Source organism: Equus asinus, chromosome 2, assembly GCF_041296235.1.
Source record: "Equus asinus isolate D_3611 breed Donkey chromosome 2, EquAss-T2T_v2, whole genome shotgun sequence".
NCBI classification, from domain to species: domain Eukaryota; kingdom Metazoa; phylum Chordata; class Mammalia; order Perissodactyla; family Equidae; genus Equus; species Equus asinus.
The window spans coordinates 38,296,199-38,440,377 of NC_091791.1; the positions used below are offsets into that span (position 1 = coordinate 38,296,199).

Sequence of the window (144,179 nt, forward strand, 5' to 3'; positions counted from 1 at the left end):
AATGTATATCCCATATATTTGATGTCTCCACATTTTTGGACTTTGTATAAATGAACTCTTGAAGATTGATAAATCAGTTATCTGAAAAAGTTGTGGAACTATGGCTTACATCCGTGCTTCTCAAACTGTGAGGAAGGGCCGTCTCCCCTTCCCGCCCCCACCCCCCGCCCACCCAATTCTTCGCCCATCAGTCGTCATCCCTTGTGCATTACCAGTAGTCAGCTCTAGCCCCAGAAGATTAGTTTGACGACAGCCGAACTGCTCTATAGTTGGCTGAATAAGAATAGTCCACTGGCAGGGCACTTGGATATCTGGACAATGCGGACGTGCTGTAAAAGTTTCTAAACACTTTCAGATTCTGTACTTATCACAAACAGTACACAAATAGTCTGTGGTCTATAGACTACACATTGATTAACACTCCTTTACAGGATTTCTTTCTTGGTCTCAGAAGGGAATTTTAAGAGGGATCTGTTCCAGATAATAGTATGCAATTCTCCTTTCGGTTAAATTTTATATGGAAGAAATATTTTACTTTTTCCAATACCTGATATTTCGTAAGTAAGAACAGAAGAAAGTTTTAGTTCTGCAGGTAGAACAAGGTCATACAAAACAAACCGTTTGCTTATCATCAGAAAATCTAGAGTTCATTTTGCAGGATCATAGAGGCATCTTCAGCTATGAGCACAAAATGTAGATTGGTCAGAAATGTGACCAATGGGTGATGGAGGTGAATAAGATGACTGATTATCTGATGCCAGCATTAGACTAAGAAGGCTTCTTTCCTTGAAAGTCGTGATGTTGTCGCTGTGAACTGTAACCTTTAGACTTCTGTTCTCATCTTCACCCTGGACCGAGGTGAAGAGGTAGAGAAAGGGCTCAAAAGAAAATCTATAGGTAACAGTCAGTGAGCACTTCAGTGAGGGCCAGCCAATTTGATAAGTCCTTACCTACATGTCTTATTTAATTTTCAAAGCAACTGTGAGTTAAGTACTGTTTTTTAGCAACATCTGTATTCGACATCTGAGAAATCTAAGGCTTAGGTAGTAATGGTAGAACTACGTGTGGATCTAGGCAGTTTGGTTTAGTTCTCACCTCATGTACTGTCTCCCGGGCAAAGCAAGCAGAGAGGAGGGCTGGGAGATGGAAAGGAGAAGGGAGAGAAGAGGAGGGAAAGGAAGAAGAGAATGAGAGCTGGAGGGGAGAGGAAAGAGGAAGTAGGGAGGGAGAGGGAAGGAGAGGAAGGAGGTGGAAGAGAGGAAGGAGAAGTGGGAAGAGGGAAAAGACAAGATGGGATAGGGGAGAAGAAGAGGGAAGAAGGGTCAAAAGTTGGTCTGGAGGGGTAGCTGAGGCAGCAAGGATCTGGAGTTTGAAGAAGACCCTGGAAATTTCCAACGGGACAATGAGAGTACTGTATAATGACTCTAAGTACTTTGTATCCTTTATCTGATTTAATCCTCACAACCGGCCAAGAAGAGAGAGATTGCTATTCCTGTTATATCAAAGAGGGGTCCTGGGCTCAGAGAAGATGGCTCTTGAAGAATTTCCTCTTCCTTAGGGAGCTTAGAAAGAGAGGGTGGTGGGGGGCCAGCCCGGTGGCATAGTGGTTAAGTGCACATACTCCGCTTCAGCAGCCGGGGTTTAGATGTTCAGATCCCAGGCATGGACCTAGCACTGCTTGTCAAGCCATGCTGTGGCAGAATCCCACATACGAAATAGAGGAAGATTGGCACAGATGTTAGCTGAGTGACAAACTTCCTCAAGCAAAAAAAAGGAAGATTGGCAACAGATGTTAGCTCAGGGCTAGTCTTCCTTAAAAAAAAAAGAAAGAAAAAGAGGTTGGGTTTTGGGATCCAAAGAACCTTCCAGCACCTCTCAATCTCCCCACCTCTCTTTGTTGGGATGGCCCCTAAAAGCCAGTCTGTGCTCAGTTAGTCTTTGGCCTCATCCTCTTTTTATTTGGTTCACCCTTTCTGGATGAGCCGAGAAACACTCCACAAGGCTGCTGTCCTCTGGGAGCTTAAGGCTGAGGCGGAGCAAGGCAAGAAAGCAATATTGTAACATGATTTGCACAGGTGTGTCAGGAGCATCTGGCAGGGTCTTCTTTCCAAGATTGAGGAGGAAGTTTGGGAGATTTGGAGAGGATAAAGGACAGTTCCTGGAAGAGTTAATGCTTGAATTAAACTTTGATGCATGGGATCGAGGAGTAACAAGATGCACAGGTCTGGGGTGTATCCAGAACTGGCACAAAGTAGTGGTACTCAGTCAACAGTTGCAGATTTAATAAATGAATCCATGACCTCCAGTTCACCTTCATACCCATGTCAACACAACTGTAACACTGTTCAATGTGTTCAATTATCTGAACACACGGCCAGAAGTTCACTGAACTGTGCATATGGTGCACTGATATGATATACCAGCAACCCAAACATAACCACCTCTCCTGTCCCAATGATGGAGCACTTAGGGGAGCTCCTGTGCAGATAGAAAAAAAGATGCTCTTCTTCCAGGCAGACTTGCCTCGGCCCCTATTCTCCACATGTCTGGTAGGTGTGCAATGAACCACCTGCCCAACTCTTCCCAGAGGCCTTGATAAAGCACACTAGAGGAGTTAATTGCTAAACCTGGAACTCTAATGAGATGCCACAGGACATCACCAATCCAGAAGGCCTCCTCAGTAATTCCTCCTTCATCTTCTTGCCTTCCCCCAGAAGCTCCCATTACTGAGCTGATATCACGAGAATATGTCTATCTTCTGAGTGGGTGTAGAGAGAGAGTGTATACATATATACAGAGATTATAGAGTATGGAATATAGAGTGTATATATGTAGATATAGCATATAGAGTATATACATATATGTATGGAGTCTATATATAAAGAGAGAGTATAGGGTACGTATATAGAGAGTATACAGTATATACATATATAGATATAGAGTATAAATATGTGTGTGTGTATATATATATATATATATATTTAGAGAGAGAGAGAGATTTTTGAAAAGGAATTGGCTCATGTGATTATGGAGGTTGACAAGTCCCAAGACGTGCAGTTGACAAGCTGGAGACCCAGGAGATCCGATGGTGTAGCTCCAGTCTGAAGGCAGGGAGGCTCAAGACCCCGGAAGAGCTGCTATTTCAGTTTGAATCCAATGACAGGAAAAAGCCGTTGTCCCAGCTTGAGGCAGTAAGGCATGAGGAATCCTCCCCTCTTTGAAGAAGGGTCTATTTTTGTTCTATTCAGGCCTTCAACTGATTGAATGAAGCCCACCTACATTAGGGAGGTTAATCTGCTTGACTCAGTTTACTGATTCAAATGCTAATCTCATTCAGAAAAAAACCCTCATATATACACGCAGAATAATATTTGACCAAATATCTGGGCCCCCCGTGGTTCAGTCAAGTCGATAGATAAAACTAACCATCATAGTGATGCTGCATTGAGATTGTTGCCTATTAAGCGAAAAAAAAAAAATTGCTCAGGCACCTAAAACTTTTTACCAAAGGTAAGTTTACAAAGAATGTTTATTGAAGGCAAAAGAAAGAACAGGTCCTAAACAGAAACTAGCATTTGCAAATGTAATAACTACAAATTCTATTGCTCAGTACATTGAAAACACAGCTGAGGACTTACAGGGTGAGAAAACTAATGTTATTTCTGGCATTTTCTATTGCAGCTGATAAGCAAATAGATACATAAAAGCTATTTGTGTTCCTGAGAATTTTGACACGACTAAATATCTTTTGGAAATGGCATGCCTTCCAAAAAAGGCAAATCTTTAGGAAGTGGCTTATTTTTGTGTTATGGAGAAGAATTTTGAGAATTTTAAAGTAGACTTGTCAGAATAGGTAACCATGACTACAGATGGGACTCCTGCCGGGGTCAGCGTTAACCTCAGACTTATGAAACATAAACACAATCTGACAAGATTTTGTCAAGACACAGAATTTTAGCCAATTTATTGTACTATTGACCAAAAACTACTTTGAGTTCTAAACTTAAAAACTATACAAATAATCGCCATGGTAATTAACCATGACCCCCACACAGTTCATGGTCCAAATACCTGTAGTGGATGCTGAGAAAATTCTGAACTGCTGAAAGAAGTTCACCTATTAATGTTATCAAGGAAAAAAATCTCCACCTCAGTTCACCAGTGAAGGCTGGACCATTTTGGTTCTTTTGGTTGATGATATAACCCCTTTAAATATTCTGAATTCTTCCCCTGCCCTTTAAAAAAGCATATAAACAGATTTGTTCATATATAGCAAAATTGTGTCTTTGGGAAACTCATCTGACTAAGAATAATCTAGCTCATTTTCTGTGCAGAAACTGGTTTCCAGATATGAAAATTATGGTCTAACCTCATATTGCATCACCAAATTGTGGAGCTGAAAACTATGGTCCAAAAAAGGTACTCTGATATAAACTTTATCATAAGCTTTATGATAATACTGCTTAATTTGCCATTTTCAATTAATATCATTAATGTGAATGAAAATTACAAAAGGAAGTTTTGCTAATTAAGCACCTATATAATAGCCTCAATTTTGCATCTTGTCCCACAAAACCTAAAATATTTACTGTCTGGATATATATATAACTTTACAGACAATGTCTGCTGAACCTTTCTTTAAATCATTGTTCCAAAACAGAGTTGATACCCTCGATTCCACCTCCCGGCCAACCCAGGGGGGCATTTGAAAATCGTGTGGGTATTTTTTTGCTTGTCACAATAATTTGTTTTAAATTTATTGTTGTCACAATAGTTGAGAAGTGAGGTGGTTGATCCTAGCTTCTGGCTTTTTGTGGTAAGGGGCCGGGAATGCTAACTATCCTGCAGTGTATGAGAAACTCTTGGACAATGAACACTTGTCCCTCGTCTTGCATGACTTTTGAATATCCTGCCAGACATTCACATGGGGTAAAGCTTGTTTATCATTATCTGAGCCTAGAACCTACATAGGTTTTACATATAAATGCACAGTAATTCTTTCACAGTTTTTTTTTAATGCACTGAATTTTCCAGGAATGTAACTATTATGTAAACAGAGGGAAGATTGTACTCCACCTTGCTTGGAACTATAAGAGTTGGTTGGAGCTATATGAGAACTATGAGCTGTTCCCCATTTCAAAAAATCGTGTCATTGCAGCAACACTGCTAATGTTATTTGGCTTTTCAATGCAGCATACTGTGTCACTCTGCATTTATAGCAGTCACATTCATGGTGATTCATACATAGACATATAACCACACATACTCATACATACATACATATATGTATATCCTCGTTTTATAGATTATCTAATACATGTTAAATAAGTAAATATATGTATGTATTTAGCCCTTACTTCAAAATATTACATGTAAATTAGAAGTATTGACAATATTCACTTAGTTATCTTAAATCTAAATTTAAACATATTAAAACCTAAACATATTTATTAGAAGTAGATACAGGCATCTAACTACTATGTTTTTGATCCAGTGGTGCCCAAGCATGCACATACTTAAATACATATTTATTTACTCTTTCCTCTATCATTACAAAGTATTTTATTTAAAAGGAGGTGCTATGAATTGAATGTTCGAAAACCCTCCAAATTCATATGTTGAAACCCTAATCCCAGATGTGATGGTATTTGGAGATGGGCCTTTGGGAGATAATTAGGTCAGGAGATTGGTGCCCTCATGGTGAGATTAGTGCCTTTAGAAGAAGAGACACGAGAGAGCTTGCTTCCCTTCTCTGATCTCGGCCATGTGAGCCACAGCAATAAGAGGGCCATCTGCACACCACGGAGAGGGTGTTCACCAGGCCCCACCCTGGCGCCCCGATCTCCACTTTCAGCCTCCAGAACTGTGGGAAATAAATTTCTGTTGCTTAGGCCACCCGGTTTTTGGTAATGTCTCATAGGAGCCTGAACTGACTAAAACAGGGATTTTGGCTCTTATGCATTGAGAATTATTGCCTCGAATATAAAATCCATTGTGCAAAGAATTTTTCCATGTTCAGAAGTATTAATATTTCTGCACAATAGTCTTTGGTTGTGAAAAAATGAATAAAACTAAATATTGCTTCCAGTTGGAGGAATCAAGGCTGAATCCTGTACTGCACACAATGCAAAATAATAATAATAAAAGCCCAAAAAACAACTCTGTAATTTATTTTGGTTCAGAAAAGAAGAAATGCATCAGGTTTTCTGTCTAAAGCCAGAAAATACTAAATTATTTTTAAAAACCTGTTAAATATTTTTATTTCTCAAGCTGTGTGTTTTCAGTTTAAAATGAAGTCTATAATATAGTTTATCAACCTTAGCACTATTGACATTTCATGTGATAATCCTTTGTTGTGGGAAGTTGTCCTGTGCCTCTACCTGCTAGATGCCAGTAGCAGCCCCCCAGCTGTGACAACTGAACATGTCTCCAGGCATTGCCAAATGTACCCTGGAGGGCAAAATCCCAGGCCAGTAACATTTAAGTGTTCATGCCAGGTAATGGTATGGGCAGAGTATTGGTGACTTTTTTTTTTTAAAGATTTTATTTTTTCCTTTTTCTCCCCAAAGCCCCCCGGTACATAGTTGTGTATTCTTCGTTGTGGGTCCTTCTAGTTGTGGTATGTGGGACGCTGCCTCAGCGTGGTTTGATGAGCAGTGCCATGTCCGCGCCCAGGATTCGAACCAACGAAACACTGGGCTGCCTGCAGCGGAGCACACGAACGTAAACACTCGGCCAGGGGGCCAGCCCCGATTTTTTTTTTTTTTGAAGGAAGTTTCAGAAAGCCAGAGGGAAATGGAAATGAACAAATTTCCTGACTATAGGGAAGATGTGGTTTGCATCTCCTTATGTAGTAGAAATCTTCAGGGAACTGGGCAAACCTACTGGAGTAATAGATGCTCCATGTACCCAGGGAGGCTGGGCCTTAGACTCTAGGTGTCCAGGCTCAGCCAAGGTTCCCATGCTCTCGAAGGACACAGGAGCTACAGTACTGCTTCATGGGATTATGGGGGCTTGGACAACAGTGAAAAACAAAGCACCCTTCTGGAATGTTCTGCTTTGGGTGCAACACTCCGTGTCCATCATGCAACCTGGCAGTGGGGCAGGGGTAGGGGCAGAGGAAGACACAATAATGATTAGAGTTGAATTTCTCATCGGATGAATAGGATGGGGGCTCAGTGTCATTTAATTTAATTTTAGAAAAATAATGTGACACTTCTTACTCAGAGTAAAATTCATACCCACCTCGCATGGCGTACATATTTCTTTATGATCTGCCCCCAATAAGTCTACCCTTACTACTTCCAATGCATTTTACCTGACATAGCTTTGGCAAGTGTTCCACATACTTATGGAACCCTGTTGGCACTGCACTCCCCTTTCCTCCAGTCTACTAATGAAATTTCTACTTGAGCTGAAATGTTAGCTCTGTGAATTCCTTAGTTTCCCCAGGCAGGGCCACTGCCTCTTTCCTCTGGGCTCCTGTGTCTTCGGTCCATACCTATATTATGAAGCTTCTCACATTGCACTGTAACTTGTCTGTCTCTTCTACCAGGCAGTGAACATCTGCAGAGCAGAGAATTTACCTTATTTATCCATCCCCAGCACTTAGCACAGTGCCTATTCATATGTAGCTGGTACATGTTTATTGAATGACTGAAAGAATGAATCAGGTATAGTCTTGCCTGGAAATGGGACATGAACACGATGGCAATTTTCATTTCAGATATTATTTTGAAGAATGTAGAAGGATTCCTGAACTTCTCCAGAGCATTAGAACATGTAGAATAAGATGCATCCTATCAATTCTTCATTGAAAGCCTTTCTTACGTCTTTCTAATTTGATTATCTTTAAATACCACACGTCCCTCTAGCTTCTGCTCCAATTCCCTGCTACTCTTTTGAATAAAACAACTCCAAAAGTTGTCTACTTTCCCAGTTGCCATTTTCTCTCTTCTCATGATCTCTCAAACCCATTCTAGTCCACTTTTATCCCTACTACTCCACTGAGATAGTTCTTGCCTTACTTGGCATTTGACTCAGTTCATCAATCTCTTCTCCTTGAAACACTGTCTTCCCCTACTTTAAGCATCCAACCTTACTGGTTCTCCTCCTAACTCAATGGCCTCTCCCTCTCAGTCTTGTCCGTTTCTCTTTGCCTCCCTGACATCAGGATGTTGGAGCATCCTAGGGTTAATTCCTCAGACCTCTTCTCTATCTACTCTTCCTCTTGACGGATCTTTTCCTGAACTTGTATCTGACTAGCTGACATCTCCATTGGATATTCCATAGGACGTCAAACTTAATGTGTCCTTTTAAGAACGAACTCCTAAAACAATACCTGGTATGTATTAGACACTCAATAAATGTTGATTCAATCAATGAGTAAATGCTGCTTTTATCTGTTTTCCTTTAAATTGAAAAACTTAATTTTTCTTTTAATTAGTCCTTCAGGTTTGGACCATGGAAGCTGACATTGTCCAGTTTGTTCCTTGAAAAAACCTTTCCATGGAAGCTTCCTCTTCATGGAATTTGTACTGAGGAACAGATTCCCCACTAGGGGGTGTGCATGTACCACTTACATTTCAAAATGGTCCTGGTATGAAAAATTGACTACTTAAAAAAATACACAAGTGTTCGTGGATCTGTTTTCTGATTTTCTATTCATCTTTTTTTGATGAAAGTTTTTAAAGGTTGTCGTTTTCTCTCTTCTCATGATCTCTTGAACCCATTCTAGTCCACTTTTATCCCTACCACTCCACTGAAATAGTTCTTGCCTTACTTGGCATTTGGAGGAGAATGAAAATTTTCTAAATGGAAGGAACCAAAGAAAAAAAAAGTGCATTTTGTAGTCAGCATTAAGGGATAATGCAAATGAAATAAAGTAATTAAAGGAGGTATATATCTAAGTTAAAACAAAACTCATGATTCACTTTTAAACTGAGGAATTATTTTAAATCATGAATGACTCTTGGTTATAGGCATTATTCTATATCCTATTCATTCGACAAATGTTTATTGAACACCTAGTAGGTGGCAGGAATAAGAAAATATCCATGCCTTTGGGGAGTCCACAGTCTAATGGGGAAGATAGTCATATATATGTAAAGCATAAGGCAACAGTGAGTGCTATAATAAAGGTGAGAAAAAAGTACTTTAAGAGCCTAGAAAGGATAAGACGAGCTATGGTGAGGGGACTGTCACAGAGAAGGGGATATTCCTGTGGCCCAGACGAAATGCTTTTCCGCAACTGGGCCTCCCCAGTGTCCATGTTGCCAGATTGCAGTCCTCATCAGTAGGAGGTCTGTTCTGTCTCTTTGCTACTGCTCTACGGCCTGACTGGCAGCCACAGGGTAGCATTTGGGTATTTATAGACAATAATCTCAGCATTACACCTGTCTGAGCAGTCTGGCTTTCCTAGTCTTTTCTCATCCAATTCTGGGGTCAAGGGACACCCAGACAATTAGCTCAGTTGAGCGAGGCAACAGGCTGTCAAAGTGAGCAGCTGAAAAACTCGGGAGAAGTGAAAGAGTAGACCTGTGGGAAGTCAGCTGCTTTGGGCATCAGAAACTACTGGAACCCCAGTCAGCATCACATTAGCATGCTTAACTGAGTAGTCAGTTGCCAATGAATCCTATGGCATAGAAAGCTTTATTTTACTTGTGTTTCTTAAAGTAAATCTAGATTGTCAGAGTATGCTTGTTTAGGGGAAAATACACTCTCCTAAGCTGATGTCCTGTGGACGGGCATGTGTGGGTCTGCATAGATATGATTAAGGACATGCATTTAGATGAGCCAGATGAATACCTAGAGGGAAGAAGAGCTTATTAAAAGACGATAATTCCTGTTGTAGGACTCGGCTGCTCTTCTGTACTCCCCTAGAGCAGTTCTGAGAGTGGGAGATTGCCATTTGGAAACATCAGAAAGCTCTAGTCTCCAGTGCCCTCGTTGCCCATCTTACGAGAATACTGTTATAGGAAATGAGAGTCTAGACAAGGTTTGGTACTTTTTAAAGCAATAGAGGTATTTTTTAAATGAAAGAAAGAAAAGTGATGAAAACTAAAGACATATTTTGATTCAGATGCCAACACTTCCCTTATTATCTGCAGTATAACTGCCAAAGAGTGGGCAGGCCGGGGGATGAGGAAGGAAGCAACACCTTGACATGGATTTTAAAACACCAGGACACCAGGGGCGAAACAAATAACAAATTGAGATGAATGTTTGGGTAATTTATGAATATTTTTTTGTGAAGCTGTATCTTCAGCTTTTCTTTGTGAGAAAATTATGGAAAAGTATACACGAGATTTCAGCATTTTTATGAAGATAGGATTATTTGTTAGTCAAGGTTAGAGGAAAACTGATAGAATTCCAGATTGTTCTGTCAGGATTTTGGAATAATACAATGATAGATGATATTTAAATTCAACATAAGCAAGGTAATGCTGCAGAAGCCGAGATTTTCAATAACTATGTTTATGCATTGTGACAGCTTATAAATTAAAAACCTAGCAACTCTTAGGAAATACATTCAGCTATCACCAGGTTTAATGTAATAGGGGTGACTGCTCGATCAAAAGGGGAATTTTGACCTGATGCTCTACTGAAAATGGAAGAGGAAGTAAATTAGAAAGTAGTATTTTACTGATTATTTGGTGGGTTTATACGTCCTACAATTAAAAAACAAAAGCAAAAAACATCAGAAGGTGCTAGGAAATATAAGTGGGCTGGGTAAGGGCTGGTAAGAGTGTAGGTGGCAAATTATATTGACTGTAGATTCAAACAAAAATAAAACAACTGCTTTTAAAATTCTTGGTGTACTTATTTAATGTGGAATATTATTTAAAAGAGCCAAGACAGAATGTAAGCTGACCTGATTACTCAAGGAAAAAAAAATGAGAGAAGCCAAATAAGTTAAAATAAGTTAAAAAGTTAAAATGAGAAAAGTCAAAAGTATCTTGTGAAATTTACTTCCTTATGGAATTTTTAAGAGGCCTTGAGACAATTCTAAACCTCAAAACCAAAAATGGAGACATTTCAAAATAGTCAAAGATGATCTTGAAAAAATCATTTAACTTTCCCAGCCTCTATTTCCCTCTCTGTATTGAAGAGGGAACAAACGGTTTCTTAGATGACTTCCAGCTACAAACTAGTTTTCTTTTGTCTGAAATTATGTTTAATACTAACATAAATAAGGTTGAAGAAATTTCCTCATCCATCCTCTTGACTATTAAATAGTATTGCTTTGTGGCCTGCATGTTATCCTCTACTCTTACTCTGACTCAATCTATCCATCTGCTTATCCCAGGCAGAGGAGAGCCTCTGACATCTTCCTAAACAGTGAAAGAGCAGTGAACATTGGCCCACCATTCAGGGATTTTTTTTCTCTACTTAATTTTTTTTTCCTGGGGAAGATTGGCCCTGAGCTAACTCTGTGCCAGTCTTCCTCTACTTTGTATGTGGGTCTCTGCCACAGCATGGTTGCCAACCACTGGTGCAGGTCTCTGCGGGGAACCGAAACAGCAGCCCAAGCTGAGCATATGGAACTTAACCACTAGGCCCTGGGGCACCACCCCTCCATTTTTTTTTTTTTTTTTTTTTTTAGCGTGTAGAGGGAAGACTACCGACATAGTAATCAGATAAACTTGGGTTTGAAACCTAACTATTACTTACCAGCTAACTGCAATAGCAGCTGTGTTTCCTTATCTGGAAATATAGAGCTAATACCCACCTTGAAGAATGAGAGTATTATTCAGCCCCCAGATCAATACATTTAGAGGTTTCTGTTTCTTTTCTTCTTATTTATAATCCGCTAGGGCCTAACTAGAAAAGGAAACAGATTTGATTATTTTTAGAGTCTTAAACTAAACAAATCACTGCTGGCTTCCAAGAAAACCCTGAAACAAAACGGAGTGAACTAAGTCTCACAAACGATAAGAATCAGCCACTCTGACAGGGTTTGAACACCAAGGGCATTTGAGGCAATAGGCATTAAGTCAACGTACACCTCCAGGATTCTTCTGCAGAACATTATAACCGGTCATTTCTTCGCTTATGTGCAAGCTTTCCCGAATGCCATGGGAAAATTAACCCTCCTTTCAGGGTATTAGGCTTTGTAGTCTGAATATAAAAGCAGCCAGGGTCTATTTTCAGGCCTGTTTCTAGACGCCTGGTGGGTGAGCCAGAGTGGGTTTAAGCCCCCTGGAGGGTCCAAAGCTTTCCCAGGGCCCCCAGCTCCTTCTCGGTACCAGGACCTGAAGGCACCATTCCCTTTTTCCTTTCTTCTTCTTCTTCTGAGCTCCCACCCCCACCCAGTTCGGCGGTTTCTCCTTTTCCCATAAGTGGTCAACATAGGAAACGGAAGTATCTATTTATTGTTTGGTGTAGTAGTGCTCGAAAACGTTTTTTAATTAAGAAGAAGAAAAATTCCTCTCCAGGTTCTCCCTTTGGCCCTGAGTGCGAACGGCCGCTGGCTCGCGATCCTCCCCCCGCGCATCTCCGGTGACCGCCCGGAGGAGGTCGGGCTGTCGGAGGGGTCGGCGCCCACGGCCGCACACAGGTCCCCGCGCGGGCCGCCTCGGGAGCCCGGGAGGCGCGTGGAGCGCCGGCCCCCGCCCAGGGGGAGGCGCGGGAGAGGCGGCGGCCCCTGTCCCGCCTGGGAGGCCCGGCCGGGAGCCGAGGAGCTCGGCGGCGGCGGGGACGCGGCGCGGCTGCCGCAGGGGAGCGGCGGCGGCGGCGGCGGCAGCGGCAGCAGCGGCGGCGGGCGCGAGGGGCGGGGCGCACTCCGCAACTTCTGCCGCTGCTCCCGGGCGCGCTCGGCCGAGCCGCGCGGCGGCGGGCGGCGGGCGGCGGGCGGCGGGCGGCGGGCGGCGGGGCGGCCCGGCGAGGCGGCGAGCCGGCGCGTCCCGAGCGTCCGTCGGTGCCTGTGGCATCTCCGGCAGGGAGTCCCTGTGCGGCCGCGCTCCCGCGGTGTCCGCAGCGGCCGGGGGCCCGGGACGTGCGGGGCCGCGAGGCCAAGCCGGGGCGCCCCCCAGCGGCCGGCGCGGGCCCCATGGCTGGGCCGCGCGGAGCGGAGCAGGCGAGGTGAAGCCCCAGGGCCGGCAGCCGGAGCTCGTGGCGGGGGCGCCGGCTCCATGGGCAGCAGCGCACGGCGGCGCGATGATGGACGTTAACAGCAGCGGCCGGCCGGACCTCTACGGGCACCTCCGCTCTTTCCTCCTGCCCGAGGTGGGGCGCGGGCTGCCGGACCTGAGCCCCGACGGCGCCAGCCCGGTCGCGGGCTCCTGGGCGCCGCACCTGCTGCGCGGGGTCCCCGAGGTGACGGCCAGCCCCGTGCCCACTTGGGACGCGCCCCCGGACAATGCCTCCGGCTGCTGGGAGCAGATCAACTACGGCAGAGCCGAGAAAGTTGTGATCGGCTCCATCCTGACGCTCATCACGCTGCTGACGATCGCCGGCAACTGCCTGGTGGTGATCTCGGTGTGCTTCGTCAAGAAGCTCCGCCAGCCCTCCAACTACCTGATCGTGTCCCTGGCACTGGCCGACCTCTCGGTGGCTGTGGCGGTCATGCCCTTCGTCAGCGTCACCGACCTCATCGGAGGCAAGTGGATCTTTGGCCACTTCTTCTGCAACGTCTTCATCGCCATGGACGTCATGTGCTGCACAGCTTCGATCATGACCCTGTGCGTGATCAGCATCGACAGGTAAGGGCCGGGGCGCTCCGTCCCGGGGTCCGGCTGGGGATGTGCTGGCAGCTCAGCCCCGCGCGCTCGCTTTTCCTGAGAGGATAAGCCAGACTTCACGGCGGGTTGAAGGGCTGCGCTTTAAAGATCAACCCCCACACATCCACCCTACACCAAATAAACAACTTCAGGCACGGCAGAGCCTGTATGCACCGTTAAAAGAAGAGCCCGAAATGTTCTGGTTTACTGTAGTGAAGATTTTAAGACCAAAGTTAAGAGTGTTTTAAGCATTAGCAGTTCCACCAGGGGGTCCCTTGGCTTGGTTTTCAGAAAGGAAGGGATTTGATCCTCTCTGAGTTTGACAGACGTTTTCTGTGAGCCTTCAAGAGTCAATTCTTACTTTAAGAAATCAGTGGGAGAAAAGCCACCCTGCTTCCCTGATTGTAGGAGCTACTCCCCAGGCCAATGGAAAGACCTAGGATGGTCCCAGAATTGGGGGTCTGCGTATACCCGTATGATTGCTGATTCTGAATCTTAGTCTTTTCGAAGTGTGTTTTTCGTTTTTGGCAACGGTGTCTGTAACCTGCAGGCTTACTGACTGGAGCCTTACTCCCTGTCTGAATGGTTAGTTCTAGCCTGTCATCATATCCCTTGGGAATCTTCTCTTGAAAACTCCCCCACTGGCGTAATTGAAACAGAGGCTGACCATCTGTCAGGGATGCTGGGGAAAAAATTCCTGCCTTGGGTGTCAGATGGGACTAGGAGACCCAGGGTTTCTTTAGACTCTGGGATTACAGGATCCTGCAATGGACCTAGTCTTTGGCTCTCGAAATATTGTGCAGTTGACAACTTGAAGTATAGTCCCAGTGCTCTGTGGCCACAGAACAGCTCTGCATCTCTTGAAACCGAAATATTAAGCCTTAATATTCACATGCAGAATTCTACTGGTGGTTTAAAAGCAGCACGGGACTGGTATCCTGTTGCGTTTAATGATACAGAGAAACGGTTGCTTATTTTCTTAGTGGACCTATGGAACCTTTAATGTGTAGACTTTTCAGCATAGGAGAAATAATTGATGCCTCCACACTTAAAGTGACAGTGTCTCAAAGGATGGTCTAGCACGAAATGGAGATTTTCCTCCCTGTAAATGCTTCTGTTAATGGTTTGTTGATATTTAACATGTCCTGCAGTTTTACTCCTTGACCAGGGTTTATAATTACCGAATAAAGGGAATGATAGGAAAGGGGATATTTTCAAGGAAAAATACACTGTAGCTGCATTTACAGATCTAGATTGTTTTTTAAAAATTGATCCTGCCATTTTATATATTGTGTTAGGATCTTCTGACAGCAAACAAGGAATTATTTTTAAGAGTAGAGCATGAACTGCATGTATGAGAATATTAGCTCCACACTTGACAGCTGAAGTTCAGGATTACTGTAGTTAAAAATGACAAAAACATTTGCATTTACAGCCTGGCTGTGGCAACAGGAACTAGGAGAGCACACTCCATGTGCATAGTAAGTATATGTATGAATTATAAGCACAGGAACTCAACTGCTCAGCCAACCAAAACAGTGCTTCTTGTATGAATGGAGGCCTTTAAATGGAACTTAGTGTAATAAAGCAAATGGCAATTTATGCTGCAAGTAATACATTTATAATTTTTTTTTCATTTCCTAATTGATAAATGATAAATAAACAGCACAGTGTGCTAACTTGTCTCCAAAGACAGCCAGTGCTTCTGTTCTTCTGGGCACATTCGGGTCTGGCTGGGACATCCTGTGATTCCCGTACGTGATCGAAAGGCTTTCTTCCCTCGCTGTGCATGTGTGACTTACCAGCAGCAGGAAGGTTCGAATACAGAGAAGAGCTTAATCCTTCTTGGCAAGAGCTTCTAATTTCTTCGTCAACTATATCCTTATGATTGTCACAAATTGTGGGAATACAGGGATATAGGTTCTATGTCTTCATTTCCTGTGAGAATTACCCCATTGTTGAATTCTGCTTAAAAATTAGTTTAGAAGATGAACATATTTCTTTACCTAAATGAAGAATTGATAACATTGGAAGACACAGATTGCTTTTCTTCCAACAACACTCAGAACTAAAAATGAGAAAAAGGAAAATGCACTTGCTATCTAAGGTGAATTATTTCTGAAAAGAATGTTTTCTGCAGTTCCATGGTAGACGATGACCAGTGATATAAAAATGTGCTAAGAAAATGGGAAAAAAATGTGCTCTTCATTCATTCATTTCTTCATTCCCTCTTGAGTACCTAATGTAGTTATGCTGTGCTTTGTGCAGCATAATGAAAGGTGAATGACAGTATTCCTGCTTTTGAGCTCAGCCTGTATTGTGAGAATTCAGATATCTGCTGGGCATTTGACCTATCCAAAAGGGAACCTTTGACTTTTCTTAACCAATCCCCACCATACCAGGATGCTTTTCCAATGCAGTGTCATGCCATTCTTCTTCATGGGCTTCAATACTCCCATGCCTACCCTTTCTAGATAATGACTCATATTCACTGAAAATGTAGCAGCCATTGCATGGGAACTCCCTTACCTTACTTTCCACTGCCAAACAAGCAATCTTTCCTCCATCTGTACTCTTCTTTTTATTTCCCTCCAGTTAAAAAGCAAGAAGACATGGTGTCCCAGCAAAGACCAAACCACCTGTACTTCATATCCCTTCCCCTCTCACCTTCCTGAGGACTTTGTTCCTTCCTTGATCCCTCATCTTTTCTTTGTCTTCAGCTTTGCTTCTCTACCAGGTTAAGCTTGATCTTCCATCTTTAAGAATTCCTTCTTTGGCCTCACTTCTCCCTCCAGTTGCTGCTCCGCTTCACAGTTAAGTTGCGCGACGAACTGTGCCCACAACCTGTCTTTATTTCCTTACCACCCCTCAGGTATATGAGTTTGACACTCACCAGGTCTACTGCAATGTGTAACTGGCCTTCCTGGTTCCACTTCTGTCCACCCTCATCCGTTGCCTGTGAAGAAGCAAGAATAATCTTTGTAAAAAAATCTTTAAGTGAGATAAAATTTTCCTATAGTGAAATGCGCAGATATTAAATGTACAATTTGATGAGTTTTGACAAATGTGTATACCCATGTAACCAACATTCCAATCAAGATATAGACTATATTTGTCATCCTGGAAAGTTCCCTATGCTCCTCTTAGAATGATCTTTTAAAAATAGAAATAATTACCTTTTATATACTGTTTAAAAACCGTGCAAAACAGTTGTATGTATTGATTAGGGAAGCTTCTATAAAGAGTGAAAGGATAAAATAGGGCAGAGGAATGGTGACCACCAAATTCCCGAGAGTGCTTTTTTTCGCTGGGGTGGGTGGAGGAGTCCTCAGGGGTGGTGCACAGATCAGCTGTATTGGTAATGTTTTGTTTCTTAAACTTGGTGGTGGATACAGTCTTGTTATTCTTACTCTTTTTTTTTTTTTTGAGGAAGATTAGCCCTGAGCTAACTGCTGCCAATCCTCCTCTTTTTGCTGAGGAAGACTGGCCCTGAGCTAACATCGGTGCCCATCTTCCTCTACTTTATACGTGGGACGCCTACCACAGCATGGCTTTTGCCAAGCGATGGCATGTCCGCACCCGGGATCCGAACCGGCGAACCCAGGGCCGCTGAGAAGCGGAACGTGCGCACTTAACCACTGCACCACCGGGCCGGCCCTCCAGTCTTGTTATTCTTTGTGTAATTTTCTGTATGTCTCAAATATGCTTTTTACCTTTTTTGGGAAATACCTGCTATAGAAAAGTGAACAATCCCAAGTGTAGAGCTTGATGAATGTAGAGCTTGTAGATGTTGTTGCTAATGTTATTTTACTCCAGAGAAGATAGCCGCTAGGCAGGTGAATTGGGGAACTGATTATTGTAATCAAGTTAGAGACTGTAGAAACAAAGTGAATAGGTAGATGTGATCTGCAAGTAGATCAAGAAATTGAAAATTACTAACCTTCCAGAGGTCCCCTCCTGCCCCTTCCCACTTCCTTATACTCCTAAAGATAACCATTGTCCTGCCTTTTAGCATCATAAATTAGTTTTGCTTGGTCAAAACTTCATATAAATGGAATAGTATAGTATGTCCTGTATTAAATCTGGCTTCTTTTGCTCAGTAGAATGTCTGTGTTATTCATTCATAGTTTTTAGCCTATCAGTACTATTCATTCATTTTTATCACTGAATAGTAATCCATTGTATAAATATACCATAATTTGTTTACCATTTCACCTGTGGGTAACATTTGAATTGTTTCCAGTTTCTGGCTGTTACTGCTTCTATAAACATTTATTTATGTAGAAGTCATTTTGTGGACAGGTTTTTGTTTCTTTTGGGTAAATATGATACTGGGTAATAAAGTACCTTATTGCATTTTAATTCTATTTATCCCCTCACACCTTTTGTGTTATTGTTGTCATACATCTTATTTTTTATTTCCTTTTTTTTTTTTGAGGAAGATTAGCCCTGAGCTAACTGCTGCCAATCCTCCTCTTTTTGCTGAGGAAGACTGGCCCTGAGCTAACATTGTGCCCATCTTCCTCTACTTTATATATGGGATGCCTACAACAGCATGCCGGCGTGCCAAGTGGTGCCATGTCTGCACCCGGGATCGGAATTGGCGAACCCCAGGCTGCCCAAGCAGAACGTGCACACTTAACCACTGTGCCACCCGGCTGGCCTCATTGTCATGCATTTTAATCTACATATTTTTAAAACCCGTTAGATAGTACTTTTATTGTTCTTTTAAACAATCAGTATTCACAGATATGAAATGTACAGTTTGATGAGTTGTATCTACCCACATGTTTACCTTTTCCATTGCTCTATTTTTTCCTGCATTCTTATGCTTTCATCTGGGATCATTTTATTTTGCCCAATTAGAATTTGTTGACTTTTTTTTTAAGTGAAGGTTTGCTGGTGACAAATCCTCTCAGTTTTCACTTGTGTGAAAATGTCTTAATTTTCCATCATTTTTGAGTGATATTTTCTCTCAGTATGGAATTCTATATTTGAGGTTTTTTTCAGCACTTTAAAACACTATTCCATTGTCTTCAGGTTTCCATAATTTCGGTTGAAAAATCAACCATTAACCAACCTTATTATTCCTTTGAAGATAGCCATTTTTCCTTTGGCTGCTTTTAGGATTTTTTCTTTGTCTTTAGATGTTATAAATTTTTCTATGATGTCGTTAGGTCTGGAGTTTTGATTATTTTTTGTTGTTTATTTGCTTTTAACCCTGCTGGAGTTCTTTGTTATTTTTGTATTTGTGCATTGATATCTCTAATCAGTTTGCTATTGTCTCTTCAAATACTTTTCTGGTCCCATTTTTTCTCTCTACTTCTATATTTTCAAGTTTATGTAAATTAGACCTTTTTACTCTAATGTGTCTTACACTCTTTTCTATATTTTCCATTTTACTTTTTTCTCTGTGCTTCAGTTTTGAAAAATTTTTACCTGCCTTCCGATTTATTAATCATCTCTTCTACTATGTCCAATCTCCTGTTCAGTCTTATCTGAGTTCTTACACAGTCCTAGAAACTCCATTTGATCCTTTTTATTGATTCTGATTCTCTACCTTTTCACCTAATTTCTCCATCTTGTTATTATATTTTTGAGTATACTAATCATAGTCATTATTTTTCTACTAATTCCAATATCTGAATCACTTGTAGTTTTTTTGTGTGTGATCTGTTTTTTTTTAAACACTGTTTTCTGTGTGTGTCTTGGCATGCCTAGTAAATTTTGATTGCACACTCAACATTTTGTATGAAAAATTGTAGATGTTGTTGCTAACGTTATTTTACTCCAGAGAAGATAGCCGCTAGGCAGGTGAATTGGGGAACTGATTATTGTAATCAAGTTAGAGACTGAGCTTACTGTAGGCTGTTTTAGTCTTAATAAAGCTCTGCCTGTCACTGGACTGATGCCTTGTCCTAGGGTGTAGCCTTCTTGGTATTTCAGCTAAGAGCATGGGGTGTTCTCAAGGACTCCTCCCCCAGGCTAGTTCAGAACTCTAATTTTTCTCTCCTCAGTACTGTGAAGCGTTTTGGGAGCTTTCTCCTTGGCATCTTAGCCTGCTGCCCTATACAGCTTCAGAATTCAGCAAATATCCTGAGGGGACTACCAGCCACGTTTTGGGCTTGGTATTTTGCTCTTCCCATCTTACTGGAGCCTGGCCTCTCAGGTCTCTAATTTTTGTCTTCTATCCTCAGTAGTCTACCAAAAGTTCTTCTGGTATTTTTGCCTCTTAATAGCAACTCTGCTGAGGCTTTCTGCCTGGATCTTCAGCTCCTTACCCTTCACCTAGTTTTGGCCAATGTGCCAAAGGAAAGAGTGGTTACAGAACTTTGGCTCACCTCTCTGTGGTTCTCGCTTCTCCAAAATTTCGTCCCCTCAATTCCTGGTTGTCTCAACAGTTCCGTGATGCCTTCAAGCAGGGGTGTGTGGTTGTGTGTGTATGTGTTTGCGTTTTTGTGCTATATGCAGCTTTTCTAGTGGTTTTCAGCAGAAGCATTGATCTGAAGCATCAAGCAACTCCATCATCGCTAGAAGTGGAAGTGTGCCTGAAATATTTTAAATATATAAAAATAGAGAAATATAATTATGTAAATTTCCTGCTTAAAAGCCTTCCTTGGATTTCATTTAACTTAGAATAAAATTCAAACTCTTTAGCATGTCTACAAGGTCCCTGGTTTGTCCTGCTGTACTCCCCAACAACATTTTGTACCGTATTTCATCTTGCTCTTTGTAGTCTAGTCATATTGACATTTTCCAGTTTCTCCATCACGCCAAATTCTTTCCTGCATCAGGCCACTTCCATGCCAACCCACCAACTGATATATTTGTGAAACTGTGATTTCACGTCTCAGGTTTAATTCCCTTATATATGTTTTTTGATCCCAAGTTGGAAAGCTTAAAAGTGTTTAACCCTCGAGAGAGCCACAATTAAAATATCTGAAAAATACCAAGTGTTGGCAAGGATGTAGAGCAAAGGGAACTTTCATGCATTACTAGTGGGATTTTGAAGTCATGAACCACTTTGAAATAGTTTGGTATTCTCAAAGAATGCTGAAGGCATGTACATCCTATGACTCTGTTATTTTACCACTAGTTATGTATCAGAGAAACTCTTGTCACCAAAAATCTTGTACAAAACTATTTATAACATCCACAAACTTGAAACCCAAAAACTTGAAAAAAATACGTCTGTGTATCAATAGTAGAATGGACAAATTGTGGTACATTCATACAATAGAATAGCATTCAGTGGTGGTTATCAAACTTGAGTGTACATCAGAACTATCTGGAGACCTTATTAAACACAGATTGTTGGGCCCTACCCCAAGAGTTTCTGATTTGGTAAGTCTGGGGTGGAGCCCAAGATTTTGCATTTCAAACAAATTCTCAAATGATTCCCATGCTGCTGGTTTGGGGAACTTACTTAGAAAACTGTTACAGATAGCAATGAAAATGAACAAACCGTAGCTAAAATGAATCTAACAAAGGAAGTTAAACAACTTTTTATTATATTTTGAAACAAATGTGAAAGTCTAGAGTAGGGGCTGGCCCTGGGGCCAAGTGGGTAAATTCGCATGCTCCCCTTCGGTGGCCCAGTGTTTCACCAGTTCGGATCCTGAGAGCGGAGGACGTGGCACTTCTCATCAAGCCAGGTTGAGATGGCATCCCACATAGCACAACCAGAGGCACTCACAACTAGAATATACAACTATGTAGTAGGGGGCTTTGGAGAGAAGGAGAAAAGAAGAAAAAAAAGATTAGCAACAGATGTTAGCTCAGGTGCCAATCTTTAAAAAAGAAAAGGTCAAGTGTATAGTATAAAGGGCTTAATTATATCCATTGCCTAGCTTCAACAGTGATAATTTATGGCCAATTTATTCAGTGTATACTTTGCAACTCCTCCTTCCTCCCATTATTTTAAATCAAATTTTAGATGTCATGTCATTTTATCTAAGTACTCTGAGGTCACAAACACAATGCTGAGCAGAAGAAGCAGAGTACAGAAGAACACATATAATGTGATTCCATTCAGATAAAAAGTTAAAACAGACAAACAACATTGTTTAGGGCCATACATACATGGAAATATTATAAAGAAAAGGACGGAAAAAAATATCATGAGAATGAGAATAGTTATTACCTCTGGGAAGGAGGGGGTTGTGATCAGAGAGGCATGCTGCTGAAGTCGTGTAACGTTCTATGTCTTGACTGTAATGGGTAGTTACATGAGGGCTCACTTTTAAAATGACTGGTAAAATATCCATGTATATTTTAGGCACTTCCCTACATATGTATCTTGTTTTATAAAAAAAGGGACGAAAGTGTTTATTTGATGACATCTCATGAGGTGTTTTTGGATGCCTATCAGCTCTGTAATTAATCTGAGCAGATGCAATTCTTGTTTTAATGCTATCAGCAACCATTAGTTTTAGTTTCATGTTTGAGGGCAGGGTCATCTTTGGGTGGTTCATGGTTACAGGAACTCATCTGGCTCGTTTGCAAGAGCCATAAGCTTTAGTTCTGACTGGTGTCTGGCTGAAGCCTTGCGTCCTCGCCAGGTACTATGACTCATTGGCTTCCATGGTCTGAGAGTCCTGCTCTTGGCTTTAGTTCTGCTGTGATCAGCAGTGCAGGGTACATTCTGGCTTCTCTGGATTGCCTTTCTCTTTGAAGGAAGTCATCCTTGCTCATCTCTCAAATTAATTTTCAGCTTGTAGAATCTCGCTTTAAGAGTTGATAGAATCCTCTTCTAGCTTTGCTATGGGAAGGGGAGAGGGCCGAGAAGGAACAGGTCTTCTGCTTTATTCTTTTGTGAGGTAACACTTCCCACAAACTACTTTCGTTTTTTCTTATGTTAACTAACAGAAAGTAATACCTCAGGGTAGAAATGCTTACAGCTAATAGATATTTCGTGTTTTATCGTTCACAGACCACTTTCCTCATATAGAAATCTCCTCTGATCCTCCCTACAACTTTATGAGGGGGGCATTATTATGTCCACTTGATGTAGGAGGAACTGGAGGACAGAAGTGACTTGTCCAAGGACACACAGTTTGTAGGGGTGGAACCTGTGTTCAAAGCCTATTCAAGTGCCATGTATTTATGTATATATATATTAAAGGAAAATAATAAAAGTTTAGACATGGGTCGTGATGAAGGAGATAGTTTCTGACTTAGGTCTTAAAAGAAATGTTGAATTAGACTGGTGATGAAATGGCAGGAGAATTTCCAGGCAGGGAAACAGCAGATGCCAAGAGCATGGAGGCCGTGAATCAGTCTGTGAGTGAACTTATAGAGAGGGAGCAGGAAGGCATTCCATGTGAGAGAAGAGCATAGGAATCTACCGAGTCAGTAAGACATGCTGCTTGTTGCCCATCCCGACCCCCATCCTCCCCTTTCTCCTTGGTTATAGGACTTCCTGTTTTTACCTGGGAATATGGCTGCCCAGAATGAAGACTACATTTCTCGGCTCCCCTGCAGCAGGGTGTGACCATGTTACTAAATTCTGACCCAAGAGATATTGGTAGAAGTATTGTTTTGGTTTCTTGGAAATTTCTTTCAGGACAATTGATGCGTGCCCTCTTCCTCTTCTTTTTTGTTCTTTCTTTCATCTTGTCACCTGGAATGTGAATATGGTGGCTAGAGCTCTGGTCATTGTCTTGGTCAAGATGGACAACCAGGGCCACACTTGAGAAGGAAGAGCAGTGCGCTGGGAGGGTAGCCTGGGTCCTGGAGGATTGTGGAGTCCACAGGATTGCTGGAACGCTGACTTCTTACTGGCTGATAAACAGATGCCATTATGTTGTCTCTCACATGCAGATTAACTCAATCCCAACTGCTAAGTGCCAGTTTCTTATCCCACTCCCTCATCCTTCCTACTGGTATCCACACACACTTCTTAAAACATCATTGTGAGGGTGTCACTGTGTCAGTCTCCTTTGGAAACCCCTCAGGAATAACAGCTACCATTTTTGAGGACTTTTTGTGCTATATAAATTCTGAGAGATTTTGCACACAATATCTCACTTCATCTTCATCACACTCTCGTAAGGGTGTTTATTGAGTGTCTGTCATTGAGGGTCTCTGTTGGCCAAAGGAGAACAGGACAGAGTATGAATATTTTAATCACATTCTGTAGATGAGGAAGCTGAGGAGACATACACCTTGTATGCCGCAGGAAGAGCATCTGAATCAAAAGCCCATGTATGTCCCCTACATTGTTGTAGCCATTGCCTGCTACATGAGGAGAATATTGTTAGGATAGCATTTAAGGCCGTTTATAATTTGACCCCCTTGTAGCCTCAATCTGACTGACTCCATCATAGGCACCCTCCTTTTTAACACTATGTCAAAACAGAACTAATGCTCTTATCCCCCAAACTTGTTCCTCATCTAAGGGTCCTGTTCCAGTAAATGGCATCAGTCTCCACCCAGTTGCTTTGCTAGACATTTGGGTATCATCTTTGAAACTTCCTACTGACTGTCACCAGCCAATCAACAAGTCCTGCTGATTGTCCCTCCACTTTCCTTCTTCTCCTCTCTCAGCACCAGCAACTCATCCCAAGCTCATATAAGCTTTCATTTGGACCATTCTGAGTAGCCACCCAGAAGTCTCCCTGTATCTGCCCTTGCCCCATGTTAATGCAAAGTGTGTAGCCCTAGGTGCACATAAGAATCACCTGGCCAATTAAAAAAAAATACCAGTGCTTGGATCCCGCCTCTAAAGATCCTGATTTAATTGGTCTGGGTGGGCCTGGGCATCACTATGTTTGAAAATATCCCGCAGGTGTTTCTAATGTGTAGCCAGAGGGAGAACCCCTGAGTTAGGGTGACCTTTTAAAAATGCAAATATGATTTTATCCATGGGTCCCAAACTTATCTGCACATTAGAATCACCTAGGAATCGTCAAAAAATTACAAAGCCCATACCCAGGCCATACACAAGCCCAGCTAATTCACAATCACTGGGGGTAGGACTAATGCATCTGTATGTTGAGAGCACCCTAGATTAGTCCTGGATTATGCTGTTCTCCTACTTCAAACTCTTTGTTATTTATTTGTTTATTTATTCTTTTGATGAGGAAGATTGGCCCTGAACTAACGTCTGTTGCCAATCTTCTCTTTTAGCTTGAGGAAGGTTGTCCCTGAGCTAACACCTGTGGCAGTCTTCCTTTGTTTTGTATGTGGGACGCTGCCACAGCATGGCTTGGTGAGTGGTGTGTAGGTCTGTGCCTGGGATCCGAACCCGTGAACCCCAGGCTGCCGAAGCAGAGTATGGGAACTTAACCACTAAGCCACCATGCTGGACCCTCAAACTCTTTAAAAGCTTAATAAGTTGCCTTGCTCTTGGGATAAGATCATAAATCTTTAGTTGACCTAAAAGATTGTGTTATTTGACCTTGCCTATCTCACCAGATCAGGGGTTGGCAAACTTTTTTCTGTAAAGGGCTAGATAGTAAATATTTCAGGCTTGTCCACCATGCGGTCTCTGCTGCAACTATTCAACTCTGCTGTTATAGCACGAAAGCAGCCTAGACAATACGTAAATATATGGGCGTGGCTGTGTTCCAATAAAAACTTTATTTGTGGATCCTGAAATTTAAGTTTCATATAATTTTCACGTCATTAAGTATCATTCTTCCTTTTGATTTCTTCAACTATTTTAAAATGTAAAAACCATTCTTAGCTGTACAAAAACAGCCAGAGGCCAGATTTGCTCTCACTGGAGCTTTCTGACTTCTGCCCAAAGTTTGATATGATTCAATTCAGTTCCTATCTAACCTTCTATCTGTCTATCAATTATCCATCTTCCTCCCCTTGTCCATGTCCCCCCAACCCCTGCCATTCTGCGGCTGTGGTCTTCTTTCAGCTCCTTGACATTTTGATGTTCAGAGCCTTCACAAGTCATTGTATTGCCCAAGCCCTCTCACTCCCCCAACACGCTTTTCTGCCTCCTTGGCTGGTTAATTTTCATCACTCTTCAGACAGCTCCTTGGTTAGATGTTATTGTCTCATGGAAGCATTCCTAGAATCCCAAGACTATCCTTAAACAGTCTTATAACTCCCTGCATTCTTTCTTCCTAGCACTCACTTCAATTTGTAATTAATGGTTTGTGAAATTAACTGTAATGTATTCATGATTTGTGGGATCATCTGTACATTCTGCATGGCAGGACCCGGGTCTGTCCCGTTGGAGCCTACTTCTCTGGCATAGTAATTGGCACATAGTAGGTATTCGGTTAATCTTTGTGGATTGACTGAGGAAGGAAGGAAGAGAGGGAAGGTGGGGCCTCTGATTCCCAAATGCCTGGCCTGCACTCCTGCACTTCTGGTTCTCCAGCCTCCTATAAAACGTTCCTCTTGGTGACAGTGTAGAAGCTTCCTTGGGAAACCAAATTAGGATCAGGAGATTGTCTGATGAAACAGAGGCAGCGTGGAGGCAGAGAGACAGTCCCCAGGGATTGTCCTATCAAGGTGTAGTAGACTGGTGAGTCACTTTCTGCTCTCCTTGTCTATGCAGAACACTGACATTAACAAAGCCCCAGTGATACAAAAGCCTTGGTAGCTTAGAGGCAGGAATCAACTCTTTATTATCATCATTGCTGTGCCATGAAGCAGGGTGAAAATGCAGGGAAAATTAAATGAAAATCCCAGAGCCTTTTTTTTTCAGTGAATAAGCACATTTTTGACCAATCTTGTGCATCCGAGAGGGAAAGCCATGGGTGTCAGGCATGAAGGCGATGCCCAAGTAGGAGAGCATAATAACTGGCAGTCACGATTTCATTTATTGAGTGTGTACTATGTGCCAGGCCCAGTGCCAAGGGCTTTAGGTAGTTCATCTCATTTAATCTCCATGACCACTCTCATCCCTGCCGCCCCTGCGTGATGAGGAAAGGGAGGCTGATGGAGGTTAAGTAACTTGCCCAAGAGCACACAGGAAGAAAGCGGGGGAATCACATTTGGCTGGGGGAGGTCTGACTCCAGGTTGTCTGAGGCTCAGAGGGGTGCTGGCTTTATGAACATCATCTGTGAACCACATCAAGCAGTAGGTGTTTTCTCTTGCCTTTCAGAGAGGATGACGATGATGTTAATATAATAGTAATAATTATTACTACTATAATATTAGTATAAGTCCATAGTCTCTTATCTAATATCCTTGGGGCCAAATGTGTTTCAGCACAGTCTTCTCCACTTTATTGTTGATCCAGGGCATCCCCTACTCCAGACCATCTGTTAACTTCTGGGTTAGGGTTAAGGTGAGGTCATTATGGAGTATCAAGATCCATTCCTTCACTGGTTTAAGACAGAATCTGAACAGCAGGCCCTGACAGAGAGGCCAGGGGGGTGTGTGTGTGTATGTGTGTGTGTGTGTGAGAGAGAGAGAGAAAGAGAAGAAGAAATGGATGGAGACAGATAGGAAGAGGGGAGAGGAGGAGAGAGGGAGAGAGAGAATGCATGCATGAACAAGCAAGAGGAGATGGTGGAGGTGAGATTTATTTAATAAGCAAACCGTTATTGTTGGCCTGCTGGCTATTTAAGTACTGAGGGGATACAAAAATGGATAAAGACAGAGCCCCGTCATGAAGAGGTTATCTGTTTGAGCGTAAATTAAGATTATTTTATTCACATATCAGAAAACTTGGCGCTTTAAAAAGTTGGGTTATACATATTGCTTTGTAGTCAATCCCTGTGTGATATGACCTTTCTTGAAGGAGTTTATGAGTCCTTTAGTGTCTGGTGGTGCACAATTGGATTGTTTGAGCATTTCCATCGATAAAAAACAGAGTACTCTGTGGTCTGTTTTTGACCAGCCTTTCTGTGCCTGAAGAATTCTTGTTAAGGACTGCTGTAAAATGATGACTCCTAGGTCAAATCTAAGTGCTCACTCTTCTGATGTTGTTATGTTGAAGTACAGGATGCCAACTGCTGGGAGCTGAGCAGCTGTGAACCTTTGGGGGAACACCTCTAGTGCATTTATTTGTGGAGCTTTATTTTTGTCCATTTAGCTGGTTTGCATTCTCACTTTCATCATGGCCTCTGTTCTGGCTCAAATTCCTAAGCATCCTACGTTTCTGGGCATTCTGATAATATTTTCCACTTTTCAAAGAGGCAGCTGGATAGCTTTCTTTCTTCCAAATCGTCCTTTCATCTGGAACATCAGCCAGAACCATCCACCTCAAGGGGGCTATCAATATTTATGGGTAAGCATGGGGAGACTTAAATGGCGTGCTCCAAACCGTCTATAATCAATCTGGTCCATCTGCCTGAATATTTCAGAATTTTATCTGGGGAAATGTATATTCTGTATGTTTGGTTTGAAAAAGTCTATTTGACTGATAGTCTTAGTAAAAGTCTTTGAAAAGTCTTCTGTTCTGATCAACAGATTGCCTTGCAGTTTCATACTTGATAATTTTCTGGATACTGCAGGCCCCTACTACTCTGGCTTTCTTTCTGGGTTACAAAGGTGATAGTCCTTTATTAGCAACTTCTTAACATCAAAATCACCTTCTCTTATCATGGGAGTCATAGGGGATTCATTTATTCACTTCTTCAACATTTACTGATTACTTAATCTTCATTGGATACTCTTCTATATCCTAAACAAGGCAAATAAAGTCTTTGCTCTCTTGAATCTTATATTCTAGTAAGAATAGGCAAGAAACAGATAAATTAAAAAAAAAACTACACACTAATTCATTAGGAATAAGTGCCATATGGAGAACTAAAACAGAGTGATGTGTTAGAGTAGGTGATTGCAGAAGGCCTTTCTGAGGAGGGGACATGTGCGTTGAGATGTAAATGACGTGATAGAGCTGGCTGTGTGAAGATCAGGACGAAGAACATTCCAGGCAAAGGCAGCAGCTGGTGCAAAGGCCAATGTGATTCGAGTAGAGGACCATGAAAGGAAAGCCTGGAAGGAGATGAGAGTAGAGCAGTGGTCACAGATCACTTTGGGATTTGGGGAAGGTAAAGAGTTTGGATTTTATTCTCAGTGCAATGGAGCCACTGGAGAATTTGAAGTCTACGGTCACGTGATCTGATTTATAATTTTAATAGTTCATTGTGGTTACTTTGTGGAGAATTAACTGGAGAGGGGAGAGAGTGAAAGCTGGGAGACCAATTGAAAGGTTCCCATAATAGTCAAGATAAGAGATAATTGTAGCCTGGACTGGGTTGGGAGTAGTGAAGATGGGGAAAAGTGGAGGGATTCCGGATATGTCTTGGAGACGCATTAGCAGGGCTAGTTGATGGATTGGATGTGGGGAGTGAGGGATGGAAGAGACTAAAGGATGACCCTTGTGCTTTTGGCTCAAGCAACTCAGTAGACGGTGATGCTGTTTACTGAATGGGAGAATAGTAGAACCGGTGGTAAAAATCAAGAGTTCTATTTTGAATGGTAAGTTTGATATCAATAGACATCTGGACATAAGAGTCTAGAATTCCAGAGAGAATTCAGGATTAGAGATACAAATCTGGATGTCATTGTAAATGATATTTAAAGCCATAGGGTGCGAGAGAATAGATAGCAAAAGGTGTCTGGATACCAAGCCTTAGGGAGATAAAATATTTAGAGGTCAAGAAAAGAGGAGCTGGCAAAGTTTGAAAAGGAATGGTCAGTGAAATATGAGGAACACCTGGAGAGTGTGCTATCATGGAAATGAAAGGAAACATGTTTTGACAAAGATAGATTATCAACTATGTCAAATGCTATTGTAAGATAAGGCTAGAAAAATGACCAATTTGGTGACCTTAGATCACTGGTGATCTTGAGAAGGACAGTTTCAGTGAAGCAGTGGAATGGAAGCCCATGTGGAGTGAGGTGAAGAGAGAATGAGAGGAAAGAAATAGAGACAGTGACTAGAAATGACTCTTTCAAGAAGTTTTGCTGATATCTACTCAGCTGGAAGTCAGAAAGTCTAGATTCCAGCCCTATATCTACTGCATTGTACCCTGATGATAGTTATTTGTGTAAATGTCTTAAATTCCATTAGAATGGGCAAGGACTTTAACTTCATTTTTCACTTCTCCTTCCTAGCACTCACAAAGTTCCTGGCACACAGTAGGAACTTAATTCATCCCTCCATTCATTCAGTTAATATGATTAATGAATATCCTACTAGAGTAGAAACCCTTTAGGCTTGAGACCATGTCTGATTCACATTCTGCAGGCTCACGTATACTAGTTGGGATGCAAAAATATTCCTGAATGAATAAATGAGTCTGGCAAACTTGGGAGTTGAGTGAGGAGCTAGGGTTAGGAAAGGTCAGAGATGGGAGCTGTTTAGACCAGGGTTCCTGTAGGACTGGGGAAGGGCACAGAGATCCCTGGTGAGGCAGAAGCCAGGGGTTAGGATACAGATTCTCTCTCTGTGGCTCCTAACTGTGACCTTTCATAAGTCACTGTACCTTATCTCTAAACCTTCCTCGTAATGATAGAAATATCTCCATAGAATTAGTATGAGGAATAAATGAGATTATATCCATGAGGAGTTTAACCAAGGGCCTGACTCATACAAAACACCCACTGGTTGAGAGCATTGTTATTATTACTATTATTAATATTGTTCAACTCTGAGCTGTGTGAGGGCCTTGAGTTCTACCAGTCAGTGAGGGCCGCTCTCTGGGATTAGAGGGTTGTTTGAATGGGAGGGCCCTTCCTGACTCTCCTTTCTTCTTCCATCCTAAAAAGAATCAGTAACTCAAGTTTGCCTTTAGGAAAAGTCTATATGGGTTTTTGATGAGGCTTCAGGGAATGCCAGCCTGCCCCAAACCACCCTATTTGTCCATTGATGCCAGAAATAGCAGCCAAAGTCTATTCTATGATTAAGTTTAGATGCTGCTTGAGGCAAGCCAGAGTCTTGAATTCCTTCCTGCTGGGGTGTGCTCAATGGGTCAGTCAGGAAGGATAAATGATTGCTATCTTACAGAATGCTTTAGGTAATGGGGGGTCGAGGGTTTGTGGTGCATCGTCACTCCTCAGATAACATCCTAGCTGTTTCCTCCTCTTGCCCTTTCTCTGTCTACTTCCTGTGTGTTGAAGGAAGTATAGGGGCTGTTTCCATTTTCCCAAATATACCATGTCCTCCCTTGCTTCCATGTCCCAATATGTACTGTTCCTTCTACCTGGCACGCCCACCCCTTTTCTGCCTATTTCCTAAACATTCTTCAAGATTCAGCTAACATCTCACAATCTCCAGGAAGCTGTCCCTGACACCTCGGTCTGGGTTAGGTGCCCCTCCCAGGCTCTCCCTTAGCACCCTGAGCTTCCTTCTCTATTATCATCATGCTGAAATGTAATTGTTTATATTTCTATGTCCCCCATGCACCAAATGCTGAGATCCTTGGGGACAGGGGCATCTGATCCATCTCTGTTTGCTCTCAGCTTCTCTTGGCATGTGGAAGATGCTTAATAAATATTTGTTGGATAAATGAATGAATGAACGAATGAATGAAGCAAGCAACAATTGGCCATTTAATTGGGTCTTGGGTATGAAACAAGTAGGCAGGGAAGATGAGAGAGGCACCTGGAAGCCATACCATTTATGATCCAGCTCTGCTTTGGTGGGCCTTGTTTCCTTCTCCCCTGAGTGGGGACCTCATCATAGCTGCCAGGAGCATTTTTTTTCTGTGACTTTGAAAGCACAGTTCTGCTTTGCATGATTTGTGAAGACACTGCAAATTTCATTCCCAGGATATTCTGTCATTAAGGTCTCCCTCTAAGGGCTGTCAGTATAACAGAGTTTTTACTTGCATAGCTCATTACATGAACATCCCCAGCAGCCTTGTTGGGTTGGCTTCCAAGCCCCAGAGGCAAGACTAGACACTGGAAATAATATGATGGGATCCACTACAGCCACAGATATTTCAAATGTATGTGTGCAAAATGGGAGATCATGTGATGAAATCCTACCTTGCCTCCAGAAGCTCTTATTGCTACATCTTGGGCCACTCAGACGCATTTTTACATTTCCACTGGTTCCCGTCTTGATTCTTCTTCTAGGGAATAACTCCCACCCTGGTAAATTCCTAGGAGACTGTTACACTTCCCTCAAATATCACTCATGTATAGCCTTGTGATAGAGTATAAAAATGGCCCCCAATTTTTCCCGTTCCTATATGCACACACCTTTCAAGGGTGACTTGACAGCCCTTCCCACGTTGAGTCCAGGGTTGGCTTTATAACTTGCTTTAGCTAATGGGTCTTTAGCAAATATGATGCAAGCCCAGACTTGAAATGGCATGTGTGTTGGAATTTGCCTTCTTTTGATGCTTTTGGGGAATCCTGTGATTGCTATCATGTGAAGAAGCCCAGGATGGATGCCAAGAGACCCATGGCTTAGTCTTCCTATTTCCATGGCTGCCAGTTACCAGTCAGGTGAATGAGCTTGTCATAATTACTCAGGCACCAGCCGATCTATCCACTGACCACACACATAAGAAAACCCACTTAAGGTGAACTGAACCTGCCTGGACCAGAACAGCCTAGCTGACCTGCAGAAGAGTGAGCTGAATAAATGGCTAGCATTTAAACCACAAGGTTTTAGAGTAGTTTGTTACACAGCAAAAGCTAACTGATAATGTCTGTAGCGATTTGACCTTCCTCTCCCCTGAATTTATGTTCCCATATTGATTTGTCCATTTTATAGCACATCCACCATGTTCTCTGGATGGTTATTTATGAGTCCAGCTCCCAGGTATACCTTGGATACTCCAAGAGCAGAAGCAGTGTCTGGAGTACTAATAGGATTTGCCCACCTAAGACATATCTCAGTGCCAGGGACCAAGAGTGTGCTCTGGAAATGTGGACGGGCCAGAATGTGTGCAGCTCAATTGCGATGTCTTTGAATCTTGGCTTCTGTGTCACCAACAGCCTTTTTACTTATTTTTCCCCTACTCCCCAGCAACATATCCAAAACCTGATGTTTGCTCTACCCTTGACATTTTGTGTTTTCACATTCTCTTCTACAGTTATGGTGTTCTTTTACTTACCCTTATAATTTCTTGCTGTTTCTATAGATAATAGCAAAGTCCCCCAAGTTTTTTAAAAATAGGATTACGTAGCCATATAAGACACTCGCCAAAATAAAGCCTTTTGATAAGAATCCAAGTTTCCTTTTTCTAAATTATATTTTTTAAATGGCATTTTATGTGATGATTGATTTTTATTTTACTTAGATTTGATTTTATTTTCAATGTGTAGGATTCATATTTTCAAAATGAACATCTTTTCCACTGAAAGCTATTAATTTCATCTTGTCTAAGGTGATAATTCTTCAAACAAATTCAGTTAATGTTTAGCTTCAATAAAAATCCCTGATCAATTGTTGGCATTTTGGGCACCCTGGGAAGTTGTGTGAAGGAGTCCTTCAGAGTCAGAATGAAGGAACAGGAAGGTAACTCAGGTAAGAGACATTAACAACTCCCCAAGAAATTTTTGTTCAATAAATGCCCATTGAAGGATTAAGTGTTACTGCTTGTCAGTCAGACCCTGTGCTACAGGCTGAGCATCTCATTGAGTCTTCCCAATAGCCCTGTGCGGTAGGTCCTATTTTCCCATTTTACAAATGAGAAAAGTCTTAGACAGTTTAATCAGATTACCCAGAGTCAGAACCTGTACTCGGACTTGGGTAAGTCTGATTTCACAGAGAAGAGAATGGAAAATGTGGTCTATTCCTGGTAGATGATGTATCGTCTTTTAAACATGAAAATCGAATAACATATCTAGACCTTGGAGGTCCACCTAGGGGCATGATATCAGCACCTTGAAATATCCTGGACAGTGATAGGATAGGGGCAGACCTTGGTGTGTGTGTTGGTCTATGCCTGTTCCTAGCTGCCCAGAAATTCCAGGTTGGGCATGCCAGAAGTCAAGTGAGGTCAGGTTGTCCCCCTCAAATTGCCAGACAAACAGAATCAGAGGATGTTAAAACTGCAAGGGACCTGCACTAGGTTACATCTCCAGGTCTACTCTCTACCTTCTCCACTCTGTTCTTTTCCTTGGAAACTGATATGCCCTCTGGCTTCTGATTGGGTTCAGCCAATGGGAAATCCTGGGAAGAGTATCAAAGGGGAGCCTACCCTTCCTTTGGATCACCTTGCATTGACTGTGCTCCTTGCATTGACTGCTTCTCTCAAGGTTGCCCTTGCTACCTGACTCCTTTCTGGGTCCTGTAACTGCCTCCTTTTGTCCTCCTTTTGGGCCTGGGCTGGTGATTGTTCTCTTGGTGCTGCACTGTGCTTTGTAGTTTCCCTCCCTCCTGCCTATATCTCTGTAAATAGTCTCCTTGAATTCTCCTAATTTGAGTGTGCAGTCTGTTTCTTGCTGAGACTCTAATTGATATAGAATTCTTGAAATTATATAGTCCAGCCTTTACACTCTATAAAGAGAAAACTGAAGCACAGAGAAAGTATGTGCTTGCTTGAAGCAGCTGACTGCTAAGTGACAGGACTTGAACTTGGAAGGCACACTGGACTGACTCCTCCTCCAGAGCTTCTCCCACATACCCCAGTGAGGAAAGACCAGTGAATGAACAGCATTAGTTAGGGCAGTTGTTTATTTTATTTCCTTTTTTTCGTGGAGCAACTTCACTGAGTCACATCTTCCTGTAATGACTTTGGCCCACATCATCACTCAGCTGTACTTGGGCAACTTCTCAGCTATGACTATTGCCTTATCTTGGGTGCTCCAGACTAAAAAATGCCGTGAATGGGTTTCTGTGTTTCACTGGTTACAAACTTAAAAGCAGTGTAGGCAGACAGTTTGTGCGTGAGTGTAGTTAATGTCTTTCATGGTAAATGGGTTTTGTTCTTTAGGAAATGCAGGGTTTGTTGATAAGTTATTGAATGGTATTCAAGTTGGAATTACTGACCCTCGGCTTTTGCCGATGCACTGGCACAAGATAAACAGTCAATAAATATTTGTTGAATAATTGAATGAATGTCAAAGAGTGGGAAATAGTAGTTAAAAGTTGGCAGTAGCACCTAATCTGTCTTGTGAAGTGCTTAATTCTTTGACTTCTGAGGGATTCTCCGTTGGCTATTGAAATCTGTTGAAATTAATTAGGATTTTGTTGATCTCCTGACTTTCTTTATTCTGTTTATTTTCCATGCCTGTGATGATGTAGGAAGACCACTGCATTTGGAGTCTAAAGGCCCTGCTTTTAGTTCTCATTCTGTGACTTCTTTGTGAGCCGTGAGACATCACTTCACTCTCTTTGACCCTCAGTTTCCACATTGTAAAGTTGGGTTAATAATGCCTTTCTCAGAGGATGTCTTGGTGGTAAAAACAAAAATGTGTAGGCCAGAGTGCTTTGTTGTAAGTTGTGGAGATTATTGCTTTTACTCTAGTGTTAGGGTGTTACAATTGTCCTTTGAAAGGACAGACTTGGCAGGACTATGGGCCTATGTTGACATTTTGATCCGTGTGCTTATACTAGTTCAGATGCGTGGGTTCTTCTCCCAGTATCTATAAAACTCATTTGTAGTTCTTATGATTCTAAAGAGATCACTTGAGAAAAGGATCAGAAACCACATTTCCTATAGGGGATATCCCCATCTTGTAGGCAGGTCCTTGCTCCAAGCCGTAATGGTCTGAATTCACATTCAGCTCCTCTCCACATTAAAACTTTCTCCCCCAACACCTCTTTCAAGGTGGTGGGGTCCTTCCTCCCCTCTTTGCCTATTCCCTCTTCCCCCACAGCAATAAAAGCAAAACCTAAAAACCATCACTCTCTTATGCTGTCCGGGAACAACTGAAAAGATCTTTATTATTTTATTATGCAGAACAGTTTCTTTCTTTTCAGCCTCTGTCTCATCAGATTAGCCAAGAGCCTTCCCTTTCACAACCTAAGGGCTGTGTCATCCTAAGCAAAAGAATGACTCCCCCCTCCCCCAGGTGAATTCTGCACTCTCCCAGAATGCGGAAGCAGCTAGAGTAAGTATTTCTCCCTTTTTAAAAATAGCAGATTTTCCTTCCTGATGAATGTAGATGTGGTTATGATTAATAAAATACAAATGTACTTAAGAGCATTTAAGCTATTGTAGTAGTAGCTTTTTGTCTTTCTTAATTTTTTCAAAAAGTACAATTACTGCTAAGTATGGGTTTGAAAATGTTTGACATCTAAAAGGGGTCCTCATTTCTGAAGAAGGATGGGAATCCCTGGGATATACCTTTTAGCTTGTGAGATACTGCCTGGACTCCATCCCTCCCCAGAACGAATGGGAAGCTGGCTGGTGCCAATCTAACTGAGCTTCTTGACCCGGGGTCTGGGATGGTACTTAGGGTTTCTGTTTCAGATTTATGCGTTGAGGAATAAGGCTGCAGTAAAGCCAGTGTCCAGAACAAAAGTGAGCTTGGGAACCAAAAGGACAGTTGGGAGTGGGTAGACCCCAGAATTAGAAACAGATATCAGGTTAAGCTTTCATGGAGCAATTTTGGGTTGTAACTCTGAATTATACACAAATCAATAGATATTTGGGAGAAATTATGGGGAATGGGGTACACTGTTCAAACACGAGATCCCAAACCTAGTAGATTCCTCTTGACTTTGGGTCCCTAGCCCTAGGATCTCTGCTTGCCATTGTGGATAAAGAGGCAGTATTAGTGAAAACGGAGTAGGAGAGATTTTCTGGGAAGGGGTGAAAATGAACACTTACATTTCCACAGTGGTTTTTACTTCATCTTTTTCTTCTTCCTGTTTGACATCTTCAGTGAGATATAATTTACACACCATAAAATTCACCCACTATAATACACAGATCAGTGATTTTGAGTGAATTTATAGATTTGTGTATCTATCACCACAATCCAGTTCCAGAACATTTCCAATACCTCCCAAAGTTCCCTGTGCCCTTTAGTCTATAGCCATTCCCATCCCACAGACCCAGGCAACCAGTAATCTGCTTTCTGTCTCTATAGATTTCCCTTTTTTGGAAATTTTGTATAAAAAGAATCATGTAATATGTAGTTTTTTTTGTATCTCATTTCTTTTATTTGGCATATATTTTTGAGGTTCATTCATATTATAGTATGTATTGGTAGCTTATTCCTTTTTTATTTTTTGATTTGTTTCTGAGTAGTATTCTATTGTACACCTATACCACATTTTTTTTTAATAGTTGAAGGACATCTGACATTTTTCCACTGTTTTGGCTATTATGAAAGTTCTGTTATGTACATTTGTGTACAAGTCTTTGGGGGACATTGTTTTTATTTCTCTTGTGTAGATAACTGCAAGTGGAATTGCTAGTAAGTATATGTTGAACTTTCTAAGACTCTGCCAAACTGATTTCCAAAGTGGTTTGTACATTCCCAAAAGTAGTGTATCGGAGTTCCAGTTTCTTCCTGTTCACACCAGCACTTGGTATTGCCAGTCTTTTGATTATAGCTACTGTAGTGGGTATATAGTAGAATTTGATTGTCATTTAAATTTGCCTACTGACTAAAGATGTTGAGCATCTTTTTGGCCAATTGTCTATCTTCTTTGGTGGGATGTCTATTCAGAGTTTCCTCTCACTTTTAAATTAGGTTATTTGTGGTTTTATTATTGAATTGTAGGAGTTCTTTATATGTTCTAGATACAAGTTCTTTATCAGATATATGATTTTAAGATATTTTCTTCCATCCGTAATCTTGTTTTTAGTAGTATGTGAATTATTTAACTTATTTATTGTTTTTAAATATTTATTAGCACTTACTGTGGAATGGATACTGTTTAACACATTGGGAATAGAGAACGAACAAACTAGACCAAATGCTCACTCTCACAGAACCTCAGATCTAATGGAGGGAAAAAACAACACATACATTTTAAAAAAATGTAATAGGAAATAATTTGTGCTAGACAAAAAAATAAAACATGGGAAGGTGAGGCAGAGAAGTTCTGCTTCAGATGGAGGTGGGTGGGACGTTCTCTGGTATGAGGACGTTTGAACAAAGACCTGAATAGAGTTAGGAAGCTGTGTGTCTATGCAAAGGGCCCATCCATAATCTTTAAAAATCATTAAAGTGTTTCACCCTCTCAATTTCAGTGCTCTGGGGAAAAGCCCTAGGTCATGAACACCAGGGATGATATGCAAAATATTTAACTACATGTTACTGCTAACCAATCACAGTAGATGTGGGTCATAGGGCTGGGTGATGGAGAAGAGGGGGCCACTCAGGCAGCTTGGGGGAGCAGCTGTTTGCCAGCTAGTCTGGAAGTATTGTAATATTGTAACAACCGATAGAGTCATACCAGTGTATACACCTGGTATGAGATCAGGCTTGGGCCAGTTATTGCCAAGCAATTGGAGGGAAACAGCAGTTGAGTCTGTGGAGGATCCCAGAGGTAGCAGTGCGGAAGCACCAAGAAGAAACCTACCTCGAGTCTCTCCAGTGGACAGCGGGCTTTTAGGGGTCCACACCGGATGCACACGGGCATGGAGGCTCAGCAGGACTCAAGGTGTTTTTCTAGAGCATTAGCTCGCGACCTGGGCTCCTCTGAGGATCACCTGGGGATCTCTTAAAAGTACCTGTCCTAGGGCCCTGACCCAGGTTGATTAAATCAGATTATCTGCAGGTGGGGCTTAAGCAGCTGGAGTTTTAAAAGCCCCCCAGCTGATTCTAATGACATCTACGTTTGAGAACCCAATGTTGCTTTGAGCAAGATGGTCCCCAGTCCTGAAGGAGCTACATAAAATCAAGGTACGAAGTTAGCGTTGGCAAACATACTTTCTTGTGCTGCTTGAGGAAAAGTGGAGAGAAACAGCAATATCAACTCCCATTTTTTGAGCACTCTTCAAAGCACATTACTTTATTTAATCCCTCAATTATTGTCCCAGGTAGTCCTCATTCCTTTGTCACTTGTGAGCAAACTGAGTCTCAGAATGATTACAGTTTGCTCAAGATGATGCAGTTCATAAAGGGAAGAGTTCCTCCTTCTCAGAGGACTCGCGTTCTTTCTGTGACAGTCCTGGAAAGGTTTAGTATTGTATCGTGATCACATCCCCCAAACCTGAAGAATGGAAAGGAGGCCTCCGCGTTATGGCCCAGGAGAACCACATTGAAACTCGTGCTCTGTGTTCCTAGAACAGTTTTTCATTTCGATGATGGCTATTTTTGGTATAATTCTAACAAGGTTGCTTATCTGGTTTCCTAGTTGTCAGATTAGAAGCAGAACGTTGGAAAAGGGAGAAGAGTTGCTCAGGGAGGTGCATTAAAATGGCAAAAAGTTGGAGCCAGAGACCCACAGGGGAGGAGGAAACTAGTGAGCTGAGTGGGTTGAACTGGTTCATCTCTGAGGTCCCTTCCAGCTCTAAAATTCAATATGTTTAAGATAAAAGCTATAAAAAGCCACAGAAAAACACCCAAGAATGAAAAAGCCTAGCCATGTGGACCTAGTGTGGGGTATATAATCCTAGAGAACTAGGCAAGTCCTGAGGGTGGCACTGTGTCACAGTGCGATTCTTGATGCTTTTGATGAGGGCGTTGAGTCATCAGGAAAACAGTAGATTTTGTTCTGTAGATGCTGTTTCAGAATGCAAAAAAGCACCCAAATTATTATTGAAAGATTTCACTCAAAAATGCTTATTAAATTGTTTGCTGCATAAACTTCCACTGTTTGGAAAATTTACTTAGTGGGACATCTTCCCTGATACATTCATTGTTGTTTTATGGGGGTTTTGTTCCTTGACAGAATAATTCAGATAGTTGTGACAGTATCCTGCATCCATATATTGCTTCATACTAATTCAAAGCATTTTTCCATCCTAGTTTCCAGTTAGGACTTTGAAAGATTTCTAGTTCCGCTTATCGGGTATCCTTTGTACGCAGCCTTCTCCTACAGCTTCTTACGTGGTTTTATGGTTAGCCGGCTTCTTGATGACAAGGACTGGGTCGTCTTCATTTTGGTATCCTTTGAGTCTCCGTACATGTGTTACATCAATGGTGAATCAGTGAATGAATGAACCGCAGTAGAATAAAGTTCCTCTGTGGTCCTGTCTCTAAATCCTCTAGGTTTGTCTTTCACTGGGAAGTGCCTCTTGCTTACCTTTCTTTCCATTCCCATCACCACTACCTTGTTTTTTCACTGCACTCCAAAATCACCACTGAAAAATGAATCTCCACATGCTGGTTGTGAAAAATCTAGAAAATACATGAATGGATACACCTGACAAGGAAAAAAAAAAAGATGACCAGGAGTCCCACTATCCAGAAATAAACATCGCTGACATTTTAGGCTATATCCTTCCAGTCTTTTTTCTTAGATCTCTTTTATATAATGGAGATGTTAGCTGCCATCCAGCCTGCTCTCTGAGCTTCCCCAGAAGAATCCACTTGTGTGAAAGTATTTATAAGCAATTTATAACATATTGTAAATTTTCTTTGACAGTGGAGTTTTGGGTTTCTCTTTGAATCTTCCTCTCTCTTTTGTGGACTCCCATCTCACTAGCTCCTGTCTTCTTTATCCTAGTTCTTTCCCAGACTTCTAGTATCTTATGGCTTTGTTATTTATTATTCAGAGAACCTTTAAACCTTTGTGCTCATATCGTTGTTCTCCCTAGGAGGTTGTGGTACTGGGAGTGGTAGAGGGAGGTCATAATTTTTTTCTCTTACATATAAATGTCTTTCAAAAGTGGGTTCATAGTTAGTTTTTGTTTCCCCATTTTTTAACTTGTGGTAAAATATGCATAACATAAAATTTACAGTCTTACTGTTTTTAAGTATAGTTCATTAGTGTTAAGTACATTCACATTATTGTGCATCCAGTCTCTAGAACTCTTTTCATCTTGCAGAACTGAAACTCTGTACCCATTAAACAGCAACTCCCTATTCCCCTCTCCCCTCAGCTCCTGGCAACCACCATTCTCTTTTCTGTCTCTATGAATTTGACTACTCTAGGTACCTCATATAAGTGGAAATCATACAGCATTTCTGTCTTTTTTCATTTAGCATAGTGTTCTCAAGGTTCATCCATGAGGTAGCATGGGTCAGAATTTCTTTCCTTTTCAAGGCTGAATAATATTCCATTGTGTAGATATACCACATCTTGCCTTTCCATTCATCTGTTGATGGGCACTGGTTGCTTCCATCTTTTAGCTATTGTGAGTAATGCTGCAGTGAACATGGGTATACAAACATATCTTTGAGACACTGCTTTCTGTTCTTTTGCATATATATCCAGAAGTGGAATTGCTGGGTCCTATGCTAATTCTATTTTTAAGTTTTTGAGGAACCACCATACTGTTGTCCACAGCAGCTGCACCATTTTACATTCCCACTGTAGATAGAATTTTGTATCTTGCTGTTTTTCACTTAAAATTATGTTGGGAGCAATTGCCACACCACATCAAAATTATAGCTTTTGGTGACTGCATAATTGTCTAACATGGTTTATTTAGTCATTTCTCTAGATTTTGATATTTAGGTTGATTCTAGTTTTTGACTGTTATTAAGAGTATGGTAAAAATACTTGTTTACTGCTCTGTTTTTTTTTTTTTTTTTGGTGAGGAAGATCGACCCTGAGCTAACATCTATTGCCAGTCTTCCTCTTTTTGCTTGAGGAAGATTGTTGCTGAGCTAACATCTATGCCAGTCTTCCTCTGTTTTATGTGGGATGCCACCACAGCTTGGCTTGACAAGTGGTGCTAGGTCTGCACCCAGGATCCAAACCTAGCAACCCCAGGCCACTGATTGAGACCTTCACCACTATGCCACCAGGCTGGCCCCTTGCTGCTCTGATTATTTTCTCAGGATAATTTTTTATAAGTGGAAATTATAAGAGTCTGTATATTTTTAATATTTATGGCACATATTGCCATGTTCTTCAGAAAGGTGATATGAATTTATGTTCCTCCAGCAAGTGTGTGGGAGAGTATCTGTTTCATTGCATTCTTGCCAACACTGGATAGAATCATAAGACATTTTTAAAAAAACTTTGACTACTTAAGAAACAAAAAGAGCACCCCATTTTGGTTTGTATCTTTGATTAGAGATGTCCAACTTTATATTGACTGGCTTTGTATTTCTTCTTTTGTGAATTGCTTTGTGTTTTCATCTTCATTTTACTGATTTAGAAATAACTTTTATTTTCGGTTATAAAAATACTTTGTTCATTGTAGAAAATTTAGGATGTACAAAAAAGTATAAAAGAAATAAAATTCTTGTTTGGAGATGAATACTATTAAAATGGTGAATATTCTAATCTTTTTTCTTTCTATATCAGTATCTATATTAATTAAAATTTAACTTGTAAGAGCTCTTTATGTTTGAAAGATAAGCCTATTTTTTAATATATGTTGCAGATATATTTTTCTGGTTTATCATTTGCTTTTTAATTTTCTAAGATATTCTTAATATAGTCAAATCTATCTTTTATTTCTTAGATTGCTTTTTTGCTTAAGGTGTCTTTATCCTTTGACAATTTAAATATTTGTGATTTATTTTAGATATTTCATGGATTTTTTTACATTTAGTTCTGTAGTTATTTTCATTGTTGTAATAAGATTTAATACGTACTAAGGTTTGTTTCTGGGCTATTATTCTATTTGACTAATTATGAATTCTTATACCAATATTTTGCTGTTTTAATTTTTTATTGTCTGAAAGGACCATTCATTTCCTTTTCAAACTTTTTTGACTAAATATTCTTCTAGATGACCTCCAGAATCATTTGACTCATTCTAAGAAAACAAATATCCTATTGTATTTCTAAGATACAATTTTCTATATCAACTTTTACTTTTTTTTTTTTTTTTTTGCTTTTTGGTGAGGAAGATTGGCCCTGAGCTAACATCTGTTGCCAATCTTCCTCTTTTTTTTCCTCCCCAAAGCCCTAGTAAACAGTTGTATGTCCTAGTTGTAGGTCATTCTAATTCTTCTATGTGGGATGCTATCACAGCATGGCTTGATGAATGGTGTGTAGATCCATACCCAGGATCTGAACCAGCAAACCCTGGGTCACTGAAGTGGAGAGCATGAAGCTAACTACTTGTCCATGGGGCCGACCACCCCCCCCTTTTTTTTTTTGGTAAGGAAGATTGGCCCTGAGCTCATGTCTATTGCCAATCCTCCTCTTTTTGCTGGAGGAAGATTGTCCCTGAGCTAACATCTGTGCCAGTCTTCCTCTATTTTGTATGTGTGATGCCACCACAGCATGACTTGATGAGTGGTATGTAGGTCCATGCCTGGGATCTGAACCCACGAACCCTGGGCTGCTGAAGTGAAGTGTGTGAACACAACCACTATGCCACTGGGCTGGCCCCGATTTTGACTTTTTCTTTGTTTGTTTTTAGTTTTTTTTTGAGGAAGATTAGCCCTGAGCTAACATCTGCTGCCAATCCTCCTCTTTTTGCTGAGCAAGACTGGCCTTGAGCTCACATCTGTGCTCAACTACTTCTATTTTATATGTGGGACACCTGCCACAACATGGCTTGACAAGCGGTGCGTAGGTCTGCACCCAGGATCTGAAATGGCGAACCTTGGGCTGCCAAAGCGAAACGTGCAAACTTAACTGCTGCACCACCAGGTGGGCCCCCCCAATTTTAACTTTTTAATGGACTTAATATCTTGTCTCATCCTTCTGAGGATGTTAATTTTACTGTTGAAAATTATACTTATTTTAAGTCTCTCCCTGTTTGCTCTAATGATTCTTCTTCTTCTGGTGTTAGTTCTTGTTGAGTTTGATGCTTCATCTTGGTGCTTTTGGTTGTCCCCAAATGTTGTGTGATTCTTGGTTGTGGGCTCATCTTGTCTGTTGGTAATGGTGTCTCTTTCACTGCAGCAGCCCCAGTCTCTATGAGGGAGGGTGGGATGTGTTTCCGGGGCGGGGGGATGGTTCTACTAGTTAGTGTGTTGGGTGTAGGGGAGAGTGGAGAATGACAAGTTTGTCTGTCTGTTCCTACTGTGGTAACCATCCCCACCCAGGTCTCACACTATTCATTGTCCTGGAGCCCCATCCTATGTGTACCACTTCTTGGCTTAGAGCACCCCCAGAGGCTCTGCCACGTGTTTCAGCAGTCATTGTCTCTGAGCGTTTTAGACTGGGGGCTCTCTTTTAATGTGATCCAGTCTACCTCGAGTCTTTAAGGGATTCCATATGAGTTTCGGTTCATTGAAGGCACCTCTTCTGGCTTTCCAATATTGTTATAGATTTTTTAAAAGACTCTTCTTTACACGTTAAGGAATTGCTATCTAAGGGCCGAGGCTGCAGTATACATTGGTCTGTAATTCTGAGCTGATGTTATTTTTGTTTTTTAAGAGTTTTTAAAAAACTCATTTTTAATATAATTGAATTTCTTTTTGTTTTTTGTGTTTTTTTGGTGAGGAAGATTGTCCCTGAGCTAACATCTGGGCCAATCTTCCTCTATTGTGTATGTGGGATGCCACCACAGTATGGCTTGATGAGTGGTGTGTAGGTCCGTCCCTGGGATCCAAACTTGTGAACCCTGGGCCATCGAAGTGGAGCATGTGACCTTAACCACTACACCACTGGGCCAGCCCCTGTAATTGAATTTCTTTTCACTATTTATATATTAGTGAATATATATATATATTTTAGATAGACTGGTATACTACTATATTATATAAATACATTTCCTAACATTAAACTGTTTGCATTCCTGGAATTAACCTCATTTGTGGTCATTATGAATGATTCATTTAGTTTATTTTAAAATTCCATTTGTCGGTGTTTTGTTGTGATTTTCACATATCACATATCTAACCCATCACACTTATAATTACTTGTTAACAGCTAGTCTGTAAGTACCAGGAAGACAGAGACCCTACTTTTTTCTTGTGTTTTTGGGTAGTGCCTAGTAGATAACAGACCCTATATATTACCTATTAGAATTAAAGACACGGGGCTGGTCTATAGTTAATTTTCGCAGTTTGTTCTAATCTGGATCTGTTTTTTTCAGATTTAGAATTACATTAGGTTCATGAAATGAATTGGGTGGATTTGCATCATTTTGTCTATATTAGAGCATCTGGTTCTGGAGCCTTTTTTGTTTTTAATCTTTCAGTTTCCTTCGTTATTATTGGTCTACTTACGTTGTCTACTTCTTTTGGGGTCAGCCTGGAAGATTTATATTTTCCCATAGACATTGCAAGCCAGCTGAATTATACTCTCTGCTTTACCTGAAGCTAGCATGGCTCTCTGTGCTTCTTTAAAATCAGTGTTTGTCCAGTGAATTTGTTTATCCTTCAGCTCTCTGTGATTCTAATAGATGTGTTTATTTTAAGCCATGTCTTGTTCAGTATTTTTAAAGATCATCTGAGGGTCCTTGTAAATAGTTAGATTATTCATTTAAGTGCTTTTATAAGTTTTTCATCTTTATTTTTTCATGAGGGGCGGGTAGTTTTGTGGGAAGCAAAGAGAGGCTGCTACTGGAATGTTGGCCAGATGTCATCTTCCGTGACATTTTCTAGTACAACCCTCAACTGAGCTTTCTGATTTTGGTTTCCTTCCGTTCAATCCATTTTGCCTATTTCCATCCTGTTGATTTTCCTGAAACACTACTTTGATTATTCGTTTCCCTGTTGAAATTCTCCCTATTGTCTTCAGAACAAGCTTAAGATGTCTTAGGTGGTGTTTAGAGTTCTCCACACATAGGTGCATCTTCTGTTATGTCTCATTAAGCCCTTACACAAATTATTATTCCAGCTGAATCAGTCTTTGTATATCCCTTACTCCAACCCCAAACCTGCCTTGTAGTTTTTTATGTTTCAACTTTCTTCAAGCTTTCATTCACATTTGGATGTTCTTTTCCATCTATCCAAGTGCTACTGATCACCCTTGGCTCAAATCTGACCGAATCCATCGAGTCTTCCCTTATTGTCACAACAGGAAGTGGGCTTTTCTTCCTGTGTGGGCGAAGGCAGAGAAAGGGACAAGGAAGGCACGTGTGGGTAGACATGAATGTGTGCATTCCAATTCTTGGGGTGGATGGTGTACTCATGGTGTTGACTGTATTATTTTTTAAGACAAATAAAATAAATAAAAAGAGGGCCATGCATGGAGCAATGTTGATAATGTGTTATAAACCAAGAATTATGATTATTTCCATCTGCTATGACTGTAGCCAAAAAAAAATCTTCTATTTACAAACTTTATTTTTTATCTCCCCAATTAGACATTCAAGTCTTAGAGCCAGGGGCTTGGTGCTGTTTTATTTTTAATCCCCCACTGTACCCTGCAGGGAGATAAGACTGGAGTGGAAGTCAGGAAACTTGAAAATTTGAATCACGACATCATGGTTATGTTCCTAGCACTGAGAGCTTGCGTGACAAACGTGTGACACTTAAAAAAAATTTTTTTTAGTGGTTTTCAAGTTAAAAAATGGTTTCACATTCTGTTTCATTTCATCCTTTTAAGAGAATCATCTAATCTGTAGGGTCATAGATTCCTCTGAAAATGAGGAGTTTGAGTTACATGATTTATATGATTCTGTCTCTCTTCAAAGTTCTTTAATTCCATGATGTCTTTTTACAAACTATACTGAAAACAGATTTGAAGATTTCCCGGGTAAATACCAAAGAACTCTAGGAAACAGCTGTGACCAGATATTTCAGATTTGAAGAAGAAAAACTCCTGTCAAATACTGGAGTAATTTTCATTTTTCTGAAAACTTGTTAGAAAAGATAAAGAAACAGGAAGATCATCAAGTTTCAACTTACTGGAAATCATAATAGTAACTTTTGTTTTTGGCACCAGAGCTAACATCTGTTGCCCATCTTTTTTTTTTTTTTTTCCTTCTTCTTCTTCTCCCCAAGGCCCCCTGGTACATAGTTGTGTATTCTAGTTGTAGGTCCTTCTGTTTGTGCCATGTGGGACGCCCCCTCAGCATGGCCTGATGAGTGGTGCCATGTCCACGTCCAGGATACGAACCGGTGAAACCCTGGGCCACCGAAGTGGAGTGGGAAAACTTAACCACTCTGCCATGGAGCTGGCCCAATGGTATCTTGAATGAAAGAAGCTGGATGGGAATGTCAACAGAGTTAACTTTAAACATTCTTCTCTTTGGGCTCATGAGACATAGAATAAATACAAAATGTACATCTTTATTTTAGGTACAATTTCACAGGCTACAACATATTTTAATTTAGGCTGGTCTTATTTTGTATTCTCTCTTCCTCTCTTCCCTTTTCAGTGCACCTGAACAAAAATGTATGCACATACGCTTGGACCACTCATCTTTCTTGAGCATTTTCTACCTAAGAATCTTTCCTTGATATTTTCCATTTAATCCTTCTCCTGGATTCTATTCAGTATTCAGTGTGTGACTTAAATGCTAATTATTTATGTAGCCTTCCTTTAACTTCTCAGCTGAAATTCATCATCCTCCAATCTACCTCCTCACTCCTAACACACACAGACACACACACACACACACATTTTCATGGTGGTTCCTACGTATTGCTTTATTCTAAGTATGCATCTGTCTGTCTTCTCTAGACTTAAACCTTCTTGTGGACAGGTACTTGATGATAATCTTTTTTCTGTCCCACCTAGGAACCGTAACAGTTACTGACCTATGAGAATTGCTCACTAAAGAGTATGGCTCGGCACAAAGTTTTCTGAACAGCCCTCCCCCGCCCCCTTACATGAAATACCATGTAGCATTCAAATATGTAGAAAAAATTAAGGAGGTTATTTTATTAGTATAAATTTGTTAGTTCAAATTTGTGACATTTGATTATTTTAAAGTCATCCAAGAGAGCAATGAGGCTGATTTAATAAGCTTCCGATGAAATTTGTGTTTATGGAAGACAGTTCCAGTGACATCAATCTAAGCATCCAATTTAATTTTCTCTCTCTTTCACTCTGTATCTCTCTCTCATACATGCACACACTCTCTCTCTGTTTGCATGGTGTCAAGAAAATCTGGACTCACACAGGTGAGTAGTTGCAAATGGCAGTATTTTTAATAGCTTGCTCTTCATTTTAACTGCTACAGTAGCTCAAAAGAGTAGGAAATACTTATTTCAAATTAACATCGCAGCAAGTAACAAGTGCATGCCATTATTAATTGTTAAGTGTTCAGTTTAAAGAGTCAATTAATGGGTTCCTCAGCCATTTTAATCTGTCACCATTTGGCAGAACGCACTATATGAATGTATCTTGTCATTTAATTGAGTACAGCACACGTATGTTGTAGGATTGATTTGCTTGTACTGTTTTCTGTGAGTGGACTTGTGCAAGTCTGAGTTTAAAACAAAACCAAACCCTGCAATCTTCTTAGTGAGTCTCACGTTCCCAAGAAGTTCAAATATATCCACAAAGAAGCTTTATTGTTGTAAAGGATCCAGAACAAAGCAGAGTTAACCAGGCTGCACAAATTAAATCATTTAGGGTCTCCTGTGTGTTCAGTTTGATAGAGAACACAAATGAGTGTGGGTGAGGCTTTATATTACAGTTTTAAAAATGATTGCTATATTGAAGAATGAAATTTGAATCAATGTTTGCAGAACCCTGGAAGCCCAGTTTGGCTTCCACATGACTAGGGTCAAAGGATGTTGCCATCAGAAAGGTTCATTGTGTCTGACCCTTTCATTTGTCCAGAGGGTAGCTGTGATGAGATATGGGAAAGCCTGCAGCATACTATCTAGTGTGTGCACTAAATATTTATTTTCTCGAAGTAATGAATAAATAAATGAGAAAGGAGAATGATAGCTGTTAATGTTTATTGAATGTGTGCTCTATGCCAGATTCTCTAAGTGCTCATAATAAACCCAGGACTGTCCTCTTATTATTCCCATTTTACAAATAAAACTGAGGCATAAAGAGATTAAGTAACACGTTCAAGGTTGCCTAGCTTAGATATGGCAGAGCATGGCTTTGAATTCTGGCTCAGTGACCTCCCCAAATCCGCACGTTTGACCATTGCACTATACCCACAGATGTATTTAGCAAGTACAGTGCTTTCCCTAGTGATTTACTTTTGTTTAATTGTAGCTGATCTCATGCAACCATGCAAGGCTGATCTTTCTGTTTTATTTATCATTTTCATAGAACTACGGTGATTCTGAATTGTCTGTTAACCTTCAGCAGTACATCTGCCAACAGCAGTTAAAGAAGCAGATCATGTCTGGGCACTTGGATTTATAAAGTGGATTTGATGTTCCCAGGGAGCCTTTCCACATTCTTTTCAGTTCAGGCAGATGCACTGATCTGTGTGGGGCGTCCCTCCGGACACAGTTTTATCGTGGGCAGAACAGATGAAAATAGCATTGAAAACCAAAACCCTTGGTTATTTTTTTCTACTTTCCATTTCAATGATTGTTGATTTTGTAGCTTGGGAGGACTAGTTTTGAAGACCATAGAGGAAAAAAAACAATCACAAAAGGAAGAGTCAAAGCAAAGGCCTTGAGCATTGCTGGATCTTTATGCTACTTTCAAGAGCTTTTTGTTGTGCAATAATACAAAGTATAGCTTAGGAAGAAGGAAATGATATTTGCTTCAAATGATCATTATTTACTTCTGATTTCAGTAGTCATTTAGCTAACAGATGTGCTGAGACACTTCGTAAGAAAAGCCTATAGTCTGTGGGAGAAGGACAAGTCAGCGCATAATTATAATTATTATACTGTGATTACATTATATCCTAGTGTTATATATCAAGTGCTATAGGATCTCAATAATGACAGTAGGTAGCTAGAGAGGGGCACAGATAGGAAGAACTTCACAGTGGAGGTGCCACTTGAGCAAGAGCTTGAAGGATGAATAGGAGTTTGCCAGGTTGGGAAGTAGGGACCAGAAGTGCAGACTCTTCCTGAATTTTCCACTTTGGCAGAGTCCTGTGTTTCCCTACATTCATCTACCACTTCTGTTCTTTCTTTCTCTTTACTTTATGTCAAAGGAGAAAAGCAAATGAAAATGACGAATTGAAATAAAATACTCTATTTTTTCTGTTATTTTTGATAAGACGTCTTAAAAAAAGTGAATTCTATTTGTTTGGTTTGTTTTGCTTTAAACAAAGTATAGATAGAGCCTTTATTCTTATCTCATAGTAATATATTGATATTACAGTTAGCTAATATTTAGTAAAAGAATGTGTAAAGAGAGTTGAGTTCCTGCAGAACTAGAGATCAGGAGCAATCATTTTCTTTTAGCCTTTATATCTGCACCCAATCTAATTCTGGTCTCTGAATGATTGGTTTTTATCTGCTTTAACGAGATTAGTGCAGTTATTTGTAGATATGTGTTGATCTTTCCCGTAAGAATTTGAGATCTTCCCTATCGTATTGTGACCATGATCATGGATTTTCCGGAAGAGCTCTGTTTAAAATGTTTTGCTTTGTTGATCCTTTAAGAATACCAAGGCTTGATCTGTTTTGGGTTTGGAATGTTAACTTTATACACTAGGTGACTAGCTTTGGTTATCAGATCAAGTGTCAGAGGTCTGTAGAATGATGGCACTGGCGTCTACATGAAGACATTTACCTGAATTATCCAGATAATTGCTCTAATCTTTGGCTGCCTTTGACTCTTCTGTCAACCACTTGGTAATGGTCGTCTTTTCTGTGCCAGGCCGCTCTCCACTAGATGGTGCTAATATTTGCTGTTGCACCTCCAGCCCTGGGTAGTTTAGTAATAAAAGGTGAATCGTTTATTCAATAAATATTTATGGAGTGCTTATGAACCAAACGCTTTCGAGGTTGTGAGTGGTGGGATCTAAAGATAACTATGGTGTGGACCCCACCGCCCTTGGGAGGGTACCCTCATTGTTGTACACAGACAGCAAGGAAGCAAGTGGAAGATCCCTAAGAGAGAGGCAATCTAATGAGGTGGTTAAGCGTGCCGATTCTGGAGCCAGAGTGCCAGGTTCGCATCGCAGCCGGTCCACTTACTGGTTTGCTAGCTAAATTACTTAACTACTCTGTGCCTCAGTTTCCTCATCTGTAAAATGTGAATAATGACAGTACCTCCCTCATGGGGCTGCTAAGGGGTTTACGTGAGCTAAATGTGTAAAGCGCTTAGCACTGCAGCTGATAGAATTGTTGGCCATTCGCCCCCAACCCCCAGCTGCCGGCACCTAAGCCCCGTGAAGGCAGTGAGCTTTGTCTTCATTATTTACTGATGGATCCTAAGTGAGCCAGGCACGTATTCCTCTGGAATAAATACATTGAATAGTAAGGGAGGCTTCGAGGACGGGCTGTGTGAATCTAGCTGAGTGAGTCAAGTGTGAAACTATGGAGCTAACAGGGACTCATAAGCTTTCTAGTTTATCCAGTTGCTTCTGGATTTCTGTCCTGCTCATTCTAAAGAGGTATCTTTGTCATAAAGAATGCCGTTTTTATAAGAAGGTCTTTCTGAGAAAATGCGATAATGCAGGGGATGGTTTTTCCCATGTATTCTGCTAGAGTGGAAGGCAGGCTCTCAGGGTGACCTTTCCCGCCGGGGGCGTCTTTTGGGACGCTGACCTCTGAGGGTTGCTGTAGCCACTCCTCTTGTCTGCTCCGCCTTCGCTCTTTCTCTCCACGTTGAGCAAACATCTTGAAGGCAAATGTCACGACTAGGAATAAGAAGAGCTTAATTTGTCACATCGAGTACAGCTGTGTGTGGAACTGCAATTTGCATTTTAATGTCCTGCTTATTCCAGAAAAGTGGCAGTTTACAGATTTCCTGTATTATTCATGAATTTCAAGCCTTTGTAGTTTAAAAATAAAAGTTCAGGTATTAACTGAGAATAAGAGAAGTTAAACTCTGTCAGGTTTTCTCACTCTTTCCTTGTCTCATCACTTTTCCTTCTGTTTCAGCATTTCTTAGCCCATTCCTATCAGGAATTTCTTAGCCCATTCCAGTATCAGGAACAAACACACACGGAAATGTTAACCCAGGTTCCACATCTGCCTGCCTCATTAGCTTTCAAGTTTCCAAGAGAACATGTGTGGTTAAAAAAAAAAAAGAGGGGCCAGCCCCGTGGCTGAGTGGTTAAAGTTATGCACACTCTGCTTAGGCAGCCCAGGTTTACAGGTTTGGATTCTGGTGCGGACCTACTCCACTCATCAGCCATGCTGTGGAGGCATCCCACGTACAAAGTAGAGGAAGATGGGCACAGGTGTTAGCTCACGGCAAATCTTCTCGCCCCCCCCCCCAAAAGAAATAAAAGAAAAATCTCTGACCTGCGTAGAGAAACGTGAGCAGATCTTTAGCAGCAGGCAAGTGTCACGAGCATTTTCCTGCTGACGAAGTGGATGAACCATCCTTAGCTGAGGCCTGCCCTTGGCCACTTGGCATTTACAGAGTGTTAATGCCCCCATGGTGGTTATCCTGCTTGTGGGATGTGTGGTCAAATGCTGAGCAAAGATCAGGTGTTAACCTGTCTGCTCTTCTAAATTATGTGTTTTTAATGAAAACACAGGTTGGTTCCAGTCAGAGATAAACCTGGGCATAATGCTTTGATTCGGAAGCTGCCTACCCAGAAGTGCCTGGGGTGAGCAGTATTTAAGATGGAAGCCAGGTGGTGGGAAAGCACCTTGTAGAAAGGCCACATCCCTGTGGTCACATGCATTTAGGTGAGAAAGCACACTCCGGGGGCAGGCACATTCCGATGCTGGGTTGCTTAGCCGGCAGCGCGGTGACTGCTTTCTAGCTCCCCTGAGACGTGGTGCCAAGGGGCGCAGGACTTCGTGGATCGCTGCATTCTGGGCTCAATCCCTGTCAGCAGGTGTTATGGTGCAGTCTGAGGAGCAGTAAGAAGCATTGGGGCAAAAACCAACACAATGTTAAGACTAAGTAAAGAATAAGAGTGAACCACAGAGTTATTTAAAATACATCACAGAGTGGAGGCTGGAGGTGGATTGCTAGAAGTCCAATGCTGGTTCTTGGCTGAAGTGGCCCTTGCCACAGGCCAAGTGTTAAGATTGATGGGGGAAAATGCAGGGGTGCCATTCAGTTGTTCAGAGAATATTTATTTAGTGCCTGTTTACCAGGTACTGAGTCATGTACAATATGGAGAAGTGTGTGTGTGTGTGTCAGAGAGAGAAGGGGGGAGGGTGAAGGAGAGAGAGGGGGGAACAGACAGACAGTTGGGGGACATACATAGGTAAAAAGGAATTTGCATCCAGTATTTAAAAATCCCCTAGACTCTTCTTGGCTTTCACCGAGAAGACTGTTCAAAGTGTATGTCCCTGTCACGTCTTCAATTTGATTATCTCAATTAGATGTTTAGGTCTGAGTGATCAAACTCCTTTGATATTTCTAATGCCTGTAAGTGATGTCTGTGGGACAAATAAGTCTTCTGCTACAGTTCTCTGCATATTTCAGTGATTCATCCATCCAACCAATATTTGTTTAATGCCTGTCATATCAGCCAGTGTACTAGGATTTGGATTTAGTGCTGAGCTAGGAAAAACATGATTTCTGCCCGAATGCATCTTGCAGTGCTGAGGATCAAACAAATAAGCGGGTATCCATAGTCCAGGGTAGTTGGTGCTATGAAGAGATGCCCTAGGAACTCAGAGCAGGGCCCTTGGTGAGACTGGAGAGCCTGTCTGGAGGAAGTGGCATCTAGGCTGATATCTGAAGAATGAGTAGGACTTAGCCCAAGGAAGACTATGTTCCTGGCAGAGGAGCGGCCTGTGCCATGGCTGGGAGCTTGAGTCTTTCCCAGAGCGGTCAAGAGCCTGAATGGCTGATGAATGCACTGGGCAGTAATGTAGAACTATATGTACTTGTGCTAATGATGCTGAATCACACAGTCCGCTATTACATGTCCTGAATCAAGGTGAGGACCATCGACTTTCTCCTGACTGACCATCTTGGAGAGTGAGTTGGCTCCACAGAGGACCAAGCAGAAGAGGCGGTCATCCCCATCCCTTACACAAACCTCTTGCCTTCCTTACACTTTACTGATATTGGCTCAGTTGTGCTCACCACTCCGTTTATGATAATACTGGGTGAATATTTTTTTTAAAAACTAGATATTAATAGAATTTGTTCTTATAGCTACTGTTTATTGAAGAAAACCTATGCACCAGGCACTGTACCAAGGCTTTTGCAAATGTTCATATTCAAACCCTGGCATGGCTCTGTACGGGAGGAGCTGTTGTTCCTTTGTGCAGATGAGGGCCAGAGGCTCCCAGAGATGAAGTGACCTACTCTTGGCCTCTCGCCTAGCCTGGATTAGGGCAGGGAGTCACACCCAGGCTGTTCCTCTCCGAGGCTGGGCACGGAACCCCAGTGCTTGAGCTTCAGAGAAAGAAGAACACAGAGATAGTCAGTGTGTGATGCAGGGGCTATTCACGGATCTTTTCAAAGTCTTTGTGATTAATTTTAAGATAATGAAAGGATAATAGGGGGCAGATGGTTATGTCTCCTGAGGTGGTTGGCAACATGATTAGAGAGTTTTGTATGTGGTGTATTTTATGACAGATAATGTATAAAATGCTATATTATTCCACATCATCTGTTTAATAGGACTTGTCTTAGCGAGAATGTAATTAATCTCCGTCTTTCTTTGTGTAATTGTATCGTACCTGTCGGGAACTGAATTTTCTAGAAATCTTGCTTGAAATCACAGAATAAAAATAGTAATTATACAGTAACCTTTCTCCTATGGGCAGACCTATTTGGAAAAATTCCTGATGAAGTGCCATAGCTTAATGGAAAATGAGAGGAGAAAACTCAGGCAGGGGTGAGTTAGTGGTGGCTCCACATGTAGCAGGAACAGGATGATTATTGAGGCAGATGACAAGGAGAGGCAAACACAAACCATGCAAATAATGGGGTGAAGAAAATGCTCAGTAAATTTCAACATCAAATTAAAATCCAGGCTATTTCTGGTAGTAGTATGGATGGACTAGATATTCTGTGAAACCTGTCTAATGCAAAACACTAAAAATGCTGGATAAAATGTTAAAAATCTGTGTTATTTTTGTTGCATGACTGAGCGGGCAAGAAAGTAAGAGGAGGGGTTGGCCCGGTGACGTAGTGATTGAGTTTGTGTACTCTACTTTTGCGCCCTGGGGTTCACTGGTTCAGATCCCGGGTGCGGACCTACACACACCGCTTATCAGGCTATGCTGTGGAGGTGTCCCACATATAAAATAGAGGAAGATGGACACAGATGTTAGCTCAGGACCAGACTTCCTCAGCAAAAAGAGGAGAATTGGCAGCAAATGTTAACTCATTGCTAATCTTCCTCACCAAAAAAAAAAAAAAAAGATAAGAAAAGAAAGAAAGAAAGCTAGAGGAATCCTCCTAGGCCTAAAAGGGAGAGAAAGCAAGCAGTCAGAGAAGTAAACCAGTGTGGGAGCTGGTGGCCTCCTTTGGGGCTAGCCTGATTTATGGTCACCTAGAGCCTTGAATACAAAGGCTGCATTCTGAAGGCAAGAAATAAATTCAGGGGTTTTACAAAGTGGGGAGTGAGACTGAAGCTGCCACCCAGATCCAAGACCCTTGAAAAGGTGACCTTGGTGGGGAGCTTGCAAGGGAATTCGCAGGGAAATTTGCCTTTCTTAACCCTGGCCCTGGGGAGTACCAAGTCTCTCCTGAGAATCTGTCACCATAAGCAGGCACTCCTGGGGTTTAGGTTTGAGTTCATACTACTCCTGAGGTGCAGGAAAAACAAACCCAAAACCCCAAACTAGGATTTGGTTTAAAGGGATCCTTGGTTGACAATGCTGCCTGGTCTGGCAGAAATGGATGCAAATGGTCTCTGGAGAAATATTCCCTCCATATAAACCTCAGAGAACTGCCACAGTTAAACTTCCAATAAACATGGGCTCACAATCACCAAATCCTAAAACTCCTCAGGAAACCAGGCACTACTAGCAAAAACTACACACAGCCCAGTTGGATCTGCAGACTTCAGATATAGTTATCAAATACTGAACATAAGATACCCATGCTTACATATTTAAATAAATAAGAGATAGAATCAAAAGTAAGAGCAAAGAACAAAAGTAGTCAAAAAGGACCAGGCAGATTTGTGGGAAAGAAAACAAAAGGCTCCAGGACGGGTGTTAGAAAATTGTACAAGCTTCGAATGAACTCGTGAGGAGTCTCAAGAATGTGGCATGGGGCAAGGGTTTACCTTGTTTTGGAAGATTCTGGTTGAGTCTGGTTGGCCATTTAAGGGCACTGTCTTAGCTTTTTCTTAGTGCCTTTCCTCTGGAAGGCTCCAGGCCATCTCATTCCTTCATATGTAGGAAAGGTGAAAGGGCATGATTCTAAGGAGTTAATTGCTCAGGGAAGTCAGTAATTCCAAAGACTTTTTGGAATCATTGCCGTCATCATCATCGTCATCTCCATGAACACTCATTAAGCACAGACTGTACTTCATGCATTGTGCTGAGCACATAATATGGATTATTTAACCTTATTTAGTAAGATTTTACTTTATTTAACCTTATTATGTAAGTGCCATCATTAACCCTCTGTTACAATGAGGGGATGAAGTCTTAGAGAGATTAAGTGGCTCACTCAAGCTTGTAAGTTAGAAGCTGGTGTGAACCCAGTCGGCCTGACTTCTGAGCTCACATTCCTGAGCTTTGCTGCCTCTGGAAGCTGCTCTGTGTCCTCTTGGAGAAGCAGAGCAGCCATTGTGATACCCCAAGGAGTCTGGGGCACTGTGTGTATTGTCTCTTGCCTATGACTATGGAATTGGAGGTGCCATGGACCGAGCTAGGGCGGTATCCAGGAGCCTCTCCAGGATGCAGGATGAAGCACCCCTCGCTGTATTTGTGATGTCCCATTAATGACAAGAATCAGCCTCCCAAGGCGGAACCAGAGCTGAGCTTGGTTCTAGAGTCCAGCCTTATCCAACCCAGGTAGAAGACTGAGAGAGCTAAGGTCTAGAACCAGAGGAGAGAGTGCCCAGAGCAAGCAACAGGACCGGGGGGAGTAAGTCTTGAGTAAAGAGCAGATTGTGGCTTGACTGCTGCCTGCCCTCACTGTGGCCACAGGCAAGGATGCCAGGAACATGATAGCGGTCAGAGAACAGCAGAGAGAGGGCTTTTCCCAGTGAAATCCTGATTTTGATGCAGAAAATCTGATGCATGAATATATCTTGAAGTTGATAGGGGAGGGACGTTAATTCTGATTCTCGGCTTATGAGAAAATGAAAGAGGCCTTGTTATATAACAAGACAAAATATTTGACACAAGGACATTGCACAAATCTGATTGATTTTCCTTTTCCTGGTAGAATCACACATACTTTCTAGGCAAAGTAAAGTATTTACTTTCTCAGGTTCTTATCTTCAGTTAAAAGATGAATAGCTGCATTGTGTTGACCATATATCACCCTTCTCATGTCTTCTGGATTTTCTGTGGAATGTGAGCTCAGTTTTCTCTTTGTTTCCATAGGAGAATGTCTTAAACTCTTTTCCTCCCTGAAAGATATATTTAAAATAAAAAATTTTAAAAAATTGTGGCTCATTTGTTAGGGGTTTGGCTTACATTCCTTATTCTCACATTCTTGCTCTTCAGCTTTAAAATGAAGGAGGTGTATTTATATACACTGATGGGGAGGTGTCCGATATATCCAGGGAAGAGGAAAAAGCGAGTTGTAGAATATGCACAGTATGATCTCATTTATATGAAAAGATTACATATCGTCCTGTATGAATACAGTATGCGTAGAGAATTTCTGGAAGAATACATGGTTAATAGTAAATACTGCTGAGAGTGTTATTGGAGCTCTAGGGTAGAAATGGAGCAGGAGACTTTCACTTTTAAATTCATACCACTTTGTATTAATCAAAATTTTGCTGTGGGTCATATATTACTTTATAATGTAAAAAACGGAAAAGATGGCACAATTTTAAATTTCAAGCCACATAGGTCATCGATGTAAATATTTATTCCTTGCAAGGGAACTTTGTTTGTGTTTTCTTTCTAAAACCTATGGTACTCTTAGGAGGGATAGGAAACTAAGATGTATGGAATCCTATAATGTTCTAGGCATTGGGCTTTGTTTGTCTTTTGCTGGCACCAAAAAAACCCCTAAAAAACAAAACAAAAAACAGATCACTTCCCATAATCCCATTGGCTTTTACTTCTTAGCAGATTTATAAATCTAAAGAGTTTGATTTTGTTATTCTCGATGATGGCTGACCTTTATATGGAATGTGGTTCTGTTCCATTTCCCTGTGGCACTGGGCCTCTCACCGTTCCTTGTCACTCCCTGAGCTGCTACGTATTTCATTTGATCATTTATCAGACATTTGTGAATCTCTTACCATGTGCCACTCTATATACTGAACTCCATATTTGAATTTTAAAAAGACAAATAATACACCTTAGAAGCATGTAATTTTGTAAGACAGACAAATAATAACATGATATGACAAGTGTAATGACGTCGACAGAGTTCTAACTTACCCTAGGCGCAGGGCTGGAGGGTAAGGAATAACTAATGGGAATAGGAGTTAACCAAGATAAGGGTTAGAGAGTAGGGCATCGTAAGGAGAGGAGCCACTCTAAGGAGCTAAAGTATGGAGGTGAATGATAACGTGAATGTGGCAAGTATTTGTGTTGCTCACCACTGTTTCCATCCGTCCTTCTAGCCACGTGGCAGATTGACTTCCCTGCCCTGCTGTTAGTCAAGGCTATTGTAATACGCTATAACTAATGAAATGTGAGTGGAAGGGACACGTATTCTTTCTGGGTGGGAGCATTCATCTGTGGGTGTGGGGTCTCTAGCATACTCTTCCTCTGCCACAGGGACTGTGGAAGCATGCCTTGACAGAGAGGTGTACTGCTCAGCCATCACTGAGGAGGAGAGCTGACCTCAAGTGTTGCCTGGACTCATAAAAGATGTGACATGAGTGAAAAATAAATATCTGTTGTGATCTTGGAGTTGTTTTTTGATCAGAACATACCCTGGCTTCTTTGAACCAATACAGTATGTGAGAAACAAAAAGCAGGTCAAGGGAGGGAGTGGCCTGCAGTGAGGTTGGAGCCGGGGTCAGATCATGGAGGCCTTGTCTGTCTCTTGTTTCCTAATTGGGATAAAACACTGATTGCTCCCTGCCATCACATCAGAATTTGTTTCTTAGCAGATTTAGAAATAGAGAGTTTCTTTTTGTCGTTCCTGATGACGCTGGTCCCTCTTCCTCTGTCTGTCCTAACTTCTCTGTTCCAGCATTCTCTGCTGGAGACACTGGCACTTCACCAGTGTTCCCAGCCAGAATGAGGGCAGTGACCCGCTCGCTTCTGAGTGGTTGATTCCTCCAATCATCATTCTGTGTGGAGTTAGGGGTGCTGATCCCCTCTTTGTTAGGCGAGGCAACACCAGCTAGGGGGTTTACCCAGGAACAAAGCAAAGGTCAGGGTGCCTGAGGCTGGAGGGAGAATGTTTTGAAGTCTGGAGTGATGTTGTAGTCAAAGCTGAAAAGTCAAGTTCAGAACTGAGTCGACAGGGGCAGGTGGAAGAGGACCATGTGGACAAGGACTGTCCAAGAATGGAGCCATGTTCAGATGGTGGAAGAAACACGAAAGCCCAGTGCCAGACGTAGTGGTTGTGAGCAAGTGGGAAGTGGCTTGGATTAATGACATGGGTAGAGGGTGAGTGTCCAGTGCATGTTTCTGTGGGGGACCCCAGTTCATTGAAAGGAGCCATAATTGAGCAGCCCAGGCAGTGACACTTTCTTTCGGTTATTACACTCTCTGCTTAGGGTAATCAAGAGCCTCAGCATGTCTTGTGGTCTGCCCTGCTAGCTGAAATGGCTGACGTGGAGAGAGTCATGTCATCGTCCTTATCCTTTGGGATCCATGGTTCGGCTAGTTAGTATCAACTTCAGGGGAAATGGTGGAGGAAAGAGCAGTAGGAAATTGTGTGTTTGGAAGTGTCCATGGAGGAATTTCCATCATTGACTGAAGAGGCCTGTGTGCTTTGGGATGGTGGTTGGGGAGATGACATTGTTACTTGTCGACACAAACTGTGTTCTCTTGTACTGATTCTATCTGCATTTTACTTCCTATCCAGCTGCCATGAGACATAGGGAATTCAGGAACCAACTCCCTGTTTCCCACAATTGTGCTGTAATTCCCTTGTGCTCAGCTGCTGGTTGCCTTTTCCAAATCCCAACTTTCATTTTTCTTTATTAACAAGGCTCTGGTTTTGCTTAGGATGGCAGTGCTTCCAGTTGCAATATTTACCTCCCATCCCCTCTTGGTGCTGTGGTGGTCTGGTTACATAGTCCTGGCCAATGAGATTGAGACAGAAGTTCTTGGGGGTGGCTCCTGGAAAAGTCCTTAAAAATGGACAGACTTGGGGCCGGCTCTGTGGCTGAGTGGTTAAGTTCGCGCGCTCTGCTGCGGCAGCCCAGGGTTTGGATCCTGGGCACGGACATGGCACCGCTTGTCAGGCCATGTTGAGGCGGCGTCCCACATCCCACAACTAGAAGGACCTGCAACTAAGATATACAACTGTGTACAGGAGGGGTTTGGGGAGATAAAGCAGAAGGAAAAAAAAAAAGATTGGCAACACTTGTTAGCCCAGGTGCCAATCCTTAAAAAAAAAAGGAGGATTGGCAACAGTTGTTAGCCCAGGTGCCAATCTTTAAAAAAAAAAAAGAAGGACAGCCTTGGCTGGCTTTGTTTTTTGCCTTTTGGCCTTTCTCCTGTCTTGTTGGCTGGAACGTGGATGGCATGCCTCTTTTATAGCAGCCATCTTAAGGCCACAAGGTAAGTCTGTTAAAAATAGGAATTTAGAAGGATAACAGTGTAGAGTCACCAGACCTGTTTGGGACTCCTGACCTCCAGAGGAAAACAAACCTTACTTTGGAGAGGTTAGTATATTCAGCGAAAAGCATTCTTAACTGGTACACCCTCACTTACTCTGTGATATAATCGTTGTTCTCATTTGCTATGCTATAGGGAATTCTGACCAGACCTCAGCTAAACTAAGACCTTAAATAATTGGATTTTCTTACCTTTGTATCTCCGTACATGGATGGCTATTATTCAGAGTAATAACACTGAGCTATACAACTTAGGAGTCATCCAAGAAAATTCTATTACCATCAGTAGACTATACTTATTTAGGTGGAAATCTGCCTAATGTATTTTAGAAAGATTTTTCACAGTAAGGAACAAACATTAACTTTAGAATTCAATTAACAAAACTATATTATTCCCTAAGTATTCTGGTTAATCAGCATTTTTACACCTGATCATTTTATTGTACACTGTTTAAACATTGATTTTATAATTTAAAAAAATGTTATGTTCTTTCAACCTATGAGAAGTGTGAGGTGTGAGGTTTATGAAATTACTTATCGAAATCAAATTTAGGTCATCAACTTAAAAGAAAGAAATAGTTAAGCTTCAGATCTTTTCTAAAGTTAATAGAATTTATCCAGTTAATTAAAGGATATAAAGATTGCCAACATTCTGCTTTTTCAAATAAGCATCCTGAACTAGAGCTAGCCAGCATATGTATGTATGAGCATACGTTTGAATTAAAGTATTTGAAAACAAAAAGTTAATCTGTGGGGCTGGCCCAGTGGTGTAGTGGTTAAGTTCACGTGCTCCGCTTCAGCGGCCCAGGGTTTGTGGGTTCAGATCCCAGGAGCAGACCTACACACCTCTCATCAAGCCATGCTGTGGTGGCATCCCACATACAAAATGGAGGAATATTGACACAGATGTTAGCTCAGGGACAATCTTCCTCACCAAAAAAAAGTTCATCCAAGGAGATGATAGAACCAGACAATGTTGATCCAACAAATCTGAGTGATACTGGATATTAAAGTTAGCCAGACCTTTTATGATTAAAATATTTATCAAACTAATTCCTCAAATATTAAAGGCATGAAATAGTATAAGGAACACATTAGAAGGAATACAGGACAGGTGGAAACTGTTGTCTCAAACTTCCAGGTCCAGTGTGGCAGCCAGTAGCCACATGTGACTTTGAGTATTTGACGTGTGGTTAGTGAGAATTGTAATGTGTTGTATGCGTACAATGTGCATTAGATTTCAAAGGCTTTATACAAGGAAAGGGCTGTAAAATATCTCGTTACAATTTGTATATTGGCGGGGCTGGCCCCGTGGCCGAGCGGTTGAGTTCGCGCGCTCCGCTGCAGGCGGCCCAGTGTTTCATTGGTTCGAATCCTGGGCGCGGACATGGCACTGCTCGTCAGACCACGCTGAGGCAGCGTCCCACATGCCACAACTAGAAGAACCCACAACAAAGAATAGACAACTATGTACTGGGGAGAAAAAGGAAAAATAAAATCTTTAAAAAAAATAAAAATTTGTATATTGGTTATATGTGGGAATTATAATATTTAGGATGTATGGGTTAAATAAAATATAGGATTAAATTTAAGTTCACGTTTCTTTTTATGTTTTTTTTTTCACTAGAAACTTTATATATATGACACATTATATCTCTCTTGGAGAGTGCTGGTCTGAGACAAGTAATTGAAACAGACTCTCAGAGATACAGGAGAAAGCTAGTGAATAGAAAGCATTGTTCTTGTAAATGAGGAAAAATGAAGTTAAAATGCTGTCAGAGATTCTTGAAATATCTGCTTCCTAGAATCTTGTATCCACAGAGTCTCTTCACAGAGCAGCCCGAGTGAGCGTTATGAAATGGAAGTCAGGCCCTGTGTCCCCTGCTCAGCCCTCCAACGGCTTCTTGTCACACCTAGAATCAAACAAAGGCCTCAGAATAGCCTGCCAGGCCCCATCCGGTTTGGCTCCTGACTGTGCAGATTTATCACTTACATCTCTCCTTCTCGCTCACTCGTGCTCGCTACTCTGGCCCTTTGGCTGGTTTTTGGACATGGCCATGGGCTGCTCTCAGGGCTTTTGCATGTAGGATTCACTTTCCTGGCTCCTCCTGTGGTCCGTTCTCTCACCTCTCTCAGGACTCTGCTCCGATAGGCCTCCTCTCACCCTGCTCTCTCCTCTGACCCCCCTGCACTCTCCTCCTCTCTCTCCCAGCATCCTTTCTCATTCATCCACATAGGCCCTAACACTGCCTGAAAAAGCATAGGTAATGTTTCTTTCCTTGCCTTTATCACCACCATCTCTCCAGTGCCAGAACGGTATTGGGAAGTGGTAGCTCCTCAACAAATATTTGTCAAACAGATGAATAAATGAAATAATTTTAAGTGAAACAACCAAAAAAGGAAAAAGAAGTTTGGAAAGAAATATACCAAAATGTTAATGAGATCTCTTTCTGGGTGATGAGAGTATGCATGATTTTAGCTTCTTTCTGCTCCCTACCCAAGCCCGACCCCTCATCTTCCTCCTGAAAAGAACCCTGTTTTGTTCAGGCACTCCCACTTCTACACGTGGTTGTGTTTCACTAAACCACTCCTGGTTGTCTCATATTTCTGTCTGTGACTGGTTTAGGTGTGTGATGTATTTCCTGCTGGTGAGCTGTGAGCAGAGGGGCGCCCAGAAGGCCATCTAAGAAAGGTTTCATTGCTTAAAGGGATGCTAATGAAGAAACGGTTTGTCAGAGTTCTTTTTTTTTTTTAAAGATTTTATTTTTCATTTTTCTCCCCAAAGCTGCCCCGGTACACAGTTGTGCATTTTAGTTATGGATCCTTCTAGTTGTGGCATGTGGGAGACCGCCTCAACGTGGCCTGATGAGCGGTGCCATGTCCGCACCCAGGATCCGAACTGGTGAAACCCTGGGCCGCCCAAGTGGAGCGTGCATACTTAACCACTCGGCCACGGGGCCGGCCCCTGTCAGAGTTCTTCTGGTCTTGGTTTGTGTGTGATGCTTGGAACAGTAGCAGCCATTATGTCCCTGGAGCCACTGAATCTGACGCTGGGGTTGGCAGAGTTAAAAGATGGAAGGAAACTGGGTCCCTGTTGATGCTGTTGGGTTGACAAATTGACTTTCTTGGAGCTGTCCTACTATGTGACTTCCTATTTGGGGAGATAATAAATCATTCTCGTTGCTTAGGTCATTTTGAGCTGGGTTTTCTGAATTTTTTTCCCAGCCAAATGTGTCTAACTGATACTCTGTTATAACAAAATTCAAGTGAGGCAGCCTCCAAATTATAAACCTGTCAGACAAAAGCATAGAAGTCATAATAAAAGACACTATTGTAAAGGGGTATCTCCCCAGGGAATAGATTAGGGACACAATTAGCACAAAATGAGTGCTCAGTTCTTAAAGGAAGAACAACTCCCCAAAAGAAGAAATACCTTGAATTATCTATGTAATTATATAAACTTGAATTATAAATATAACACAGAAAAGTAGAAAAACTAATTCTCCTTTTCACCTATTCTATGCTGATTCAGACACATTTGGAGCTTAATTCTGTAGTCACATTGTAAGATCACTGACAAATTCTACCGAAACAAGGAAGACGCCTGGAATAACTATTATCTTTGCTGCCCCTAATTCCCTGGTGACCTGATTTTCATCTAGGAAACTATCCCTACCCCTGTTCTTTTTTTCGTGTGTGTGAGGGAGATTTGCCCTGAGCTTACATCCATTGCCAATCTTCCTCTTTTAGCTGGAGAAAGATTGTCCCTGAACTAGTAGCATCTTCTGCCAGTCTTCCTCTATTTCGTATGTGGGACGCCACCACAGCATGGCTTGTTGAGCAGTGTATGGGTCCATACCCAGGCTCCCAACCTGCTTAGCCCGGGTCGCCAAAGTGGAGCGTGCAAACTTAACCACTACACCACCAGGCTGGCCCCCTACCCCTTTTCTTACTCCATGTGTTTTGGGTGGAGTAGATGCCACCCCAGTCTGGAGTGTTGGGTAGGGAGGGCATTGAGTTTTCCTGGCCTGTGTGATTGGTTCAGGGGTGGGTGTGTGAACCAATCAGAACCAATAAAATGCAGTAAGACCTTTTCTGGGTTTGCTGGGAGAGAGCACACACTTTTCATTCAGACTGAACCTTGCAAAATATAACTCTGGAGCTGCTGGCAGCCATATTGCCATATGCTGAGCTTGAGAATGAAGCCATGTTGATGAGTATAGAGGTGAGAGTTGGAGATACCCTAGATTCTCTCGACCTCATTTGAGCTCCTGGATCAAGACATGCCTGAAGCACAAGCTCAACTTTTTTTATTTGTGAGCCATTACATTTGCCTTCTTGCCTACTCCTGTTTGAGCTCAGGGTTCTGTCATCTCCAATGGAAATAACCTGACTGAACAGAAGGTATGAAAGGATCATAAATGTCTGCAGCCATTTTAATAGTTGTCACATGGAAAAGATTGAGAATTATTCTCTGTTGCCCTAACGGAATGACATCCGTGGAAGGCAATCCATTAAAAGGCACATTTGTCCTCGACTTAATGTAGAACTTTTAAACCCTTGTGACTATCCAACAGTGTAGCTTTTGCTTCAAGCAGCTGTGACTTCTCTGTCCGTGTACGAGTTTACGTAAAAGCTCGGGATGCTCTAAATGGGAATTTCTATATTGAGTTAGAGTCAGGGCTTCTAAGCTCTTTCCAAGTAGACTTTCAGTGATTCTCCCACATAAATGGAACACAGGGATTTTCCGAGAGTGTGTATACAGACGTGCTTTGTAAATGATTAAGGAGAAAAGTGTGCATTGGTTGACAGGAGGCTCTGGAGTCAGAAAAACCCCTGCCTGAAGCCCAGTTTTGAGCTTTATTAGCTATGTGACATTGGGAGAGTAAGTTAACCTCTCTGATCCTCAGATTCCTCATTTGTAAAATGGAGATAATAACTCCCGTGTTGGGTTGTAGAACTGAAATTCACTGCTGTGTATAAGCCTTTCTCACAGAACCTGGCATGCCGTGTGCTCAGTAAATGTTAGCTAGTGTTATTCAAATGCTATGAAAACATGAAGCAGAATTATTTTTGTTCTTCTTGTTCTTTTAGAATAATTCTGGGGTAAAAAGAAAAAAATATATGCCATATTTCATTAAACTTACACAAGGCAGGTTGCGTTTCTGGGTAGACACATATATAAAGGGCACATAATCTTTTCCTCAGACAAGTAGAAATTTTATCAGCTACGTTCTTTTATTCTAGAACGTTTTAGCTTTGGTATAAAGACATGTCCTGTAGAAAGGGATAAGGGAAAGAAGAAAAGAGTAGAAAGAGCTTCTGGGCTGAAGTGGGGTTTTTTGATGGCTAATGTGCCAAAGGGGGAAGGAAGAGGAGAGGAAAAAGCTGCTGCTCTGCGTTTCGTGTTTCTTAGAAGAAGAGGAAGACATCTAAGTCGTCAGAATCTATAACTAATGGTTCATATAGGCTATGACTACTGAATAGTATTTCAAACTATAGAATAATGCCATTTTAAGGGAAAATATTAAAAGGCTCTGAGAATAAAGGATTAGATTGAAAGACGAGAATAAATAACCAATCGAATACCTGATACCTTTTGCTTTTTTTAGAGTATTAGGTAGGTAAGAGTAAAAATTATGCTGCTATGATGTGGGCCTTTGTTTTTAGGAATTTGCTTTAGTACTCTCTGTATTTAGGAAGTTATTGAATTATTTTATGGTAATTTTGTCATCAGTTTTCAATTGAGATGCCTTCCTAAATATTGTTTTTTAGACATAGAGTGATTTATAGTTCTTACCAAAACGTTTTTAAAAAAATTCTTTGCTTTATATTTTAATTTACTTTGAAAGTTATTGATATTTTTATGTGATATTTTCTTTCTCTTTCATTTATTTTCTCTTTTAATCTCTCTCATTTCGCAGTCTACACAGGGGATTTTCAATTTTATTAATTTTGGTCAGAGAACTAATTCTTGGTGTTTGTTATTTTGCCAACTGGTTGTGCTCTTACTGTTTTATTTTTGCTTTGGTTTTTCGAATCTAATTTTTAAAATTCCTTTTCTAAGTTAGAATATATTGTATCATCGGTTTTCTAATTCTAAACATCCTTTTGTTCATTTGCTGTCATAATTATTTTAAAGTATATATTTGCTTATAGTTAGTTGTAAGGTCTAAAGCTTATTATGCTTAAAACTTTAAACCAGAAAATGCACTTTGGTAAGTATATGCTGATTTATATTCTGCTCTATTTCAGTGGAAATTTATGGACATTTTTGATAGGCCTAGATCAGATAAGCAATTCAGTTCAGAAAGAAAACACACTGAAATTATGCATACATATGCATACATAATATGCATTTCAAGATTAAATACATTTGCTAGTTGATTGCTTTGGGGGAAGATTAATGGAAATGGGAAAATTAATTAACGATTATCAACAGTAATGAAGAGAAAAAAGAGTATAGAGTAAATTTAATTTATAACTTTCCATACAATTCACTTAAGAAAGGGAAATGTTTTTATCAAAGTATTAAATCCAAAGACAAATGTCTTACCCAAAGCTCTAGGTGCCATATTTTTATATGCTTTTTAAAGACTTGAATATTGATGGTTTAGACTGCTATGTATCATATTCTTAAAGTAGGAGTAATATAATGTTTACATTCAGATAGCCAGCAACTTGAGGTACATTGAGGACGCTTGTCTTCTTGTCTTTTCTGCAAGGGTGGCTCAGGGAAACACACCCTCAGCAACTGCAGGACTTTTGTGAACAAGGCCCTGGGCTCCAGTTAATGGGAGCGTTCTTGGCTAATTAGAAGAAACGTGAGTTCTGTGCTCTGTGTCAGTGGCATCTGCAGTAGCTGAACAGCAGCCTTGGCCAACAACATCCTTCTTTGTCTTCAAAGACCAACCAAGGGACAGGTAGCAGCTATGCAGCTTTAAAAAATCATGAAGGAGCTCTCGATGCACCAGTGTGAAAGTACCTCGAGGATATATTGTTAATTGAAAAAAGCGATGTGGAAAAAAGCATATCCAGTGTGCTGTCTTATGTGTAGGAAAGTGGGAGATAAAAACATATATTCCTACTTACTTGCATTTATTCAAAGAAAAGCTAGAAGAGTACACAATATTCTAATAAAAGTGATACATATAGGAGATGGGAGATGAGGAGGGTAGAAACAGGATTTGAAGCGAGACTTCTCAATATAAACCTTATTGTATTTTAAATCAGTGAAATGAATTAACATAAAAAAAGAAAAAAGAACATATCACCCTGGATGCATGAGGAGAATGGATTAGGAAGGAGAAAAACAGATGTGGAGAGCCAATTTAGAGGCCTTTGCAATAATCCATTCTAGATTGGTGGCAATGGAGATAGAGAGAAGTGATTAGGTTTTAGAGATATTGAGGAGGTAAAATAGGCAGGACTGGATTGGTAACTGGGAAGGAAATGATGAGTGAGAAGGAGGAGTCAAGGATGACTCTCAGGATTCTGGACCACACCCTTAGATGGATTCACCTAACTGGGGAAGTAGAAGGAAGCTCAGTTTGTGGGGATGATGATACGTTTGGACATGTTGAGATAGGGGCAGGCCCACTGAAGGTGTTTAATAAAAGTACGTTGAACGAAGTGTGAATAAGATGCTTTAGAGATATCAAAGTAGAGATGTGAAGGAGGCAGTTGGACTTGTGGGTCTGGAGCTGCAAAGGGAAATCAAGGTTGAGGATTGAAATTTGGGGATCGTCAGCTAATCGAGGTTTTTGAAGCACTGGTAATGGAGGTAATCAACTAGGGAATATAGTTAGAACAAAAGTAGGATAAGGACCAAACCTTGAGGAATGCCAAACATGAAGACCCTATAGCGGAGGACAAGGCAGCAGACAACACTGGGCAAGAGTGGGCAGTGGGCTGGGAGGACTGGGAGTTGTGGCAGTATGGGACCAAGGGAAGTGTCTCAAGAAGGAGGCAGTGAGTGCATACTGGGGGCTGCAGAGCCATCAAGCATGGTCAGGATGGAGAAACATCCACTGGATCTAGAGAGGTCATCAGTGATCTAGGCGAGAGCTGTCTCAGAGGCCTCTGGGGGTGGAAGGTGGATTGAGGACAGTTTATTTCAGACAATAGTCCCACATCTTCCAGTCACCCTGGCTTGAAAACTGATGAGCTTCTTCACCTCCTCTTTTGTCTTTGTCCCTTTTCCCTACCCTTGCTAAACCATTTCCAAGTTCTGTATACTCTGTTTCAACAATGTCTTTTGCTTCTGTCTTCTTTTCTCCATTCATACTGCCACTTCACCAATTCAGGTCCAGTCAGCTCTCATGGCAATGAATTCCACAGACACCTACTCTAGCTGCTATGCTCTGTTGTATGTAGGGCATAACCACCCTCTATTTTTACTTTCTTTCTTGCATGCTTTGTATTTCAGCCTCTTACTCTCCTATTGGATTGACTCAGGTTGCAGCCTTATTTGCCAGTCCCTTTCTTTAAAGTGGGGTTCTGAGGGAAGGAGGTCAGCTATACATTTTGGGTATCTCTAAGGTAGTGGGTGGAGTGAGAGCCTTGCCTTACATGCATGTTCTCATTTAATCATCACAGTGACCCATGAGATAATCTTCTTTTTCCCTTTCCTACATGCGAGGCAACAAAAGCTCAGGGAGGCAGAGTATCTTTTTCAGGGTACTTTAGTAAAAAGGACAGAGTCGGAATTCGAACCAGATCTGCCTGATGCATGGTTTAAACTGTTTTCATTTTATCTTGATGTTGAATATCATCTAGCCGCTACATGGACATGGTACGTATTTCTGCAGCCTAAGATAAAGAAGTGGGTGAAGGCAGTGTCACAGCAGTTGAGAGTAGAGAGCATTTCAAGAAAGACCCGGCCTTCTGCAATCACATTGCAGGGAGAAGAGAAATAGAGAATTATCAGAAATGAAAAAAAAAACCAATTAGAATTGGCTAAAATGGAGGTGGCTTTTTAGAGTAAACTGCTTTAGGATGATGGGGGTGGAAGCCAGGTTTTTGGGAGAATCAGAAAGAAGTGGGTGGGTAGGAAATAAAAGCAGCTGAGGTAGACAATGTGTTCAATAAATTTGGGGTGACAAGGGATGGAGCACCATGGAGTGGAATATAATATATGCACACAGTATCTACACAGGCACCCACGCAGACATTTGTATCTATAGATGGAACAGAACAAACCTGTGAACTTGAAAAGTTAGAGAGAGAGAGAGAGAAAGAAATAACTGAGAAGCCAGACCCTAGAGGAGGGAAGAAAACGTAGGCCCAAAGGCAGTGCTCTTTACACCCTTTCCAGGGGGAGGGTTTGAGTTCTGTTGAATAAGACCCAGGTAGGAAATTCCTGCTTGAGATACTGGCAGACTTCAACCTAGAGGGACAAGCCCATCTCAGGTTTAAGGAAAAGCTGTGTCCAAACAGCTAGCCTGGGAGGTCTAGATGCAAGAGCTTCGAGGCCGTGATCACAATGCAAACCTGTACTGCAGCTCGCCCTCAGCCCCACCCTGAACTCTCTGTTCCCCTCCTCTGCTCTGTTTTTCTCCAGGGCACTTATAATTATCTGACCCACTATATATTTTTACTTATTTATTTAAGATCTGTCTCTCCACCCCAACCCACATTGTGAGCTTCATGGGTTTTTGTGTTTTGTTCACTACTTTGTCCCCAGTCCTTATAACAGTCCCTGGTATGTCGTAAATGCTCAGGATGTGTTCTTTGAATGAATAAATGAATCAATCAAGATGGAGTCAAAAGGAAAGCAGGCCTGCAACGAACCTTGGAGCTGCTTCAAACACCAGTGAGTGTTTGTGGCTCAACTCTAAGGGCTGCAGGTACTAAGTTAAAGCAGGGTGACTGCACATTCACCCTGTAGACTCATTCCTAGTAATGAGGTGAGGTGCTTGCCAGCAAATTTAGTTTCTAAGATTGTGTGCTAGTTAGGAGAATATGGCATTGGTCTCCTGTCTCAGTTATCTACTGTTGCATAGTAAACATCCTGTAACTTTATTTTTATTTATTCTTGTTCCTCACTCTGTGGGTCGGAATTTGGGCAGAGTTTGTGTGGGTGGTTCTTTGACTCCAGATGGCATCATGTGGGATTACTCACTTGGCTGCACTCAGCTGGTGTCTGGGCTGGACTGGAAAGTCCAAGAAGGCTTCACTCACGTGTCTGACTCCGCAGTGCTCCTCCACGTGGTGCTCTCTTTCTTAACATGTTTAGCTTGCCTTCCTTGCAGCATCGTGGACTTCCAAGAGGGGGTTTTCCAAGCAGTGAAGGCAGAAGCTGCAGATCTCTTAAGGCTCAGCCACAGAAGTTACACAGCATCTCCTACCCTACTCTCGTTTGGTAAAGACAAGTCACAAGGCTAGCCCAAAAGAAAGGAGCAGGGAAGTGTTTACTTCTCAAAGAGAGTGGTGGTAAAGGATGCATAGCCATCTTTAGTCCATCGTGGCTCATTAGGAGATTATACAATTAGGATGCATAGAACCAGCTTTCTGCCAAGATTTCCTTCACCATCCAAGAAGTTAATAAGAATTTAGAGTGCAAAGATGATTTGCAAAAATTTCTGAAAATTTGAATATGGTTAAATCAACAGTTAGTTCCAAACCTGCCAAGTTCATGGAGAGATTTGTAAAGAAGGACCAACTGGCAGCTGAATGAAATTACTGGCTGAAATCATTGTTTCAAAAAAGGGCTTGCAATATTTTAAAGAAATAGTTTTTTCTGAAAATTAGATGTGCTCATTATATAAATTTGAAGCAATTGTAAAAAATACAAATAAGAAAGCAACAAAGCATCTAAACTTTCCCCATGCAGGAAAAAACCCAGCGTTAACGTTTGGTGAGTATCATTTTAGGTGTCTCTGTATTCTTATGCCCACTTAGGAGGATGGCTGGCTATCTGGTTGGCCGACTCAACAGACAGGTAGATAGAAAACTGATAGATAAAAAATTATGGCATCATAATATCCATGTTATTTTAACAAAATTTTAAAACTGAGTTTACTTGAATTTAAAAGAAGAAAAATAAAATCAAAAAGAAGGAAGTAAAAACTTTGAGCTATTAATTTTAGAGCTATTATTTCCTGAAAGATTATGTGAAGATTATGGGAAAAATATGAACACCATCAAGAAGTTGGATTTATATCAACTTATGTGAAAATTTCAGACAGTATCAGTTGTTCCCTACTACGAAAGTTGAAGTGGTTAATACTCCAATGCTGTATCCTACACCACTTCCCTCACCTCCTGATTCTTGTGGTTTATAATTTTGACTTTGTAAAATTTACATTCTGTTCTTCTAATGTAATTCCCACAGGTGTTAGTTCTGCATTTAAACAAATTCACTGATAACCATGGTTTCTGTGGTTCTGAATTCTTCATTCTGATTCACCTTTGGTTGGATGAATTTTGTCTTCTTTCCCCCAAAAAAGGGCTTATGGGGACTATATTCTGCAAATTCTGTCATGTTTGAGAATGTCTACTTGTTGACTTTGTAACAACAGGTATAATGTTAACATAAATATCTTTCCAGACATTTTTGTATTATGTTCTGTCATGGAATGATGCTATTGAGAATCAGCCCCATTTTTTCCTCCCTTATGTATTTATTTATTTCTTTTTTCATTCCAATGCCTGCATACATCTTTCCATGTCTGGAAGTTCAATAACTTTGCCTGGATAGGTCTTGTTGATAATAATTCTATGTCATTTTTTCCAACTGTGTTATATGTCCCTTTGATCATAACATTCAGGTCTTTCATTGATTTAAGGAAAAAGTCCTATATTATATCTCTGAACGCTTTTTACACATTGCACCTCTATTTACATTTTGTTGTTGTTCCATTTGTTGGGTTCTTTTCTTTAGGAGCACTGGTTATCCTTATGTCGTATTATCTTTGTGTGTCCTCCTTGTCTATCATCTTCTAATTGCTTGAATAAATTTTTCTCTCTGCATTGTTTATTATCACCTCAAGCCTTTACTTCATGCCGTTGGCTTGCTTTTCAGGTCTGTCCGTTCTATTCCCAGCTGCTTCTAATTTATCTATTAGACCTGCGCTAGTGGTGTTTTGGCCTCAATTTATTTCCTTAACTCTACAGTCTCATTTTCTATCTCATTCTGCTGTTCTAACATCTCATCTTTGAGCTTCTGCTTTAGTGGTTACATATACTTGTTAAAGTCCTTTACAGTGAAAAGTATTTGTAAGAAAATTGCTTCTATTCTAAGGGTTGTGTTTTCTTCTTAACTTGGTTCTTCAACAGTCTTATGCATGTTCTGTTACTTTCTTCTTCCATTGTTGTTGTTATTGTAGCATGTTAGTATAGTTGCTATGACATTTGTTTTCATCTTGCTCATTCTTTTTTTTCTCTTTCTTTTTTCTTTTGAGGAAGATTAGCCCTGAGATAACTACTGCCAATCTTCCTCTTTTTGCTGAGGAAGACTGGCCCTGAGCTAACATCCGTGTCCATCTTCCTCTACTTTATATGTGGGACGCCTACCACAGCATGGCTTTTGCCAAGCGGTGCCATGTCCGCACCCGGGATCCGAACTGGTGAACCCTGGGCCGCCGAGAAGCGGAATGTGCGAACATAACTGCTGCTCCACTGGGCCGGCCCCTCATCTTGCTCATTCTTAACATAGGGTGTTTATTTAAATGTTAATATTTCTTCAGATATAATGTGGTTGAATTTTCCTTGATATTCTGCCTTATTTGATGTCAGTTAATTTTCTCCCTTTAGGCTGCTACTATTTATTGTATTCACTTTTCTAGAGGCTGAGGGTGTAGGGGTGGGGAAGCGAAGGGAGTAGACTCCTGGCACCTGAGTCATGCCCTTAATGCAGGGCTGTTCTTTATTCTGAATTTTCATTAAATGTCCTACACTGGAACATATTCCACGAAACTAAGGGTTACCCACCTTCTAACCTTGGTGGATCTCCCAGTTCAGCCCAGTGTCCTGAAATATAACAAAATCTGGTGATCCTTCTTCCTTTTGCTGAAATGTTTTGTTGGGGCTCCTGTTCTTGCTGGTTTTCCATTGCTTTTCCTTAGGCTGGCTTCTCACCACCCCAGTTTGCTTCTCCCCAAATAAAAGGGTACTAGTCAGAATTTTGAGGATTGTGTTCACTCACCCTTTTTCTTCAGGACTGCTTCCGTGGGGTGGGGTGGGGTTAGAAGCCACTTAATGCTATCAGAAAATAGAATACATTCTTTTTTTCCCTGCCTGTAACCTTCCGAAGTTTTTAGTTAAGGGTTTTTGTCATTCCTTTGTTTTATTGTTGTTGGTAAATTTTTGGCTCACTCTTTGCTTTTTCATTTCTCTCTTTCTCTGAGGAATAAAATTGGTGGGAAAATTCAGGGTTTACTGTAAATTCGGATACAACCGAAGTGATTAACACCATATATGATTCAGGATCTCTATTCATCTACAGTATTCATTTTCATGACTTTCTGTAATTATCTAAAACTCCTTTGATAGTTTTTGATAGACATAAAGAATTTTACATATTAGGTAGGTAAAAACCCTAGTTGACAGTAAGAGAAACCTATTTTTCCATTGAATGACAGAAAAATTCAGCAGAAAACAACTGCCTAATGATAGAGTTATAGACAGGATTATACTTACTCCAAGGCTTGTCTCAAGTTGAGTGGGTAAAAAATAGGTCTTCGTTGAGCTCCCTTGGCAGAAAATTTTCTGTATCCGTAGCTTCTGTTATCACCAAGTGCCGGTGCTAGGCAGAATTCTAAGGTGGCCCAGAGATTCAGTACACAAGGAAGGTATATATAACTCCTTCCCCTTGAATGTCAGTGGGCCTGAACTAATCAAGTGAGCCCTTTTCAAAAGGGTTGCAGGATCAGGGAGATTGTGAGCTACAGCAGATGCTCTCCTGCTGGCCTTGAAGATGTAACCTTCACGAATTCTACAGTTAAAGGAACTGAATTCTGCTGACAACCACCTGTGCGTGGAAGAGCCTCATATGACCTCCGCCCTGGCCAACACCTTGATTTCAGCCTGGTGAGACCCTGAGTAGAGAACCCAGTTGAGCTGTGTCCAGACTTTTGACCTACAGAACTGTGAGGACACTTAGAGTATTGGTGCTATTTCAAGCCACTAAATTGTAGTCGTTAATTATGTAGCAACAGTAAACTAATGCAGTATATGAATTTTTAGAAGTATTTTTAAATTTAAGTGATTGATTTATTTTAATTGTCTGATTCTCTCTCTAAGGGGAAACTCTTATTTCTTGTTTTATAATTTATTTTCACAAAGAGGAGGCTTTTGTTATTCTGTTCCAAATTTTGTTGAATTTCATTGCTATTTCTTTTACCCCCTCTCTCTTCTGCCCACTTTCTTCCTTGATAATGAGGTCAGAGTGGGGAATTTAGACTGTTTACTGGTCCTGACTATAATTATAGCTTGGAAACACTGATGAAAATGGTTTACAAGCATACCAGAATGCCATTATAACAATGGCTTTAGAGAACAGGTCAACCTCTAGGTTAATGGCAAGTGGTAAGTCCAGTGTGGTTTTTAAACTTGACTTTTAATTTTTAAAAATAAATTATTGATACACGTTCAGAACATTGTACAAATCATAACTGCACAGCTCATTTAATTTCTGCAAAGTGAACCTCCCTATGTAACACACCCAGATAAAGAAATAGAACATTTCCAGAACTCCAGATTTTCCTCAAACACCCTGCTACCTTTTAACATTTCCTCTCCCTATAAGGTCGTCGCTATCCTGGTTTCTGTCACCATAGGTTAGTTTTGCCTGTTTTTGAACAGTACGTTCTCTTTTGTTTTCGGCTTCTTTAGCTCAATATTATGTTTGTGAGCCTCATCCATGTTGATGCATTAAGCAGTAGTTGGTTCATTCTGGTTGTTTTGGAGAATTCCACTGTATAAATATAGTACAAGTTATGCACCCATTCTACCGTGGTAGCAGTGTACTCATTTTGTTCTTGTAGAATGGGTTGGTTTCATTTAGGGTTATCTTATTTTAGCGCTGCTATGAACATTCTTGTACGTGCATTTTGATATTTTCCTGAGTGTTCATTGTCTACTTAGAAGAAGTGCTGGGTCCTAGAATACATCTCTATACCTATATCTATCTATCGATATATATATCCAGCTTTAGTAGATATTAAGAAATAGTTTCTGCAGATAGTTAGTGTCAATTTATACTCCCGCCAACAGTGTATGATTTACAGTTGCTCCATATCTTCACAAAACACTTGCCATTAAAGTTTTTATTACTATCATCATCATCATCATTATTTTTAAGCATTCTGATGAGAGTTGGTGATATCTCATTGTGATTTTAATTTGCATTTGCCTGATGACTCATGATGTTTAACATCTTCTCATGTGTTTATTGAAGGCCAGTAATTTTCAAACTTTGGGCCATGATCCATTATTGGGTCATGAAATTAACTTAGTGCATTATGAGAAGCATTTGAAAAGTCTGAAGTAGAATAACATACAATAGAAGAGAGTGAATTGCAAGTTGTAATGGTAAGTATGGTATTGTGAAACTTTTGTTTCAATTTCATTATATATAAACATACACATATCTATATCTCTATACTACATATGTATGTACACACATGGATGGCTCAATTTCTTATTTATGTACGTAAATATATGTATTTGTACTAAGTGACCGTGGAAAATATATTTCTTAATGTGAGAAATATTTATTCTTACTTCTTCTTGTCAGAAAAGTTTGCAAAACCCTGTTGTGTATCATGCATTTTTTTTTTTAAATCTACAGCTTGATTAAGACGTAAAAACTGTGCTTACCTCATTTGCATTTAGCACAGTCCTGGGAGATAGAACTAATAGCCGAGACAATGGAAACATGACTCAAGATGATTTTGTTAGGCCAAACTGGAAGCAAACCATCAAACTGAAGTATATAAAGTAGAAGTAAAGTCCTTCATAGATGAGGGTAAAGTCCTTGGAATTGAACGGGGGCTGGCCGCTCTGACAGTGGGCCATGGGATGAAGAACCACAACAGTCAGTCCTAAATACAAAGCCCTGGCTCTCCAGACCTGCTCGAAAGGCAGTCTGGATGGTGGCCCAGGAATCCATATGTTTCAAAAGCTTCTCAGTGGTTCTGATAATTGGACACCTTTGGGGACCACTGACACGGGCTGGAGATTCCAGTGGATTTCACCTACTGTACGGGAGGAAGTCTCCTGGAAGAGGTTTTCTGAGTGAGCACAGCTTTTTTAAGCCCAACACTCCAAAAACCACTGTATTTCAGGGAAATTCTACTCGGTTTCTTTTACCCTCTAAACTGTTGTGCTATAGCAACAAAACTCAAGAGAAGCCATTGAATTAAAGAGCCGTTATCTACAGTTTCTATACAGTTAGAGAGGAAGACAGGCAGCAGGGTTAATTTGCTTTCTAATCCCTCTCTATGCAGATTGCAACTCGCTAATCCTCTTTTCCTTCAACTCCTACTTTATTGGAACCCCTAATGTGAGTTGCATGCATTTCCCAATTATATAATACTTTGGTGCCTTTATCTCTGAGATTTATTGTATTTTAACATTTGTATGCATTTTAAAGTTAAATTCTGAAGGCTTTATAAGCACCCCACTTTCTAATTAACAGGGAGCATAAAATGTAAGTGTGACAAATATTAACCATGCATATTAGGGAATGTTCAGAAGCAATCTAGGTTGCTTTTTTCTTTTCTCTCCTTCAAAGGTAAGGTTTATATTATACAAGATTTGGAAGGACAAATGTATAATTTGGACAAACACTTCCCTGAATACTAATATTACTTTATATAGTAATTATGGGATTTTAAATGCCAATGAGTTCTGTTTCCTTTGTGTAAATTTATGGATGTAATAAAACACTTTTGACAAGCTAATCAAATAGAAACAATTTAAGATTTAATTATCAGCTTTTTAAAGATTTTATGAACCAGATAGTCTCTTGCCAAAATCACTTAGGTGACTTAGGAATAAAGAATCCTCTTAAATCTTTTATTTTGTTATTAAAATTAAAATGGCAGTATTTTTTTTTTACATTCTCACAGATTGAAGAAAATTAAGCAATAAAAAAGTAAAAGGAAAATTTAGAAACTACTCAAATCTCTACAACTCAGATAAAATTGCTATTAATATTTTGGTAGATATTCTTCTAGACATCTCAGTATACACACAAGCACATACACTCTCAGAAACACCTAGTTGTACATAAAAAGATTAATACAATATATGACACTATTGCTTGTCCTTTTTTTTAATTATCAAACGTTTATTGAATTGGATTGAAATAAGCAGTTAACATGATCACTATGAGGTTAGAATTGTTTTTTTTTCTTTCTTTTTTGTGAAGAAGATTGGCCCTGCAGTAACATCTGTGCCAATCTTCCTCTATTTTATGTGGGACACTGCCACAGCATGGCTTGGTGAGCAGTGCTAGGTCTATGCCCAGGATCCAAACTGGCGAACCCCAGGCCGCCAAAGCAGAGTGGACAAATTTAACCACTATGCCCCTGGGGTGGCCCCTCTATTACTTTTCTTTGAGGACTAGACATTGTTTTCTATCCACTTCTCTGTTGTTTTCATGTCAATAAATAGATATGTGCATCTTAATTTTTAATGGTTACATGATATATTTTATACTATACTTTAATCTCCTGTTGATGTTTACATTGCATCTTTTTTTCCCTCCGTTATGTGTTTAGTTAACATCCTTGCATGTTAGTCATTTTGCACCTGTACAATTATCTTTTTAGGACGGAGTCATTGAAGTCTGATTGCTGGTCCAAAAGGTCAGTGCTGAAGTATGTTAATTACCAAACGATCCTCCAAAAGTGTTACCTCATTTGAAACTCCCACCAGCAAAATGATAGAGTGCCTGTTTTTTCACACTTTCCCAATATTGCATTTTGTCTTTCTTAAACATTGACAGATGATCAAAAATTTGTCATTGCTTAAAAATTTGCATCTCTTTGATTATTGATAAAGTTGTACCTATTTCCAAGTGCTTTTGGATATTCTTATTTCTTCTGTGGTTAATTGCTTCAATATTTTTATTGGGATTGGTTATCTTTTTCTCATTAACCTGTAGGAGATCTGTCAATATTGGGATATGGTTATTTGGACTCCAGATTTGTCATTTGACTTTTAACTCTGCACATAGTGATTTTTAAATTAAATTGAATGTCATTTTGTAATTTGTTTTTGTGTTTAAATTTTCATCAAACATTTATCAGTATGTCATTTTGTAGTTTCAGACATTTGTATCATGGTTAAGAATGGCCTTTGTCCCTCAGGATTACAGAAATCCTCACCTGTATTTCCTCATAGTAGTCTGGGTTAATTTTTTTACATGATAATCTTTGTTTCATCTGGGATTTATTTTTGAATACAGAGAAAGACAAGCCAGTTTTATTTTCACCCCAATTGCTAGCCAGTTGTCAGACTTCATGAATATTTGACCTTTTACTACTGACTTAAAATGACTCTTAAATTTTCTTATATTGAATTCCTTTACATGTTTGAATCTATTTCTGAGACCTGTTGCATGGATGTCTCTATTTCTGAATAATTATTATTGAGTTTTTATTTCTTTGGCTTTATATTATTTTTTATAGGATAACTATCTCTTCATTTTTCTTCTTTTTCAGATTTTCTGTCTATTTTTGCATATTTACTTGATGAATTTAAAAATCATTTGGTCAAACTAGCAAAAGCCCTGCTAGGGTTTTCAACTGGAGTTGTATAATATTTTTAGATTAATTGATGGAAAATTAGCACTTTTAGAATGCTAGGTTTTCTTATTTTAAAAAAAGGTTCTTTGTTTCCCCCATGGAATCAAGCATTTTCTTAGGTCTCTCAGTAGCATTTTATGTCTTTTTCATATAGGCCTTGGCCGTGATAAAATAGTTTCCAAGATATCTTAATTTTTTGATTGTTGCAGTGAATGGAATTACTTTCTTCCATAATATTTTCTAATTGTTAATTTCTTAAAAAACCTATTGACTTTTGTTTATTTATTTTATTTCCAGACACTTTAATGAGCACCCATATTTTTTTCTAATCATCTTTCGATTAATTTTAGCCTTCAAAAATCTCACCAAGTTGTACCCAGGAGACTAAAGAAGTAAATATAACTACCTTACTATAGAACATGACTTGAGACCATTAAAGAATGGAGCCTAAAATAGGACAGTTTATGGAATATAATTTGTATATCAGGAAGGACCGAATATGGACCAGTTCATCACTGAAATGTAATATGGGCCAGACTAAGTATATTAGAATGAATAAGCATGCTGTTCTTACAAGATTATTTAATATTCTGAGATGAACTTTGGTACTCAATTAATCTCTCAGGATTAATCTTTGTGAATTCTATAATATTTGTGTGAACAAGAGAAAGGCTGTATTTAATTAAGCCTGAAAACATAAATCTCTGTTTCAGTAAGGAAAATGTCAAGGAATCGAATGGAAAACTGAACTGACTTTTTCAAGAATAGTTTACCAGCGTGTGAATTCCAGGCTTGCTAATTTTTGCATACCTCCACAAATAAAATATAACTTCTTTTCTTGTCATGAGTAATCCTTCCTCCTTCCAGCAAGCACCTATTGGTCTAACTACCCAGCATCCCCACGCCCCCATAAGTAGGTGTAAAGTGGTCTGACATTGCCATCTGGTGGCCACCTGGGGAACTGTGTGAACTAACCTCGCTCCTGTTGGACGTCCAGTCTGGGTTGGTGTCTTGGAAGCCAGATCCAGGCTTGGGAACAAGTAATTTATACCCCTGGCTACAGGCAAAGAGAGAAGATAATCAAAGTCCAAGTCTTGGCAAAGGCTGCCTGGGGGAGCTGGGAACCAAGGAAGGAGCCAGAAGGCTACGTCCACAGGAGGTGGGAGAGAGCAAAGACTAGGTCCAAAAGGAGAGAGCTGCTAAGGAGTTCCAGCAAGAAAAGCTTGGTCAGAGCTCCTGAACCAAAGCAAAGAGAGGGAGACTTTTAAAAAAAATTTTTTTAAGAGAACCTCTGCATTCAACCTCGGAACAGGGATCAGCTTTATTGTGGGCTTCCAGTCAGTTCCAACCCTTTCTTCACCGGGGTTCCTCATCTACATTTTTCCTTTCCTTTTCTTAAATTTATTTCCTCATAGCTTAAAACTCAGGTAATTTCAGATAATTCCACAGAAGGTAAAGCTTACATCATACTTCCCTTCTCTCGTTCTCTTTTCCCTTTCCGCTCTTTCTTCCTCCTCCTCCTCCCTCGCTCCCTCTCTTCTTTCTACCTCCTTCTCTCTTTTCCCTTCCTTTTCAGCCCTTATTCTTGCATTCTCTGGAAGACGTCTCCCCTTCTTGTCCTTCACTCTATTTGGGAGCCAAAACATAATTGTAATTACAGCTGATAAACCTAAGGCTAGTGCCCTCCGGTCAGCTTCCTCCAGGAAAAAGGAAGGCAGAGGCTATGAAATAAGGATCATTGCTACCAACACCTGACTCCTTGGGTGGGACCAGGAGTCCCTTCATCATTACCTTGAGGCTCAGTGCTCCCATCCAGCCCCTACATGATATCCCCCTGTGCCTGCATTCAAGATTTTTGTCTCTTTTCTTCTCTGCCATATCCCCAACATTTAATCAGCACCTGGCATATAGAAGGAGCTCTATTAATATTTGTCAAGGGAATGAATAAATATTCTCAACGAATAAGCAAATCTGGCTTATTCCTTTTTACTCTATTTCAGTTTTGCCTTGTAGTAAAAGTTGCAGAGATGCTAATTTTCATTATGAAAGCATGATTTTCGACTTTTGTGGGATAATTTAAGCATAGCACAGGAGGATATTTCAAGCACAAAAATATATTTTTTAAAAATTCCGACCTACCAACTGGCAGACTTTCAGAAAATAGCCTCTTGTTAAGCTGGGGACTCTCTGTACCTTTTCGTGTTTCAAGAGTGTATCTTTTATATACATAAATGAAGTAAAAAACCGACAAAATGACCAGCTTTTACCTGTCTTGGCTTCTTAAGTGCTCTTTGCATCCTCCCCAAAATAGAAACTAAGACTGTTAAATACAGAAGAGAAAACAGCTTTGGAAAGCTGAAAACTATTAAGCATTTGGAAAACATCTTGCTGTATACGTTTTCTCTGTTGGCTGCATCTCTTTTGCATTACAAATCCTTGATAACACAGATGGAGAAATATTTATTCTCTCTATAGAACTAAGCACAGAAAAAAATGGGTTTATTTAATATTTTTCAGAGTTGTGCCCTTTCTTATGATCCTTCTCAAGATAGGAGAGACGAGGCAGGCTGTTTTTAGTTTATAGATTGTTCCTCTGACATTACTCTTGTGTGAGAAGTTTCTGGGGGTAAAAAAATCATCACTTGCTACTTTCCATTCCCAAACCCTAGGGTTTCCTAAATATCTCCCCAAATTGTGTAATCTTAAAGAAATGCTTTCACTACGGTGCACATGGGAAGTTAAAATGAATTAGAAGCTGGCCTGAATTAAGACAACCAAGGAGATGAGTGGGTGTGTAACATCAGAGTGTGGTCGACCTTGGTTAATTTGTGAGGATGTGTCACAACATCCCACGTCAGGCTTGACATTTTATTCCTGGCGGATTTCAGTGGCAGTGTCATGGGAGAGGGCGAATGTTTACTCTCTAGGTCACTGACTACGTGGAATATGAGAAGCTACAAGGTATGAAAAGACTAGTGTTATAGGCAGAGGGATCTTAGACTGAATTGTGGCGGTGCCTCCAGCTGACTGTGTGACTCAGAATAAAATTGGTAACGTCTCAGAGCCTTGGTTTACCTTTCTGCAAAATGCGAATAAGGATGCCTAGGTAGAGGGCTGTGGGTGAGGCTTGGAACTACCAGGTATAAAGCTCAGCGTCTGGCTGCTGCCACTTCCTGGTTGATCAGTGTGATCACAGTAGTCCCATGTTCTTCTGTTTTTCTCCTAGGTACCTTGGGATCACGAGGCCGCTAACGTACCCTGTGAGGCAGAATGGGAAATGCATGGCGAAGATGATCCTCTCCGTCTGGCTTCTTTCCGCCTCCATCACTTTACCGCCGCTCTTCGGATGGGCTCAGAATGTCAACGATGACAAGGTGTGCTTGATCAGCCAGGATTTTGGCTACACGATTTACTCCACCGCAGTGGCATTTTATATCCCCATGTCCGTCATGCTTTTCATGTACTACCAGATTTACAAGGCCGCCAGGAAGAGCGCCGCCAAACACAAGTTCCCCGGCTTCCCTCGCCTGGAGGAGCCGGAGAGCATCATCGCCCTGAACGGCATGGTGAAGCTCCAGAAGGAGGTGGAGGAGTGTGCAAACCTTTCGAGACTGCTCAAACACGAAAGGAAAAACATCTCCATCTTTAAGAGGGAACAGAAAGCAGCCACCACCCTGGGGATCATCGTCGGGGCCTTCACCGTGTGCTGGCTGCCGTTTTTCCTCCTCTCGACAGCCAGACCCTTCATCTGTGGCACTGCCTGCAGTTGCATCCCGCTGTGGGTGGAGCGGACATTTCTGTGGCTGGGCTATGCAAACTCTCTCATTAACCCTTTTATATATGCCTTCTTCAACCGGGACCTGAGGACCACCTATCGCAGCCTGCTCCAGTGCCAATACCGGAACATCAACCGGAAGCTCTCCGCTGCCGGCATGCATGAGGCTCTGAAGCTTGCTGAGAGGCCGGAGAGACCCGAGTTTGTGCTGTAAGGTCATTTATCACCATTTTCCTTTTATCCCCCCAACCCTTTCATGGAACTTCTTGAAATGTATTGCAGAAAGCTTCCTGAATCAGTGGCTAGCTTCTTTTCTACTAAGCACATCAGATTTGAATTCAGAATGCTATGGACTCCAGTCCTCCATCCAGTAGAATTCCAAAAGCCAGAGATAGGTAGTGGTTGGATTGGAAGCTGACACAGGTTTGCTGGTGAATTGCAGTTGATGTGATTGATGACAAAGGAAGTGATGTTTCCCGTCCTTTCTCCATAAATAACATCCAAATTGTGTCCTTATATCTCCACTTCTTGTAACATTATCTTTTTCATTGCTATTACTCTTATATCCGGTGAAACTTTTTTGATGACCTCATCCTTCACCGATAAATTCTTTTGAAAAAGGAAGCAAATTCACACAGGCTAGAAGGAAGCAGCCTGGGACAAAGGGGAGTCGTTCATGTGGGGAGATGCCAGGATGAGGCAAAGACTTGAAAAGTATGGAGATTTCAGGAAGTGCTGTCCCTCTTTTTTAGGAGTTGAGAACTGATAGATAGATCATTGTTGAGTTTGCTTAGGAGGCATTAGTGACTTTCCAAGTGACTGCAATAGGATGTTGGGATCTGGAAAAGGATGGCAAAGGGCCAATGGGGATAAGGAAATGGACGTTTCACCTGTAACCCGTATGTTAATGAATTTGGCATTGTACAAGAGACAGTGAGTAATTACAGTTGTTAGCAGGTCAAATCAAGATTTTGCTTTAAATTTGAGGTAGAGGTGACGTCTTCATGTTTGAAAGCTGTGGGGAAAGAAACTGAAGTGAGAAGATGGAAGGTGCTGGTGAGAGAGAAAGCAACTTAGTGTTGCACATGAGAGAGGAGGAGATTGCACTTCCCTGAACCTGGCAGGAGGGAATAGATCAGAGAACGCAGACCACTCTAGCTGAAAAGGACCTGCCCAGTCATCTTGTCCAAGCCCTTCATTTGACAGAAGAGTCAACTGAGACCTGGAGAGTGAGATGTCCCACAGTGAGCTAGTGGCATCACCAAGTCTAGATCCCACATCATCTGAATCTTACATCTATACCTTTTTCATATATTAGACTTCTTTGTGTATAATACATGTGGCAAAGGGCACCTCTATGCTCCTAGCTATCTCAGGGGAACAGCCCTGCTCAAGGAGGGTACCAGAGTGCCCTCATGGATTACAGTAGACTCCAGAGGCTCCAAACCTCAGACACTCTCCAGATGACTCTGGAAACCTCTAGGAACTCAGCCTGTTCTCTAACTTCACTAGAATGAAGCAAGCAGAAACATCCCTAACAGAGATTAGGGAAACCAGAGATCAACATTCTTGTCCTAGGAACTCAAAATTGTAGGACTACAGATATGCTAATTCTTGACCTGAGTGTAACTTTCACAGGTATTCATTTTCACTTTTATTATATATACTCTTTTATTATATATATACTCTTTTGTACATATGAAATTGTTCACAATAAAAAACTCAAAAACATTTTTTAAAAGAATGCAATTTTTGGTTCTGGAATATGCACTAGGAGCAATCTGTATCCCCAGGGATCTTTCCAGGACTATAACATTCTTATTGAATTGACCGCAAGTGTTTGCCCCCCAGATTCTAAATCCCTTCTGGGAAGGAGCTGTGTCTCAGTCAGATTTCTAGTTGCAGAATCTAGTACAGTTCCTGATACATAAGAGAAGATAAATGTAACTAATAATCGCTAACAATTATTGAACATCTACTACATGCTATACATCTTTCTACCTGGAAAGTAGGTGCCTCTAGCATCCCCAGTTTTCAGAAGAATAACTGAGGCTCAGGGCCATAAAGGACCTTACCCAGGATCACATGGCCCCTAAGTGGTGAATGTGGTATGAATCACCCCCATGCATGTGCTCTTAACCATGTGCAACACTACCTGTCGGCTGATTTCATTCTGTAGGCAGCGAAGAGCTATTGAATGTTTTTGAGCTGGGTATTGTAGCCATCAGCTCTCTAAGAAGACAATTAGAAAAACTTGTCAATAGAAGTAAGTTAAGTTTCTTAGACGCACTGCAGCGTGGAAGGGCAACTCCTTGACAGAGTCTTGGTAGTTTCTCAGATGGAGGAAAGAAGGAAAGGATATTGATAGAGCTTCAGGGCCTGGGCTGGGTGATGTTAAGGTGGGGAGCCCGTGAGGACTGGGCAGAGTTTATGACACTATAGCTTTGCATCGGTGGGGTCGGCTAAGTGAGGGCCTTGAAGCCAGTATTAATGAGCAAACTACTAGTCTTGATAAGTAAGCTATTTTAGTCGGTGTGCAGTCTCATCTTTTGGAAGCAACCATTTCCTGGAACACATAGCTCAGTTATTTTGCCTAGTCCAAGAGTTGTTTAGCACAGGAACAGGAAAGCATATTGGTTTCAGTTCTCAGGTGTAACGCGCTGAGAGAGCTGTTTGAGGCAAGTCTCGCTGGCAGCAGTGAGAAGGGTAGAGAAAGTAGAAAGACTGGTGACAGGAGGTCTAGTTAAGCAGCCAGTATAGAAACTAGGGAAGGGCACATGAGGTCTTGAACTAGAAAATACCACTATGTTTGTATGCCTCCTACACAGTCAAGAACTGGAGAATATTTTATTGATTATTTTAGCTAATAATTCACACATAATTCACAAAATGCTAATTTTTTAAACGTCACACAAAGAGGTTTTCCAGTTTAAAATAGTAATCCACATTTATTGAAGATCCACTCCCAGGCACTATGCTGAGCACTCTCTGTGAATTTTATCACTTCATCCTTAAAATTTTATGAGAGTTTGGTTTTCTTCATCTCCATTCCCAAGATGACAAAACAAGGGCCTGGGGAGCTCAAATAATTTTCCCGAAGTCTTACCTGTAGGGACTATTAGAGCTGGATTTGAGCCCAGGATTTGAGGAAATCTGTGTTCAAAAGGACTTTTCACTTCCTTGCTACTGTGTCTTTTATAAAAGTAAATTAACATTATGTCTAAGGATATTTGCCTCTGTGTCTGCAGCTAGTGTGGAGGCTTGGGTATTATTTTCCTGTTGTCTAAGACAGGGGTCAGTGTCCTTTTACTGTGAAGGGACAGACAGTAATATTTTAGGCTTTGCTAGCCAGAGGTCTCTACTGAAACTACTCATCTCTGCCTTTGTAGTGAGAAAGCAGTCAGACACAAGTAACCAAATGAGTATGGTGGTGTACCAATAAAACTTTATTTACAAAATCAGGCGGCCAACTGGATTTGGCCCACCAGTCATGGTTTTCTGTCCCCTAGTCTAAGAAAATGACTATCCCTTCATTAAGTCTCTCTTTATTTGAATTTTATAATTATTTTATTTATAACTATAGAATATTAAAGTCATTTGGGATGATTGGCCTAAATATTCATTAACTTTAAGAAATTTCTAATGAGAGAGTTGGAATAGCTGCTGTTTTTAACTTCTATACCAGGCAGGTTTCTAGTCAGTTGCAGTGTGGGAAGACTCTTTTTTAAACTCTTGTTTGTAACTGTGGCATGCATTGAGAAGGATACAGAAAATACGTGATGTCTTTCCTGTCCTAGTGCAGATATTTCTGTTGGACAGACCTCGCATAAACACACACATATGCACCGTGACCCTTTTTTTATAAGAACAAAGGAAAGGTGGAGACAGGAAAAGCTCTAGGACTCAAAGGAGAGGAAAATAACTGACAGCTTACCCTAACCCTGGTCTGGGAAGACTTCCTGAAGGATATGGGCTCAAGTATGTCTATGAAGGTGGTCAAAGCATTTATAACTGAAGGAGAGTAGCAATGGCATTCCAGGTGAAGGGGACATTTTATGTAGAGGCACCAGTGTGGGACCTTATGCAAAGGACAGTCTGGCTGAAGCTAAGCATTGGTGTCGGGGAAGATATGGTGATCACAAGTTAAGGTAGAATGACATTGAATTATGAAGAGTTTTCCATTCTAGCCTCAGGAACTTGGGATTTTAGTGTAGAAAAGTAATTCTCAACCGGGGTGATTTTTCCCCCAGGGGACATTTGACAATGTCTGGAGACATTTTTGGTTTTCACAACTCGTAGAGGGGAGGACCTACTGGCATCTAGTGGGTAGAGGCCAGGGATGCTGCTAAATATCCTGTAATACACAGGCAGGCCCCCACAACAAAGAATTACCCAGGCTGAAATGTCTACAGTGCGAAAGTTAAGAAACCCTGGTGTGGACAATAGTAAGCCATTGATGGAATCTCTGCAATTCGGAGAATGGAATCATGAAAGCGATGAAGACTGATTCAGTGGCACCAAGTGGGATGAATCAGAAGGTAGAGGCTGGAAGTAAAGAGTCTCTTCATTGACTTGTTTTCTCTAGAAACATTTGAGGGCCTACTATATATGAGGCATGGTGTGAAGCACATCAGGGAATAGAAAGATGAATAAGTGACAGTCCTTGCCTCTGGAAGCTCACAGTCCAGTGGGCTGGGGGGACTGTAGACGTGGTAGTGGTCGCTAGTAAAAGACTAGTGACCAGAACGCCCCACATAGTCCACACTCTGCACAGTTGCGGTTAAATAAACACCAGTTGGATAATCCAGAACAACTCATAACTCTACTGGAGTCTCTGGAGAAATGACCCGGCATCCAATCCATAGTTCACGGCAAAACTTAGAACCCTTTGCTCCCCACACCTACCTCTCTAGTGCTCATACTTCCTGGGCCAGCCTGGAGACTCGGAGCTCCTCCCACTCATCTCTCTAGCCTTTTCCTCCCCTTCCTCCTGCTTGGGTTCTAGTCACTTTTACTTTTGCCCCTACCTCTGCCTTCTTAGGTCTATTTTTTCTCCTACATAATAGTTTTCTACCTTTCCTGTGTAAATGATCTTCTAGACCGTGCATTGCCAGTTCCAAATATTTACCCATTTCTTCCCGTTTTCTTGATCAGCATAACAAGAGGCTCAGGAGTCCAGCAGGTGCTTAGGAATCTTCCTCGGGGTAGGGAGTGAATAGAGAGAAAAGGCTATGAATACTTCACTGGCAATTTTAATTCAGTACACTAAATTATAATCTTTGTCACCTTTTCACAAGTATTCAAATACTGGTAATATAAAACCAAGGGTGATAATGTGGTATAAGCAAGGATTCTTCCTTTTCTTTTTAATTTGGTGACCATTTATGGATTTACTTTGAATTGGCATAAATTGCTTTTTTTTTTTTGAGGAAGATTAGCCCTGAGCTAACTACTGCCAATCCTCCTCTTTTTGCTAAGGAAGACTGGCCCTGAGCTAACATCCACGCCCATCTTCCTCTACTTTATACGTGGGATGCCTACCACAGCATGGCTTGACACACGGTGCCATGTCCACACCCGGGATCTGAACCAGCGAACCCTGGGCCGCCGAAACAGAACGTGCACACTTAACCGCTGCGCCTCTGGGCTGGCCCCTAAATTGCTTTTAAGTGTGACATTTTGACCACTTTTGTTCTTCGATACCAATATCGTGAACAATATGGAAAAGTGGTTTCTAAAATGCATCCATATAAAAGAATTGCATGAGATTGTTTTGGGTTAGCTCTTCCTTTCCCTCTCCCTTCTTCTCCTTGCTGGTCCTATTGTCTTTCTCTTCAAAGAGCCCCTAAGGATCCCTGTCCAGTGCCGTGGTGAGTGGGAGCACAGTGAACTTGGGTTCCTGCCATGAGGTCTGTCGACATCCCGCTGCAGCATTTGTGCTGAAGCTTTAGACTTCAGGGTGACTTTACCTTTTCTTTATGGAAACAAGTGATTAAAAAAACGAAAACGAAATGGGTCCCAGTGGGAATTGGGATGAGGCATGAAGGCCCCTGAAGCCCTGGTATCTGCGGTGGGATGTTGCCTAAAGAGGAAAACAAACAGAAAGTTTACTATTTCATGGATTTTTTTCACCCACAGTAGCATTTTCCTCATCAGGAGCTAGCTGGAATTCAGCACCTTATTTTTATTAAATCATCAGATAGTAGTAATAATAGCTTTTTTCCTTCGTGCTTTGCATTTGCCTGCATTTTAACTTTGCAGCGTCTCTAAAGTAGGAAAGGCAGGCAACTGATCTCTCTTGCCTTTTCCAATGTTTTTTGTTTTCTTAGGAGGTAGTAAATACACATAGCATAAAATCAAATCAAGCATACAGATGGGTATACAAGAAAAATAAGCCTTGGGGGTATGTCTTAGGGGGAAAATATCCACGGTGGAAATCATGAACGAGGTAATATTTGGGGTGGGTCTTGAGCAAAGGGTAGGATTTTAATAAGAAGGCATGGCACAGGTGGAGGTGGGAGTGGGGCTACTCAAATCAGAGGGGATGTATGGACAGAGGGGCACAGATGTGGATGGAGATAGATCCGGAACCTGGGGCAGGTCTTCAGCAGTACCTGGAAGCTGGGTGGATTGCGATCATCATGGAGGGCCAGGTGGGAAATGTGGGTGAGGGGAGAGATGAAGGCTTTTGAGCAGGAGTGAGGTCAGGATTGCTGTGTAAATAGGGGCTCACAATAGAAGGAGAGAGATGGGTTAGGAGACCAATGTGAAAGTGAGGTCTCCTGTCAGGATGGCCCACAATAGGAAGGTGGCCTTGAGACTAGGAAAGAGTCCAAAGAAGTCCAGGTGTTTGGAAGTTGACTAGCTGGTGGATGGTGAGGAAAGGGAGGCTTTGGAGATGGTGCTATGCCTTGAGGCCTGGAGGCATTCAGTACAGTTCATGAACTGATGTGAGCAGAGCAGTGCTGGGCTGCAGGGGAAGTGCAGTCTCTTCTCTGTGCTGAGAAGAGGCAGAGGCCCCAGGCTAAGAATAAGAGTGGAGCACCAGTGGGGCCACAACCTGTTTGCAGTGTCCACTCCCAGAGACCCAGAGCCGGGGGTCTGAGCTGAAGCACGATGCTTCTCTTCAAGTGCCATCATGTAAGGTGAGGGACAAAGCGAGAGTGGTGTCTTATGGAGAAACTGATCCTGTCACCAGGAAAAGGCGTCCGTCGGGTCTTGATAGCCAAGTGAGAGGGGCTCTTTCGATGGGATGCCGGGGTGGGGGGCGAAGGCTGGGGCACAGTGCCAGGCCCAAGAACCTCATAGACGTAGCTCTCAAGCACATGGATGTAGCTTGGTAAGTCGAGTCCTGTGAAGGTACAGAGTTAGGGAGTGTGGATCTGGGGGGAATGTGGCTCTACACCAGGGAGAGAGAGACTTTTCCTCAGCCGTTGGCCAAGACTTCTCTATGACTCATGGCTCTTCTGTGAAGCTGGGAGGAAGGAAGTGATGGAGGAGGGGTTTCCTGCTCTGCACACACGGTTTGCTATAATGCACCCTCCTAGATTTGAAGGGGAGAACACTTCTCATGAGTAGTCATCATTGTTCTTTTCAAGTAGGGCAAGTGCAGTAGTATTTTGCAAGCATTTTTGAGACGTGAGCCATTTTTGGCTACAGCTGTATTATGAAAGTGAATTTCTACATGGATTATCTGGGGCTGATTTGCAAATATATTAAGGCCCTGGCAACTTACAGAAGCTATAAAATTTATGAAAAGAGCCACAGCACTTTTTCTTTCCATTTAGAGATGTTCATAACCCCTTAGAAGACGCAAATGATTCAAATTACTGAATGCTATAAAAATTAAATCCACCTACCACAAAAAGAAACTTCGCATTTATGGTTCTGCTAAATCGTTTTCTTGTCTCCTCTCTCTCTCTCTTTATAGACAAAACTCTGACTACTGTAGAAAAAAAAGTCATGACTCATGATGAAAAGTGGAATAATGGAGACGAAATAAAAAAGGCGAGACAGGTGGAAACAGGACGAATCATTCGCTGAGACTACGGAACGGAACTCGGCTTCTGTCCTTTCTTGGGATGGCTAAAATGTGACAAGCAGGGTGATCTGTCATACAAAGTGTATTAGGAGGGAGATGGTGACCTCTCCTTTTTTTCTGTGGATCCGTGCTATTGTGTGCAAATGAAAATAGTTCTCGGTTTGAGACAGCCAGGTCAGCCCAGCCGTAAGCGCACCTGCAGAACTGAGTTCCAGAAAGGAAACGGTTTCTGGGGCTTTGCTTATGTCTGAGTCCAGGGAAGTGGAAGAAACTTCCAATGCACACTTCCCATGCTTCTGAGTGGAAGCATTGTGGTGGATATTCAGGAATCGTTCATGAGACAGAATGTCTCTTGTTGTAGGACAGAAGGGAGGGTGTTTTTCCAAGCAAACCGCGGTAAGCCTAGTGGCGAATATGTTGCATGTCCATGTTAGAAAACAGAATCCCGTCATCAGCTAATACAAATGATTTCCCAGAGTAGTGTCTGTTTAAAGCTTCTGTCAAACAGTTTGGCTTTTTTGCAGGGTCCCTGTGACTTCCCCAACAACGCACTTTCTTTGTTAAGTTACTTCTTGTTATGGTCAAACTCAGGAACAGATCTCAGGATGGAGAGAATCATAAAACCGGAAGAAAGCTTTTTCTCGCACTCACACTTCTTCTGAGGGGTCCTGAGAGGCGAGGAGGATTCCTTCTGGGAGGATTTTTACTTGGGCAGAGAGCGAGTGCTACCTAACTGCACTGTACATTAACATGATTACTGGCACAGAACTTTTGACTGTCGTTTACCTGTGGGTGCAGTGGGCCCACGGGCTGGTCCGTAAGTGTGTGTTTTTTGTATGGACGTATGGGAATAGTGGTGTTTCCATGAAAGGTTGTGATGCTTCTGGAGATGGAGCATCAACATATTAATTCTCTTTGAGCAGCTTTGTATGAAACTGAATTGGGTGAATCCGAGGTTACCTGGGCCTCTGCTGGGAAACGCTCCAGAATACCATTCTGTTCCTTCTAGAGGATTTGTTTGTGTGTTCTCTGTATCTTAAATCAAATGTGTGCCTGGCCAATTCTGTTCTTCTCCCGTCTCCCTCTCCAAAGTGGTAGATATTAAGGGCAGGTAAGGAAACAGAAAAGGTCCCTTTGCAGACAGTATTTTTTTAAGAAATGGTACTGTGATACATATGCGCGAAAGAGATAGAAAGACATTAGAGCAGAAAAGAATACCTCTAAGGGGAAAAAAAAGAATACAAACCTTCATTTGATAAAAGAGAACTGAAAGAGAATGTTATTTTCCTACAATAAAGGTAGCTGTTCTCTCGCAGGACAATGTGGAATTCCAACGTGGATTATGGATTTCTTTCAACTGTCGCTGACATTGCTTCTTACAAGACACAGGGGAGGGGCTGCCTGTCCTGGACGGGGAGGTGGGCACTGTCCTGTCAGACAAAGCTTGTACAAATTCCTGAACCGCAGATTTGCTAAAGTTACTGTATATACTTACATTCATAATTTAAATGATTAATTCTGGTCAGATAAATGTTGTTAAATTTGGAACTGTTTTATTACATTACATCAAATAAAGTTTATTTATAGCTGTAATAAAGCAACTTCAGTAATGATTTTTAATTGAAGGTCTTATGTCATAAGTGTTGCTGTATAGAGAATAGCAGAAGGGCAAGCTGTATATATTTGCTGAAAACTTAACAGGTAGTTAAGACACTTCTGTGATTAATTGCGTTTCACTGTGAGGATTCATCCATTTTGTAACTTTTTGTTTTTAAGAATGACTGTTCAGCCCTTGATTTGATTAATGAGCATTTACTGGGCTTCTGCCACATTCAACACTGTGGGCATCAAGAAAAAAATGGGTAAAGCAAGTCCTTAGTTTTGAAGAGCTTGCCATCAGATAGAAGGCAGACATTTCTCAGATTGTCACCATAGAGTGTAGTAAGTGCTGTAGCACTTTGCAGGGCGTGACATCTTTCTTTCTTGTAGTATAACACAGGGCAGTATGGTTAATTAGATGGATGAAGGTTTTCAAACGTCTTTAATTTTTTTAGGACCTTATATTCAAATTAGCTCTTTATCCTGCCTGCCTTGAACACCTGAGTATTGAACTCGCTGCTTCATTCTGGCTACGGGGGCTGGACGCTGACCACTGTGCATTACATGTATGGCAGCCAGACGAAAGGAAAAGGGAGGCATTGAGGGAGAATGAGAAAAACATCAAAATGTCAGACAATTTATACTATTTCACATATGGCATATTTTGTGCCAAAGGTACAGCTTTTGTTTTAACTGAGATTTGGAAAAATCACTGATGTAAACATTTTACATATATTTTATGACTATTCAGCAAGAATGACTATTATGACTAATCTCTCTTCTTACTCTAGTGGTATCAGCTGTCATCTTCTGGGAAGACTGACTATTGGGAAACGCTTTTGGGGAAGTAAAGTACTTGTAAGAGATACCTTAGTGACTCTTTCCTTAGTGTTTAGTTTTATTCTGTAAATATCAAACAGTAGGCATCCACAGAGGTCCCAGGTTTTCTGGAAACTGTTTCATAATTCTTAAAGTGTTGACCACAGTGTCGTGTGCTTGAGATGCTTGTATGTGTTTTTGGTGATTGTATTTTCATGCGATTTTATTAGATTTTTTGATTGCAAGGCACGAAATCAACAATACAAATAGAAAATTCAGGCAATTTTTCAAATAATTTATGCTCATATAATAATTTTGTGAATTACTGTCTGGAGATGGTGGGAATTTTCCTTTCAGTATTTTGATTGTCAACTGAGTCCTCAGTTTAGTGGATAGAAGTATTTACAAATCCCGCCTTTTTTCAAAGTCCACACTCTCTCCCATCTCAGGACTTTCACACATGCTTTCTCCCTCTGTCTGGAATATTCTTCCTGTTCTCAATTATTTATTTAATGTATGTCTTCATCCCTGTTCAGTAATTCTTCAAGGGCAGGGACCGTGTCTGTTTTCCTCACCTTTATGGCCAGCACGTAGCACCATGCTTGGAACATATATTGTAGGCATATACTTAATATTGCTTAGGAAGGGAAAAAAGAGGGAGGGAAGGAAGAAGAGAAAGGCAAGGAGGAAGGCCAGAGTTGACTTGGCACCCTTTTTGGTTTTCAGATGAGGAAATCGAGACTTGGTGGGATCGAATGACGTGTGAAGTGAGTGGGAGAGAAGGAGCTGGAATTAAGCTCTCCTGTGTGCAGCTTAGGCAGGCCCTCCACTGCCTGGTGCTGCTTCTTTTGCATGAGTTTCTCATATCAAGAGAGCGACCTTTTTGTAATTTTCTGCACTAGTGGAGCAGAGCTGTGTGTGTGTTATGGCCCATATGTTGAAACTTGTTTATCTACAGCTAGCCAGATGGCCCTTAGCAGCACACAAAGAAGCCATTTGGAAACTTCCAGAGGGTCAGCACATTCTGAAGGCACTGGGAGTAAGGCATACTGTGATGTCATTCCTTACTTACTCTAAGTGCTGTAAATCAAAAAAGGAAGCCCTCGTTAGATACTCTGTGTGAAACCTGCAGACCTTGAGAACTAACTGAGGGGATCCGTTCCTAGAGACAGGAGTTTATTTAATTGGATATCTCTTTGAACTTGCTTTGTCTACACTTCCTCTAGAGAAGAAAAGTAATTTCTTAACTTAAAATACTTTGCTTTTTAAGCTCTTGCTGGCTAAAACAAACAAACAAAAAACCCCACCTTATGCAGCACAAGCAGCAGAGGTGTGACGTGATGTGATCGGCAATGGAAACGTAAAAGCAAGCTTGAGTGTGGCTCATCTGGAGCACGCTCTCAGAGGAAGGGAGGTTGACGATTCTCAGAAGCAGACTTGCAGATAACACCTACACTGGGCATTTGGCACTCTTAAAAAAGCTGAGTTGAAGGAATTAAGACATCTTTTAACTATGGTTCCCTGGATAGACACACGTGAAATCTTAGATTCTATTGAAGCTATAGCATTTGTGCTCAGAGATTATGGAACAAAAGGAAGGTAATGGACAAGAAGTATTCAGGAGACTATAAAGAAATGGAAAGCCTAATCCATGATTCTTCCTCTAAGAAATTCGTTCATTCATCCATTCACTCAAATAAATATTTATTAATATGTCAGAGACTGTCTAATGGCTAGAATCCAGTGGTGAGTAAGACAGAAACGATACCCATTCTCGTGAAACTAAAACTCTAGTAAGAAAGCTGAATGTTACACAAGTGATTATAATAAATGTGATGTGTATTATGAGAAGGCAAGTACAGGCGTTTCAGAAAGAAGCGCCTACTTCAATATATTGATATAAATATTGAAATCTCAGTGGAGGAGAGAAGTGGTAATCCAAAATAGCAGATGGTAAGAAATAACTAGAGTTTATCTCTGAAGTGCACTATGTAGTATTTTTGGTGCCAAATTACCTTTCTTAATTACATTTTGATTGGGCTATTATTAAAATGCTCTTTATTCTTTAAACCCACACAGTCTCCCAGTAGGAGAGATGTACAGAGCTCGGATGAGAGGGAGCAGAAAGTCAGCTGTAAATATAAAAGTTTGTCGTGGATAATTCACAATTCACAGGTGACTAATTCACCTGTAGGAAAATGAGATAAACTGTCCCCATGGAGCACTGCAGAGCTAGAGAGTCTCACCGATGATCCAGGACACCCCCCTGCTCTTTGGAGGTGAGAGCATGCTAAATGAGAGCTGCGTTTTGTGTGAATCTGTTTAAAAGAGTGTGGCATAGAGCAGTGCTTTGCGAACTCTCTTTGGTGAAGACATTTTTTTAAATCTGTTGCACAGCTATGCATTTGCAAAATATAATAAAAATGAATTACAGGAAAAGTGAAGTGGAAAAAACATACAAAATATAAGTTTGGTTTTTTCTTCTTAGGTTCAATAGACATAAAGTTACATTTTAGTGAGCATAGTCGGAACAAACATAACATGGAGAAAAAGAAAAGAATTGCAAACAGCGACCATTGTCCACGGAAAGTGTGCAGTTACTCAGGTGGGGAAAACCTAGCAGTTACCAGGCTGAGAAATGACTGTAGCATGATCATTACATGTGTGGGACACTGAGTGTGCAAGGCTCTTCCACAGCACGCTGGATGAGTGTGATGGGGGCAGGCCGTACTGCTGGGAGGATGAGGACATCAGGAATAGCTCGCCTCTGAGAACTACACCAGGGGTGCTAGTGGTGCAGAGGTTACCTGCAGTCATGAATCAGAGCCTTTAAACTCAGCCTTCCCTCCGTGTATCTGCTCTTTAATTATCTACAATTAAATTGAATCCAGAATGCTGATCTAAAGGCACTAAAAGGTATTTAATTTTTAGAATGACTATATTAACTAAATTGTTCTTCAATAAGGCCATGAAAGAGACTAAATTTTGACAGTGTCAACAACAGTTTGAAGATGAAAGGCTGTGATATTAGCAAGGTTAATATCAAGTAACCACACCATCCTATATCTTAAACCCAGTGTTTTCTAAACTTCACTCTCAATAAGAATTATCAAGGGAGCTTGTTAAACATGAAGATTCCTGGCCTCTATTTCCAGAGATTCTCGTTCATTATGTCCTGGGGTGCAGTGGAGGGTGAAGAGGGCATTTAACCAGACTACCGGGTAATTCTGGTACAGCTGCTCTGGGTTCCAAATGTTGAGAATTGCTGCTCCCAAACATGCTGGCAAATGAAATCATCTAGCTGATTCTGTGTGCAATTAGTGTAGAAAAGTGTGGTTAATATGAAATAATATCTTAATCACTTGTATATGGTTATAGAATCTTGTCAAAGAGATAAGATGCTCACTCACTCTCTCTTACATAGCCTTTAGTACTCACTGCTCTCTGTTGGCACTGAAAGTCCAGCAGCTTGTGGAAGATAATCCACAGATCACCCCAGATAGTTTTCAACAATATTTAAAGACATGCGAATCTTAGGTTTATGTGAAGACCTGACTAATTCCTACATTATTGAGTAACTCCTGGTGTTACCAAATTAATATTGGTGCTAGCACAGGGTCAGCTGAGAATCAATACATCACATTTCTGTCCCCTTGGCCAAGCAGCTGATCAAATGTTTGTCCACAAAACAAAGATTAGATCTTTGTAAAATATGTGTTGAATATTAGCCATGGAGAATGAGATGTTGATCTTGGCCAAGATCCACGCTTTCACCGTTGGGGGTGGGTGTGTGTGTGTGTGTGTGTGTGTGTGTGTTATGGCAGTGGTTAATACAGCTCAGATTAATTGAATGTTTATTACTTATCAGTCATTTCGATAATTATCACAGCAACCCTAAAAGGCTACTTTTATCCCTATTTTATGGGGAGGGAACTGAGGCTTATGGAGCTCAAGGACGTTAACTTGTAAGTAGCAAAACTGAGCTCTCCAGCTGATATGTACTTTTCATTACATCTTCCCTTCCATTCCGTAATAGCATCTAAGTCAGTGGTTACTGACTGGTTTTGTGGGCCTGGAAATATGCATCTGAACTCTGAGGGGACTCACTCTGGGTCTCCAAATACCTCTTGAGTACTGCAAGGCAGTTGTTCAAGGTTAAATCCCAGATAATTGTGAAGGGAGCAAAGGTTGTGATTCCTGCTTCTTAATCCTATTCTTGGATTTCTCCACTTCCAGGTATGTAGTGCCGCAATGCTTTCTCCTGGTTGTGCATTTCTGTTGCAGCCTGCCTGTGATGGTTAATGTTATGGGTCGATTTGACTGGATCACAGGGTACCCAGATATTTTGCTCAACGTTATTTCTGGATGTCTCTGTGAGGGTGTTTCTGGATGAGATTGGCGTTTGAATCCATACACTGAGTAAAGCAGATTGCCCTCCTCAATGTGGGTGGGCTTCGTCTGATCCATTCAGGGTCTGAATAGAACAAAAAGGTGGAGGGTGGGTGAATTCGCTCTGCCTGACTGCTTGAGCTGGGACATGAGTCTTCTCCTGCCCTTGGACTGGAACCATCAGCCCTCTGGTTCTCAGGCCTTTGGACTCAAACTGAACTCTACCCCTGGCTTTTCTGGGTCTCCAGCTTGTAGATGGCATATCATGGGACTTTTCAGCTTCCATAAGCACGTGAGCAATTCCTTATAATAAATCTCTTTTTAGAATATAAAATTCATATATATATATATATATCAGTAGGATATTCGTTTATATGTATATGAAGATATATAATATTTATTAACTTACATATAATATATATAAAATAACCTATTGGTTCTGTTTCACTGGAGAACCTTGATACACTGCCCCAACTGCTGTTGCCCTATAATGTGTATCTTTCTATATTTTCCTGATTAAAACTTATCTGTCCTATGTCCCATTCTCTCATCTTTTGCTGTCTCTTAACTGTCAGGCAATTAATCAAATACACTAATCCATTATTCAGTGGCAATGTCACCTTCCTACAGGGTGCAATAGTTACATTGAGGTAAGTACACGGTTACATTGGATCAATGCCTGAACCTGCGAGAGCGTTGATAGAAACTTCAGACAGTGTGACAAGTTGACAGTGGCAATAGCAGCTCAAATCCTACCTTGTGTGCTTCCTTCATTGATGAGGATTCGGTGAACCCCACTGCTGTTTCGTTACTTACAGCCTCCCCAGGGGCCCCTGCAGCTGAAAGCATGCTGATAACCAAACCCATAGATGAGACTTGGGCCAGGCCTTTCTCCTGCTCACGTTGGAGCCAAGAACTGAGGGAATTCCTTAGCTTTTTAAAGCAAAAACGAGTGAGGATAATTAGGTAACAGCTGAGATTTGTCAGAGCGATTTGGCCATTTGCCCCCGGTCCTGGTCTTTGTGGAGATCTGCTTCTGTGAGACAGTTTTGGGTGCTCTTCTGGCCCAAGAAAGCAATTCTGGTGAAGAATGTTTACTGTCCTCCCCATTATTCCATCAGCTTCCTCATCAATGGCTCTGTATGAAATGTTAGAATATATTTTGGAAGTGGAGATAAAATGAACACCTGAAACTATTTCTGGGGCCATGAATTCAAGATTATTCTTTATACTGCGTATTCTCTTGGCTCTTAGAAATTTAATTGCAGCAAGCTTTTAAATGTTGGCTTTTAACTTATCTGCAAAGAAGAAAAGATTTAATTAAATCAATTATGGGAAAATTTGGCCTAAGTCCCATTCATCCATTTGGATCATGCAAAGCACAGATTTTTTGGATGAAAACCATCCCTTAAATATTATAACATGAATTGTGGTGGGTCATGCAGTTTTCTGGCAATACTATCTAATATAGACCGAATGAAATGTTTTCATTTCTATTTCACCACAGCAAATATGAAAAAGGACACCAATTTATTTAATTTATCTGCCACTGGTAAGGACAGTTGAGAAAAAGACATATGTTTTCTTGAAAAGAAATGATAACCAGAGTTTTAGAATGATCTCATTAGACAGGTTTGAGCTGCTGAAAGAATAATGCAGAGCTTTTAAATTTGATATTTCAAAAAAGTAAAAAAGGATGATGTGCAATAAACACTCGTTTGTCTATTATGTTGTCATTTTGTTGTATTTATTTCAAGTCTTTATTAATAAAAGAAAAAGTTTAATATACAATTAAGGACCCCTTTTGTACCCTTTATTAGAGCTGTGTGACCTTGGGCAAGTGCCCTAATCTCTTGTTTCTCTGCGTCAGTTGCTTCATCTGTAAAATGGAGATAATACTATCCAGTTCCTCATGGGGTTGTTGAGAGGATTAAATGAAAAACAACATAAAGAACTGAGGACAGAGGCTGATGCACCGATGCCAATTGATGTCCTGTGTCATTGCTCTCTTCCTCCGCCTGAACCCGATTCTTCCCCTAGAGGCAGGCACTTTCCTGAAGTTACTGTGCGTCCTTCTCATCAATGCTGTCTGCTTTTAATACTTGATAGTTGTGTCTTTTAAAACTTTACCTAACTGTGTAAATTTTGCATGTATTGCCATACTATGTATGCCATCCTTCTGCCACCTGCTTTTTTCCCAATGCTAGGTTTTTGAGATCTTTTCATGTTGAGGGATATAGATCAATTTCATCCATTTTAATTCCACTATAATATTTGGTTAGCTGAATATACTGCAACACATTCATCCATTTTTCCTCTCATGGACATTTAGTTTATGTCTAATTTTTTGTGACTATGAAGAGTGCTGCTGTGAGCATTTATGGATGTGTCACCCTGTGTATATTAGTGAGAGTTTCTTCTGTGTAGGGCTTCCCAACCCTTTCACTTGGGTCATCCTGCCAGGTGTCACTGTGCCTCTAAACCAAGGCTGTCCCCAAGGTTGAAGAGGTCAACATCTTGTGGTGCAACCAAAACCCATTTACCCATTTAATATAGACCTGTTTGGAATCTCTGTCCCAGAGTACTAGTCTTCAAATTAGGGTATGTGCACTGCACCAATATCCCCCCGATACACTCACATAAACATGCACACACTCACACAAGAACATCTCACACACATACACACATGTATGTTTGTGTGCACATGCATGCATGTGTGCGTGTGCACACACACGAAGACTTTTCCCATATGTGTGATTTTTAAAGCAATCAGTTTCCAGATCCTGAACTTGATCTGCCTGAGGGCCGCATGCAAGTTCCCACCTCCTCATTCACCATTTCTTTCTCCCATATTACAAAAAAAGAGATCTCTTACCCACCCAGGATCTTAATATAGTGTTATGCCCCAAAAGGGACTATTCAAAATATCAATGTCCACATACTTTCCTTTAATTGTGGGCCTACAAATCTGCAGTTGAGCTTCATGTCTTTCCTTGCACATAATTCTGTTAAAGGCAAAAACTTGGGTGGAATTTAAAATCCAGATAAAGGGGGCCGGCCCCATGGCCGAGGGGTTAAGTTCGCGTACTCTGCTTCGGCGGCCCAGGGTTTCACCAGTTTGGATCCTGGGTGCAGACGTGGCACCGCTCGTCAGGCCATGCTGATGCAGCCTCCCACATGCCACAACTAGAAGGACCCACAACTAAAATATACAACTATGTACTGGAGGGATTTGGGGAAAAAAAGGAAAAAAAAAGAAAAAGATTGGCAACAGTTATCAGCTGAGGTGCCAATCTTTAAAAAAAATCCAGATAAAGTATAGAATGTCCAGTTAAATTTGAATTTCAGATACACAACAAATAATTTTGTATTATTTTAGTATAAGTGTGTCCTGACGTAGTATGTCTCAATTTGTGCCATGGGAAAATACTTATGTTAGACAATTATTTTTGTTTTCTGAAATTCAAATTTAACTGGGCATACTGTGTGTGTGTGTGTGTGTGTGTTTGAGACTTTGCTAAATTTGGCAACCCTAGTGGAGTTAAAAAAGGTATTTTGACCCATGATGGGATGATCCAATTCAGCTATATTGCAGAGTGTGGTGACAGCACACATTTTGTCTAACGATGTCTCCTGTTCCTTCTCCTGATTATCAAGAACACATCACCGCTGAGGGGAGTCCCATGAGAGCAAAACAGGTGAGAAATATGTAGGGCATTAGTGTCTTATTTCATTGGGACAACGAACTCATGGCGACTCCTTGGTCTGTATCCATCTGTGTTAGACTAAGAGTATTCAGCAGTTGTAAAAAGCATGCTGAGAAACACCAGCCTGTGAGAAGCACAGCCTGCCTTCCTCTCTCTGAGAAAGGGGCAACTTTGGAGACTATGCTTATTTGCCAGGGCTCAGTCTTGCCTCTCCTGCATCATTTGCATGATTTAAGCGGGGAAGAGGTGAACACGTCCATATTTATTTCCTACGGCTCAACATTACACCTTTGAGGAAAAGAAACATATGTTGGAACAAAGTTAGTGTTTTATATTTTCCTGGACATTTAGTCAGACTTGTAGAAGAAACGTTTCCATTATTTTTGCCAAAAGGTAATTGGATGTTATAAATCCATATACACTTTTTATTTGGACTCAAGCTTGCTGCTCATTTGTTCTCAGCTCATTTGTTCATTCCTATCAAATACTTATTGGATTTATCTAACTTAGGTATATCTGGTGGAATTTATTGTAAAAAAATGCACTTAATCATTAACACACTGTTGGTAAGCTTCACACTACTGGTGGCCTCATTGCTTTTATTTTGTTGTTAATTTACAGCAAGCCCTGTTTCATTTTAGCATAAGTAATATTCACATCTGGATACGTGAACTAAATAAAAAAAACTTTTCCCATTCATTTCATTAGAAGATGCATTTTCAATAGTTTTACTTTTTTGTATTTAATAATTACTCATCAAAATTTGCAATGCATTTAGTTTTTGATCAATAGTAATTTAGTAGTAATTAGTATAGTAATTAAATTTAATAAGAATTAGTAATATTTAAAAGTCATTTAAAAGTCATTCAATTTTTTAAATGAAGAAGAGAAATTTTTTGCAATTTATCATTATATACACATTTCTGAAATGTGTATCAGAAATGTTATAGGGTGATCAATAAAATACATTCAAGCATAAAAATAAATTAAGATAAACTTCTGTAGTGAAGTGGAATAGAAATATAAGTTCAAAAAAAGGGTAGAATTCCAAATGTTAAAGTGCAGTTTGTGTATTTGTAAAAATCAATAGTATTGGTTATCTGATATAACTTGTGAATAGATTTAAAAGAATGACATCACAGTTTTATTTTTTAAATGTCAGCATTTATGACAATTGCAAAATTACATCTTCTGCAACTATTTACATTTATGATTTAAAAATGTACGTCTATTTCAAAATTGGCAAAAGTGGCTGCATAGTTTTTCAAAATTATAGAGTCCATGTGCGAGAAATACAGATGCCCAACAGCTCTGTGGTACGCTCATTGTGGGACTGCTGTGTAGGAGGGTGTGTATATCCTTAACTAGATTTTGCCAAATTCTAAGTGATTGTCCTGTTTCACATTCCCGCTAGCAGTGTATGAGAGTTCTCATATGTTCACATTTTCTGCAACACTTAGTCTTGTCAACCTTTAAGGTTTTGCCAATCTGAATGGTGTAAAATGCTATGACTTTGTGGTTTTAGTTTGTCCTTCCCTGATTACTGGTGAGGTAGAACTTCTTTTCTTGTGCTATTTAGCCAATTATATTTTCTCTTCTGTGGCTTGCCCACTCAGTTCTTTGCTATTTTTCAGTTGTTAATGTACGCATTTGTGATATGGGGAACTGGTTTTCACAGCATGTTGATTTCTGCGGCTTATTTTTGGGAAAGAAAACCCTTTAAACTTTCTTTTACTCTCCTAATTCTCAACCTAGTCCTTTATTAGCCAAAAATATTTCCTTTAACAGAGCATTCGTGCTTTTGGTCTCTTACATGGATTTCCTCTATAGAAATTAACTGCTGATTTTCCTTCCCATATAAAACGTCAAACCGTGTGGACACTTGTGACTACATGATGAAAACCACCTATTTTTGCGTGGCTAAATATACAAGTAACTTGATACAAAGGAAACAAATATATAAAATAAAAGCAACTTATCACCTTACTAAAAACCTAGGGTCATGTTGATTGGTTTAATAAGTTTGATTCTTTGAAACATGAAATTGTTTAGAAAAAGAGTTTCCTCTTGAGGTATTTAGTGATTATTTGAAATACAGGCAATCCCTGAATTATGAGCCGATTGGCCAGGGCAATGGGCATAAATTGAGCCATTGAAATATAACTGGTTTTTGGAATAGGCTGAACCTCATGGGTGATACCAGAAATAGGCTTAATTTTCTTCCCACCACTCTTTTCAATTCTGATCATCAGATCTCCCTTCCTGGCCCCTAGATGCCAACCTAGGCAAAGCCCAAAACTTTCTAGTAATTTTCAGTGATGAGAAAATTTCCTTTCAGTGGTTAAAATCGATTTTAAAGTATTAAAAAGTTCGGTCTGTTCCAGTTGAAAACTTTAATCCCAAAGCCAGTTTAAACTTTCTCTTTCCACTACCTCAGTCCCAACCTGAGGTCTGTAATCAGGGACCTTCTGTGGGTCCCTGGTTACAGGGGTGTGGACTCTGGTTTCACACATCCTGTGCTTTCTATTTTCTCCCCAATTGGAAAAAGAAGGAGGATCAGAGAAAAAGGAAGGAAGGCAGGAGGAAAAGGGACAAAAGTCTTTTTACTAGCTGGTGTTGGTTGTGGGTTTCTGATATGACAGGTGTCTGGGTGCTGGCTGTTTTTGTGGGTCATATTTTGGGGTTTTTGGACACATATCCATTCTGTGGTGGGTTCTGTGTTCTCCAGATAACTTCTTAAGACCCCCAGTTTCTGCCCCAGTGGCCACTCCACAACCTCTTACTGCTGGTATTCCTCTGGCTCTGGCTGGCAATCCTGCTGGGTGAGTCACTTTCAGTCAGCTCAAGCCTAGTTGCTTCCATCACATCTGCTTTGCCCAAGAGCAATCTCATACACCTCGGCCATGCCAAGTGGTAGGAGTGTGGTCTCCTCACCCAGCACTATTGTTCTTTCTCCTCACCTTACTGTGGAGGGTTGTTCCAGCCAGTCTACCCCCTGCAGAATTCCCCAGACTGTGGCTACTCAGAGTGTGGCCCAGGGGCCAGCAGCATGGGCATCATGTGGAACCTTGTTAGAAATGTGGAACCCCAGGCTCCATCCCTGACTGACTGAATTAGAATCTGCTTTTCACCATGATGCCTGGGTGAGTCATGTCCACATTAAAGTTTGAGCAGCCCTGACCTAGGCCAGAGGCAGGCTCTGTGTTCAGGTTGACTCCTAACTTCCAGGGGACTCATGTGAGGTTCCCTGAAGTTCGCTCACATCACCCTATTTGCATCCACCCTGAGCTTCTACAGCTCAGTACCATCCAGCTGGGCATGCAGGAACTCCCAGTTTCTATGAGAATTTCTCTAGGAACTGCTGTCACTTGGTTTGGAATGGGAGCAATTTCTTTTCTCTCTCCAGGGGTAGAGAGAAAAAAATCCAAAACTCTTCCCCTAAGGCCTAGAAGTTACTACTTCCCTGACCCTCTTAAGAAACTCTAGTCTTTTGCCTAGACCAGCTAGTTAGGATGGGAGTGGAGGGGGTTGCAGGGTCAAAGAACCAGTTGTCACCTAGCAAGGCTTGAAGGGAGGTGTCTGACAAATCCACAGTTCCTCTCTTCAGAATGTAGAGCCAACAGTCACCTCTTGTCCTCAGTTTGGGGTTTTATTCTGAAATTCTATGATAACTGGAAGAATTAATGTTCTTCCTGTTATGGTAAGAAGTGTTATATTTTATAAGTATAACATTGTGAAATGTGATCTAATTTTGGAAATTCTTTGCCTATAATAAGAAAGCCAAAGTTGATAATAAATGAAAGAAGTATAATTTGCAGCCTATGTTATTTAGACCAACATTTCTAGTGACAAGAAATACAATACCTGGATACAATTGAAATAAAAAAGCGTCTTGAGGGCATCTGACACTATAGTGGGGCAGCAGAGAGGTATGCAGATCCCAAAGATATTTTTATTCCTAGGGAATTGCCTGTAGGGAAAACCTGGGGTTCACTTCTGCTGGACTTAGGGTACAGAAATGAAAGGATCTCTCAAGAAGGCGAGTTTAATAGTAGACTCTCGCCACATTCAGCTCAGACCTCAAAGGGCTGAGATATCCCCAGGGTGGAGGTCCATGACTAAACTCATCTCACCCTCAACCTCAGCCCTACCTCAATTCCCATTTCCCTCCCTAGGTGCCTTCAGATAAGGTTGCCTGGAGTTGGTGGGAGAGGAGAAAAGGGGAAAAACCCTCCAACAACTTTCCTAAGTTGGGGCCATAGCCTTTTCTAGTGCAGATTTGCAGCCTTGGTCCATATCATAGTGGTCTAGGGAACTCTAGCTTTCTTCATTCAGTTTGAGGGGCTTCAAAGCAGTTGACAGTGCTTCCAGACACCTGGAAGAATCAAATGCAAGTCCTCTCTGGAGGAAAGCATATTGAGTCTGATCTTCAAAGAATTCCCGTTAATATTTTTTCAAGGACGATGATTTGTATGTGGTAAATAAACAAACAAATAAGCAAACACACAAGGAAATAAGTGAGAACCAGTAGAAAAAACACATAGTAGAAACAGACCCTCAAAAATTTTGATTAGAATTTTAAGACAGATTGTAAAGAAGAAATAAAAATATAATAAAGTAAAAGTGAAATACAGGAAGTTTCAAACATTTGTTAGGCATATGAAGCCGAATATTTTATATACAAAATACATTATAAATGTCACCTCTTAGGAAAATACTTCTTTTATGCTTGAATTGGCAGAAGTTTCTTATAATATGAATGCCATATGTATGGAAGTAGACAATTTCTTTTACAGGTGAGTGTCCCATAGCAAACGTAGGTATTCTTTTATTGCTTCAAGAACTTTCTTTTCTTTTTTCAATGTTTTGTTGAGGTATATTTTATATTCACTGAAGTGCATACATTTTATAGAAAGCTTAGTGAAGTTTTACATTTATGTATACCCATGAAACTACCACTCCCTTCAAGTATTGAACATTTCTAGCACCCCAACAGATCACTTCTACATCCACCATTCTATAACACCCCAAAGGTTACCAATACTGTGACCTCTATTACCATAGATTACTTTTGCCTGTTTTTGAATTTTATATAAATGGAATCATATAACATGTACTTTTTTTGTACTTGGTTTCTTTTGCTCAGTGTTCAGACTATGAGATTCATTTATGTTGCGGTGTGGAGCACTAGCTTTTTGTTTTTAAAAATTATGTAGGGGCTGGCCCCGTGGCCGAGTGGTTAAGTTCACGCACTCCGCTGCAGGCAGCCCAGTGTTTCATTGGTTCAAATCCTGAGCGCGGACATGGCACCGCTCATCAAACCACGCTGAGGCAGCGTCCCACATGCCATAACTAGAAGGACCCACAATGAAGAATATACAACTATGTACTGGGGGTCTTTGGGGAGAAAAAAGAAAAAAAAATAATAAAAAAATCTTAAAAAAAAATTATGTATACTACATTGTATGGATATACCACAATTTATTTATCCCTTTTTATTGTTGACAGACATTTGGGTTGTTTCCACTGGGGACTATTGTGGATAGTACTACTGTGACAATTCTTGTACATGTCTTTCTGTAAACATAAGCAATCGGTTCTTATATGAATATAGCCAGGAGTGGAATTGCTGGGGCATGGCATATATGTTTATTTAGCATTAGTAAATACTGCCAAATAGTTTTACTAACTGCTTAGACCAATTTATACGTCCACCAGCAATGCATGAGCATCCTCCAAAAACTTTTTATTTGTCTTCAAAGTTAAGGTCATCTACTATCATTGCTGATATGATGTGAATGAATTTCTCTAAAACCTTTCAGTAGTAAATGCTAGGAAAAAGGAAACTTCCATCATGACTTCTGCCTTGCTGAAGTTGTCAGCTGCCCATGCAGGCAGGAACAGAGTCAGGAGATGAAAGAGTTCAAGTAACAGCATTTAAATCTATGAATACTATGGTGCCTGAGGCCCCCTTCATCCTGACCTTTCCCAGTTATATGAGCTAGTAAATTTCAATTTTGTTTAAATGAGTTTGAATGGGGATTCTGACACCAGCAACCAAGGGAATCCCGCTAATAGATAACCTGTGCTGAAAGGAACATTGCAAAGGCTCTCTCAGTCTCTGTTTCTAATGCCGCAAAGTTCAGATTTTCAAAGTGAACATTTTGCATCATCAACCATATCGTACAACACTTTATACGTCTGTACCTGCTTATTATGACATAAATGTGTGCAGCAAACATTGCATATGTGGACAATTGGAATTCCTGGGAATATTTGCCCAGAGTTGCCCCTGCAGGTACATGGAGTTTTCTAGACCTGAATTATTTTAGGTGGTGGGCGAAATAATGTAAAGATAATCTATTTTCTTATCTTCCACAGCAATGTTTATTAATCCATTAACAAATGAAACCAGAAAATCCTCAGAATGGGATTATTTTTCAGATAATCCTCATTTTAAATACATTTTATTTTTAATTCTGAGCCATTAAAGAATTATCATGCTGGAGAAATTCATGGTCAAGGGAGGTGGGCACCTTTGGCAAATGCAACATCCCAGCTAATCTTCAGGAGACGCTACAAATACTCAGCCAAAGAAAGTTAAGTAACAACCATTACAGTTGTGGAGTCAGGGATCTTTGCATGTAGAAAAATTCTTATAATCTTGGGAAGAACAGGGAGATGGTAGAGAGGGAGAGAGTCACAAGAGCTCTTCCAGGGTAAATAGTACATCGTATGCCAAAGCTCTGACGTCCTCGGGATCCTTTTTAATCACTTTTGTTTGTAACTTAACTTTTTTACTTTTGTGCAGATGTCAATAATTAGAAGTCATCCTTGAAACAATGTTTTTATTCAAAAAAGTTTTAACTGAATTTTTATAAAGCAAACTTCCACAACCAATTAGAGTCTGCACACAGTTTTTTGTAACTTTCAGAAGAATCAGTAATTTATCAGATAAAAGCAAGACAATGTCCCTTCACCCGTTCCTACCTGAAAAGAAATGACTGGTTTTCAATGCAATGTATCTCTGGCGTATCTGGCAGAATTGAAATCGCTGAAATTACTAAGCAGATTTCAAGATGATTTGGGAAGTTTTGGCTTCCTTCCCATCACTCACATGCACAGGTGTGGCTAAGATTGGGCTCATGCACAAAAGTGTTCAAGAAATAGGTTCACCTAAATAGGTTTAAAACTATGAAACCCAAGTGTCCCCAGTCTTCAGGGGTCCCCTCTTCTCCTTTGACACCCTGAGTCATCTGTGGCGACAGAGGATCTTGTCTTCATTATCTTTCCCTCCCCAGGTATCTGAGACTCCACAAAGAAATCATCCATGTCCTTATTCCATTCTGATGGCTACTTGTTACCTCCATCACCTGTTTCTATGTAAGCATCCTCCATCCTTCTTAGGTCGCTTCTTGCTGATTGGCAACCAGTTTCTCCTTCCTGCTGCTCTTCTATTGATACCCAAATAAGCATAAGTTTGGGCCTTGCTTATGTTGTAGATAAGATCAGGCTGTAACACTGGGAAAACACAACTGAAGGTGTGTCTATAGCACAAGGGAATAACAACATAGAAAATATTATAGTGGACATGTCCCCAGAGTCCAGTAGCCAAGCCCCTCTACCAGAGGGAGTTTTCTTGATGTCCTTCCCTTTAGTTCTCAGCTCCCACCAGCCCCTCTCCACAGTGGAAAGGCCTTGGACAGGCCAATCTCTGTTCATCCTGCCAAGATGTAAAATGAAGAAAGCCAGTTAGCTCTAAAGCTATACTTAATCTATTCTAAGATGCCTTTAGTTGTAAGATGCAGCATTATTTTATGTACGTCTTGACCAGTCAGGGATTTATTTACAAAGGCACTAATTCCAAAGGTGTTGGGGAACCACAAAGGAAAGTACAGAAACCTGGGGCTAACATCTGAGGAGCTGTCACCACCTTACCGTGAAAGAATGAGGGGCGGGAGATGTTACAGAAATCTACACGGGGGGAGAACTGTGGAGCAGGCTGCTTGAGTCAGGTAAGCTCACAGGGAGAGAACAGGAGAGTGAATGCTCTGCCTCCTCCCCTCTCTCCCTCCCATCTCCTGCCAGTCCTCCCAACTGTTCCAAGCCAACCTGACGCCAGAGGGCACAGGAGCACATCCGCATGGTGCAAAGATCAGCCTCACGAGGAGAAGTGTGGAAAGTGGACCTGAACAGGCAAATGGATGACATCTCTGGAACAGCTGCCAAGAAAGAGTAAATTCTGCCAATTAAACTATGAGACACTCCTCCCTTATCACTTAGAACTTTTATGTTTCACTTTTGAAAGAGCTCTGTTAGACAAATAAAAAAAGGGATTTTTTTTTATCATGTAGTACCTTTCTGGATTTAAAATAACTTTATATTTCATTACCAAACAATAGTGTCATCTTTTTGAAAACATTTTGTGGCAGATTTTTTTTTTCAAGGGTGACCACAATAATAGCTCTTATCCCACACGTGCGTCTAGAGCCTTACTAATTTCACATTAAGAGAGGAAGCCTCATTCCTCCTCACTTGAATCCAGGCTACTTTGTGACTAGCTTGTAACCCATAGGAAGCAGCAGATGTGGTGCAGCGTGACTTCTGAAGCTAGTCTGAGAGAGGATACAGATTCCACCTTGCTTGCTGGGAAATTGGCTCTGGAACCCAGAGCCTCTCTCTTAACAATCTGACTGGTCTGTGGCCACCACGCTGTGAGGAAGCCCATACTAGCCCCATTCCAGAGAGATCGCACGCAGAAGCCCTGAGACTACTTGAAGAGAGAAAAATGCTTGGCCAGTTTCCAGTCGTTCCTCCTCCCTACACCCCTGTTCTTGGGGTTCCAGCCACTGTGGGACTGAGTGTTTCTGGGTTAACTCTTTCTGAATTCCTGGCCCACAGAAACTGTGAGAGAGAATCAAATGATGGTTGTTGTTTTAAACCACCAAGTTTTGAGGTGATTAGTTATGTAGCAAGAGTAACCAAAGCAATTTTAAATGTCAATTATACTCAACAGATGTAGTACCAATAATGTATGTAACTAATTGAAGTGATGACAATATGAATAACCATGACCAAGTTTGCACACGCCCAGGCATGGACAACTGTGTCATGTCAGCCCCCTGGCCAACGGCAGTTGTAAGATGCCATATTATTTAAAGATGCATTCTAGTGAGAAACAACATGCAATTTAGTATTGAAATATGGTAGTATTAGTGTAGAAGTACGGACCAAAAACCCCAAAAAGAATTAGGGAACTGTTTGGTTAGGTGACTTATTTTGAAAAAGGTTAATATTTTGTAAGATGATACATTCTCATTTACCGAAAAAAAAAAACGCATAAAAACCTAAGACAATAAAATCCCCAAAATCTCACCATCCACATATAAATTTCCAGATTCCTGAATGTACATGGGCACACATATAGATATGTGGACATATGATTTATAAATAAGTTCATCCTACACTGCAGCGTATTTTTTCCTGCTCAAAACATGCTGATTTCATGTTTCTACTTCAATCGATAGAAAAACTACATCCTTATTATTTTATTTTATTTATTTATTTATTTTTAGGAAGATCAGCCCTGAGCTAACTACTGCCAATCCTCCTCTTTTTGCTGAGGAAGACTGGCCCTGAGCTAACATCCATGCCCATCTTCCTCTACTTTATATGTGGGAAGCCTAACACAGCATGGCTTGCCAAGCAGCGCCATGTCCACACCTGGGGTCCGAACCAGCGAACCCCGGGCTGCCGAGAATCGGAACATGTGAACTTTAACCGCTGCACCACCAGGCTGGCCCCTATTTTATTTTATTTTTTTGCTGAGGAAGATTCGCCCTAAGTGAACATCTATGCCAATCTTCCTCTATTTTGTACATGGGTCACCGCCACAGCATGGCCACCAACAAGTGGTGTAGGTCTGTGTCTGGAAACCGAACCCAGGCTGCCAAAGCAGAGCATGCCAAACTTAACTACTAGGCCATGGGGCTGGCCTCTACATCCTTATTTTTTAATGGTAGCTGAGTATCTTATTTACTTGACCAATCATCTAATGATGGACATTTTGTTTTGTCTTTTCAATTTTGCTTTTGTGATTGTTAAAACAATAGGCATATTTATGCATATACGTTTTCCCTACTGTGTAACTATCTCTTTGTGGAGAATTTCTAGATGTGAGGTTGTTGGATTGAATGGACTGCACAATTATAACTGTGATAACAGACTGATAAAAACACCTCCCAGAAAGGGTATATCCATTCATACTCCTATCACGTTTTTGAAAATACCAATTTTCTTTCTCCTTTGCCAGTGAAGGAGTTCAGAGCGTGCCCCCCCAAAATATGCCACTTTGGCATATTGATTATTTTGAATTAAAGGCGCTTGAGAAACAGCAGATGCAAGAACATTCTGACCTCCTTTTTATTCCTGAAAGCAGGAGAGAAAACTCCCATGAGTTTTATGTGGAAGGTGCCCTCTCTGTACCAGGAGGAAGGAAGACATTCTTATCAGCAGAGATGTGGAACTGAGGCTGAAAGAAATCTGTTCAAACAGACCTCGTTAAAGTAATTCTTATCTTCCTTTAGTCTCTCCACATCACTCAGCTGCTTTTCCACAATTGCCTCTCTGTTCAACCAACTTTAAAAGCGTGCAGTTTCCGCCATTACTTTGAGTCTTCATGCCTTATGCGGGCTCCTGTGTTGTGTAAAACAATATAAATCTGTACGTTTTTCTCCTCTTTATCTCTTACGTCAGTTTCATTCTCAGGCCTAGCCAAAAAACCTTGCGAGGGTAGAGGGAAATATATGCCTCCCCTACAACAACATTTGGTTTTTGTCATTCATCTGATGCCAATCTTATGGTTTGAAAAAATGTCTTTTTTATTGTTTTCATTTGCAAATAATGAAACTGAACATCTTTCTATATTTTTTTGTCCGTTTAAATTTCTTCATTGTGAATTGACTATTCATAGTCTTTGACCATTTTTCTTTTTATAGTTAATTTGTAAGAGTTCTTCATACAGTAATATGTAGTAATTCTTTGTCCATCATGTGTTACTAAGTAATTTTTCCTAAATCTTTCAAACTTCTATAATTGTGGCATTTTGTTTCTGTTTTTGCTGCCGGAAAAGATTTAATTTCTATGTAAATGTATTTTCTTCTATGGTTTCTGCCTTTGCTGTCAAGTTAGGAAAGACTTGTTTCACTCTATTGTTATTAAAAGTGTTTACTCATACTTTTGTTTCACTTTTTACATTTATTAAATTTTTAATCCAGCTGGAATTTAATTTATGAAATTTAATGTTTCCCCTAGAGTGGTGAGCCAGTTGCCCCAAATTATTTAGAGAATAGCAAATCTTTCCCTTGTGAATTGAAATGCCACATTCATCATACACTTGTTGGAAGAGGTCGTCAAGAGGACATGACCACAGATTGACCCTTGAGCTGGACCCCTATCCTTGGAATGCATGCTCTGCCCACTTTCCCCACGTAGAAGCCCTTCAAGAACATAGCCTTCAGAGAGCAATGTGTTGTTGCGACCCCATGGATGAGATACTGGACTGAAGCCAGTTAAGGCTTCTATATAAACTTTTAAGCTTCTGGTGGGCGGGTGCGGAGATCTACTCATCTGGGAGCCACCCAAGATAAGCCTCGTAAGTAAGTTCCCTGCCACCTACCATCGGGAGTGGCCCACCTGTTTCTTCGGTGTCTCCCTGCCCTCCGTGTATAGAGTACCAGGGTCGGTTTCAGATTTCACCCGGGCAGCTCCTGAGTTTTCGAACCAACAACTCTAAATTCTCATAATACTTGTCTGTTTCTGAGATTTTCTACTCTGCCCCTTGGCAGTCTGTTTTTCCCTATGCCAATACCATCCATGTTGTTGCTGTTGTTGTTTTACTGTTATTGCTAAATACAAGACGTTACTATCTAATACGGAAAGTGTGTGTCCCTTCCCTCCCATCCCTTTCATAATTTTTGTTATGGTCTTTGCAGACGGTTTTTAAAATAATTTTTGTTACATTCTACAATAATCCTGTTGGGATTTTGATTGGGATTACATACAATTTGTAGTCTATTTTAAAGAGAATTGACATCTTTACAACATCAAATCTTTCTGTTCAGAAACAAGGTATGTCTTTAAACTTATAATTATGTTATTTGACATATAACACTGTATTAGTTTCAGGTGTACAATATAATGATTTGATAATTGTATACATTGTGAAATGATCACCACAATAAGTCTAATTAACATCTATCACTTTATAGAGTTACATTTTTTTCTTGTGATGAAAACTTTTAAGATCTACTCTCTTAGCAAATTTCAAATATGCAATAGAGTATTATTATAGTCATGATGCTGAACATTGCATCCCCATGACTTATTTATTTTATAACTGGAAGTTTGTACCTTTTGATCCCCTTTGCCCATTTCTTCTACCCTCCGTCCCCCACCTCTGGCAACCACCAATCCATTCTCTGTACCTATGTGCTTGGTTTTTTGTCTTTTGTGTTTTTTTTAAGATTCCACATATAGTGAGATCATATGGTATTTGTCTTTCTCTGTATGACTTATTTCACTTATCCTAATGCCCTCAAGGTCCATCCATGTGGTCACAAATGGCAAAATTTCCTTCTTTTTCATGGTTGAATAATATTCCATTGTATATATGTACCACATTTTCTGTATCCTTTCATTCATCAATGGACACTTAGGTTGTTTCCATATCTCCACCATTGTAAATAATTCTGCAATGAACATGAAGATGCATATGTCTTTTCAAGTTAGTTTTTAGTTTCTTCAGATAAATGCCCAGAAGTGAAATTGCTGGATCATATGGTAGTCCTATTTTTAATTTTTTGTGAAACCTCCATACCGTTTTTCATAGTGGCTGCACCAATTTACATTCCAACCAACAGTGCACAAGGGTTCCCTTTTCTCTACATCCTTGCCAACACTTGTTATTTCTTGTCTTTTTAATAATAGCAATTATACCAGGTGTGAGGTGATATCTCATTGTCATTTTGATTTGCATTTCCCTGATGATTAGTAATGTTGAGCATCTTTTCATGTACCTGTTGGCCCTTTGTGTGTCTTCTTTGGAAAAATATCTATTCGGATCCTCTGCCCATTTTTAAATTGGATTGTTTGTTTTTTTGCTTTTGAGTTGTATGAGTTCTTTATATATTTTGGATATTAACCCCTTATCAGATATATGATTTGCCAGTATTTTCTCCCATTCAGTAGGATGTCTTTTCATTTTGTTGATGGCTTCCTTTGCTGTGCAGAAGCCTTTTAGTTTGATGTAGTCCCACTTGTCTATTTTCGCTTTTGTTGCTTTTCCTTTTGGTGTCAGATTTGAAAAATCATTGCGAAGACCAATGTGAAAGAGCTTACTGCCTATGTTTTCTTCGAGGACTTTTATGGTTTCAGATCTTACGTTCAAGTCTTTAATCCATTTTGAGTTAACTTTTGTGTATTGATAGAGTTTTATAATTTGTATTACTGCATCTTTATTTTTAGTTTTTTTCTATTTTTTTTGTTATTAGTTGCTATTATAAATACAGTAGTTCTCTCTAGTTATCCTGGGTATGTGAAAAGACTGATTGCATTTTGTATATTTATTTTGAAACTAGCTACCTTACTGATTCTCTTAGTAGTTCCAAAAGTTTTCCAGTTTGTATTCCTGGGGTTCACAGGTATAAAATTGTATTAGCTGGAAATAATGATAATTTTGTATCTTCTCTTCAAGTATGTATAATTCTTATTTTATTTTCTTAATTAATTGCAATGTTTTGAATGTTCAGAACAATAATTATGATGATCTAAGATATCCTTATTTCTGACTTTGATGGAAACACTTCCATTATTTATCCACTCAGCATAATGCTGGCCTTAGATTTATAATATGTATTATCTTATAATATTAAGGCAGTATCCATTAAATCCTACTTTCCAATTTAAAAAAAATCAGGGATAGATTTGGAATTAAACAAATGTTTTTGGCAGCAAAGAGAGTATATTATGTTAATTTATTTACTAATATCAAATTATCCTTGCAGTCTAGAATGAATTCTATTTATTCATGATCTACTATCCTTTCAGAGTCTCATTCAATTCTATTTCCTAATTTTTTTTAGGATTTTTTGGGCAATATTCATAATTGAGATTGGTCAGTAGCTTTCTTTTAGTTTAATATGATTTGGCAATACTGTCATGTTGTTTATACCATATATTTGGAATATTTACTTTTTCTTTAAACTATTCCAGGGCTCAGTAGAGAAATTTATTCCATATAGATCTTAAAAATTTGCTCACAAAATGACCCTACCATGTCTTTTTGATAAGTGGCTTTTAAAAAGCTTTTTCATTTTCTTCTGGCTTTGGTTTCACGTTAAGAAAGACTTTTCCTGGGGCTGGCCCCGTGGCTGAGTGGTTAAGTTCACACACTCCGCTGCAGGCGGCCCAGGGTTTCGTCAGTTCGAATCCTGGGTGCGGACATGGTACTGCTCATCGAGCCACACTGAGGCGACATCCCATATACCACAACTAGAAGGACCCACAACTAAGAATACACACCTGTGTACCTGGGGGCTTTGGTGGGAAAAAAAAAGAAAGACTTTTCCTAACCTAATTTTATATTACTCACACTTTTATATTGTTCTGTTAAAATTTTCTATCTTTAGTTAATTTTGTGCTTGTTCTTCTTTAACTATGTATTATATCATATTTTGAGTTAAATACTAATCAAACATTTTATGCTAATTTTTTGATAAAGAATGTATTTTTCAAGCAGCACAAGTCGGAAAACATAACAAAGTTTTTGGCTGAGTTGGCCACACCTGAGGTAAATTTTAACTGACGGCAGCTGCTCCAATTTCACAGCTGAATATTATTGTATAAGAATTGCCCTAGGAAATGCAAATCAAAACTACACTAAGATATCACCTTACACCCATTAGAATGACAAAAATATCTAAAACTAATAGCAACAAATGTTGGAGAGGTTGCGGAGAAAAAGGAACCCTCATACACTGCTGGTGGGAATGCAAACTGGTGCAGCCACTATGGAAAACAGTATGGAGATTCCTCAAAAAACTAAAAATAGAACTACCATACGATCCAGCCATCCTACTACTGGGTATTTATCCAAAGAGCCTGAAGCCAGCAATCCCAAAAGTCCTGTGCACCCCAATGTTTATTGCAGCTCTGTTTACAATAGCCAAGACGTGGAAGCAACCTAAGTGCCCATCAACAGATGAATGGATAAAGAAGATGTGGTACATATATACAATGGAATACTACTCAGCTGCAAAACAGAACAAAATCATTCCATTTGCAATAACATGGATGGACCTTGAGAGAATTATGTTAAGTGAAATAAGCCAGCGAGAGAAAGATAATCTGTGTATCACTCCACTCATATGAGGAATTTAAAACTATGGACCAAGAACAGTTTAGTGGATACCAGGGGAAAGGTGGGGTGGGGGGTGGGCACAAAGGGTGAAGTGGTGCACCTACAACACGACTGACAAACATTAATGTACAACTGAAATTTCACAAGATTGTAACCTATCAATAACTCAATAAAAAATAATAATAATAAAAAGGAAAAAATAAATAAATAAATAAATAAAATAAAATAGTAAAGAATTGCCCTAGGTATGTAGGGCTCAAAAAAGCTTTTCCTCTTTTTGGAAATTAAAAAAAAAGCTTTTTCCCTGTATCTCTTTTTTGGGATACATGAATAGCCATATCCCCAAATTTCCCACTTCTTTTCCTAAACCTAGGAGACACACCAATCCTCTCTGAAAGAACTTGTCTTCATGCAAGAGCAAAACCTCATGGGTGATTTCACAAAGAGCTGACTGACTTATGTGGGCAGAACCTTTACTGGCTGGTGCATCACGGAGGCTGAGAGACATCACAATGTACAGGGAAAGAGACAAGAAGAAATGGCTTCCACTGAAACTGAGATCTGAATTGACCACAACCGAAATCAAGTCAGCAGCGGAAGGCTGCAATAATGATAAAGTCGCACTCTTCCCGCCTTCCTATTGCAAGTGAGGGCACAGCTTTCTAGAAAGTTTATACTGTATCTAGAATTTCTGGAAGAATGTCGTCACTCATGATTAGATTTATCAATCCAATTTTAACCCTAGACTGTGTGGTGAGTGCTTTCTTGTGTTTGCTATTACTTATAATGGTGAAAACACAATTTTCTAAAGCTGAAATGGAATGTTTCCAATATGAAAAGATTGGTATTTAAATAACTGAAATACATAATTAGTATTAAAATGCTTTTAAGAAATATTTGATCTAGGCATTTGGCATAATAAAACAATCAGAAATAAGGTAAATATTTATGTACAAATCAGTTTATCTCAACATTATTTCCGTGACCTTTATAAAGCCATCATCCCGGAGTGGTGATATGAGCAAAGAAACACAGACTTATAACAATAATCACCAAACATTATTCCAAAATAGTGGATGTTCTGTATTAGTTAGGGTCCTTTGATTACAAGTAATAAAAAATAACTGTGGCCAACTTAGGCAACAAAGGAATTTGTTGGAAGGATGTAGGTAGATCATAGATGTGAAGGAAAAGTTGAGATCTACTTCTTGTAAAAGACACATTCAAGGCTAATGGAGAGGGGGTGTCCCCTTGCAGGAATGAAGAATGGTCATTGCAGGGCACTAGCATCAGAATGAAGCAGCCCCAAATGTTTGCCATCCTTTTGTCACTTTACTCAAGATTCAAATAATTGAGAAAGAGATTCCAAATGGTTTTACTTGGGCCCCGTGTCCACTGTTAGGCCAGGGGAACACAGATACTTCAGTTTTACCAAGACTTCAGAGAATAGGGAGGGATAGGAGAGACAGGCCATCTGGGACACAATACACTACCTTGTTGACTTTGCTTGCAGCTGGATGGGGGCAACATGACTGAATTCTGAGCGATAGAACGGGCAGAAGCGATGTACTCCACGTCCAGGTCTGGTCCATTAAAACTCCTGCAGAATTCTCCTTGCTCTCTCTGCTTCCTCATCTCCAGGCAGGATGTGGAAGGACCAGTGTAAGACACAGAGTCCCCAGGGGATGTCATATCCACCACGTGGAAGGAGCTGAGTTCCTACATCATCCCATGAAGGCTACCCACTGAACACCCCGTTGGAGAGGGACATGAGTGAGTAGCAAGCTTTAATGACGTTAAGTCACTGAGATTTGGGGGTCGTTTCAGAAGTTAGGCTGCCCTAATACTCAAGGATGAATGTTGGGCAGGCAACCCCCACCCCCCCCAAACCTGATTCCTGTAATTGAATTTTAAAAACACAGTGAAGAGGTTGCATAGGCCACTGCAACACTATCTCCCATCTAATTGTCTCACATGGCTGCTTCTGGATCTTATCCTCCAAAATTCTCAGAAAATCCTTTTTCCAGTCCTAGCCTATAGTCCCTGTTCTTCAACTTCAACTTCACCTCTTTCCTTTTGAATCTGTATCACAAAATCTCAAAGAATGATCAGGCAAAATAGAACTCACCTCTGAGGGAGGGAGAAAGAAAGTAAACAGCTGTCAAGCAAAGGGGGATGTCTGGGAAAATTCATATATTAATAATATTGTCGGGCTGGCCCAGTGGCACAGCAAAGTTCACACGTTCCGCTTCGGCGCCTGGGGTTCACCAGTTCAGATCCCAGGTGTGGACATGGCACCGTTTGGCAAGCCATGCTGTGGTAGGCGTCCTACATATAAAGTAGAGGAAGGTGGGTATGGATGTGAGCTCAGGGCCAGTCTTCCTCAGCAAAAAGAGGGGGATTGGCAGCAGTTTGCTCAGGGCAAATCTTCCTCAAAAAAAAAAATAATAATAATATTTTAACATTTATGGCAGTGAAAATTTGGAAACCACCTAAATGTCAAACAATAGGAAAATGGTTAAATAAATTCTGGCATACTTGTTCATACTTGTTACTGGTTATATGAACAAGATTTAGTTGCTATGCTCATGGAGTTTATGGTTGAAAAGGGAATATTTTATAGCCATTAACAATAAACATGTTTTGGAAATATAGTTAATAGTATGAAAAGAAAACTAATAGCATAATTTCAAGTGAAAAACTACAGGTAAGAAGCTGCATATATAGTAGTAAAATCCCAATAAAAAGATTTTTATACGTAAGTCCTTGTGATGCGTGTATATATACATATGTATGTATGTGTGCGTATCAAACTGTTAACGTGGTTATCTCCGCATATTGGCAGTATGGGTGATTTTTATTTCCTTTTTTATGCTTTCTATGTTTTCACAATGTTAATAAGTAACTTTTTAATAGTAAGTGGGATTTACAGCTTATTTTATCCCTTTCCTTATAATTTTCTTCATTTTCCAAATGTCAGTAGAATGTATAATTGGAAAAAAGTATCGATCAATTCACAGTATTTGATATCACTGTGTGCTGAGAGACTGTCTGCAGCAGTGGTTTCCTGATTTAGTAGACTTTTGCCTCTAATAGCTCCGTAGACCTCAATATGTGTGTGTGTGTGTGTATTCTAATTGGATTTTAACAACAGAGTGGTTTATTCCCAGAGCGCAAGCAATTTGCATATGCTTGCCTTGACTGTGTCACCATGGATTCTAATGAAATTGAGCTTACCTGCCCTTTAAAATACAAGCAGTAAAATTTCATCAGATGGCTTTTAAGCAAGCAAATTCATATGCTTAAAATATGGAGATGAAATGATTAATAACTCTGGGCAATTCTGTGCAAATTTATTTAGTAAATTTGCTTTGCACTTTCCCTTTGTCAATGTGGAAATCTATAGAGATATTAAAATGCAATTTATGCTGCACGTAAAGAAAATGACTTTTGCTTGATACGCTACAAAGCCATTGAATGCTAACCCCATAACATGCGCCCCTCCTTGAACTACCAAATACCATGGAGAGGAATGAGTGAATTATCGTAGGTGATTTTAATTTAGATTACTAAAACATTTCCATAGACATGGAAGTCTGAGTTGATTAAACTTTAAACTTATCTGATTAAAGCACTTATTATATTACGGTTGAAGTTACAGGAAAGTACTTCAATTGATTGGATAATTATGAATAAATAGGGAAGGATATGACTTAGAAAATTTGTTTCAATTATTTAAGCTATTGCTATATGAAGGAAGTTAAGAAACTGAAATTGTCATGACGTTGTAGCAAATTGCCAGGCAGAAGCTTTGAAGATTAATAGCTTGATGACGTCTGTGATGTCTAATTATTTTCTGAGACATTGTTTACTTAGTTTGGGATAAAAAGATAAAGATGAAAATATGAAAATTCAACTAATAGAAACATTTGACCGATTGAATATTATTGGCAGCATGTCTCTAGCTTCTTTCCTCGGTTGTCTTTAGAGAAGTCCCCCAGCAAAGGGGCCATTAGGTCTCCTAAGTAGATGTTCCTCACTGGGAACCCTTATTTTGTTTGTAGCTCTTAAGAAGTACTGTAGTTAGCCTTCCTTATCAATGAGCATGATTAGTGGACAGCTAAACATTTAAATTTCTGACCTTCACTGAGGATGTTAAATAGTGATCGCTGTTTTCAACTTAAACTCAATCTGGGAGTTACGTTTCTTTCCCAAAAGCTAAGGAATGGAAGCTTCCTTTATGCTGTAAAATGAATCAGAACAGGAACATGGGCTAACCATTGATAGAAGAGCTAGAGAGAGAACATCTTTTGGGGGGAAACCCATTTAAATATTTTCTGCATGTTCATAGGCTTAAGTTAACTATATTGTAAAACTGCACGTGGACCTTGTTACAAGTTGGGATCAATCTCATAAAATTGTTGGCATCTTCATAAAGGCATGTGTTAAAGAGCTCTTCCACTTATTGTGACAGATACCTGCTCTGGATGGACACCCACTGATTATAAACATCAAGATTCGTCGAGTCCAAAGAGGAGAGGCCAGTTATGAAGCTCTTTCTTTAATTCATGAGCCTTCTGCCCTAGCCAGTCTTGGCTGCTCCCTGTTAGTGAGAGAGTTCTCAGTTCCCAAGGATAGTCTGATATTGAGCAGTGTGTGGGCTTACATTTCTATTATCTCTTGCTGTCATCTCTTCAAGCTTCGTCCTTTTTTCAGATACCAGGAGGAAGTTAAGTTTGCAATCAATTGATAATGTCAGGCATAGCTATAAGTTGCTTCCCCAGAGATCATAGGAAATAAAATTCTTAAGTTATACTATTCAGGTCTGTGAGATTATAAGATTGGCTGTCAGGTTTTTTTAGAGCAGACTTTTAGGCGTCCTTCCTTCCTTCCCTCCTTCCTTCCTTCCTTCCTCCATACCTTACCTTATTCCATATAGGATTTGAGAGAATTTCTATTCACTCATTCTAAGCCTTCCTAAACTGCATGGCTATAAAGAGAGGTGTGCCGGATCTGTCTATCTTGGTATTTTATTTCCTCTAATACCTTACGGAGGTGGAGGATGACTCATGTCCCTTCAGCACCTCTGATCTTCTGTGATGAGAGTCCCTGTGTCATAGTGAGGACAGAAAGAGAGAAGTTCTAAGTTGAGACCCTTACTATGAGATCTTGGACAAGTCTCTTCTATTTCTTATCTGCATAATGGGAATTATAGTATGTCTGCCTCAGTGTGTTACTGAAGCATCAAAGATGATAACGACTATACACATGCCTTGTGAAGTGCCATACTTTTATCAACATTGGTGCTATATCCCACTGATACATTTGTGGGCTAGAACTACAAGAATGTGTCACATATCATTCCTTTGGGGAAAGAATGCTATATTTTCTTACTTGTACATAAGTATAAACACTTGATTGATAGGGTCTACCCAGATTTAGGTATGGCAAATCAACAAATACTTCATTGTTTGCCTGAACCGGCACTTTTAAGGAAAATTTATCATAATAGTAATAACATTTCTTGGTTCTCCTACTATATGCTTAATGTTTAAAATGGGTTAGTTTATTTAAGCCTGAAAATAAGCTTAATAAGATTCTATTATCTCTATTTTGTTCATATGGAGAAACTGAGGAGTAGAGAGATTAAATCACTGGTCTAAGATCTCGTGAGTGATGGAGGCAAGATTTAAACTGATTGAGACTCCATGCTCTTGTAAAAACATTTTTACTCCACTTTCCTCCCTTAAAACTTATCAAAAGCAACAAAAAGAATGAAAAACAGGGAAAGAAAAACCAATCCTTTGTATTCAATGAAACAGTAGAAGGGCCATAACTGCCACCTGCAATCTATGAGGCCTTCCTGCCCCAAACTGTATCCTGGACCTAAAGAGGAGGAACATGAGAGCAGAAGCAAACACATTTCCCACACATGTCCCAAACCTGAAGACCCATCCTACAATTCTTCAGATTCATAGGATATCTATGCTGTGACGAGATACAGCTCACTCAATGGGGAATGCCCCTGTGGAGGCCCAGGTTAATAGTTCTCAATGGCGGGCATGTATCTCTAAAAGAGAAACCTCACTGACACTCCGCATTTGTTGTCTAAATCCACCCAAAGGGCAGCGAGATGAAGGAGAGCAGGGAAGCTGTGGTGTTCACCTACTCACAACGTAGAAAGGACTTGATCGACAGCTGCACTAAGCTCAGAGACAACAGGGAGGCTCACTCCCAGAGCACAGCATTAGGTCTCCTACTTCTGAACTTGCCCTCCGGCAGATTTCAGCAGCCACGCCCTCCCTCTCCACCTTAATACTGCCCTCCCCTTGGCTTCTGGGCTCCTGGTCTGAATCAGCATGGGCTTCTCAATTCCTAGCTCTGCAGGAAGGTCAGGAAGAGACGCTGGGGAAGGAGCAGAGCAGTCAGGGCTGTGATCTGAATCCTTGTTTGGCTTTTGGCTTTTCTGTGTAAGTACTGGAAATGTGAGTCAGGAGGAGGAACGTAGGTAATCAGAGCTTGATTGATTGTCTGACTAGTGGCACAAATTGGTTTTGAAATTCTGCAATACTCAAACTCTAAATCCCAATATTAGAATTTCTTGTACATTCAACTCTGCCCCCTGCATAATTCTGAGTGTGAGTCATCCCCTTTGTCCCTCTCCCCAGCATCCCTTTCAGTTACACATCTTTTGCTTCTAACTAATTTTGTCCCTGTTTATCCCTGGGTTTATTATTCACCAGTGGCCTTCATTACCATTTCAGTATTTCACTGGGGAGGAGGAAATATTCCACTTGCGATGCTGAACAACACTGAGCAGAAGCCTTATCTTAGTGAACTTTGACTCCTATGGAAAGCCAGAAAAAGAGAGAAGTCTCTCTGTAGCTGGGACCGATGGGGCCACAGCAGGGCCTGTATATATTTCAATCTCTTTGTTATTTATGTTTTATGAGCCAGGAATGTTGGAGATAAGCGCCTTTTTGAAGTGGATGAAGGTGTCTGGATGGCTATTTCCTTTTATTCTGATTAAAACTGTTAGCTTAACATATACACCAGAGCTTGTAGTCTGCCACATAGGTCATGACAGACTTGGTGACACTATGGTGTCCACAACCACAAACCTGAACTGACCTTGTAGACTGCACTCCCCAGCCACGTTGTTCCTTCGCTTGTAGTTGGCCCCACTTAAAGAATCACTCTGTTTATTTTAAAGGAACTAGAAAACAAAATATATCACAAAAAGAATTACCACAATACACAGGAAAACTTCAGACAAATAAGTGCATATATTTCCAAAGAAATTACAGTGTGTTTTGTAAAAGAGAGCTCCAAGGCTCTGCGAAGAGACTGTAATACATCAAGCAAGAAATGAACAGTGTGTCGGTAGAACTTAGGGAAGAACTGCAAGAAAATAAAATCATTACAGAGATGAAAACCACATTAGAAGCGATAAGAATCAAGCAAACAATTCTGAAAACACAGCCCGAGATGTGAGTGCTGGACAGGAAGAACCATCAAAATAAATGGAAATGACAAAGATGTTAAAAAGAGTGTTAAAAAATGATCAAACTGGAAGACAGAGAAAACATAATCAACATAAGTATAACTGATTTCCTGAAGAACAGAATAAATTGAACAGAAAAAGTATTCAAACCTATCATTTAAGCATTCAAAGAACATTTATTTCACAATTCTTATGTAACTCTAGACAGTGGAAAAGGTATTGAACAAAAATACAATAGAAGATAACTTTCTTGAACTAAATAAAAACAGGCAATTGAAAAAAAACAGGCAATTGAACTAAATTGAACTAAAGACATAGTTTATCCCCCAAAGAAAAAAAAAACTTGATAATTGAAATTATGACATATCTGGTGAAAACTGCTGAATTTTAGAAATAAGCAAAAATTCAATGGTCAGAAAATGAAAACCTTACACAAAGGAAAAATGTGTTTGGCCCCAGGCTTCTTGATAGCAACACTCAGTGCCTAAGGACAATGGAGCCGTATCTCCAATATCTAGTGGCTTGATTATGCAAGTGGAAAGTTATAAAACAGACATTCTAAATTATGTGGTTACTGTGAGGCAATCTTGAAGAATCTACTTGAAGACAAAATTTAGCACATCAAAATATGAATGATGATGTCCTGAAGTGTGGAGTTGTGGTGGAACTCATGGAAAAAGAGACCAAACGGCAATGGGGAATTTGACTATACAACAGACCCTGTTATAAATCTTGACACGGTAAAATAACCACAAAACTGATAAAAAGTGGGAATTGAGGGGGGGATGGTGGAAGAAAGTATAGTGTTAATTTCCATGTCTTTCAAATTAATGAGTATTAACTAAATTTACAATAGATAATTTAAAAAGAATCCCAAGCACAGTTTTTAAAAACAATTCTACGTCTTTTGTTTTGAGTGCTTTTTATAAATGAAATCTCTTGTAAATGAATATTAATTTGAGATTTAGTAAGTTTTCAGTTGCTCTTCAGTGCCATCTGGTAAATTATAAAACCTAAATCTATAGTGAAAAATGAAATCTTGCTTAAGACATAGGCTTTAAAATGATCCCCTACTGTAAGTATTACATCTGGTAAAAATTTTCTTTGAAAATCTCCTCAGAAAGTGCATGGTGGTGAAGGCCACTCTTGCTTGGTAAGGTGTACATAGCCAACTTAATTTCCAGCCTTGGAGGAGACCACTGTTTACTCAGTAGAGGACTAGGTAAGGTGGTCAGTTTGTGTTTGGGACCATATTATACAAAGATACCTCTTTTTAAGCACCAAAGCCCGTATTCGGTGCCGTGAAATGCTTGCACTGCAAGAGGTGCTGAAGGAGGTCATTAAGAGGACATGACCGCCAGTTGACCCTTGAGCTGGACCTGGGCAATCGGAGGCTCCTGACTCCTTCCCCTGTCCCTGGAACGTATACTCTGCCCGCTGTTCCCACCACCAAGGAAATGGCCTTGAGTGAGTAAGGGCTGCTGAGGCCAACTGGACAGTCTATATGACCGAAACCAGTCGAGGCCTTTACATGAACTCTCAAGATTCTGGCGGGCGGATGGAGAGATCTATTCATCTTGCAACAGTCCAAGACGAGCCTCGTAAATAAGTTCCCTTGCTTATCAAAACCTGCCACCTACCAAAATGGAGTGGCTTGCCTCTTACTTTGGTCTCTCTTTGCCCTTATGTATGGGGCCCAGTTTGCAAATCAACAAGAGGTGTGCTGTCGTTGAAAGTGAATCAGGAACAACAGATGGAGATCTCCTCTCTCATGCCCACTGTGTGAGGGGAATATAAATTAGATAGTCTGCACTGTATAAATTTTTACTTGTCCTCTGTCTCTTTCTTTATCTATATAGTGTATGATTGTATATGTGCAAGTTAAATAAATGCTGAGATAATGTGACTCCTCTGAAATATTTTTATTAAAAATAGCATGTAGTATAAATTCATTTTGCAAAAACCTTCCTTCCTTCCCTCCCTCTTTTCTTTCTTTCCATCTATTATTTATCTATTTGTATCTCTCTCTCTCTATCCTTCTATTTATCCAACCATGCAGCCATGTGTGTATGGCATATATTTATGTAAACATATATAAAAATGTATGTATGTATTTAGAGAATGGTGTGTGTGCTTGTATATACGTATAAATATGTGTATGTATGTGTGTCTGTGCACATGTATGTATATCTATATATATTATTTATATATAATATGTGTATATGAGTGTGTGTATATATATATGTATATATCCATATATAGAGAGAGAGAGAGAGGGGGAGAGAGAGAGATTTATCTGATTTACCTGAAATGATGTCCACCATGTGATAACAAAGCTAATTTCTGGTAGGTGGGATTTGGGTACTTTTTTATTGTCTTTTTTTTCCTACTATTCAGTATTCCTAGAATTTGTTTTATGAGAGTATATAATTTTATAAAGTTAATAGCTGTTCTTTTCTACTCTTTACACATAAAGAATTATAAGAAATTAACCTCTAATGTGTTACGTCATTGTGTCTACAGTCAGACCTGCACAAACCCTGCACTTTGCACTGAGACCACCAGGGAGGGGGCGAAAGCTGAGTAACCAGAGAGGTGGGTCTTGGTCTCTCACTGTACTCCAGCTCTCCTCTCGTAGTCCTCCATGTTGGTTTCTCCTGAGGCGCTGGCTCTCATTTCCTGAAGCTTACTTTTCCTCTTGTCATTCTAAACATTTTTTTATATGTGAGTGTAAGTTAGTGGGAAATTCTAAGTTTTTGTCTGTCTAGAAATGTCTTAGTTTCACCTTCATTATTGAAAAAACTATTTCTTTGGATAAGGCATTCTAAGTTGAAAGAGTTATGCCTTTCAGCATTTTGAAGATATTATTTTGAAGATATTAAGTGAGCTGACCTATGTCATTGCTGCTGGGAAAGAATCTGTTAATCTAATTATTATTCACTTATAGGCAATTCTGCTTTTTCTCTCAATGGTTTTAAGATCTTCTCACCATCTTTGGAATTCCTGCACTTTGTCCGTGTTGTGCTGAAGTGTGTCTATCCTGCTATTTGCTGGCTTCTTGAATCTGAGGATTGGTGCATTTTGTCTCTTCTGGAAAAATATTAAATGCTGTATCTTAAAAATATTGTTTCTCCCTTCTTGTCTCTGCTCTTTCATGAGTTCCAAATAGACATTTTTTGGATCTCGTGCTAGCCTGGTCGCATCTTTGCTACTTTGCCACGTTTTAATCTCTTTATCTCTTTGTGCTGCATCCTGGCTGATTGCTTCACATCTGTCTTCAGTACAAATTCTCTCTTCATACTGTCTAATTTGTTATTCAACTGGAATATTAAGTTTCTTTGTTCAATTATTCTAGGTCTTTTGTTCTTTTTGAAAAAGTATTTTTTTGTTTTTTTATAAAGATGTTGTTAAGAGAATAAAACAAAAACAAGCCACAAACTGGGAGAAAATATTTGCAAAACACATTATTTGATAAAGGAACTGTATCCAAATGTACAAAGAACTCTTAAAATTCAACAATTAGAAAACAAACAATCCAATTTAAAAAACGGGAAAAGATCTTGGGGGCTGGCCCCATGGTGTAGTGGTTAAGTTCAACACACTCCACTTCAGTGGCCTGACATCGTGGGTTCGGATCCCTGGAGTGGACCTACTCATCAGCCATGCTGTGGCGGTGACCCACATACAAAATAGAGGAAGATTGGCACAGATGTGAGCTCAGGGCTAATCTTCCTCAATGGAAAAAAAAAAAAGGAATGTTGGTGACAGATTTTAGCTCAGGGAAAATCTTCTTCAGCATTAAAAATAAAATGGGAAAAGATCTGAACAGACACCTCACCAAAGAGGATATACACAGATGGCAAATAATATGCTCCCTATAATATGTCATCAGGGAAATGCAAATTAAAACAACAATGAGATACCACTACACATCTATTAGAATGGCCAAAATCCAGAACACTCACAACACCAAAAGTTGATGAGGCTGTGGAGCAAAGGAAACTCTCATTCATTCTTGATGAGAGTGCAAAAGAGCACACCTACTTTGGAAGACAGTTTGGCAGTTCCTTACAAAACTAGACATACCCTAACCATATGATTCAGCAATCATGCTCCTTGGCATTTACCCAAAGGAGCTGAAAATGTACGCCTACACCAAACCTGCACACTGATGTTTATAGCAGCTTTATTCATAATTGCCAAAACTTGGAAGCAGCCAAGATGTCCTTCAGTAGGGGAATGGATAAATAAACTGTGAAACATCCAGATAATGGAATAGTATTTGGTGCTAAAAAGAAATGAGCTGTCAAGCCATGAAAAGACATGGAGGAACTTTATATGTGTGTGGCTAGGTGAAAGAAGCCAGTCCGAAAAGGCTGCATACTGTATAATCCCAACTACATGACATTCTGGAGAAGGCAAACTATAGAGATAGTGAAAGGATCACTGGTTTCCAGAAACTCAGGGTGGGAGGGAGAGAGGGATGAATGGGTGGAGCACAGAGGATGTTTAGGGCAGTGAAACGATCTTGTATGATACTGCAATGGTGGATACATAACAGTATGCATTTGTCAAAACCCATAGAAGTGTACAGCACATAGAGTGAATCCTAATGGGAATAATGGACTTTAGGTAATAATAATGTATCCATTTTTGTTCCTCAGTTGTAACAAATGTACTACTCTAGTGGGAGATGCTGATAATAGGGAAGGCCATGCATGTTTGGGGACTAAGGGATTTATGAGAAATCTCTGTTCCTTCCACTGAATTTTGCTAAGAACCTAAAACTGTCCTAAAAAATAAAGTCTATTTTTAAAAATTAGACTGCAGTATCGATGAAAAGATAGAAGTATAGGACAATAGAGAAAAAGAGAGAGCTCACAAACAGACCCACATGTTTATAAAAATTGGATTTATGACAAAGATATCATTGCAAAGCTGAGGGGAAAGGATATTACTTATAATAAGTGGTCCCAGAACAATGGGATATCTGTATATAATAAATGAAACATGACTCCCTACTTCACACCATACAGAAAAATGATTACTAGGTGAATTGTAGATCTAAATGCAAAGGCTGAAAATAAAACTCCTAGAAGATAATGTAGGAGAATGTTTTCATGACTTAAGGATAAAGTCTTAAACCAGACACATAAAATGTAACTACCAAGGAAAAGATTGACAAATTTGACTAAATTAAAATTAAGACACCTTTAAGAGAGTATGAAGACAACCCATGGAGTGGGAGAGGATGTTAATATTGTATATAACTGACAAAGTGCTCATGTCTAGTGAACGTTTAAAAAAAAAATACTCCTACAAATGAATGAGAAAAAAATCAAATGATTTAATAGAAAAATGGACAAGAGATTTTAATACTTTGTGAAAAGTACCCCAAAGTGCTGATAACCATATAAAAACATAAGCAAACTCATCAATAATCAGGGAAATACAAATTAAAGCCACAGCGAGCTACCATATACTAGAATGGCTAACATTAAAAGCAATTTTTTAAAACTTGATAATACAACTATTGGTTAGGATGGGGAGCAACAGGAATTCTCACCCACTGCTGTGTGTGTGTGTGGAGGGGAGGGGTATAGACTGCAAGAACCACTTCGGAAACTAGTTTTGCATAACCAGTAAAATTGAAAATATGCATACCTATGACCCAGAAACTCCACTTCTAGATAGATACCCAGCAGAAATGAGTGCAAGTGTACACATATGTGCAAGAATGTTATTGTCATCTTTATTTACAGTAGCCTCAAACTGGAAACAACCCAATGTCCATCAGTAGTAGACTAAAGTGTGATATTTTCATGTAATGAAATATAGCAATAAAAATGAACAAAATACAGCTACAAACTAAACCCGAATGAATCTCAAAACCTAATGTTGAACAAAATAAAGCAAACATAAAGACTTTATACAAGGTAGTTCCATTTAAAATAGCCAATCCTAATCCATAACATTTGGGGATGCATTCCTAGATGGAATATAAATAAATATGTTTCTATCAGGAAAAATGAGGCTGTTTTGTCATAAATTTCATCAGAGTAGTTATCATTAGGGAGAAGGGGGAAAATGATGGGGAGTGGGCATACAGAGGATTTCTGAGGTACAGACGATGTTCTGTTTCTGATGGTTAAATGGGGTTCATTTTGAGTTAAATTATAGAGGTATATGCTTTAGTTTGTGAACTGTGACAGACACAACCTAGGATGACCACATGATTCCCATGTCTCGTGTGGACAGGTCCTGTGCCATGTTTCTAATCAATAGAATAAGGCAAAATTAATGGAAGGTAGGTGATTCTGTGTATGTGATTACACTACATAAAATTGTAACCTGTCTTACAAGGAGACTCTGTTGTTATCTGTGAAGAGCCCATATTTATTCTCTCTCTTTCTTTCTCTGTCGATCCCCCCATAGTTCCCGCTATTATTAACAACTGGCATTGGTGTTGTACATTTGTTACAATTAATGAATCAAAATTGATACATTATTATTACCTAAAGTCCATAGTTTATATTAGGTTTCTCTCTATGTGCTGTACACTTCTATGGGTTTTGACAAATGCATACTGTTATGTATCCACCATTACAGTATCATACAGAATCGTTTCACTGCCCTAAAAATCCTCTGTGCTCTACCCATTCATCCCTCTTTCTCTCCCCACCCCAAACCTCTGGAAACCAGTGATCCCTTCACTTCTCCATAGTTTGCCTTCTCTGGAATGTCATGCAGTTGGAATCATACAGTGTGTAGCCTTTTCAGACTGGCTTCTTTCACTCAGCCATATGCATTTAAGGTTCCTCCATGTCCTTTCATGGCTTGACAGCTCATTTCTTTTAGTGCTGAATAATATTCCATTGTCTGGGTGTTCCACAGTTTATCCATTCCCCTACTGAGGGATATCTTGGCTGCTTCGAAGATTTGACAATTATGAATAAAGCTGCTATAAACATCAGTGTGCAGGTTTTTGTGTGGACGTAAGTGTTCAGCTCCTTTGGGTAAATGCCAAGGAGCAGGACTGCTGAATCATATGGTTAGGGTATGTCTAGATTTGTAAGGAACTACCAAACTGTCTTCCAAAGTAGCTGTGCTCTTTTGCACTCTCATCAGCAATGAATGAGAGTTTCTGTTGCTCCACATCCTCATCAACATTTGGTGTTGTCAGTGTTCTGGATTTTGGCCCTTCTAATAGATATGGAGTGGTATCTCATTGTTTTAATTTGCATTTCCCTAATGACATGACATGGAGCATCTTTTCATATGCTTATTTGTCATCTGCGTATCTTCTTTGACAACATGTCTGTTAAGGTCTTAGGCCCATTTTTTAATTGGGTTGTTTGTTTTCTTATTGTGGACAATCTAATTTGATGTGGCTTTCTGTTTTCATAAATAAAGTTCTCCTACCTTGTTTTTTGTATACCCCCACCTTATTTATTTATTATTATTATTATTTTTTTGTTGAGGAAGATTTGCCCTGAGCTTACATCTGTGCCAACCTTCCTCTTTTTGTATGTGGATGCCTCCACAGCATGGCTGATGAATGGAGTAGGTCCATGCCTAGGATCCAAATCTGCAAACCGGGCCACCGAAGTGGAGCGTGGAGAAATTTAACCACTGGGCTGCAGGGCTGGCCCCACTCCCAGCCTTTTTAAAATAAATTACAAGGTTTGTTTTGCTAATATATTGTTTAGGATTTCTTGCGTCTATGTTCACGAGTGAGGTTGGGCCTGTAACTTCTTTTCTCGCAATGTCTTTGTCAAATATTGATAATAAAGCTATGTGGCCTCATAAAATGAATTGGATATTGTTCACTTTTTGTGTATTCTTTGGTAATGTTTCCTTATGAAGTCAACTTTCTGTGAGCCTATGATTTTTTTTTTAGGTACAGGTTTTTACTTATAGATTCAGATTTTCAAATTGTTATGGACTACTCATATTTACTATTTCTTCTGTATAGTTTTTATAAATTTTATTTTTCTTGGAATTTATCTAATTTACATCTTCTGTTTTCCTTGACTAATATCTCCAAGAATTGACAAGTTTTGTTAGTTTTTTTCTTAAGCACACAACTTTTGGCTTGATTGATATTCTCTATTGTATGTATTATTTCTGTTTCATTAATTTCTTTTATCTTCGTTATCTTTCATCTTCTACTTTAATTTGCTAGGTTTTTATAATTTCTTGATATGGATATTTATCTTGCAGATTTTAGTCTTTCTTTTCTAATACATGCTTTAAAATTGTAAATTTGCATTTAGATGTATTCCTAAGTTTTGATATGTCATTTTAAATACGATTTAAATACCTTCCAATTTCCATTTGATTTCTTCTTTGATCAAAGTTTACTTTTGTATTTCTGAAGTTGCAAACACATAAGGATTCTCTATTATCTTTTTGCTGTTGATTTCCATGTGGAAATAATTGTTTGGTGGAAATAATATTAGATGATATTATGCTCCTCCAATGACGATCTAAGTTTGCTTCTGCTAGGTATCTGGGGACACAGGAATCTAGGATAAGCTTCAAAGATTGATAGGATTCAAAGCCGAGCTGCAGTCTCTGTGGGTGCCTACGGATTTCTAGGAAACTCCTTCTCCTTGGGTGTAGGTCCTCAGGGGCCTAGAACAAAGCGAGGGGCATTCACCAGTCTTCTCCTCTGGTATACTCCGGACTTTCTACTTAGCTCTTTAAAACCTTGTAGCTTCCACCACTCAATTATCTTCTGGAATTGGCAAACATCCACAGCAGAAGAGCAGCCTCAAACCCTCAAAGACCTCCAGTTATCCCAGGATCTTTGCATCCTAACCCTCACTATCCTGTGAAATCTTGAATGCCTTTCAGCAGACTTCTACATTTCATCTTGCCTTTCTGATTGTCCCCAGTGGAAAGGTTTGTCTGTATTCCTTAGCCTGTAATTCCTTTTTTTTGGAGGAAGATTAGCCCTGAGCTAACATTTGCCGTCAATCCTCCTCTTTTTGCTAAAGAAGACTGGCCCTGAGCTAACATCCATGCTCATCTTCCTCTACTTTATATGTGGGACGCCTACCATAGCATGGCGTGCCAAGCCGTGCCATGTCCACACCCAGGATCCGAACTGGCGAACCTTCGGCTGCCAAAGCGGAATGTGCGCACTTAACCACTGCACCACCGGGCCTGCCCCTAGTCTGTAATTCTTAAAAGTGGAAGTTTTATTTAGTTCTCTTTCACATCTGTCTGGTCAATTTTAATAGTAACTTGTTCTTGTCTTATACTTAAGAATCTTCTCTTATATCTTTAAATATATTAAACATACTTATTTTGTATTCTGTATCTGATAATTCCAATACCTGAAGTTTTGTGGATTTGATTCTACAGGTTTTTTTTGCCTCCAGCTGTTAGTTTTTTATTATGGTGTCTTATGTCTTGAGTTTGGGGATTTTTCATTGTGTGCTCATTTTCCTAGGAACTTTATCTTGAATTCTTTGCCTTTTGGGCTTAAAATATGTTAATACAAAAAGGATTTTCTGTTGCTGCTGCTGGGCTCCTGAGAGCCTAACAAACCTGAACCCACTTTAAGCTAACACTTCAGTTTAGGTTTTCCTGGGACAGACACATCATTCGAGTTTTGGCCCCAGATTTGCCTGATGATGAGCTTGTGATTAGGAATTATAAAAGGAGCCTTTGCCCCAACCGCTTCCACAGCCAAGGCCGAGAGTCATGTATTTCCATTGTCTTTCCCAAGGGTGAAAATCCTTGGTTGGGGGAGTGGGGTGATGGTGGTGGTGGTTTTAGGTTTAATTAGAGTTAGTGACTGACCTTTCACCTTGTTCTCACAGGTTTCTTTCCTGTCCTTAGGCCCGTGAAATACTAGGCTCTAGACCTCCTGGGATTAATAGGAGATGTGCGCCTGCTTTTTTTTTAATTGAGATACACAGTCACCCCTAGGTAGCCAGAGGGGATTGGTTCCAGGACCCCTCGCAGATACTAAAATCCACAGATGCTCAAGTCCCTTAGTCAGCCCTCCACACGCATGGGTTCCCATGGGTTCCGCATCCACAGATGAGGAGGGCCGACTCCTGTAATTGACATATAACACTGTGTAAGTTTCAGGGATACAATATGTTGGTTTGGTACATTTACATATCCCTATTGCAATATGATTACTACAGTAGCATCAGCTAACACCTTTATCGTGTCACATATTTATCATTTCTTTTCGTGTTGAGAACAGTTAAGATTTCATCTCTTAGCAACTTTGAAGTATATAAAACAGTATTGTTGACTACAATCACTGTTTTTGCATGAGATCTCCAGAAGAAATTTATCTACTAGTTATAAGCTTGTACCCTCAAACAACATCTTCCCAATTCCCCGACTCTCCACCCCCAGCCCCTGGTAAATCCCATTCTACTCTCTGTTTTCACAAGTTCAGTTTTTTGGGATTCCACAGATAAGTGAGATCAACCAGCATTTGTCCTTCTCTGTTTGACTTATATCACTTAGCATAGTGCCTTTAAGGTCAATCCATGTTGCTGCAAATTTGTGCCTCCTTTTGATTCTTGAGCATTTCTTCTTTCCCCGCAAGCTCAACTGTGAATTAAAAAGGGTTTAAAAAAATTTCATGCAGAATTTTAAGTTTTAGGGCTGTTCCAGGAGCAGTTTCTATAAAAATCTAGTCAGCCATATCACTGATATAGAAGTCTCCCTCTTGTCATTCTATACTTTGTGATTCTAAGATGACTTTTTTTTTAAAGATTTTATTTTTTTCCTTTTTCTCCCCAAAGCCCCCTGGTACATGGTTGTATATTCTTCGTTGTGGGTCCTTCTAGTTGTGGCATATGGGACGCTGCCTCAGGGTGGTTTGATGAGCAGTGCCATGTCCGCACCCAGGATTCGAACCAACGAAACCCTGGGCCGCCTGCAGCGGAGCGCGCGAACTTAACCACTCGGCCACGGGGCCAGCCCCCTAAGATGACTTTATTAATGATTATTATATTATGGCTACATTTACTACATACCACCCCTTCCCTTTCTGCATTTGCCTGATCTATGTGAGTCCAATACATTTTGACCAAAAGGAGGGGGAAGGAATCTGAATGTTTAGTATATTGCACAGGTCAAACATTTAGGTAATTGATTAAATTCTTCTTCACTAAAATATGCAATGTTGTTTAAATACACCAACAGCTTGCATGTTCTGATTTGCTGCTATTGTTTTAAATATAAGAATAATTTGTCTATTTTGGTTTTGGCTCATCTCGTCATCTCAGTGGTGCTCTATCTTTTGTTTAAAAATATCAGTCACATTTAAAAGGTAGGAGGCATTATTTTAGAACTAAAGATTAGCGTAAGAGTACGGTTAAGCTATGGTGGCATGTAATTCTATTATAATAAATTCCTTTCTTGGCATATTCTCTTGAGGATGGGATTACATAGCAGAGAATATTAGTATCACCAGTTACATGGATACATTACTGAAACTTCTATCTTAGAGCCTTAAGAAAAACATGGGCTCTAAAGAGTAATTTGGGATTGTGAAGGAGTTTACTAACTGGATATTCCTGTTATAATTTATTAATCTCATTTTATCCACAAGAAATCTCATACTAGTAATCAGATGACTTATTGATATATTTAGAAGTACCATAAACTAGGAGAAAATAGAAACAAATACATTAGTTCCTATGGATAAACAAATCTTCTTCCTAGAATTTTGTTCAGACAGTTTCTAAACAATGAGACGTGCCGAGTTTACGGTAGTGGGCCCATCGCGTTTATAGTTTCACTTGCTCTGCAAGTCGAAACAAAATGGAAACATACTCAGTAACATCCGTCTGAGGTCAACAAAGCACCGTAAGCGCCAGAACAAATCTGTTATTGTTCTAGGCTCTCACTGGTTTCTACAAATATTCTCCTTCTTATATGAAAATCACAAACAATAGTAATTCCCCTTAAGAGGAAGATGAGGGTCTGAGGATTGATTTTCAGGAATGGAGATAGATTTGGTCTAAACTACCCACACTCTGAGAGTTGAGCTAGCCCAACCTGTCTGATGACAATAATAAGAGGAATAATAATTAAACATGCTTATGTTACTGTGGTGTTTTATAATTTACAGAGGTTTTAATTTATTTTATCTTATTCTGATCCTGCGAAGAGACCTTTGAAGTTGACAAGGCATTCTGCCTTTTAGAAATGAAGAAACCAAGGGTTAGAGAGATTGCATGACACAATTGAGAGTAAACTTCAAATATCCTGATTCTCAGCGGAGTATCCTGTCCCTACACCAGTCTAGTGATTTGGCAAGAGTCTTGCTGTGGCTGGAGGAGAGTCCAAACCAAACAGGGGGAGGACCTTGGCCACATGCCCTTGATGTGGTCTGAGACATGATTCCCTGACACTCTCATGTTATGACTTTCCTGGGGATTCTCATGTTACTATGACTTCTGTGTGCTTAACCAATATCTTAAAGCATCAATTATTTTGGAATAAAATAAAATAAAACAGTGGCTGGCCCGGTTCCACAGTAGTTAAGTTCACATGTTCTGCTTTGGCGGCCCAGGGTTCACCAGTTCGGATCTCAGGTGCAGACATGGCACCGCCTGGCAAACCATGCTGTGGTAGGCGTCCCACATATAAAGTAGAGGAAGATGGGCACAGATGTGAGCTCAGGGCCAGTCTTCCTCAGCAAAAAAAAAAAAAAAAAAAAGAGAATTGGCAGTAGTTAGCTCAGGGCTAATCTTCCTCAGCAAACAAACAAACAAAGAAAATAAAACAAAACACATCAAAAACTTTTACCAGAAAGTATTGTTGGGTGCAATGAATGGATGGATTGGAAAAGTGAGAGGGAGAGATGCTTTTGGAGTTTATTCTTTTGTCTTTTGTTTATGTCTGTTGTCATTAATTGAGTTAACTTGTTCCCTTGTTTCTCAATGGTACAAACCTCTCTGGAATATTCCTCCCATTTCCTGTCTCCTTTTCTTATTCTGCTCTTGGTGGGCAATGGATGGAGGGGGTTAATACAGTGGAGGGAGTCATTTCAGTCTCTTTGTGGCTACTTAGGCCTGGAGCACAGTGAAGTGACCAATAGCGTTTATCAAAGAAACTTGAGCAAAGTGACGTGAGTGTTTGACAGCTTTTCTTTCACTTGTGTGAAGCCTGAGCACTCCTGTAAGACACTTTTCTAAGCCCTCTCCAGGTTATGCCTTATAGCTCCATGTCCAAGAGGAGATTAACCCTCTGAAATGTTAATCCAGGAATTGTCCACTAGAGAGATTCAGAGTGGCAATGGGAGACTGTAGATTTGGCGTGTTTGGGCCAAAATTGTCTAGTTCTCATAGAATTTTATTGAATTTTGGAGGCTTTTTTTTTGAATGATGAGTGCTTCTCTTTTTCAACTATTGTAGCCAACCCATCATCAGCCTCGCATGGCCCCCCTTTTCAATAATGTATCTCCATTGCTCTCTCTGTGACCCCTCTGGCTTTGCCCTGGTCAAGCTTGTGCAGTTCTCAAATACATCAGTCCATCCGCTTTCTAAGCGGTCTCTCTCACCTCCGTTTGGTTCCCCTCTTACCCTCCTTAGTGTTATTTTAGTGGGATTGTTATAAAATTCGTCTCTAACCCATGGTGCTCCCTATGTAGACTCTGTAGGTGTCTCCTTAGAATTGTCACTAGTTTAGCAGGAAGACTTTGCAGATGCTGGCTCTCATTTCACACTCAGGTACGCTTTGTCCAGCCAAACGAAATCCCTTGCAGAGTCTGCATGAGCCACGGTATTTGCCGCCTTTGCCCTTCCTTCATATATGTGCAGCTCCATGGACCTGCCATTCTTATCCGCCTTGCTCACCTGGCTGGCTCTTCTACATTGTCACAGCTCAGAGGAAGCGTGATTTTCTCCAGGCAGCTTCCCTGCCTCTTCCCTCCCAAGCTGTTCCGTTTCCACCGCTTCCGTGTGTTGCCTTAGCACTCCACCCTCACGTACCCCACAGCACATGTCGCACGGTACTCTAATCACCTGTGAACTTATCTGTCTCTCCCACTAAACTGGAGATTCTTTTTTTTTTTTTGAGGAAGATTAGCCCTGAGCTAACTACTGCCAATCCTCCTCTTTTTGCTGAGGAAGACGGGCCCTGAGCTAACATCCATGCCCATCTTCCACTACTTTATACGTGGGACGCCAACCACAGCATGGCTTGCCACGTGGTGCCACGTTGGCACCCGAGATCAGAACTGGTGAACCCTGGGCCGCTGAAGCGGAACGTGTGCACTTAACTGCTGCCCCACCAGGCCGGCCCCTAAACCAGAGATTCTTGAAGGAAAGAACTGTGTCTTAATTGACTTGGGATCTCCAGTAACTCTCATAGGTTCCTTCCCATGATTCATAAAACATGAAGAATGAGCAAAAACATGACCTAAAAGATATCCCAGATAAATTAATCACCCCTTGTCAGGGGTCACCCTACTGCACACTCAGGTGCTGGACTGATTCTTTTAGAACTTTTAGACAGTCCAGGATGATGTGCCTGTGCAGGCCTGACTGCTGGTTTAGCTCCTGCCTGGTTATGCGAATTGACTGCCCATGTGATATGATTTCGGGGTCAGGTGGCTTCCCTCTCCTGCTTGCTCTAAATGCCTGGAATTGTGCTGTGAATACAGTATTTCCCTGTGGGAGTCCTCGTCCCCTTAAGATTTTGTCTTTAAATGTCAAAAACAACAGAACTATAACTGGCCATAAACATGTTCAACCCCATTCTTTGGAAAACTGAACCAGAAGCTCTCTTAAAAAGTGGTTTTGGGGGCCGGCCTGGTGGCGCAGTGGTTAAGTTCGCACGGTCTGCTTCTCAGTGGCCTGGGGTTCGCCGGTTCGGATCCCAGATGCAGACATGGCACTGCTTGGCGCACTATGCTGTGGTCGGCGTCCCATATATAAAGTAGAGGAAGATGGGCATGGGTGTCAGGGCCAGTCTTCCTCAGCAAAAAGGGGAGGATTGGGAGCAGTTAGTTCAGGGCTAATCTTCCTCAAAAAAAAAAAAAAGTGGTTTCCCTAAGGCCATACAGTGGATAGGGACATGCAGGCTAGGGCTAGAGCCTAGGCTTCTTGGCCTTCTGTTCAGGTGCTTGCTATGATGGGATTCTGCTGCCAGGGCATGGAGGCATTTTCAGTTCTCTGGGTGTGAGAACGACCCAGCGTGCTCACTGCAGAGTGGCTTCCTGGGCCCTACCCTGAGTGATTCTGTGTCAGCAGGCCTGCGTGGATTTGGGAGTCTCTGGTTTATGCCATCCCTTGGGGAATTTTGATGTATTCGGGTGAAAGGCTAAGCTCACGAGAGGGAGGGCAGTCCCTCCCAGCATTGGTCCCCTTCTCAGAGAGTTTGTTTGTCTGTCGGGTTAACCTAGGCCAGGCCAGTTCGGCTTTCGGGAGATGGAAATATTTGACAGGGGCAGGCATATAATCTGCTGCCTTGTGTTTTGTATATACAATGTTATTTATTTATTTGCAACAAAGAACAGAGTTAGGCTCTTGAACTTTACCTCCTACTTGGAAGCAGAAACGGCCCTAAGTAGATGTCAGTGGAAAGACGTCGCCTCTCAGGCCTCCCTCCGTTCCCACACAGCACAGAGGCTGCTGGCGCACAGCTCAGTTGGTGTGTCTTGGGGAACAGATGCCAACAGGGCTGTTAATTTTAGCTTGCTCTGGCTTTCCTGGTATTTTATGCACAAGTTCGTCACAGAGGGAGTGCTATCTTGTCACTCACCACAGGATTTCTAACCTGACTTGAGAATTTCCCAACATTGTTAAAAAATTGTTCCTCTTTCTTCTAACTAGAAGATCTCTCTCTTTCTCTTTTTTTTTTTTTTAAAGAAGATCGGACTGCTCTCTTTCAGACATATAAAACTTCCAAATTAAGTAGAAAACTCTTTCAAACGTATGGTTTCCAGCCTAGAGGGAGCTCCTCAGGGCAGACTCTGTACTGTACATCTTGTCCCCTTGGCCTCAATGTCTTTAGTAAGTATGGGTGGAGTGTGGTTTTCCTCACAGGGGTGATCCCTTGGTTCGTAAAACTGAAGAGTGAATGAATTTATCGCTCCAGGCTGAAGGGGAGCTCAATGAAAATCTCATCCAAACGTTATATTTTTGCAAGTGAGGGAACGAAGGCCAAGCATGAGATGGTGGAACAAGAGAGTGCTGGGGTAGAATAAGAGAGCTCGGGTGCCTAGGAATAGAGGGGCCTCTGGGTAGGAAGAAAGTGGCCCCTTCTAAAGGCATTTGTGGTTCTCTGATTCACCAGCCTCACAGGCCTGCCTCCACAGGGCCTGACCTAAGACAGTGCCACAGCGCTGGACAGGTGGTCCTGAGATTCTTCTGGGTCTTAAATCCAGGTGATCTCTTGATGGCTCTGGGAGTGCTTGAATTTGATCTCCTGTTTGTTTCATAAACATGTGATGCAGAGGAGGGGAGGGCCCTTGATTTAGAAGCGAGGCAATTCTGGGCACATTCATAACTCACTTCTTCCTTAGAAGGGAGGGGGCTGGGTTTCAGCGAATAGTGGAATCATTTCTCCTTGACAGAGAAAGGGGCCTCATTTCAATTTGTGTTATATATATGTATATCCCCTAAAGGAAAGGCAAATAGGGAGAACTCTCACGTTCCATACTAGCGGCGGCTGTCTGTCCCTGTGTCTATCTATTGTCCCAATATCCATGACCCATGGAGTCATGGATATTGCCTGAGTTTTTGGCATGAGTGTCTCCTGTCACCTCAGCTGAGGACTCCCCACTCTAGATTTCAATCCAGTGGAAAGTGGACTCTCCCTGCCACTCGGTGACTCTTTAGGCAAAGCAAGTAGTAAGGGAAGGTGGATTCGACACCAGTGCAGACATAGATGGGGATCTTTTATTAAGAATGCCGGAAGGATAATTTTCATATTTCACCCTTCATTATAAAATTTTATCTTACTTTATCAGAAGAACAAGAATTTCACTCACATTTCATGAACCATGCCTTCAAAGGTGAAAGAGAAAAAAAAGCTTTCAATGTAAATTAAATCTACAATATCCTTTAACACCTTTTTCCTTTTCCCCTCACTTTCTTTCTTATTTAAAATTAATTCTTGAGGCCAGCCCAGTGGCGCAGTGGCTAAGTCCCCGTGTCTGCTTCAGCGGCCCAGGGTTCACCAGGTCAGATCCTGGGCGCTTGTCAAGCCATGCCGAGGCAGCAGCCCACATAGAAAAACTAGAAGGACTTACAACTAGGATGTACAACTATGTCCTGGGGCTTTGGGGAGAGAGAGAGAGAAAAAAAGAGGAAATATTGGCAACAGATGTTAGCTCAGGGCCAACCTTCCTCACCAAAAAAACAAAAACAAAAGCGCACTTTTAAAATTGATTCTTAGAGTCAAAGACTCTTCCCAGGGACTAAACACAAGGGCTGACTTGTCTGTGCAGTGTCACAGCATTCCTGAACTGTTCTGTCTCTATTTCCTAAGCATACTCCCTCAATAATCCTATGGTTTGCTCCTGTCTCTCCTTCCAGTCTCTGCTTAAACCTCCCCTTAAAGTAAGGTCTTCCCGAGCTGTTTTTTAATAAAATAACAATCCCGCCCCACCCCCCCACCGCTTTTTCTGCACTCCCTATTCTCCTTTCCTGCTTACTTTTTCATATCACCACTCTATCTCTTAGTTTGATTATTGTCTAGCTGGCTCCACTAGCAATTAAATTCCCCAAGGATAGAGATTTCTACGTGTTTTGTTCACGGCTGTGTCCTTAGCACCTAGAAGGCTATGTGGTTACAGTAGTTGCTCAATCAATATTTGTTGAGTGAATGAAACGTAGGAGTAAACGAAATAATTAGAGAAAGTATTGCTACAGGAAAGAAATATAAAAACAGAAGCGTAAGCTTAGCATCTCCTCTCCTGTCTCCTGCTTCTGCACTCCTAGATCTCATCTTCTAAGACATAAGAAAAGAAAGTCAAGCACATACCAGTGTGGGACCAGACTCTGTTTTAGACAAATAGGTTAAGGACACAAAGGCAGGAGGCGCTATACTGTCTCTTGTAACAGGCAAACACAGGAATGGGTCTGCAGTTGCAAAAAGCTTAAGGACCAGGGCTCTCCATCAGTCCCCAGCTTTTTTCTCAGCCTTGGCACTAGTCTTGGCCTCATTCTTCTGGCGCCCTCACAAGGCAGAGGACATGGCTGCTGGGAGCTCTAGAATAGTATTATGAGAGCTCCCCATCAAGGGGAAAGAAAGCATTGTTCTCACTGTCTGCATATAAAATCCTAGAAAACAACTCCCATTGGTCTAACTTGGCCAACTCCTCCAACTAGGCTCTAAACCCCAAGAGAGCAGGACCATTTTCCCTTTTGCTCACTGCTCAATTCCAAGATCCTAGAATAATGCATGGCACAAAGTAGGTGCTTGGTGAATAACTCCTGAGGGATGAGTGGATGGCTGTGAGCAGAAGCAGCACACTGACTGGCAGCTGCTCTGTAATCACTTGGAAGGTTATTACCCCTCCATCCTACCAAAAATTTAAATAAACTGAGAGGAAGGAACTCCAAGCGGCTAACATATTAGGTGCCCACCTTGGAGTCTAAAAGTGTTTATGATTTTTTATTCAATCAGGAGTGATTTTCCATTTTGATCTTAGAGTCCTTTCCTGGGAGAGCACAGTCTTTGGCTGAAGAGAATAAACATGAAGGTTAAGGAAGACTGTGGCCCCTTCCAGGTATAAGCATGACGGGATGAAATGCCAGTTTTCTGGTTACATTGTTTTTACAGAAACAAAAGGATTAAATGTATAAAGGCACTGAAGGATGGATACATAGGCACACAAATTATTTTAGAAGTTGCTTAACAATATTACACTTGATTTTTAAAAATTTAAATGTAGGAAGGAATATATGCAGTACATTTCATAGACTAAAAGGATGGAATGTCCTTCGTAGGCAATTCAACATTTACTAAAAATCTCTAAAATTGTTCATACTGTTTGACCAGCAAAACTAGGAATTTTTCCAGAAATCTCTCCTAAGGAAATAATAAGAGATACGCAAAAAATTTATGTAAAGTCACAAAATTACAGTTATTTATAACAGAACTCCCCCCCCCCCCCCCCCCACTTAAAAAACAGGAATTAAGAGGCTGGCCCTGTAATGCAGCAGTTAAGTTCGCACGTTCTGCTTCTTGGCAGCCTGGGGTTCGCTGGTTCGGATCCTGGGTGCGGACATGGCACCGCTTGGCAAAAAGCCATGCTGTGGTAGGTATCCCACGTACAAAGTAGAGGAAGATGGGCATGGATGTCAGCTCAGGGCCAGTCTTCCTCAGAAAAAAGAGGAGGATTGGCAGTAGTTAGCTCAGGGCTAATCTTCCTAAAAGAGAAAACAAAAAACAAGAATTAAATAATCTGTGGTATGTTAATAACACAGGAAGTGTTCACAGTATACTGTTAATTGCAAAAAGCATGATTGTAGATCATGATGTAAAGCATGATTCCAATTTTATATATATAAAAAACTATCATATTAACAGGGTGCTTCTCTCAATATAAAGGATTAAAATATTACTGGTGAGTTTTATTTTATTTTCTTCTTTGTGCTTTTCTGTGAATTTTGAATTTTTACAGTGAATGTGTATTTCTTTTGTAACAACATTAAACACAAGAAGACCTTAGCAATTTTCACTTGTAATTTCTCTAATCTTGTTTATACGTAGAGCTTAAACATCTAACCAGTCTTATGAAGTGCTCCTGGTTACATCTGACATCCTGAAA

At 40.5% G+C, this 144,179-nt stretch overlaps 1 protein-coding gene across 2 annotated transcripts; it reads left to right on the top strand.

Moving 5' to 3' along the window:
• The first annotated feature begins 12,920 nt into the window (after positions 1 to 12,920).
• HTR7 (5-hydroxytryptamine receptor 7) lies at positions 12,921 to 92,594 on the top strand. Of its 2 annotated transcripts, none has more exons than XM_014839418.3 (3): positions 12,921 to 13,703; positions 82,383 to 83,141; positions 90,862 to 92,585. In XM_014839418.3, the coding sequence occupies exons 1-3, from the start codon at positions 13,159 to 13,161 to the stop codon at positions 90,902 to 90,904; spliced, it is 1,347 nt and encodes a 448-aa protein (XP_014694904.1). In that variant the 5' UTR covers positions 12,921 to 13,158; the 3' UTR covers positions 90,905 to 92,585. The 2 variants fall into 2 exon arrangements, with proteins under 2 accessions (XP_014694904.1, XP_070343425.1); XM_070487324.1 differs by having other exon boundaries at positions 13,025 to 13,703; positions 82,383 to 83,146; positions 90,862 to 92,594.
• Positions 92,595 to 144,179: the final 51,585 nt, after the last annotated feature.

Bases quoted from the DNA above. Each gene is read 5' to 3' on its own strand.
- HTR7 (XM_014839418.3), top strand. From the start codon at position 13,159: ATGATGGACGTTAACAGCAGCGGCCGGCCGGACCTCTACGGGCACCTC. The intron at 13,704-82,382 runs GTAAGGGCCGGG...TTTTTCTCCTAG, and splicing joins TGCGTGATCAGCATCGACAG to GTACCTTGGGATCACGAGGC. The intron at 83,142-90,861 runs GTAAGGTCATTT...CTCTCTTTATAG, and splicing joins GAGAGACCCGAGTTTGTGCT to ACAAAACTCTGACTACTGTA.